The following is a 144,179-nucleotide window of genomic DNA, read 5'->3' as shown; positions in this document are numbered from 1 at the left end:
TACTAATGAAATGCAAACGCCCGTTTTTGCCTCGAGTATCAAAAACGTGACTTGCATTTCAGTCAACTAACGTCTCAAAAGCCGATAACGCGACGACCGTTGCGAAAAAAGTATCCAATCCAGTCGTGCGAGTCAAGAATAATTGAATTAAAACAAAAGTGGAGCAAGCGAGCCGCCTTTATTTAACACTACGAAGTGAATCCAGTAGCAATACAAGTGTAGCAAACGGTTTGCGACAAAAACGGGACACAACAAGAGCTTTAGTTAATGTGAATCATATTTCATTTCGCAGGAGGACGGGATTTCCGAGACCTCCCGACACCGAGACATTATATTATCCATTGTAGGTCTACCTACACTGCATTAAACGAATCATGTTAATGATGATGTTTTAAATGAAATGTTCTTTACGGCTCCTGTAATTTAAAGCCGTCGCTCAAATGTTTGCGTTGGATTTTGCGCTTTTTTGTTCGTATGATGATGACATTTTTTATTGGGATCATGCTTTATTAATCGCTAAGTTCGTTTAATGCATATTCAATAGCGGCGACGAGCTCTCCCTCGCCAAACAATGTCGTCGTAGACATGTGACAGATGTTTTTTTTTCTGAATATGTAAAGGACTCGACTCATACTGAAGTTTTGCTCAACGTTTTGCATATCTTCGTACAAAGAGAAATAGTCTTGGGATAAATTTGAATTATTTCAGAAATGAAATTGCTTGTACAAGTTTAAATTACAACAATTCTTTCAATTGGAAACATTTATAAAAGTAAGCGGGCCAGCTGTATTGTAGGCTTTTGGTTAGAAAAGTATTATGGATACGGTTTTCACACCTGCCTCTTCTCGATGTCATTTTAGTGTTCCTTAGTGAAATCGTTATAGTTACTTCCACTGTAGCTATCACAAAAACAAAACCTCCGACGGTTAAAAATTTCTATTAAACATGTCTAAAGACACTCGTACTTAATTCACCCTTAAAACAAACAATTAAAATGGAAATCTCTAAATTCATTCGTAAGCTATGATACCACAGACAGACATATCTTGTTGCATCAGGAATTAATTATGAAATAAAATATTTATCACAATTTAGCAAACAGGTCTCTTAGTGCTACTAAGGTTCACAATACAGCAACATAAAATAAAACATCAACAATATTCTTTGTTCTTTTTCATATCTATTCTCTTTTCCTGGAACCTTTACTGCTCTCCATAAAACTACTTCTTGCAAGACCGCAGGTAGATCCGATATGAGAGGAAATTCAAATGAAATCAAATGCGATGTCTCTTTATTTCGAAAGTAGCATGGAAGCTGTTCAATTTTATGACTATTTTTATACGTCGTAAGAGTATATTTTATGCCAGCTATAAAATGACGGTTAAAGAATATTCATGAGTATATATCAGGTATTCTAAAAATTTTCAGAATCAACCTATTTTTCAGTTGATGAATAAGATCGTGTTACAGAAAATCTCGTTATGTTTGTCAAATTACGTATTTCGTAATTTGTCTAAAAAGCCGTTTTAATAAAAAAAAAATTGGTCTCATTTATCACACAAACATCTGAATTCTTGAGGCACGCCTGATAATATTATAGAAATGTTATAATTTTAAGATTTCGTCAGAGTGGGGGCACTTGACATCAATCTACATACGGGAACGAAGGCGGCAAGTGACCCCGCCCCCGGCAATAGAGCTGTAAGGCTTGCGAATAAACGGAATAATTCGCATTGTTCTCGCCTCTATGTAGGTAATGTCGTACCCCTGGCGACCAGCGCTTTTACTTTTTTCTTTTTTCGTAATGGTCCGTTATTTCGAAACTTCAACTTCACAATATGGACACACAAATCACTGCCACTACAAATCGTGTTCGGCAGAGGCGAAATCGTTTTGCGTGTGACGTTAATGGGATGGGAGCTATTCTTCACATCACGACTTTATTGGACGATATATCAGCAGTGAGTGTTCGACATTCAACCAGCGACATTTTACATTATGAGCTTCACTCTACTAGACGAGTTGCGTAAGTGCTTATTGTCTGTTTAAGGCTTTAGACAGACGGATCACATTTCAACTGCAAACTTTTTAATTGCACTTATATTCTGCAGTTTGTCTGTTTAGACTCTTAGTGTTTGTTTTCATTGGCCCTTTTCATCTATAGCCTATAAGTACCCACGCCTGGAAATCTATTCACAAACCCCTACCCCGCACCACCTTGAATCAACCCTCGCGGTATGCGTTTGACACTTAATTAAAGAAAATAAATTAATTTAATTCATGTCGTAAATCGTTGGTTGAAATCTTAACTTATGAGGGGATCCAAGCGGCCCCTAAAATGACAGGCTGACTAAGAATTAACACAAAATGCGAGAGTTCAAAGAATTGCATCGACAGCAGCTATAGCAAGCAATCATACTATACAAATTATTTGTAATCCAAACAATAACATATTTGGAAGCCCAGAGTTCTTTATTCGATTCCTAAGTTTTCATGTATTTTGATAGTAACTGTCGTGAGAATTATTCATTATTAAATGATGAAACGGTTTACTCACGCGTATTTATCGGGGTAGCCCGACTAGTTTCGGACCCAACCGGAGTCCTTAATTATGAGCAGACGCGGCGGGATCGCGAGTCATTTTCATGTATTGCATACAATCACGTATATATTTAAACTATGACCGTCACTTGGTTTCTTTCACTTTGCAAAGGCTACAGGTACTCGTAGTATCGACTTGTACATAATAGCAAACAACTTATAACGATGTTTCATTTTACGTCTTTGACTGTACGGGGAAATGCAAAGCTGTTGCCTGTCGGACAGTCAGACAGTCAACTCGCAGACTCCTATTGAGGCAGTTACTTAATGCGACTGCTACATACTCGTAAGCAGTGTACCTCTTAATAGATACAAGCGTTTATGTTTTGTCACAAATAATCGGATTTTGTAATTGTCACTGGATGTCTTTGTGCATGTGACTTATTAACGCATTAAAAACTATATTTCCAAATTTTAAAAAACATGTGTAACAAACACTCTCGCAAAATGATAAGATTACGGACCTAATTCATCTAACTCATTCAAATTCTTTGTCAAAACAGGATAAAACAATATTTGTGCGCAACTTCGTTAAAAGGCGAATCTGGGTCCAGCTTGTGAATGGATTAACCGTGTATGTCTAAGCCTACAACCATAATATAGTTTCAGGGTATTCATAGTTAGTGTCCCAACAACAAACTAGTTAAATTCTCTAAAGGGCCTTGTAACTCGTGTAAGCTTCACAAAGACCCGGGCTGGCAACGTGCAAATATTTTGAAGGAAAACTGAAACAAGAAATGAGATTCACTTATCTTAGGTTTAGCTCCCATGTTGCTATTCAATTTGAAATTCTGAATTTCGGAGTTCCATAAAATCCATGTACAGAATTCTGAATTTTCTATTTAGTTAAAGTTTTTTATTTTGTAACTGACTGTTTCGAGGGCCCAATTTCTTGTTTTTTTATTTTTATTGTACAAATCATTACATTGTGCGTCCGTTTGCTGTATCCTTAAACTAGAAAAACATAATTAAAAACGATAGTAGGTACAATCATAAAGAAACCTATTTATCAACTGACTTAGGATGACCTTAGCTTAAATGGAAATCATCATAATAATGAATGCACACGTACAAAAAAACGATGATGAGAATTGAGAAAGACGCCGACAAAGTATAAATAATTAAAATGTTCCTGAATATCGACCACGATCTACATTTTTATCAATTCATCATATCATTTATCTTAATGGAAAATTGTGGCAGTAGATAAATTTAAAAAAAAATCTAATTATGTTAGCGACTTCCCTCCATTGAAAGCTTTTGTTTGCGTTTGCTCCCACCTTTTTTCTGCTCTTTGATAATCAATATAAATGTAGGGTCAGCATAAAAATTAAACAAATTTTATTTTCAGAAACAAAGATTCAATTACATTCAATGAGTTGCTGTTAAGCAAAAAAAGTACGTTTGAAAGACCCATCCTTTCTCATGCCATTAAATTGGTACAGAGTAATAAAAGATCATGAACTTAGAAATAACATATAACTAGTAAAAATAACAAGATAAGTTTATCGGTTTTAAAATATACTAAACACCAATACCTACGAGCTACTAAAGTGTAGGTACTTTGTAAATCAGATTTTGATAACCAACTTCTATTGCTGTCTGTAGAAGTATGCATATGAATGCTTGGAATGACCGTAAAACCTCAATGAAAAACAATTGTTTAATTAAATTAATGATGATGGTTCACTGAACATTATTTATTTAATTATCTGCGATAATACGATGAACAAAGCGTTGAATATGTATCACAGAGTTTAAATTGTTATGCAAATAGATTTTGAGTTATAGCAGCACTTTTTCCGTTAATTTATGTTTGGTCAATCAGCGTGGATACCAGTCAGATATTATATGTATAACAGTACACCCGATAAACAGAAATAGGTTGATAATCTATTGGTCGAAGTATACGACAATAAGACAACGTTATTAGACTTTCCTTGAAACAATAGCAGGGTCTAGAATGCCTCATATACACATCATTCCAACTCCTGTATTTCAGGGAAACGATTAACTGTTTTGGCGTCCGCATCGAATTTAATTAGTACTAGTAAATAGGAGCAGTAGGAAACACATCGTATTATTTTTTTCAGAATATCAATCAAATAAATTAATCAAACGCTTTAAATCAAAGGTCTATAGGATTCCTTCAAGTGGTGCCGCAACATGTAATCCAAAAGTCCGCCTTCCGCATCCAGCCACCTCAATACAAATTGTTTATCATTTTTTCCTATCGACATATTATTTATTTCTAAATTTCGTACCACAAAAAGCTTACAAGTAAAAGGACATTGGCCCCAAAAACAAAACAATCACTAATATTGATGTTTCCCTTTTCAATATACCTCCTACTCAAATAAAGACATCGACCAATCCCCTTCAAAGGAAAGAAAACCAGCGCTTTGTTTCGTATTTAATGTGGTATGTAAAATGGTTGGTTCGTAAAATTCAGGTAATTCTTAACTATCCATGAACCGCGAAACGTTGTGCAAAAGTTATCCGGCCCCGGTTTCACGGACGATTTAGCTGCGGTTATATGATAAAATAATTCTTCAGTCCGATGCTGAGGCTATCAAGTGCTCTTCGTTTTATTCGTTTATTTGTATATTTTTAGCGTTTTCACCTAAATGATAGGATTTATTTGAATTTTGTTCGATTATTGGTATTTATTTGTGGAGTTATGATAATATGAATTACTCGCAAAGTTAAATTTGATCCAATCCGATCTCCGATTGTGCTGAATTTTGACAGCATATTATGTATATTGCGTGCTAATGCAATATTATGACACAACAATAGCTGATATGATACTGGAACATCGCTGAAAAAAGTTTAGATTCCTTTACATTGTATTTTCGAGTACTTTAATTTCAAAGGAAAACATAAATCTAAAACCTATTTTAAAGAAAGTTTATTTTTCAATATCAGCTGGTGTTTTTTTCGTAAAAATAATACCGTTACACTAATTAATTCTAATAATAATGTAGAATTTACTTTGATATATTATATAATTTTCAAAATCATTTGTGTTGTGAATAACTAACATGAGTCACACCAAAATTATTACCTTTACTGCATTAGACCCAACGTATAATGTATTCCATGTGTCAATTTATGTACGTCATCACTGCATTATATATGCATAGAGCGTAAACGTATCGTTATTACTTAAAATATGAGTTTCAAACTAAATTTATACCTCAGTTCGCTAAAGAGCAAAGTTCGAGAGCATTTTGCCTACGAAAAACGTTTTGAGTACGAGATTTTATTTCATCTTAAATCTATGGCAGATATTCTCTAGAGTTATCTTTTTACCTACATGAAATATTACTGACAAGTACCAACAAGGGAGTACCCATTTCTTCTAATAAAGTTAAATATAAATGTCTGCGTGTAATTTAATATACTGCAGGTACAAGCCCAGTGACCCGACATACCGAAATTAGGTTCCTTACTATTAAGAAAAAAATCACGAACGACCAATAATTCGTTCTACACACAAAACCAAGCGGAGCGGTCATGAGTAGAATGGGGCATCCCTAACAGTGGCCCTCGGAAATAACCGCAAAGGTTATCAAATTGGCAGTAGTGGACGCATTGAATGCCTAGGGCTAGGCGCACATGAACGATTCTCCCGACTGCCCCCCCCCCCCCCGCTTCGACCGTAATGGGCTATGCATGAGTAACCGCAATATCACATAGCCCGACTAATATGAGCAAATCTGAGCGTACCACATATTATTTATGTAAATGTATTAGATGACTGAATGTAATTCTAATCTACATACATATGAGCGAACGCAGGGAAGCCTCGTATTGCTGATAAGGATATTAATGTGTTCTAATATTCATAAAACTGTCTTCCGCTTTCTTGCTACCTTTATTATCATAATGACCCTAATTGCGACGGTATAACCGGTGACTAAGTGATGCGAAATCACTAATTGCCTTTCTCAAGATTTTAGTCAACAACATAAAATATATTCGGTACATTTAATTTAGTCCTATACATACATTATTATTACGATTAACCTGAAGAATGGTAATTATTGCAACTAGTAAAAAAAACCGTAAAACTTTTCACATTCTTCACTTTAAAATCACTTATTAAAAGCAAAATATAATTTTACAAAGGAATACCTAGTACCGTCATCCTTAAAGAAAACAGTGTACAATGGGAAAAAACATTGAATCAAAACGCAGAGCGGTTGGAAAATGTAATATTAGTAAAATGAGTTCTGACTTGACAAATAAGAGCGAACACCACTCGCACCCACAAACGATGAACATCTCTCTACTTCTTAAAAAACTTACGACAAACTGCATTTGCGTTTTCAGTTTTTATCCAAGTAAAGAGCAAACGAAAAATGAATAAAAAGAGAATAGTTTTTCTTTGCAAAATGTGACAAAGAGGTGGTACGGGATTTCTCAGCGTGGAGTTATTGTCTGTGACGCAAAGTCGCCGTGACAAATAGTGCTGCGTTTTGCAACATTTTTAACTTAAAGTTAATGCCTCCGCCAAGAGTTTCTTTTAGCTTAAGACAGAGTATAGTCATAGTGCCATAAACCTTAATTACCATTTCTCTCAGTTCCAGACGGCTAATATTTTTCTAGCCTTATTTCTACAAACACTAGAGAAAAAGCGACTAACTTTGAAGGCAATCTTTTTTCAATAATTTTTCAAGGTTGACATGAAAAGCGTGGGATTTTATTTATTTCGTTCGTGTTTATCTAGGGAATAGGAAGTGATTAACTTTTGTACGCGTAGGTATTCTTCACTGTTTTACAAATAAATTATTTTACTGACGGTGAAAAAACAAAATATTTGGATATATTTTTCGCCTGCTTTGAAACGTGTATATGTAAAAGTTAGAGTAATAAGTACGTTTATTTCCACGCTACATTTAACACGCGTCTGCGGCCCCACCTACGCAGGAACCGCTGGTTTTTCTATTTACACCTTAAATAGTTGGTACCAAACCGAGTAATATTTTAACTGGCGCTGTTATTGTGTGCTTTCCACGAAACGCTTTCAATACCAGCACAAAATAAACTTATGTTAACAAATATCTCGTTTTGCTCAACATAAATAAATATATTTTAACAAGTACAAACGTGTACAATAAACGAACAAAATAATTTGTTGAATTCTCAGGAAACGTTAAATAAATATCTATCTACGTAAAACACTCGATGGGAAATAGAGTATCTTTGTGTTAAAACAATCTTCAATAATGGATGAACTTCTTCAAGTTTTCTTCTTGCATGACGTGTTTTAAAACCCCATCAGATTACATAACATAGACACAAAGTCTATTGTGGCACAAGAATAACGTGAATCCATAATTATTAAGCAACTGACTGGGGAATCGAGAATAAACGTGATATTCGAAGCATTGACTGAAATACGAATCTATATAAGGCTTATCAAGAAAACCAGCTTGGCCTGTACCTTGAGTTGTGAAAGCATGTCTATGCCCAATGTGGAAAAGAGCCGCCAATAAGTACAGTAGAGCACTGTCTCGCTTCCACGGCAACATACGTGTTTCAAGACCTCTGTAAGCGCGCAGGTAATTTACAGTAATAATGTATGTCCCTAGACATTTCAATTCATTGGTCTAGACCATTTTACTTTCAACATTTCTGCGGGTACTTTATCCTTGGATTTCACAGTTAAAAAGTGTATATATTTGGAGATTCTTATAGCCTTTTTAGCACCGAGATTTAAAGATATTGGTTTTTTCAATCAATAGGTGTATGTATTCATAGTAATTTACAATTTGCTCTTGACTTACTGTAAAAAAGTCTCCCACTCTAAGGGATTTAAGTCTCGTGTTGCGGGGGCTTCATTGACATTCAAATCACATACACAAGATACTCAGACTCAGAACACACATTCATGGATCAGTCAAATGCTAGTCTTCCGCGGGAATCGAACCCACGGCACTTCGCTCATAATGGGTTTGTCGTAGCACAATCGTTTCAATAAGAGGTTTGACAATTATAACAAAAATATCAAATTATAACAAAATATTTACTCGTCAATACCGTCCCGGTTATCGAATAAAACTGTTGATATATCTCCGTCAATCAATGAACAGGCTTTTGTTATTCATTCAATACATTTAGGGGGAAAGAAAAGTAATCTCACGCATTGGGCTCGAACACGCGAAAAAGATATTGCGAACCTCGAGATAGGAACAACCCTTTATTATTCTGTCAAAGATTATCCCTCACGTATTTAGAAATAAACTTTTGTGATTGGAATAAAACGTATTGTTGAAAATCATTAAATAGATTGGTTGAATGATTTCAGAAAATGTGTCACGGGTTTTTCTTGCGTGTTGTTAGCGTGAAAAGGGGATTATTCAAATTTTGCTATTGAAATGATTGTATCAGAGGGCGAAAATGTCAATTGAATAAAATCAGCATTTTGTTGTGGGTCATTTTAAAACTATTATAAACTTGCTGTTGCGCGCGACTTCGTCCTCGTGGTTAGGAACTTTTTGTGACATCCCTCATTACAGCTCTATTCCTTTTGCTGATAGGGTATTACTGGTTACTGGTTACTGCTGATGGGCTCCTTTTTCCGCACGTAGGCTCCAAGTCGGCCCATTGTGCGTCAGGTGGCTTTGGGAGGCTGTCAGTCTAGCCATCCCAACTCCCTCCAGAAGCGCAGAAGTCTCCTGGGACGTTCGCAAGCTTCTGTGACGGAGCTCGGTGAACCGAGGATCCCTGCCCAGCATTCCGCGACCCCCGTGCACTCCAGGAGCACGTTTGCCGCTGATTCTTCATGTTGAAGACAGCCTCTACATAGTGGACTATCTGTAACATTGATGGTGAAAAGGTGTTTATTAAGTGGAATGTGCCCGGTCAGCGAGCCCACCACTATACGTAAGTCGACTCGCTTTAGCCCAATCAGGCTGCGAGACAGTCTCGGTGAGCGGATAGGGACCGCCTCCCTTGACTGTCTGCAGCCGTTCACCGTGGCCCAGCGGTCGTTGTGGTTGTTAGTAGTCTGTCGCCTTAACCATGACCTACACTGGCCAAAGGGGACAGGCAGATATGGCCGGGGGCCAAAGATCCGCTCGTCCGATCCCCTCCTCGCCAGCTGATCAGCAGCGTCGTTTCCTAGAGATCCGCTGTGGCCTTTTATCCATTGCAGGGTCACCATGTTGCCCACAGCAATGCGCTCGAGAGCTTGGTGGCACTCTTGTATCAGCGACGACGTGATAATGTAGTTGTCCAGTGCCTTAAGAACCGCCATGCTATCGGAGAGAATCCTGATGGCTTGGTCCTGGACCCCTCTCCTTTCTATAGCTCTGGCCGCCTGGGTGATGGCTACACACTCGCATTGGAATATCGAGTTGTCTGCACCCAGAGGTATTGATATGTTGATGTTCAGGTCCATTGAGAATACTCCTGCGCCTGTCTTTGAGCCATCTGTGTAGACGCGTACCTCGTGTATTCCCGAGGAATCTTGTTCGTTTTCTGTCGTTTGTATTGTGTATGCTTTGTTGAAGACATACATCCTATGGACTCAAGGCTTTTGTGTCATATGTCCCCATGGCCTCTAGATTGTGCGCGCCACAGTCCCGAGTGTTTTAGTCTTGTAGCAGCTACCTCTGCCTCTTGTTGTATGAAGAGGTCCAGCGGCGGCAGTCCAAGCAGCACCTCCAGAGCCGCTGTTGGTGTTGTTCTCATGCATCCCGTGACAGCACAGCATGCTAGTCTCTGGAAGCTTTGTAGTTTATCAATGGCGGTACTTAGTTTGGTTCTGGGCCACCTAAATAATGTATATACAATAATGTAGCTTCATATTGGTGATATATTCTTTTTTATCGGTTCAGTAGTTTTAGATCCTAATCGTTACAAACAAAAAGAAACTTCCCTTTGGGTATATATAAGACATTAGTATATATGTAGGTATATATAGGATAACACTATGTTTTTACATCGATTTTTAAACTTGATACCAAAAGGAAGCTTACGAAGCAAATATGTATGAGGGAAATTGGTAAGTATTTCTGTGAAAAACGGAATGTTTATCCATCGAGAATTTTTCGAAGATATTTCTATAAAAGAAAATCAACAAAATATATTTTTAACTGTATCATGTTCAGCATAGTCTTATAACTCAAACACCGTTAATTGGATATCGGAGCATTTCTAGTTATAAAAGTTAAAAGTCAGTAAATAAACGAACCGGTTATACTACATTTTTGTACATAATTTACTTATATCGATACTAGTAGTACTATTTTATTTATTCGAGAAAATTAGTTTCGAAACGTTGCAAAATTGTACATGATTTTCAAAGACTCATGAAAATGATTTTGTTTTAAATCATTACATATTTTTATGAACTGTGTTATTTCTTGAGAATTCGTGAGGCTCCAATGGGGTTTGTCAAATTTTGTTAAAAACATAATGTCATTACATGTATACCTCTCTCATGTCAGCATGGTAAGTACAATTGTGTTTGCCACACGTAATACACTACTAAGCCAAAGATCTGACCTTCTTCTAAACGAAATCGGAATTCATTTTCTCACAACGCTATGATTTAGATCCGTCATTTGTTTGACGTCAATAGGCCATTCGGCATTGTAAATCAAAAGAATGAATGAATGTAATTTCATGCAGCATCATTAGTCTTTTACCGAGTTCCATTCCCAGGTCGATCACAGTTATTGGCTTTCCCTGATAGGACAGTTTTAGTAGCACCCCGGGTTTTGGAATTGGGCCAAGTAAATAGACGTGTTCCCCTAATACATGAGACTTAATAATGTCATCAGTGAAATATGAGCGTACAAGACTGCACTACTGCCTACCACACGAATTTGGCGATACATTTATTTTAAGGCAGGCCAGAAAAAGGTATTTAGGCGGAGCGTGAGCAAACTCAAGCGTTGCCAAGTATGTTGCTAGCTTTGCTGGATACAACTGAAGATGGCCAAAATGACGATATTAAGTCTAGACCTTATATATGAAAAGACTGCTTTTGTAACGTTCATAACAGGCTTGACGTCCGGTCATAAAAACTAACTTTTTTGGATAAAATTTAAAAATATTAGACATGTATTTTGACCTTCATCATTGAACTATTTCAAAGACAGAGCTTGACGACATAAAATTAAACAATAAACTCACTGTTATTTGATTTACTCCATAGCTGGATATTTAATCCTTTAGACAAATTAATTTTAAGAATGCACCTGCCATAGTAACACAATCTCTTTTAACAAATATACTCTTCAAACATGTGACGTCAATGACGTTCTACTTTTCGGAGTTTTTAATCTATCGTGTAGTCAAAAAACTTTCTTTTCACGAAAATTGCTCACCTCCGCCGTAAAGATATAATTGGTCCGTCAACATGTTTGAGGAAAGCTAATAGCCCTGAGGACGGGGCCTGAAGCGGTGAATCACCGTTCAGACAGTTTTCGTTTATCCCATACGAATTTTCATTATATAATACAGATAGTTCAACTCATCTGTGCGCACCGCGCTATGTGTGCGTGGGATTAACAGTGACTGCTTGCTATTGAAGCTTTTATTTGTGTGATAGTAACAAACAAATGAAAGCTGTATTATAACACGACGTCACTGTATATCAGCAAGGGTTACCCACACATTGCGACGTGCGCAAAGATGAGATGAGCTATCGGTAACAAATAAACAGCAATTTTCTCATACAAACCTAACTAAATGAACGTTATAATAACATCATTGTTCATTACCTGATTGCGTTCGACAACTGTTGTGATATTGCATTCGTTGTTATGACGTTTCGTGGTTTCGATTTTCTAGGAAATAACTGATCATTAATTAGTTTCATGAAAACTGATACCAAATTAGTACGCTAACACTAATAAACTAACTAACTAATATCATCGGCCTAGCCTTTTCCCAACTAGCTGTCAGACTTTTTCAGCTTCTGACTATCTGTAACGACTGTCAAAGATGTAGAAATAACAGCCGGGACCCACAATTTAACGTGCCTTCCGAAACACGGAGGAACTCGTTATGACAAAGATGGTCACCCATCCACGGACCAACCGCGTCAAGCATTTCAACTTAGTACGCTAATATAATACTACAAATATAGTTTTTTGTTACAGATAGCCTATCCATGTCATATTTTCATCTACTTTTTTAAAACCTCGGACAAAACTATCTCAGTGCTCATCCACACATGCACGACCTATATTTTTTAACTAAGTGATTTTTTACAAGTCAATAAATACTCTAAAATATATGGAAATTACATTTCGCATCAATAAGTCACATGAATTCGACCTGTTTTTTTCATATTTTCGAGCGTTTTCTGATGCCGTCAACGTTAGATAAATGTCAAATGACAGAGTATTTCTTCTACTATGATGACTACAGCTCGATGTTCTGTCACCAAACCTTTTCCCTAACAAAAATACTTGAACAACAATACACCCGACGTCACAAACTTAAGCCATATATACATTTTAGAGCTTACAATATTGAAATCGCACAAAATGTAAGAAAAAATAGGATGCGTTATTTTTTTTTCGTCTTGATTAGGGTCTTCTTTTACATTGTAATTATAAAAGTTGATATCAAACTCCGACTGCCTATCTGACCGCCTCAACCCAGTTACCTGGGTAACACGACACCCCTGGTTAGACTGGTTGTCTGACTTTTCAAGCTTCTGACTACCTGTAACGACTGTCAAAGATGTAGGAATAACAGCCGGGACCCACAATTTGACGTGCCTTCCGAAACACCTAATTTCCTCTTAACGTGTTTTATTCTCAAGGTATGTAAACAAATGCAGTCACAAAACAATGAAATAATTCAAGGACCATTCGTCGCGTTAATGAGATGAGGGGATCTCGTACAGCTAAGACTTACAATCTCCTTAATCTATCACTCCAGGATGACTTTATTACATAACGTTCCGTTTCACGAGAGCATTCGCCGTCGCGTTCCTAACTACGTACCTTAGTATTCTAAATTACCAGACTTGATTATTACACTGAAGAATTTTGTTTAATCAAAATTACGAAAGAAAATATAAACCTTGCAGTGATGAGGTATGAGGCGGATGAAGTGAAAAGGCAGTCAATAGCATATTTGCTTTCTATAGCTAAGTTTTAAATAAACCTGAATTTCAGCTGGAAATGTTAGAATCATGTTTAATTTTAAATTTTAGATCAACTTTTATATTTAACCAGTACTGAAGAAGTCGTGTCAATGTGTTAAGATAAAATAGCTTCTATATTTAGATAACACAAAGTTAAACTGAAATGTCAGAAATCTTGTTAACCTTTCTATAAAATACGAGCAAATTTATTGTGAACAAAACAATTTGTAACACGAGATTGTAAATACAACATTTACAGATTGCCTGAAATAGCTCTTTTCTCTAAAAAGATGTCAGAATTAAGCTTATTATTATACCTACCCATGAACATCCTACTTTTGAGTAGAGGCTTCTACCTATATAACTATAAGTGTTCACTGTGGGTTTATGATTCCAGATCAAAATATTTGGGAATGTAGGTTCATCACGATGTTTTCCTTCACCAATGGAGTGTCTGAAATTAAAAAAAAAAATACAGTCGAATTGAGAACCTCTTCCTTTTTTTGAAGTCGGTATAAGTCGGAAGTAAGTATAATACAAATAAGTTCTTTACTGACCTGTGTTCGGATCAAATTTGCACTCAAACCCGTGCATACCATAACGACATTCATCCGAATCACAATGCCATCACGACAATATTGTTAAAAAAAGTTTATACTTCAGAAATATATTTCTTATCGTTTTTTCTCCATTGAATAGAAATGAAATGTATAAGGAAAAGCCATACCGTCCACTGTTTAGTTTACATTAACTGTCTCCGGTCAATATAACTATCATTTTTAAATGTAAATGATGAGGATCGTTCCAAGTCAATTTCAGCTCAATATTTTCACTCAACGTACTTATTTGTATTCATAGAGAATTTTATCTTTGAATAGATAAACGGGTAAAAAGGGTTATTTCGCATTATATTGACGCGTGAAGAATGATAGAAAGTCTGCCCATCTAGTCGGTCAGGTTGTGTGGGTGAAGTATACAATCCGGCGGAGTTATTACTGAACTTTAAAAGTAAGGGGGAGCCGATATGAAGGTATATATGCGAACAAAAATATATGCTGTGGAATTTGCTGCGCTATTTTTTTCTCACAGCTAGAGCACTTAGTTGAGCAAGTATCTGACCTTAGTGGCCTAAATAAATGATTTTTTTTAATTTTGAATGCCTTTTTTATCTTTTTAAACCAAATAATATACTTAATCGTAGCTACCAACGATCATATTTTATTCCATTTTCCATCTCTTAATGCACACTTGCAAACATTTTAACCCGCGATGCAAAAACATATAAGTTTGACATGTCTGTGTATGTGTCTGTAACATCGTAACTCTTTAACGGATGGCTTTGGCTTTATTTTTTTTTGTCTTTCACATTTGAAACATGAATTATTCTAAAGTGATCATAGCTACATATGTTTATGACAAGTTAAAGATGGCGAAAGAGTGCATTCAATATATAATTATCAATGCCTCATTAGTAGAAATTATATCGCATGACAATCTGCAAAGCGAATGTTAAAAGGACTTTTTAACATTTAAAATGTTTACTTGTTGTCGCCATCATGTATAATTATCAATATCAACAAATATAAACTTTTCCTCTTAAAAGTATAAATGAAATTGATTCAGCTCACTCTATATGTTTTTATACACCGCGTTTATTGTCGGCGGCACGAACAAAACTTAACCGTAGCCCCGAATATATTCTCATTCTTATAATTTTCTTGGATAGATTCAGAATCCAAATTTCCGACCCGTAGTCAAAGTTGGTTGATTCAATTTTGAAGCTTCGAATAAGCTTCGTTCGAGGTAAATACAACGAACTCATAAAACGAAAATGAGCCCACATTTTTTTATTTGCGGATCCTTTTTAAAATTATGTTTTTATTAAATCAGACATAAAATTAGGCGAACATCATCAGACAAATGAATTCGGAAATGGAATGTTATGTATGTTTTCTAATGCATGGTTTATTTATCTTACAGATTACTGAAAGAATAATAGGCCCAGCGGTTTAATGGAACGATTTCGGTATTCGCAGTTGCAGGTAATGTTTTCACAGTAGGAATAATGTTTTCACGTTATTTTAATATTTTTCTGTAAATTTTTGATGAAAAAAGACAGTGTGAGATTGAATTTGAAATCGTACACCGGCCAGTGAACATTCAAAGATTTTTTCTTAAAACCAAAAATGATACCTTTTATTAGTTACGCTGGTTACGCATATTATATATAAGGTATGTTTACAAGGTAACTAATGTAAACTTTTAACAACACACACTACGAAACATATTTTAAAACCAGCTTATTAATTGAGCCCTCTCAAAACTCATTGAAAACTTGTAAAATAACGCTTCTTAAAACGTATTTTCAGTCAGGTATTTCTTGAATTAAATCTTTTCAAAGATATTGCTTACAAATAAGTTCAGAAGCCTCGAGACCAACCTACACTACGAAAGCAAACTTACTAAATTTATTATAATTTATTGGAAAAAATCAACCTTTATAGACAACTTTATCTTTTTTAACTTACTTTTAACAAACAAGGTCAGTTTGTTGATTTTGGGAAGAAAAACATTTTTTCGAACGAATTTATTTTTAACAAATCATATTTTAAACCTTTTCCGTCAAAATAATAATACTGTGTGATATTGCAATAAAAAATAAATGATAGTCAGAGGAAAAACATGAGAAGTAATTATATTTTGTTATTAGAGGATGCATAAAGCGTTGTGTTTATTCTATCAAGCCTAGTTTATACATTTTTCGCGGTCTCATCGCCCGAGAGCCACGCAAGAATTTATATTCCGCAGTGCGACTCATAAATTTGAGTGAACGTCCTCTAGCGCCGCCGCTAGTTGTTCTATGTTCGCCTACATTGCAATTTATGATTGTTCAGCTTAAGATTTCACTACTAATAAATTGAATAAACACCTTTTTCTATTTTCAAGCATTGTTGTTCTATAAAGGCATGCCAACCCGTTAAATATAACCTTTTTCAGCTACAGCCAGGTATTCCTCTAATAAAATATTAGATGAATATGAAAAGTATTCTATTCGACAGAACATCATATTAACTTTGTATGAAATCTAATATAATTTTATTGCTAGCATACATTGTTGAAATTACGAGTTACTTCTATTATATTTCATTCAATTCCTCACTCCAACGTAGAGGTGTACAAGTTATTTCGACGTATATATCGGAATTCAATTTGGAGCGGAGTGAATATTTCCGTACTTGGGTCTCGGTGTTGGCTGTCTATCACTTTGATATTGTTTGATAGAGTTTGACTCGCTTACACTCAAACTGGCATTTACGTATGCGATAACGATCATTAGGCAACTTTCTGCAGATGCCTCGACTCCCGTTCTCCAAGCATATTGATCAAAGACTAATTTATACACGTTTAGTATGCTTCTATAGACTGTCGCTACTTTTAAGGTGACATTTACATAAAACAACGTTCCGCCCACAATTTTCCTCCTTTAAAAAACATCGGAATCTCTACAAACGATCTGTAAAAGGTATCTAATTAAATGAATATTAATATGGAACGAAGCTGTCTGCTGTCTGTATCAAGGCAATTTGTACGAAAATAAAGATGATATTTGTTTCAGTGTTCTAAAGTAAATTGATGTAACGTTACCTGGCTGTTGTTATGATATTGTATGGAGGATATGTTAATTATTTTCTGAGCAAATAGTAAAGTACTATAATTAAATCATGGAGAAGTTAATTGTGCCTATACGAAGCTTTTATTCATTTTTGTATGAATTAAAATTGTTCCTGTTAATGAGCCAACTATTGCTCAATGTAATTTTAGTAAGTAAGCATTCTGTTTCTCCTCATTCCATGATCTTTTTTAAGGACTTCTGTTATACTATTTAAGATCTGCATCTCTCTATGAATCTTCATCCACATAACTCATAACCTCGTATTCAAGTATCATTAAGCGATTTATAGGTACCAAAGGCGAAAGTTTGCTTGTAAGAATGTTTGTTACTTTTTCGACCGCAAACTACTAGATTAATTTTGGTGAAATTAGAAATGGAGCTTGCTGACACACTAAATTATCACAGGCTTCTTTTGTTTATGGATAACATGGCGGAGTTCAGCTAGTGTTAAGTACAATAAACTTAGGCCGAGTATTCTGTGTGATATTTTAGTCGAATAGTTACTAATAGCACGACGTACATACAATGATTATTTAAAGAATAATCTATATGTACTAACGTTTAAAGTCTCTACAAATTTTTTTTTAAGAAAAGTGAAAGTCCATTATCCTAAAAGTACAGTTTCCTAGGGCAGTACTTAGGTCTTCATGCTCCAAACAAGTTGTCACCGGTCAAGTGCGAATAAGACTCGCGAATTAGCGATTGCATAGTAGCGATATATTAGACATTATTTGTAAGTAGCACAAATACTGTCTACAGTTAATGATGGCTGTATAAGCCAGATATCAGACGTACAACCAGCGGTGCCTCAGTAATACGGTAACGCTGTCGGCACCCCTTGCCTCAGACCGTCCACTCGTCAGCTCGTCCTCCTGGGCAGCTGATGAGGAACAAGAGGAACAGCTGGCGGCTCAGCAGGCTCACATCAAACCGGGCTGGTCACTCTTAGCCACGTAGCGTACTACTGCCAGACAAGGTTTTTGCTGCTGCAGTCCAATAGGCTGTAATACGTAATAGCTTTTACCTTTCGGTACGGCACCCGCAACTCTGGGACAGGCCGTATATTAAAGTCACCATTAGCAATACAATCTTCAGACGTGATCTTTGAAATTAATTATTAAATCACGTTCATAACATCCCTCTAGTTTATCTCAAGGATTATATTTCCGTTACACGATTAAGCTTGTTTTACAAACATATTATTGGATGAATGTAACATGAACTACACATTAATTAGGGAATACTTCCCCAAATACATTAGGTATTATTATGTGAAGATTATTAGAGGTTTTTAGTTGATATAATTGTAGTGCATACTGGTTAATTGAAGTTTTTGATATAATTTATGAATGTGAATATATTACGTCTTAATTCTGGCTTTGATTTTTATTAATTCAAATCAGATGTGTATATTGTTTTTTTTTAAGATATTTTATACAAATTACATATATTGATCATTGCTGTAAATAAACACTGTGCGTATAGTAAAATTTAATTTAAGATCATTACCAATATTATACAGGTTTTCCCCAAACATTCAAGTATTAAATTCCTTAATACGGGAGCCGGGGAGTTTTTAAAAATAATATATATATCGACTATTTATTCTAAATATTTAAGTAAAAAAATACTAGATTTTTCTTGGTTCCGTTCCGAAGAGAAGTTACCTAACATAATCATTATTTAATGCGGAGATAGGAAGGTCAATTTTCCTTCTTATGTAGAACGCGATTAACTGATATATAGCCCCGATTCATTTTCATATGCTCAATGAGGTCAAATCTGTTGTAAAATGTGCTAAACGAGAATAAATTACCAACCAGAAGTATTATCCAAAATTTAAGAAGGACTTTTCCTTTGCATGAATACAGGAGTTAAGCTAAAAAGAGAACAACAATTACGAGGATTTTAAGACTGGTCCAAAACAAATCATAAATCGCACTTGCGAAAACATTCAATTATATTAGCACATTGATATCAAACTAGAAAAACATAACTCAAGTTACATCGTACCATAATAACACAAATAACTTGTCGAAATATGTAAACAGAGTCATAAAATAGCGTTAGGGAAGCTTACGTTCGACAGTAAATTGTTAAACGTGCGTAATTCTCTGGGAGCGGCAATAGATGGCGCTATTTGTCACTTTAGACTGGAACTACCGTCACAACGAGGCAAATCGAAAGATAAGCGCGCCGTGATCGGGAACACTCAATTTAGACGCATGTGTTGATTTTATTAACTAAGCGATGTGTGCCTTTACTCTGTAGAGCCATGATTTATGTACGTCACCACATCTACCTAAGGTGCAATACCTTGTGAATAGTTCAATTTGTCGTCATGTTTGTATTCCATCGCATCTTACATCGAATTGAGTTTCTTATTGCTTTTTTTCTGATTACTAATAGTTTCTTTTAAATTATTCTGCCAGTTTATTCCCTTATTATCCCAAAGCTGTAACTAGCCTAACGAGGCACTTCATTAAAAAATTATGGGTGTTGTTTTTTTTTATCTCAAAATTTTAAGGTGAAAGTTCAAGAGTCGATCGTTTCTGGTATGTTTGTAATAACCAGATTATAAGAATTTTTAGTATTGTTTATAAAAACGACTCACGCTCTTATGAATTTAAAGACGGTCAGTAATTCATAAAACTTTTGGACGAAAACAAAAGCTTTCAAAACGTCCATTACATTAAAAGCCTTTTTTGAATAATGGGATTCAAAATGTGGATTTACGACAAACATAAGAAGAACAAATACAATGACGTTTCCTGCTCTTTAAAAAAATGAATAGGTTACTAACTGTCACGCCGCGCCAGCCTAATACATTTTCCTCCACTGAGCATTTACCTCTTCCCACGTTGAGACTGCTTGAGCACTAATCATTTTAGCTGATTAGTAGCTAGTAAGGTTATTAAACTTGGCAAAGAAGCAGAAAGGTATACAGGTTTTTAACAGCTACAGTTTGAATAAAAAACATAACAACACTCCCTAAATAAAATCGAAGTAGATACTTAAATCAGAAAATAAAAAATACTACCTCATATTTGCTTTTGTTTACATCATAACGCCTCTACAACTCAATGATAAATGACAGACCTTATTCCACATATTCTGTCATCAGTCATCAGAAGGGCATTCGCATTTCCATTTCTTATTCAAATGTCAATGGTTACACATACCTAACATGTTTTAGATACACGGGAACATTTACGCCAACGCAATGGTGGATAAACACTAGAGCATTAAAAAAAGCACGATCCCACCTTAGAAATCGAATCATTGAGTCGAGGGGATTTTACAAGTCACATTCACAAATACACCTGGAATCAAAATAAGCTTTCGTGTATCACTCAAAACGTTTTTCCTACGCGGGGATCGAAACCGCGACACGAAGCGCACTATGGGATTGGCCTGGTGACTAACTGTCAAAAAAATACTTGAAGTAGAACCACTGGGTGCCCGTAGAAGTCTTTTGTGTATCTCTCTCTCATGAACCGACCGTCGAAAATGTTTCTTTTTACTAAACAACGAACGTTTTGGTGTAACATTTCATATCGCTTTTGCACGAGCGCAGGCGATGCACTGCGAAGTCCGATATTTGAACAAAAACTCATGAATGTTACAATGAAAATACCAAAGTGTTCCATTCGTAAAAACGTCGGTATGCTGATATTTTGATCTATGTGAAACAAGTTCGACCTTAGAAATCCTCAAGTGTAACACTCGTGATCCCAAGGTAACAAATGAACGAAATAAAAATAAAACCCATCATGACCGTAACAACCGTTGTTGAACTTAAATCTTTCTTTTTACTTTTCGGTGTTAATGTGCGAAAAATCTGCGAAAAATTCAAATGTTTAGCTATCACGGTTCATGATATGCAGACTGGTGATATAGGGACGAACAAACGGACGGACCTACAGTCAGTGGTGTCACGCTAGTAGTGTCCCGTTTTTACAATACGGAACCCAAATTAAAAATACAGCGTGCTGTTAGCGAGAGTTTATGCAACTTTTTTCTAAATCTGGTATATACAAAAAAATATTAAATCGTTTTCCTTTAAATACAACAAACAAGTTTGTTCAAACATTTTTGTTAACTATTTCACGTATACAGTTAAAATCAAATACATCAACGTTATTTGATCAAATATTTTTTCAATATTTTTAGATTTAGTATATTTCTATTGATATCCACGGAATATTGTTAACTATGTTTTGTGTTTGTTTGAAAACTAGTTTTTAGCTTGTTCACAGAAATGCACTTAACCACACAATTAATAGGTAACAACACCCGAAAAAACAACTTGAAATAAAATCTTTTCATTTTGAAAGCTGACAACAAAATTACAAAATGTGAATTTCACACAGTACGTTACCTATTCTCGTAATATACATATTAACGTAAAATAAACGCAGAACTACTCTTACGGAATGCTACAAAGCGTAACATAAAATCTGAGGACCGTACATAAAGCAAGGAAATGCAACATGCAAGTTTACTTCTAATAGCAAGCGTCCCATGTATCAGTCTGTCAGACCAGACCACGCCCGTATGAAATCTAACTTGCTAGACAAAACAGAAAGACGACTCTTAGGAATTGCACTCGGAATATTTACTAACTTATGTCGCAAATAAGTTGTGGTAGGAAGCTAAGCACATTACGCTAGCGTTATTTTAATATTAATATAAACATAAAAGTCTAGCTAAGTAAAAATGTCAAGAATTACAACGTAGCTATTGACAAGACTTTATAAAAAAAACAAAATAATGTCTACCTTCGTCGTCAACATCTTCGTTTCATTCATTATGTTTGTGTAACCAATACACAATTAATTAACGTTTGAAATATAAACTTTTTGTAAAACGTAGTAAACATAAAACGCATGAACCAGTCATAACCTTAAAAAATGTCTGCCATTTGAAATACGATTTTATGTTAAACTGGGGCACGACATAAAATCGCCATGAATAAATTTCACCACATTGCCTTAAGAAAAAAGGTTCAATTTAAAAGTCACTATTTTTCTTTTTGCCGCTTTTACCCACGGCCATGTGCCAACCAGATAGATGTGCTGGGCCGCAAGCAGGAATATATTGTTTCTTTACGCAAGCCGCGAGTAAATAAACCACGTTGAACTTTGACAACAAGGAAAAACGTACTGAATTTGTAGTGGACAAATTAATTGTTAAATATATCTTTATTTTTATCCCACAAAACGATCAATTTTCTAATAAGATTCATGGACTTAATTGACATCAATAATAGACTCAAGATTAAAAAATTTCTATTTGCTTGAAATTATGCAACGGATACATTTTCGTAATTACACTTTAAAATAAATACAACTCTATTGCAAATACAACGTAGACAATCATAAAAATCCGACTATCCCCTCCAGCTGAGTTATAAACGTAGTCCATATCGCGAGCAGTTCGCGCGCACATGGAACGCAGACTCGCGTCGCTATATGATAGTTTTTCTTTATGACTGTCGCGCTATAAAAATTCTGCGCGCACAACAATCTGAGAAATTACTCATTAACATAGCGCTGTCGCGACGTAACATATTGTGTGTGCTGTTAGTCTGTACACTGGTTGTTAAACATTACTAAAACAAAAGAACTTACAAAAACAAATCCTCGTCATAGTGACAGCAGCGCAACACTAATTAGGTCAAGCGCGAGCACAAACTGCTCTCTAGGCCGGCTGCGCGCCCTCTTAATGAACTGCTCTAACGAAACAAGTTTTTTTAGTACTATTGTACGTAGCCATCGCAGCTTTCATTAGGTGTTAAGTAACTTCACCAGTATACTGAACTAGGGGTATAGATTACATTGACTAGGTCAATCAATTGTTAAAATTTATCATTCCATTTACTTATTTACGATTTAGAAAATAATTTCCTTTATCTAGCTTCTATGTTTTAGTAACCACAAAATTGGGATAAAAATCTAATTTTTCTAGCAGAACGTTGGTAATTTTATAAATTCAAAGAGTCACCTAAAACAACCATCAAACAGGTATAAAATTTTACTACGTCACTTTAAAGCATCGCTGCACTTTATAAGGTGCCTAGCAGACGGCGCTTTAGTTTGACCATTTATGGATATAGTCTCTTCTCCTACTTAAATATTAAGTGCGTACTGGTTTGAAGCATAAAAATGCTTCTGTATGGACACTTAAGTAATAGATAGTGATTTTATTTGAACGTCAAGCGTCTAAAGTTTGTCTTCAATATTTGCGTGACTGACAGTATTCAATATTTATGGAAATAAAAGGAATGGATGGCATTTGGAAATAATCAGTTGGTGGACTAGATGCAGTGATAAGAATGCATTGAAACGGTTTTGCATTCTATTCGAGAGGATTGGCGAAAGGTGTGCAGTGTGCACTCGCCCTTACACCTTAGAAGGATTCCGTAACTATCGATACACTTAATGTATTTCTTTATTCCCCATAAGCGCAGAAACTACTCGGAACTTTACGTAAGCAGCTTAATAGATAGAACAGGATAAATAGTGTTTACGTTCTTCCGTTGTTAGGTAATTCTGAAATATATTTCCTCTTAAGTAGGTACATAACTTTTTTTAATAAAAACATTATACGAAACTTTTGGTGTCGATTTTTTTTTATTTAATCACGTTAAAAATGTTAAATTAACAGACATCTGCGAAAGATTATTTGTTCCTAAATATTATTTGAACTAAAACCGTAATGAGTTATTACATCTTTTGATGTGAGGTGACGTTATTTTTCTATCGTTTCAGTTTCAAGATTTTAGACATATTTTGATAACACCAAGTTATGTGAATCGAAACTCTTGAGTTGCCCTTGAACTAAGTTTAAAAACTACCGTTTAAATTACATTTTGAATGCAACAAACGAATGAGATCTCTATTATATTTCGTTCAATCAATTTAACTCAATCGTTCAGACATTATTTTAACGTGAATTACAGAATAAGCAGACACATAAGCTAGGTTTGGGTCTATTCGACACAACTTCGTTAACAAAGGCCTAGGAAACTAATACTAGGGCTTAATCCAATTTAAGGATAAGTATGTCTGTAGCCATTTTCCCAACACAAGATTAATTTAAATGTGTTTTACATTCCACAACAATTTCGTAGGCAACTTGAACGAGCGTGTTCCCTTCTTCCATCCACTCCATCCAGATCCCGGGCAGATCCGGACAACTTTTCCATTAGTACTTCGAGCACAACTTCCCACTTAAAATTTTACTTAATCGCGAACAAAATATCTCACTCCCTGGACTCCAGATCTACCCTGCATTATTTTATTATGCGGAAATTATTAACTTCTATTTTAATTATCGCACAATTATCCACACTTTTAATCGCTTTCGGAATCAAAACAACTTCAAAATCTTTGGAAAGTAATACAAAAAGCCTGATAACTTATTTGAATATCTTAAAAGCTTTATCATCACTTAATATGCACAATTTGCCTACCTTTTAAAGGTTCTCTTATTTGCAAAGGTTTTTTTTATCAAGTTCAACGTTTTTATTTCATACACGTTTTCAGGCACTTAGGAAAGGTTCAATTCTAAATTGGCATTCATATGCAGAGGACGGCGTTTCGTCAAGAAAGTTAATAGTTAGAAGGAAGCACGTGTAACAACCTGAACAATGGAGGCTTTCACTTCTATTTTAGTGTCAGACCTAAACTCTATAAACAGGAACACATGTTATATATCTTGTTGTTGTGCTTGTATTTTGTTCCTGATCTTCCTTTTTTTCTGATAAAGAACCGATGTATTGTGACCGCCGACCGCTAGAACAACAATGATCATGTCTATACGCACTGATTGTAAATTTATTTACGAATCTTAGTTCTTTTATCTGGTGTCCAGTAACTCGCGGCGCCCAAGGGTGCCACCGCCTCCTGCCATATATCAAGCGGTCCGCTTTTAATCTCGCAAGCCCTATTTATTCACATTTATTCCAAAGATATTTTCCCACCGGAATTTCCCCCTTGGAATTGGTAACATTTCCCGCGTTTAGCTGATTTGTACCGTTCCTGTTATTGTGGTTTATTTTACATGAACAAAAGGGACTGAAATATTTAGAGTTTGTCAAAAGATGGTGATGATAAATTATGGGCGACCCTGTTTCACAGCCGTGGTGTATCTAAAATAATGCGCTTTATTTTTAACTCAATTTTTACGTTGAGATTTCTGTACAAAATATGTCGCCCGTAATTAGAATACGACCTATTTATTTTTGTATGTTACACAACCTTCGGTTATTTTCGAGTGAAGCAAAACAAGTGAAAATAAATTTAGCAGAATAAATTAGTCGCGTCGCCTCCACATTCCCGGCTTCAATAAAACACAAACCATTTTTCATTTCTATGTTTTTTCTTATCATTTCTCATTCGAGACGAGTCCTGAACCTTTGAACTTTTGTCGCGATTCTTTCTTCATTTGTTCCAAGGGTTCCGTTAATATAAATCTATTAACATTCGAGTATGTCACGTTTTCATATTTTTGTTGTTTTTATAAATATTCCTGCAAGTGACATGGTTTAATAAGTTTTATCAAACCGTGTAGGCGTTTTTAATACAATTTACACTCTGAAATCGAACACAATTCATCTAAGGGGCTAACAATAGTAAAAGCGGTGCCAATTTTCCAACACGAACCTGAACAAAAGACTACCTCAACGAGAGATTTATCACAAGCAAAGCAACAACGGGAAAGTTTCGTGCAAACGTCGACAACAACTGTTACCGTGTTGTTACGGTTTGAAGCGGCCACTTTCATCGGGAATGCATAAAATCTTTCATATAGTCCCCTCGGGCCGGAGGGGTCAGCCTTGTACGAAGCAGAATGCGTTGCAACTAAACATCGCGCTGAGCTGCACTTACCTCGTCTCCCATCTGTGTCAAGTGCGCTGAACACAGTCAGAGCCGCGTTCACAGTTCCGCATCGATGCGAGCCCGGCTACAAAGAGACAGCGGAACGTGTATTACCATGACGATTAGGCCTACATTCGCAGAGCATCAACAGCTAAACTAAAACACTCACGGGTATTAAAAACTAGAAATAATTGTTAACGGGGTAAAAATCCTGTTTAAACGAAATGCCTTTTTATTCGTGTTGGAACTAAGGAGTCTTTTATACTTTGAATGCCAAGGTTTCTTTAAAAGCAGTGCTTTCATATCAAAACGTAGCTCGCCTTTTTTAAGGTTTTTCAACAAGGGAGTGCAAAGTTTGGAATTCTTATTCGTGAAGCTATTTCTTATCTTTCAGCGCCGCACTATGAATTAGCCTAATGTAATGTAATTCGGACAAACGAAGACGAAGGCGGTAAAATATTTCATTCCTAGGTTTCTGTGCAACCTTGACGAAAAGAGTTTTGCAGAAAATAACTTTCTTTTGTTTTGTTAGAAATAACAAACCTTCTTACCATTACAACATATAGGTACAGCCTTTTTTATGTTAAGGTGGGGGACACCCATTCCCTCAGGGGAGGAAATGGATAATTTTATTTCATTTTTATTTTATTTGGGAAACAAACAGATGTAATATAGTTAATAAAATACATACAAAATAAACAGTACTCAATCCAGAACATAATGTCAAACTCTTACTGACTAAACCTGAACCGCTGCTACGTGCGGCAATGCGTTGCAATCCTTCGTACACACATATTAATCTCCCATATGGGCTTCCACCTCTCCCTCTCTTTATGTTTGTACTTCATTTTATGTTAATAAACTAGATGACAAAATACAAACTTTAAGTAGAATGACCCTGCAACTAAAAAAAATACAATAAAGTTAACATACTGTTTAAGAAAGTGACGTATAATTAATTGACTTGGCGCTTTTTAGTGGGAAGCTTCTGAATTTGCAAAACTCCATGATGAAATAGATCAAGTTGGCCCAAAAAATATCTAACAACTGCGTCAACCAGAGATGAATAAACAATAGGGATGACGATAATTCTTTTTTTTAGTGTCCGTCTTGTAGTTTTTTGTATAATAATGGATACGTATTTTTTAATTTGTCCCGCAAACATAAATTGACCAAATTACAGTGAATGAAACTTACGCGTGACGTCACGATTGTGTATATCGTTACGTCTCAAGCCCCCTCTCTTAAACTTTAAAACAGTTAATCTTTGTCAATTCTAGTTTTTCTGAAAAAGGAAAAAATACGAGGGATAAAAACTGAGGGACTAATGAGATTTTTTCTTTTTATACTCAGTCGTCATCCCTATTGACTAAGGTAAGAGTACCAGTATAAGTATAAGACATAATTGTCTCGTTTCTAGAGCACGTGAGAGTAAAATAATAGAACGGACTCAAGAATCCCAGCCGCTGGCCACACAGCGCCACTTGTCGACGTCTTTTTTTATTCAGATTTTCGCGGTTCGCAATAGTTCACTGCATAGTAAACTTGAATTGGATAACTTTTTCCAACCAACAATGTTTGTGAGAGGTTTCAACAGTTGTTTTTAAAAATACTCTATATTTCTGATTTGTTTGTACGTAAATATGTTATTTTTGTAACATTGTTTTCATAATAACAATGTAACCATTAGTGTAAGTAAAAAAAAGAACAACATTTTTTTCAAGTTTTAAAGGATTTCTGTAATAAAATAAAGTGAATGTGCCAGGTCTAGGAACTTTTGTGAAACTCCCCGTGGCACAAGAATTAAATACCATAGTGCGCAAGTCATTTCAGAAATTAAATAAATAAACGAAAAACCTAGCTCATTACATTTTCTTATTATTCTTATATTTTATTTTAATTTTAACGTGTCAAATACATTTTTGAGCAATTGTTATTCCTCTGAAATTCAAATGAGGATTACTAAAAGCTATTTGTTAAATAAAGTTTTACTTTACTTATGTATTTAGACTGACAGCTAAGTACAAAGATAAATGTTTTCAAAACGAGATTTAATGTGTAAAGTCTGAGATTTCGTTTCGTTTTACGATCAATAATTGAATTAAGTATAAATTGCTTTAATATGTGTTGGCATTTAGTTGTAAAAGTTTACATTAGAGGTGGTTTGGTTTTTTTTAATTACGTTATAGATAAAATGAGGGCACAATATTGAGTAATTTAGGTTTAAGGATTGAAAAATTTAGGAAAACAAGGCATATAACGTTATGTTTTAACGGCGTTTTATGTACCTTATTTTTTATCGGCATTGCCCGACTAATTTTAACTCGCGACCAGTCGCGCGTCAGCTCGTGATTAAGGTCTCCTGTTGAGTCCGAATATAGTCACGCCATCCCGATAAACATACGTGAGTTAACCGTTGCATCATTAAAAAATCGATATATATTTGTGAACATCCACATCTACAAATAAAAATCCATCATCAATCAATATTTTGAGAATTTTCTCCAAGTCTTGTTGAATAACTTTAAACAAACTCATTACAACAATGTTAATTTAGCATCCATACTTATATCAAGTCTGTTGGCAAGTCATTAATGAAGACTGATGGCCATTCTTCGGTAATGTCACGACGACTTCTCTTCGTTTTGTTGTATTTTAAATTCACGAGCACAAAGAGCTGGCTCTCCACTTTTATTGCCCTCTCTATACATACCTACTTGTAAAACTATATAGTAAGTACGTAAGGGCGGGTGCACAGTTGGCGGACCGTATCTCAGTTGATCGATATATCTCGATAATCGGCATTAAAACTATCAATATGAACCTCTTTTATATTTGTCAAAAACAAATGCTTATGCGTTCTCAATTCGATTTTTTTTCCTTCAAACAATAATATACTTCATGGCGATAGTTTTAACGTTTGTTTTACAATATCATATAGAAATCAGCTACTTTGAACTTCGCCTACTGTACGCCGGCCTAAAGTACGTACGCAAGACTATGTACACCCTCGCTCTCGACAATTGAACACGTTCTTACGGACGAGTACCGTACACTTGCTTGTCGGATGAAATAATCAATACGAAACCGTATTACTGTGAGTATTTGTAATTTAAGACCCACTTTTGTTCGCTCAACCGTCTAACTATGAAATTCTATTTGTCATTCATATATTGAGTATTAAATTGCTATTTTTATATTCGTACTGTTCGTAGCTATTCAAATGCCAATAAATGTTGTATTCACTATCAATAACAATCTAAATAAAGTCCTAGGCAAAATGTTTCGGAAGGTCCCCCATAAAGATGACAAAATAACGCTAAGTAATAAAATAAACTATTTACACAAACGTACACAAAAACACAATATAACATAGTAAAAGGAAAACAGCTATATAAACCATAAACTATTACACAAAAGCAAATATGAGCGGTGAAGGCTCCATATAAATGTTCCAGAGAGAACGCATTCGTCGGCTCCGTATCCGGTCTTCGGAAATAGCTCCCAAGCGTGCGTTTCATTATTTCCTTTTTATATTTATCTTCGGATATAACGGTGGATGTGTTTAGCGTTTATCTGAAGGCAGAAGTCTATCGCATCGGTGTCGTAAGGGGACTCATTTGAATTGCTAATATTATTAGTGGCTTTTCTCGATAGGTTGTATGAATTAGGTGTATGGTTGGTCAATAATAAGGTTAATTATGTTGCTGTTATGTTTTAAATTAGTTTCCATATTTTTTTCAAGTTTTCAATTCGATGCTCTGCTTCCTCGTTTTGATTCATAGACAAACTGACTGTAATACGTTGTACATGAAGTGTTTTTATTTATCAACTTCTGTTGATTATATTTTACTTTTTGAATGAAGAGTCTAGATACCCTCATGTCGGTGGCTTAGAAGGGTCAAATTACTTTAAAAGTAATTAAGTTAGAAAGGCAAAACAAATGTAACCACATACTATTTGCAGAACAACCTTGGGGTACTTTTCAGGCGTGGTCGGTTATCAACTAATAAAGAGGTTCAACTGTATTACACGTAAACGCTCAAACTTGTGAAATGTCCATTCACAAATACTTGTCATTATTAACTATTATACGTAGGAACTACAACTAGAACTTTCAGAATGTACAGGTAAGTGGAATAATTAAGCAATGGTTCACGTAAATCATATTACATGTTGGCTATAGTTCCAGTGGCGCCATCTAGATTTAGTTTTCATCGTAGAAACTGGTCACATACGTAACTTTTGACCACCCGATTGTTATTTACGTAAAAGTACAATTTGATACTTTTTAACTGTGTTTTATCAAGGTGCGGAGCTCGTAAAATGTATTTCCGCCCAAAACACCTGAACAAAATATCGAATATAATAACTTAAATTACTGCGTAAAGTATCGCAACTAATTTATACAAAATTTTAAACTACAAGCAGTTGTTTCGTCGTTTCAGACAAAATAATTCCGCTTAAAATATTTACGAGCCAGCTTCATTTTGCACTGAGTACGTACTTTGTAGACTTCTGCGAAATCCCTTTGTGTACAATCTTCAGTAACTTTGAAATAAGGTGAACATTTTACGTTTTCAGAATACTTGTTTGGATTTCGCAAAAAATACAATCAATTTTCGAGATGTTAGTCACTTTAAGTGGAAGAAAAATTAAAATCTTAAGTGACTTTTTCTAAGAAATATGTTACAAAAGATCTTAACGGTCTACGCTCTATTCTACCGGGCGTAGACATCTCGTAGCAAAGGTTCAAGTGGAAATTCATTTCGAGTCACATTTACTCGTTTCAAAAGTTCAATACGTCATTGAACGATACAACTCCATTGCATCGCGTTTCATTATACCCCAAGGGAGTGGAGTTTTTCATCTTCTAAAAGGGCGCTAATTTTCCGACGAGTCTGTTTGGTATTGCAGTCGTAAAGCTCTGTAAAAGGCGTATTTTATACCTACGTACGTAACTATTGAGAATACTTTTTGTCGAGACTTCATTAATTTTATTCGCATCGATCTCAATTTTTCTCGGGAGCACTGTAGTGATACGGGTTCTATGGCGGAAAGATGTGGGGAAAATGTGCGCTGTAAAGGTTGCAACAATACGTATAAATTTAAGTTTACTGGATGGGAACCGGATTTGTTTATTATATACGATATATATATGATACGATGTATACGTTATTATAGAAATTTAATCTATGTGTTGAATTCACAAACATTCACACCAGACACCCGAACTCAGAACAAGTTCATTCGTGGATTACACATACGCTTGTCCTACGCGGGGATCGAACCCGCGACACGTGTCGTGGTCACAGTGGGTTCGACGGGGTGACCTCAAATGCAAATTTGTCCCGGGTGGGAATAAAATGCACGACGTCTGGTGTAGCAGTGAGGGCAAATAACCACTAGGCCAACAGTCAATATGTGAAATTTAAAACCCATTACCCCAGTTTACATATGGTTTTACTGTTACTGCAAACAATGGCGCATTCAGCTCTTCAATCATGTACCCTCAGTATTTAAATCTATAAAAAAATGGTAAATAGCGAGTCGGACTCGCGACACTGAGGTTTTAAGGGTGTAAACAGGACAAAGAAAAAAGAATAGTCAATCGATAAATTTATGACAGTTGCATTTTCAGTATCTGTTAAAATATCCGTAACAGAAATAAATCATCTGTGAATATGTCACATGTCTAGCTAATGTTTCATGAGATACAGTCTGAATAAACCAAAAATCAGTTTTTCCATATCGGTTTAGTTTTTCCCTTTAAGTATAGAACTGTTAAAGATAAAGTAGAATCTAAATCTAACCAAAAATCTAATAAATCAATTATAAAATAATCTTTTGTTGGCAAAGCGGTGGAACTTCATTCAATAATAAAGAAACGAATTCTTTCTGTACGCAGGTCGTGGCATAACGTTCAAGCGGCATAAAGGTGCGGTAAGAGTGCTGCCTTCATCAATCTTCTGTAATTAGCTAGTGACGCTTCTCGCCTAACACTAATGACGAGGAGGGCGTTTACTCGCGACCGCCACGCCTCACCACATAAATTACGACATCCAGTCAAGAGTTCACTCAAAACACCTCAAGTGTTTAGCGAGTGTACCAGTGGAAAATGTCAGGTAAGCGACTGCGAGCATTAGAAAGGGGAATATATACCACACAGTCTGCATAATGAAGTGGACGCCAAGCGACGATAACACATTTTATATTTAAATCGTTGCGCGCTGCAACTATCTATTATAGACATAAATGTCACGTGCACAAACGCCTAGACCCGGAACGAATATATAGGTCATAGAGAGAACAATTTATTAGGATTCAAAACAAACACGGACCGTATAGGGAAACATAAATATGTACCGTATTACTATTACTTGTAATATAAAACAATGACGTGAACAATTTGTTAGGAGATAATGTTTGCGTAAACATACGTGGGTATGCACAGAAAACCAAGCACTTCGAAAATCTCGAAGGTCTGATAACCGGACGGACCCATTGAGCCGGTCTAATCTAATGATGTTCGTATCCCTCCGTAATTGAGTGACGTAGGTCAGAAGATACGCTCCTTAATTATGCTTCTGGGCTCTCGTGACTGTCAGCGTACTAATATATTAAAAAAATATTCCGCAGATTCATTCTCTGAGAGAACTAAGTAAGTTATTTATAGATCACTAGCAGACTCGGCGAACTTCGTACCGCCTGAAAGTCGATGATATATATCGAGTATCTATCTTTTAAGTTGGATCGAACAACACACGGTCTGCCAATTTGATTGAAATCGGTTAAGTAGTTTAGGAGTCCATCGCGAAACAACGTGTCACGTAATTTATATAATTATAATAAGATTACGCTGCAATCTGGTTGGTCAAGTTCCTCCTCCTCCTTTCAATGTACTCTACTCGCTATACAATAACATAAATTCTATGACGTTGTATAATTTATCGTAGAAGTGACTATTACGTGTGCAGACGTGCTACCGTTTTCTTTGATAACTCAACTGAAATACCCCTTTAACTTCATTCAGCTCAAACCTATGCATCATTATTATCGTACCTGCAGTACGTTTAATGATCATAAATTTCCTTAATGAACAAGTCGTGCAATTAATTATTCAGTACCCTTCTGAACTAAAATACATGATTAACCTAATTTGCAGCAGTGTACCGAATTCTAACGCAGCTAATGAGAGCGTTGTTAAGTAGATTGCATAAGTTTTGAGAATGGAATTCTATACAATGAGTGTGTTGACGCATTTACATATCACAAGTAAGGTTCACACGTAATTTGCAAGGGCGTGAAATGTATATTGATACATATTACGTTGGTGTTCACAAAAGAGTTCCTTTGACATTTGAATGTTGGAAATGTGACGTCAGATTGCTCTTATTAGTATTATTTGTTACTAATTTATCAGCCAAATCATTATGGTATTGATTGCACTTCAATCTGCATTGAACAACACAACAAAATATTGTAATGATTCATGTATTCTTATTGAACCCAACGTTTAAGCAAAAAAAAATGTCATAAATGGCTGCTCTTTGTTAAAAACCTACTTATTAAGAACATATATTAAATGTTTCAACTGGCAACCGCAAACGTAGTCGTGTCTGTCGTACCTGCTCAAAGGAAGGTCACAGTGTCACCTTAGCTTAAAGAAAAAACTACATGTCTAATGTCTACAGCTCTTTTTAAGACTTGCTTGTTTCAGCAAAACTGTTTCTTTGGTTTACTTAGTCTTCATACAGAGGTCACTCGCTCTTTCACCTTTTGTAGGTAATTAGGGATTTCATTCATCAATGTTTTTTTATTCGTTACGTTATCGCTAACAGTACGAAAACATGAATTACAAAACATTCGAAATAAATTAAAACAAAAGATAAACACACCGTTCATGCAAATACAAATATGTAAACAGGAATATTTTTGTTCAACAATATTATAATTTGAATATATCATAAAGTATCCGGTGGATCATTTATGGGGAATGTTTTATTATATGAAGCTCGGCTGTTGGACTAAACTTGTCAAGATTAGGGGCGAAAGGTTCGCACCACATCTACCGTGGGCCACAAACATTTTACTTATTTATTATGTTTACTTTTATATTTCGTCGTTGTTTCGACCGACACATATACAGTACCTTCATTCATGTTTATTATGTAGGAGTATTTTTGACAGTTTGTCTATGATTCTTTATTTCGTCGTCACTTCAAATTTGATGTTCCAGCGCCTTCAATGTCAGGAGTCTGACTTCACTTAAGGCTGCTCTTTCGTAAAAAGCGTGCAGATGAAACAGCTTTTCGTCGGGACTTACAGAAAATTTATATCTGCAAAAAATAGTTAGTAATTTACATGATATGATACGTAATTTGGTTTAGCCATAATTTTTCTATTGGCATCACATAACAAGTAAAAAATCCCCAAATCACCTCCAATTCGTAGAAATAAAACCATTTTACTGCTTTATTTTTAATAAAATAGTAAACATCAGAAAAAAATCACTCACTGCTAGACAATACTTTATCTACGTCCATTAAAAAAACGACTTTACAAATTGGAATCGTCTGGCTATGGATTTAAAAAGTTTTGTGGACGAATCAACTTTTATATCGCTACCGTCACGTTCGTAATTCACTCGTATATCGATGAGGTGTTTTTATTTATTTTTTAAACTTTTATAAAAAAGTTTATAACCGTTATGACAAAGTACGCTATGAAGGTAAGAAGAGAAACGTGTAAGTTAGGGTTCAGTAGATAAAAGGTAAAAATGGAACCCCATTGCTGAGGCTTTGTCGTCTGTTCGTTTACCCATCTATTTTTCCGTCCGTCAACAGGCCGTATCTCATGAACCGTGATAGGTAAACAAGTCAAATATTGCTGATGAGCATTTCTGTTGCCTGTCAGTTGATTGCTACGATATGTTACTTTGAAGTGATACGATAAAAAAAAAGATATTTCAGCCCGTTACATAGATTTTCCTACAGAATTAGGCATGTATACTTTACGTGTTAATTAATTCTGTCAGAATCTAACAACTCAGCCCATCACGGTCCACTGCTGAACATATCCCTACCCCAAGCTGCACCACAACTCCAATTAGGTATTCCAACCTAGATCTGTAGGTATATCTATACTCAGATACCTACAGATCTAGGTATATATACTTCACATGAAAGTAGATACTACGTATAAAGGTAAACCAATTAAAATTTATAGTGCTCTCTCGGAAGTCTGTCACTGTGCAGCCGCATTTGTGACTTTTAGAAATAGGGCAACTAAGTCTAAATTAAACCAGTAATGGATGTGAGCCTTTTAACATTTACTGTCCTTTCGAAAAAAAATATCGGATGGGAAATCATCAAATGATTCCTTCTACTTTAGATTGACTGGAAGGGAGTTTCAGACCTGTACTGACTAAAACCCATATTCCTTCCTTTTCTCTTCGTGTACCGGGGTTATTGTAACCCCTTGCGGTTGGTCCCGCTGCCCTGGCAGACGCTTTTGGACCTCGAATTTATCGGAGTTTCTGTAGTAGGCAAGCAAAGAAGACTTTAGTCGAGAACTCTCAATATTGTTTATAGCATTGTCCGTCTCTTTCTCTTGTGCGATGTGAATTTTCACACGTTTTATATAAAAGCAATGTGAAAAGACAGTCAATGTCTACGTTGCTTGTTGTTGTTGCCACCTTCCCCTACGACATATTTTTTTAATCCCGCCCAGTAACAGTATAGTCCCATACAACATTCCAACGACCATCACCTTATCTTTTAGTATTAAAATAAAACAATAATCTTTTATGAAAATTTAAATAGTGGTAAAAAACAAAACGTGTATAAAAGTCGTTTAAGAAACGAAGTCACGATATTATCAGATTAAAACAATTAATCTTCATTAATCAGCAGCATCGACGTTAACTTCTAATGACTGGTAATTAGGTAGGCTTCTACAGAAATCCAGCTAAGATTTGTATAGATTCCAATTTATATTTTAACTTAGAGGATCAACATTTTGTTGGTTAATGATTATATTCTTAAATGTAAGTCATAAATATTTACTTCAGGGCACCGTGCAAAACGGAACCCCGTTACTAGAGCAGATTTGCTGTATGTCTCATAAACCGTGATAACAAGATAGTCGACATTTTAAAAGATAATGTTTTTTTGCCGCTAAAACAACGTAACATTAGAAATGTCCATCATGGAGGAGTAATTTTTTGTAGCAAAGTTTTGCTTTATCCTGTTTGTAAGGAATCCTCATTGTCACGAGTTAGACTCGCGCTAACCCGGGTTTTTTATTGGTATTCCGCAATTAATAATGTAATCGTTGAGTTGCTTTAGTTCCACAAATATTCAAATCACATTTACACCTTACACACGTGTACAATTACGCTAATGTAATACCTAAACAAAAATACATATAACAATACATTGGACACTTTATTTTTGTGCGACAATTGTCTGTTTCAAAGTCCATTGCGCTTTTATTATCAAGAGAATAGTAAAATAAATACAAGAGCTTCTTATTGAAGACATTGGAGATAGTCACAGAGGCTCGGTTGGCATTAGACGTGCACTACGTTCTCTGTAAACCCTTTCTTGGCAGCAGTCGCGTCTAGCGCAATACACAGCGCATCTAACGACGTAAGCAGACCTGTCAAATATGTACTTAGATGGTAATATGTAGGTAAGTGTTTGGAATTAACTTTAAGTAATATTTTGTTGATTGTTTTGTTGTAGCAAGCGTGTGATTTGGTTTTTGAGGAGAATTCTGTGGTAAGTAAATTGTCTTTAATTTTTTGTGCTGCGGAATAGTTAGCCAAGTTATATGTGTTGTAATAAGGATAGTAATTAATGTTGTATGCGTGTGACTTGATTTTTGAGGTGGATTCAGTGGTAAGTAAATTGTCTTTAATTTTTTGTGCTGCGGAATAGTTAGCCATGTTATATGTTGTAATTATAATAATTATTTATTTGTAGACTGTCAAAATTTGAATAGGTACATACAAAATTTTGTAAATGATAGTTTCGGGGGTTTACAATCATGAAACATTTGACAATCATATTATCCATTCAGCTATAAAGCAACAAACGTTTAACTTTTTTTATTCAAATAGTACACAAAACAGGCCACTTTTTTATAATAAGTTTAAAAAAATATTAAACTTGAAAGAAATTGTTGAGTTGGTAAAGTGGTGTACTGGCACGCCGCGTTGGGCGCCGGTCGACCGCGGCGAGCTAAGCGGTGCGCCGCCGTTGCGCCCGCCGCTGTGCTTGGTCTGAAAATTGTTCAGCCGCACCCCCACACCGCATGCCGCGACCTGCGTGGTAAGCGGTGCTGTACGTGTAATGCCAGTGCCTAGCTTAAACAATGGAATGGAATCATACTCTATTAGTTGTTTTAAGGAGATATTTTTGTTGGAGGTTTTTTGAATTGACCAAGGTATGATTGTTTAACGATATGACTAAGCATACTTATGAATTATTTTTTACGTTTATAATGCTACAATTGAATGTAAGATTTTGACTTACCTAATACTATGGCTTAATGAACCAGAACGTTTTTTGACCTCCGGTATGAAAGACAGCTTATCTTACAACTTATAAAGTAAATTATATTATTCTGCCTTTTTAAACTCGTCGATCATTGTTGCTTTTCTCATTGAATGTTAGACAACACAACGCCATCTAGTCCCTACCTAAGTTAGGCTTGTTATTTCTAATCATATGGATATCATACATATTACACCTAAACACAGAACAAATGATCATGCTTAGAATGTATCACACACCAGTTTGTGAAACGCGATTAAGATTAAAACGAAAGTTCAAACACTACGCCACGTGCCTGCTAAAGGGCCTATCATGTGCCAAATATCAATCAGAGCCTCGTTTATTGCGACAGGTTGCACTCACGTCCATCCGTTAGTCAAAGGCGTGTTTGAACAATATCACGACGGCTGCAATCATTAAACTAAACAGGTTCGTACTACAGAGGTCCGAACACAAATTCAAAACCCTTTGATCTCTCCTTTTGATCTGATTCGTTTGCGAGTAAATCTCGAACGTTCGAATACAAGCTAAACCTCTACACACTACATCCTAGTTGATTGTTTTTACCTTGTGGACTGCCAGTTACCACACGAATGAATTAGTCGGCGGGGATCCTAAATCAAGTATGGTAATTAAGGATTACTTAATATATTATCCTGATGTGTTCAACTTTAAAGGTATAAACTAAGCAAAATAGATACATATTCGAGATATTTTCTGAGTATATTTAAGTGTTTTATTAAAATTAAGTGCACACAGTTTTCATAAGCAGAATAACCTTACTTTTATATTACTTACGTTTGTTAATACAGCTTTTACAAGTATATTGTACACATAACCTTTTAATTTAAATACATCTATAAAATATTACATAAAAAGAATCACTTCAATATTAAACCAATCACATTAAAGAAGAATTAACACTGACTCGTTATTTTACAATACACTTAAAATGCTCCAATCCCTTAACCAAATTTACAATGTAAATATAAACAAAACACGTTAACTTTACGCTGTCGGTAATCTCAACAGGTCATTTGATTGTAACGAATAAAAAATCCATTTAGAACCAAACCAAACAACAGCTTTTCGATACATTTTTTTTGGGACGGCACCTAAACATCCCATACCTACCTGGGGTCTGCTAACGCCTAATAAAATAATTTTGTCACAAGTGTGTAAGCGAGAGACCGCTCTACGTTGCAGGGCGCTGTCACTTTTGCACAAACTATACGCTGCTTACACTGTGCCCCGTGTAACTTGCTACTTCGAGAAAGAGCTACAAAATATCGATGTCTCTATTTCACATCACTATCTTGTATACTTCTATCTCGGTCTATCAAAAGCTTATCTTTTTTCCGAAGTACCAAGTTACATCAGTCATACTGTATATCAGTAGAAGCCCGGGTTCACGAATAAGCAGAATAGCCCATAATTTACTTTAAAATCTGCTTCCATTGATTAATTATAAATAAACGCTTTGTTTCGAAATTTAATTTTCAATAAAATTTATGGCCGTTACTGAATTTTTGAGGTTTATTTACTAAGCGATGAATTTATTATTTTTAGTACCAATATGTTTGTATGTCGGGGTGATATTAAATTGACGATATAGAAGTTCACTAAACCTGGATGGTGGAAGCAAAGGCTTGAAGTTAATGTCAAGACAAGGTACAATTAAAACAAATATTTGGTATTCCAATCTGATATGATAGAACATACTATATACATTATATATTATTAAGTTCGTGTTATATTATACTTCGTCAAAAAAATACACAATTGATATAAATGAATTGCCTCTAGTGTTTACAGAAATGCACATAATACAAGTCGGATCATATGCAGTAAACATTTACGAAGTTGTCATGAAAAGGGACAAAATATTTATGCAATTTGTTTTTAAAATATGTGTCTGCCTCTGCACTCCGATCACATTCTCGATAGTATGTGACTGACACGAGGGTTCCCGCGCACGTAGCTTACTGCTAACAATATTAGCATATAACGTATTAAACGCTCAGAACTACGTCTTGGATGTAATACACGGTATGCACTTACAGTTATGGGAACTATCTGGAAATTTATAATTAAATACGTCTTTGTTATATATGCTACCAGATAATATTCCAGGTTTGGAATAATAGCGACGATAATAAGATTGCGACGCGCAATGGAGCCTTTAACCATCAACAAGTAGCAACTTAAGTTACCGAAAACTCTTTAAGTTATTCATATAAAGGCACGTGCAATAATATGATTATGATGTTAAACAGCCTTCGCACAAAGCGTTTTAGTCCAAAAGTTGATCTGGGAAGTCTCAACACGTATCACGAGAGCTGACCGACTTCGCAAAGTGCTCACCAACTACAAAGTACCTTAGCACGGTGCATGAATGAGGTTACATAAGTTTATACCCCACTGTCAGTCACATCTCTAGCTCTGTTTGAAGTAATTTTAGAATTCATTAGTGTCTTACAGACGTTCGTAACTAAGACACTAAAGTAAGATGTTCTAAAATGTCTACGATCTATGTTTAAAATAATAAAGAGACGGAAACACAAGGGCTGAGCGCGACGTGTTTCGAATTCGATCCGATATGCTTATGATACGTGTGATCATCAAATGCTTGTGCAGAGTTGTCTTTATGCATGTGACATGAATGTTTGTAAAACCCCAGTGACGCAAAGGTAGAGTTCCTTAAAAAATGCAAATACACTAGTATTTGTCGACTCAATATTTCGAATGATGTTTTCAAGTCGCACGTCCAACTTAGTTAAGCCAGTCGATACTGTAAAGTAGCCACAAGGCGAGATAAGAAGCTAGAGTAAGCTCAGGCGTTATAAACCTTGTAAGCCAATGTCGGGTTATCCCGCGTTGGTCAGAGAGAAAAATATTGTAGCTCGATATTCTAAGCAAAAATAAAACGAAACGCTGTTCAGTTAAGATCAGAATACACCTGCAGCGGCCGATTTCTTACAAGATTACTTACTGGAAATACGTTCTCAGTTGTAGCGACTTGCAACTTACCCAAAATTGAATTTTAAAATCCTGTTGCAGAACATTTCAACCAGCCCGTAAAGGTAACAGTTCACATTAATTAGCTAATGTACCAGCGCCAAGTAGATGACAGTAACAAACTTATGAGTCTCGAAGATCTCGGTCGAGGCGATACGAAGTAAACTCTTGACCGTATACGTAGTGGGGAACAAGCATTCGCGTGTTCGCTGACAGATAGCAATCGGGAGGCCGCTGCACGCGTTGCTTCTAATTAATGGCGGCGTATCGCGTGAAAACGACCCATTTGTCTCACCCAGCGTCGGATGTTCACAGAAGACTTGTAAGCGATACAAATACCTTAAATGTCTTCAAACACTTGCTTCGCCTTACCTGCTGAAATCCCGCGATCTGTAATTATAATAAACGATATCTAGATCGCAAAATACACTGTTTAAATCCGTTTTGAATTGAAATATGAATGTTGGAAGTGTTGAAACATTATTACAGCGTTCAAGATTACTCAGCGGGAGCCTTGTTTCCCGCTTATAAACATCGAAGGATACGCAACGTAATTTGAAGCGTAAAAATAGAAAATGAACAAATCTATTACGACAGCGAGCGGCGGGAAGCCTACTTCAGTAGTGTCTATAAAGGATCTTTTATTCAACAAATATATAGGTGTGCTTTGAGTTTCCAAAATATTCCGAGTGTTGTCTATTTTTTATCGATTTTCATTCATTTAATAACTTTACCTATTTGAAACAAACTTATTATGTTTATGTAGAGCTAGTATTTTATCAGGTCTGACATATCAGCAAAGCCAGGCTTATAGCTACGAACCATGTGTGATACTTGGCCATTACACCGCCTCGTTATTAATTACACCCTAGTATTATACTTCAAGGCTCCTGCGATTGTATCAGTCAACAGGCAACCGCATATTTGTAAGTCCTATCGATCGTGTCATCGTTTTAATCGAGTTCCGCATTAAATAAACTTAGATCCTTAATATTATAAGTATTTAAAAACATTTTCAAATGAATTAATCAGTGAGAGAAAGCTCTCCTCTCAGCATTGCCTTTCTAGCGAGTGAACACTCGCTGACTTATAAGAGTTTTTTTTATTTGATTTATTTTTACTACAATACCAATTTCGACACTATTTTGAAGTAATTCTTTCACTTAAACTCCAGTTTAAACCTCATTTTCGTCCAAATACCGTGCAATGTCGTTCAATGTTTTCTGGTACCCAGTTACAGCCACTATAAAATATTTTATTGAAGTGCTCACGACAACCAATGTAACCACACAGACCATGAAAGTAGATGAACATAAATTACACAAATAAATGTAGTTAGTTCATATAGGTATCATTCAACGATCTCACAAGTACACTTATCTAACTTTATGTGTTTTGAAACGATATAAAACAATTCTCTACTCCGTTACAATATAATAAAGCTTTGTAAACCCCATAAAAATATATTTATGTTCATATAAATACAGCTAGGTACTCGTCGCTCTAGTAATATAATTTTTTTATTCATAACGTTTAGTCTTTGTTTTGACTATATTTTTCAATTTATCGGCGAACAAATATTTAACCTATCGGCGGGTTAGTGTCCATCGATTACAGGTGCCTGGCGTTTGATGAAATTGTTAAAACCAGTTTTCACTTGTTTTTATTGTTTGAGAGATCACGTATTTCATTTTGTGTGCGGCCTTTGCGAACGGTGATTATGCAAATCGGCCGCCCCTGTGCGAATCACATAAATCGTTTCATATTTTATCACTTTTTTGCATAATATATTTTGTGTAAGCTGACGATCAGTCAGCGCCCTTTATCGTTGAAAGGTGCCTCCTTATTTGACGGATGATTTATTATTTTTTCGTCTCGAACCACAATTACCAAACAATTTTGTCTTGATGAATTCGTTACCAAGAGTCAAGAAAAATATTAAAGTATAATTTGACTATTAGTTTAGTTGTAGAAAATACGATTTCACTTTTTGCTATGATGCTCACTTAAAGCATTTTATAAAATTTTGAACCAGTCAGTTGATCAGGCACGCAGTTGAGTCACGTTTCAATATCTCGTACTGCTTTATTAGCAACTGTATTGACATAAGACATCATAGTGAAGTGATAGATATTGTGTTTAGGGCAGTGCTGACAAAAGTCGATACGAAAAACAACAGTTTAAAAACTTATTTTCGCAATACTAATCTCCACTGAACAATTGCTGAAATATATTTTTGGTATATTATAATATTTTAACACCATCACACTACAGACAATTGGAAAGGCCTATGTCCAGCAGTGGACGAATATGGGCTCAATGGCCTGATGAAGATGATAATGATGACACTACAGACACATCAAGATTTCGCAAGAATGTTTATAAATATCTTAGCCGCACGTTTAGCGGAGTGGTTGAGGTAACCACATCGCGTTTGTTTGATCCACGAATACTTGGTCCAGTCGGGGTATGTTTGTGCATGTGACTTTAACGTTTGTGAAAGCCCCCGCGAAACTAGGAATTCCTTACTGCGTCGTTTTTTTTTAAACTTATTTTGCGAATGTACTTGTGCACTGCGAATAAATCTGCACAAATAACGAAGCAATGACTTAAGTGTGTGATTACTTCTCTATTTACAACGAATGGTAGGAGACCACTCGTGCCGGCTTGAACACGTCGCCGCCACTCCACAGTCTTTCAGCCCTAACGAACGGAATAGTTTTCAATACAAGCTTTTTAACACCGCGCTGCTACTTATTAGAGAGAGATCTAGGTTTTTCTATTTTCTACACATAACTTTGTACGTATGTGTTAGTTAGCATTTGCTTATTAAGTATTTACTTATGGTGCCTACATAATGTGTTTATAATTTGTCTTTTCTCTCCGAGAAGACATTAATGTAGGGAAATTAAGAAAATGTAATAATAAAGTTTATCCGTTAACTTTAACGGATGGTTGGATAATCTTTAAATTTTTTTCGAAATCTTCACACATAAAATCTAAACAGAATAGGTATGCTTTTTAAATGCTTAAAGTAAAATAAATGGATCCTAAATCTTAATCTAACATCGATAGCAAAGTCCTAGCGTGACAAAAACCATATTTCCACAATTTTAGAAGTAGAAAAACCACACTAAAATGCATATATTCTAAACGTATCATCGTAACATTGAAAAATATTCGATTTTATCAACGCAAATGTTCTTTAAATTTAACAGTGAGATAAAATGAAAATAAAAAGTGTATTATAGAATATTGGAAACGTTTGAAGTGTAGTAAAAAGACTGGTGTGGTGATATAACGTGCGATCACTCAGCACGGCAGCATTGAAAGACAGCTGGATTGATAACTGCGAATGGCTTAAGGTACACTTACATATCTATACTCTATACTAATATATAAAGCTGAAGAGTTTGTTTGTTTGTTTGAACGCGCTAATCTCAGAAACTACTGGCCCGAATTGAAAAATTCTTCTTGTGTTGAATTGACCATTCATCGAGGAAGGCTTTAGGCTATAAACCATCACGCTGCGACTAATAGGAGCGAAGATACAATGGAAAATGTGAAAAAAACAGGGCAGGTATAAATTATAACTTATATATTCTACCCACGGGGACGAAGTCGCGGGCAACAGCTAGTCATACAATATTCTTGAAGATTAATTGGAACCAAATTATGACATTACTAATAGGCAGGCTCAGACGGGTCCATATTGGTCTCCAACATGTTTTTCTTTATCATATCTGTAACAGGGAATGCAATAAAGTATTGACTATTGAAGCTACCTCTATCACGGTGTGGGTGTAGCCTGTTATTGAAGGGAGGAAGAAATGTGTATGACCTAAAATCCTCCGAATAATAAACACATAACTCTAATAAGTTACCGCCAATCGCAATAACAAACAATTATTATATATGATCTACGCGTATTCGCAACACCCTCAGCCCGAGGGTTAATAAACAATATAATTCTCTGTTCCCCTAATATTATATTTATTATACTCGGTAACAAGTCGCTTGATATTAATAAAAACCCATTCTATCGATACTTGCCGCAACTATTCCAACTTCACATGATTGCGGCAGTTATTACATTTTGCCGTATTTCAAAGAAAATGCGATCTATTATTTGCTTGGAAATCTTCTTTGTGTTTCACTCGAAAATTATGAATATCTGAGAGGCTCTTTGAAAATACAATTACACATAGTTAAGAAAGCGGTACCTTTTCTTATAGCAGTAATTACATTGCTGTTGTAATTATAATAATTGCTTTTGCCGACATATTAAATTAACCCTTTTAAGGGGATGTGTGCAGTTTGGATCTTTGTTAGATTTCTTAGTTAGAATAATGTCAGTTCAGCCAGTCATAACCGCATACTTTTATTGAAATGAAACTACTTTTACGGATTTTATCGCGGTTTAATTTTAGATTTTAGTTCCCGACGTTAAATCCGTAAAAGTAGTTTCATTTCAATGTCTAACATTCGCGTAAACCTAAGAAACCACTACGCATACTTTTATTATAAGCTTGTGTACTTTACGCGCACCAAAATAGTGATTAAAATACTTAAGGTCATAATATTCATATTAATCCAAAGGTTTTAGTTATTTTAATCGATGACGCTATAAACAGTTACTTGATCTTAGAATTTCAAGTTTTCGTAACCATTCACAGGTTGTTATTTAGAAAGATTTCCGAAACACGTCGGGCTACCGCGAAAATTGCTGCATGAACACAATGTTATTACGTTAAAGTAGACGACAGTGACGGGTTCGTCATTTACAAAGCACTTCCTCTTAACAATATAATGTATAACACCCACTTAACATCGCTTTCTCATTCTGTTTTTGTATTAGGGAAATAATGTGATGAGATATAAGAAGCATTCTTATATTACACGCCGAAGGTTTTACTCGTTTGCGGTAGTATATGAAGAAAAATGATAATTCTTAGTGAAAATATGAAAAAAAATATGGCATTTTTATCGCCGATCCTGCCTTACGGCGTGATAGAGTCCTGGGACGATCTCAATCCGCGGCTGTACCATGCCGTCCACATTTACTGGCTCAAGTTTTACGGCATGTGGTTCAACAATTTCTCGCCGAAGTGTATCCAGTTTTGGCTTCAGATGATGTACACTCTGCTCGTATTATGGCTTGTGTGTTTTTTTCCTGGCATCGGAGAAGTTGTTTATTTACTGAGGCGAAGGGAAAATATTGGAGATGTCGCCGAAGGGTAGCTAGACATATCGTTTACTTATATTTTATTTGTAAAAGATCGCAGATCAAATGTTCTTTATTCAATGATCTTGCTGAACATGGAGAAATAGATGGTGTATTATGAATTCTTTTGTTTTCAGGTTGTATTTATTTTTGAGTGAAATGTACACTTATTTTAAAATCGCAGTATTTTGGATAAATAAAGAGAAAGTAGTGAATCTTTTGAAATATTTACATTGCAATGAATTCAAACCGAAAGAGCCGGAGCACCGAGAAATTATAACAAAAAGCATAAAGTCAGCTCGCTTCGTCATGACATACTATTCAACTATGTGCGTAGGAGCAGTATCAGGTATTATGTGAACAACAAATATACATTTTATGAAATATTTATAGATACTTGCGTAGGAATAAAGTACTCCCATACATTCTGCGCTCATACATACTCTAAATAATAAATATTTTTCACATTTGTTCTCAGTTGGAATAATAATGCCTCTAACAGAAAACTTCGACATCTTACCTACGAACGTGGAGTATCCATTTCTGAATGTATACAAAACGCCGGCTTATGAGGCCGTTTATATTCATCATGTAAGTACTGTTCAACAAATGTTATTTGTAAATAATTTAATTTGTATTTTAATTATTGCCGCAGAGATTTATTGGAAGAGGAAGGAGTAAAATGTGAAATAATTTGACATTCGGTCACGTCGCGTTTTAAAACCCAATCATTTTAAATAATCAATTTTTTAAAACAGGATTTTGCACACTATGTTCAATTGTTATCAATTAATCGCTTGTAGAGCTATATCCAAATTATTTTTAAATCGGTTACATTTTTGTAGAAATTAATCTTGTTACTCAACATAACAAGATTTGTTTCAACTTGACTAGCGCAAGTAAAAAATACGCACGAGTGACATCCCTCTTTACTGGTGACACAGGATTACTACCTTATTTTGGTTTAGTACGTTAGTACATGACCGAATCATGAACTAAATCAAAAATAGAACCGGAGCGGGTTTTACGAGTAAGCCTGCAGCGTATGGCTGCACCTTAAACAACTTAAACTAATTAACTCCAAATTTAACTTCTTAAATAAACCACACAAGATATTCAGAGAAGACTTACGCGTCCAACATGCAGTATATTAGTAATTAATTAATAACCACAAACTGAAGCCGACTAATCTATTGAGTAATAATCTAGTTCCAGACTAATGAGAATAATGTATTGAATAATCGCCTACCCATTGCTTCCACAGATTTATTACAAACCAGCGACGTGTATCATCGACGGTGTTATGGACACGATACTGGCTGCCTTCGTCGCATCAGCTAGTAAGGACACTTCAGTATTTACCGGCCTGAGAAATGTACTAATTATTACTAAATGCTCGTACATTGAATGTGTATAATGGTTCATCGAACTGTTAATATTCGTAGCTTTTGAAATACTGGCCAGTGTTATAGAAGGAAGGTCTTTGCCTCAAATAGTTAACTATGGTCTTAATATGATCTCTAATATCAGAATTTGGCTATTTCAGGAGTGCAATGACGTAAAACACGACCATATCGCATGCACTGATGTAACATCTTATTGTGAATTAGTCTATTTTAAGAGATAATGGTACTCTTTCCCAACGTGGGTATTTTATTTTGTACATTTGAGCTGAAATAATACATTAGATAGTTCACACAGAATAATAACCCCGCGTGGTATGTAGCTACAACCAATTATAGCTAACTACCAACGTACTGAATTTGAATGTTGGAGTAATTAGAGCGTTTTCGTACAATCCACGGCGGTATTCAACGAAACTGTGAAGTGGCCTTAATGTGACATGCACTGTCACTGTCAAGTAGAATGTAAAGAGACATTTTAAGAGCCTTATTTAGCTAAGTATTCGTCTTAAATTCGACAATTCATTCGGATTTCTTGACTGCTCCGATAGCCGAGTGGTTGAGGTCACCACGCCAAACCCACTGAGTGCGACGTTTAGCGGACTTGATCCCTGCGTAGGACAAGCATTTGTATGATCCACGAATGCTTGTCCTGAGGGGCGTCTGGGTGTCTCTGTGCTTACAACATGAATGTTTGTAAAACCTTTCGCGACACAAGGATTAATTTACTTTAAGCGGGAGTCCTTTCTATTCAAAAAATCTATGAGTACTATTAACGTCATAAAAGTAAAAAAAACTATGATCATTACAGTCGGACAAATTGAAATACTGGCGTTTAACTTGCGTAACTTCGATAAAGTCGCTGAGAGGCAGCGTATACGAGACGTTGCCGAGAACAAATACATAGAGGAGTACCCCGAACAGTACTACGTGCGGTCCGTGCTCAAAGACTGCATCGTACACCACAACTGCATTATACGGTAATAAGTTCGCAGTTTCGCACCTTGCTATTCTCGTTACTTTACTACACTAACAGATGAAAGGCAAAACAAATGCTTGAAACGTGAGATGCTTTAGTATTCCGTGACTTTTGGTGGCACGGTAAGTGTTGTCTTGAATGTTTGGCTTATAATGGTCTTGATGCAGTACGTTATTCTGAAACTTACATTTTGTACCAGTTAGATAATTTGCAGACGTATTTAATGGATAAAATTTAACAATCTGTAGAGTTTTGTAGTCTAAATATTTGTCACAAATCAACTGTTTTTTACATGATATGACACGTAGCCAGCAAAACAAATAGTGAAATTGAATAGTCTTTTCTTCATAATCCTTTTAAATATAATCTCGACGGAAAAGTAATAAAGTAAATGCATTCGAAGCGAAGTATTTTAAAATTATAACTGACTCGTAGCTCGAGGGGACTTTGTTGAGAACTCTTTGAGACGTTCTAAATAGACCTCGGGCTATTCAATGGTGTACGTCCTTTGGATAAAATGTTTATTTAAAATTTAAATAAATATATTATGAGTAATATTGACAAATCCTGTTTGGGAAGAACAAGTTTTATCTTAACGGAGTAGGTACTAGTTTTGATCATTAGTTATTTGACTGTTTGAGAGTAACAGAAACTTTTTTCCGCATTGCCTGATAGTGGCACTATAAAACATGATATTAATTCTAGCTTTGTTAAAAGTTGATGAATTTATTTCAGCTATCATTTTCCTAGGGAATACTTGTTTATGACAATGATATAATTTATGAGTAAAGATTATACAAAGTTGTTACATTAAAAATTAATTGAGCCGTGTCTAATTATACAACTTAATTATATTAACCGACCCTTTAAATGGAATATGGAGATTTTTTTAAAGTGACTTTTTTGATCCTTGCTTTCTATTTCGAATTTCGGTCTCGAACATTTGAAACGGATCGTTTTCAAGTAATTTTGTGGGAAACCCACTAAATTACATTAGAACTAGGTTGTAAGGAACAATAGAAAGTGTATCAGTGATGTATCTACTCGTGCAAATGCTGTTAAGTGAGGAAAGGGGTGATCGTATCAGGCACGGGCAGCGCCGAGCCCACACTGATATCTTGTCACTACTTGTAAGGTAAATCTTACGAGTCAATAGTTTCGCACCAATTTACAAAATTGAACCTTAATATTACCACCATAGAACTGATTTCAAGTTTGACGATTTGAAATTAGCTTTCAAAACGTTTTGGTTTTACTATAGTCCCGTCGGTGAAGGATCATTTTTGTTCACGTTTTTTCTCATACTTCCTTGATTAAAAAGCCTCATCAACTGAGTATTGGTCTTTTTCCTTTTTAGTTTTCCCGTTAGATTTCTCGCCCGTCCCTTTAGCAAGATATTGAAAATTACTAATCATAATGTTTTTACGTGCTACGTTATAATGTGCTACGGTTAGCTACGAATTGCTACGAAGCGCTACAAAATGCTACATTAAAGTAATAAATCTTCTTATGTCGCACTTGTTTCATATTTTAACAGCACCATTATTTTATTCCATTTTTAAATGATTTCTTTGTGTTTTTAGATACACAAAATATAATTATCATTATAATTTTTGGTGACGTAACTTATGTGTAATACGTAATTCTTAAAGTGTATTGATGGGTAATTATGTACACAGCCTCTAACCTTAGCAGCATAAAAGCAACACAAATTAATGTGTACATAGTTGTACTAATTTGTCGACTTGAGGTTAATTAGGAAGTAGATTGGTTCGCACGAATGCGTAATCGTACAATGTAATTAGATTAAAATGATTTACGATGCAAACTTTGCAATTAGTGTGAGCTTACATTAGGTTTTAAAAACGTATTTTTTGCACACACTGCACTGTAATCCGCTTTTTTCCGTCTATCACCAGCTATTTCATTAACGATATGATGTATTTTCATATAATGAGAATCAAAATTGATTTTTTTTTATAAGCGTTTTACCGGCTTTTTTTAATTAATCTGACCAGTATCACTCAAAACATAAGCCGCATAACATTCTTTTTCAATGTTTAATAATTAAATCGATTCATGCATTTATTTTCCTTTATAAACCACAATAAAGGTACAAACCACGTATACATAATAAAATAATAGATGACACAATTTTTTGCTTGTATTGTTAAACAAATTGGTTTTCAGGTACGTGTCAATGATTGAGAGCGCTTTCAGTCTGGCGTCGGCATTGCAGTTCATGTTGAGCGTAATGGTGCTGTGTTTGATCGGAATACAATTTCTTTCGGTACGTATTTTTAATGTAATAAGGACTATTATCGTGTGGCATTATTTGACAAGACGCTTAGCTTGGCTTAGCTTATAATAAAATATACTTTTGAATGTAAGTATGATGTAAATAAGTATTAGATTGAGAAGAGAACATCGCTTTGAACCCGATTTCCAAGTCAGCATCCTTACATTTTTTTTAAGAAAAAGAATGTTTACTTGTCTCGTCTTTAATGTTTTATTACAAGAAGTAGTCTCACAAATATTGACATCACACACACAGACTATTTATATAGATATGATTCCTAGATTTTGTACAGTTATTTGTAGCTTCTTTACACAGTATGTCGCAATGTCTCAGTTTCTGCAAAGACAATTTCCATTCAGCCATCTTAGACCTCCTATTATTCAACCTCTATTGTAAGAAATCTAAACATCAGGCTAATTAACGTTTCTAGGATTTAAAGCTTCTTAAATCTCGAACTTAATAATTAATTATAATTTATCTTACCTTGAACTTTGATTTGCCTTCAGATCCGTCTTAGCTTAAGTTGTTTAAGGGTATTTAATCATCAATCAACAAACAGTTTCAGCTCTCAGATCTTAAATTATATTTTGATTAATGTTTAAGTAACTTTAAAACATTACCTTGAAATATACATCTTTTAAATGAGTATTTTAAATTAATAAAGTTTATTAGACCTATGTATTATCTGGAAAAACTATTCTAGGAATAATTCATTCATTCAATTCAATTGTTTCCAAACGGGAGTCGTTCTTTTAAATTACCTCCACCGTAACCATAAACGTAGATAGGAATTCTTTCAAATAATACTCTCTGAAAGTACGGTAATGTGTGTCCCAGATCGAGAACCCAGCGAGTCACCCGATGCAGATCGCGTGGATGGGGATATACCTAACTTGCATGCTGATCGAAGTCTTCATACTGTGCTGGTTTGGCGATGAATTGATCTGGAAGGTATTGTATACTAAAAAAACTTCTTCTCAAACTCAACTCTCAACTAGCTCTTACGTCGAAACTTATTTATGTTTCTTACCTCAGAACTTATTACCGGATGAACGGATTTTGTTGATTCTTTTTCCATTTAACGTGAAATAGCTTCTATTTGATACAAAAAAAACATTAATCAATTTTGGCCCGTAGTCTGTTTTTGTTGTTAAAAAAATATTATAACCTTATTTGAACTGAAAAAAATGCTGAAATTGTACATAAAGAGTTACACATTGGCAGCTTCAACATCAAAGGAAAACAAAATACCGTTTATTACATTTTAAAATATACTAAAAACTGTTTTCGTAAAGCGCTTGGCTTTCAAACAGTTAATCAAAAGTTGAATAGTATCTATCCTTTTAATCATCCCACATAAAACTAACATATCTAGTAACAACATAGAATGGGATCTTCGTATAGTCGACCGCTTCTACCTACACTAAGCACACTAGATAAGGGGCTATTTATAATATAAAGTATCAAAATTAAAGTGAACATGAGACTTTTTTCAGAGCACTGAACTCCGAAAAGCAGCATTTGAAGGGCCATGGATGAACAGTGACCGTAAAACCAACATGTTCATCATTATATTCCTGGAGAGGTGCAAGACACCTTTAAGGCTCACTGCTGGGAAGATATTCACGTTATCACTTGATACCTACACAGTGGTAAGATTTAAAAATGAATTGACGGTATGAACTGTATGATCACCAAAAGAAACTTGCTTGATCCACGAATACCGGTTCTGAGTCTGGGTGTCCTTGTGCATGTGACTTGAATGTTTGTGAAACCCCCCGCCACTCAAGTATAATTTATTTACCTCGCCACTCAGTTTTAAGGAAAAGGCAAAATTTAAAAAGGATTGACGTGCTATTTCATATTACGAGTACACTAGAATTGTCACTGAGAGTCGCCTGCGTGATCTCAGGTATCACAAAAACATGGCTTAATGTCCCAAATGTTTGTGTCGGTTGTAACTTTCAAATACGATAATATCATCAATGTCACACACTTAAATTAGACACCTTTCAATATCTTCTTATAACTTATAGCCTGAATAATAAGCTGGTCAAATGATGAACCTAAAAATGTTGTTCTTCCAAAGATTTATTTTACCCAAGTCTAGGTATCTCACAATAGATTGGAATTAGTCACTACTATTTGTGTTTGCTCTGTCTGATGTAAAACAAAGTGAATTGAAAGCCGTAAATTATTTATGTTATCTGATAGCTTACATTAAACATTGATCGTTTGGCACAGGCGGATGTGTTGAACAAAATTTGAAATGTATTTACGGGTATTGGAACATTATAAACAATAGTTAACAGAGAAAATTTGTGCCATACTTCGTAGATGCCAAGTTTAATTAAGGCGACATGATCAATGCCTTGTCAAGTTTAGGCCCCTAATTTGTCATAGGTACCCAAGAGAATTGTTCGATATCGATTCTGTACGCTTAAATAACTTAAATAGTTATACTGTATGACTTTCCTAAAGTGTACCTTGGTTGAAAACCAAGTTGTTAATATTTACGTTTCTCTTAAAAAAAAACAGTTGGTATATGAGCCTTATAATTAACCCATATCTACTTCACTATTCAGCCCACATTCACTTAGAACTTACTGTATTACGCTTATTAACCAGGATTACCTTGATATCAAAGCACGTCTCATTAGAATTCACCTAATAAGGTATTAGATACGTGGTTAGTCATCAGTTAACTATTGCCATCATTAGGCACTCGACTCCGGTAACTAACCGCTTTCACCCGACCGTAACTATGACGTTACATTCATGTAAACTCCAAATTTCCATTCTGCACTGAAATACCATTTCACAAATACATTCCCAGTAATACCCTTGTTCTATTTCAGTTGATCAACTGGTCGTACAAAGCCTTTGCTGTTATGCGTAACATGAAGAAATAAACATTCACTATAACGTTAAATTTTGTGTTTGTAATTAAACTGTGCAACACAAAGCACAATTACTCAGCCTCAATTAATTTGAGAATGTATTAAAATAATAAAATTAGTGAAATAAAAAATTGAGGTTTTAATTTGAAAAGCCACGTGTATTTCAGCTGCGGTGGGTTTTACGAAACTTGTTTAAATACCAAAACGTACAATGATCAACCGCTACGATACTCTGAATATATTTCAGTAAATACGTGTTCATTTACTTTTAACGTTCAATTTTCAACGAGTACTTAATTATTTTTTAATCATGGTTAATTAAAAAACCACATACCAGTGTCTATAGAAAACATGTATATGAAAACTCGAACAAAGCCAAATAAATATTTTTACAGTTTTATACATCTTACTGTAAACAAATGCCCTTTTTAACAGCATCAAAATCTCTACAAAAAACTATGCCACAAACTTTTCCAGTAACGCTGGGGATCGAGTCAGCATTCTTGGTCGAAGGAAAACACATTTCGAAAGTACTTTTCGAAAGGAAAATATGCAAGTTCTAAGGAAACAGACATTGTAGTGACATAGGTACCAATGAAACTTTGTACACGTCGCAATGTGCCAAACAGCCAACAGTAATCCTCGCGAGCCGCCGCCGCGCCTCAACTTTTCCAATTCCATCCTTCCATTTCTCAGGGTTGTCACACTAATCCCGATTGTACCAACTTGACGCCGAAATGTTCAATATTCAAAAATGAAATCCAAGTCAAATGTTACAATACGAACAATTAAATTGAATCGTTTAGGAAGCTACCAGTCTGTATTATAACCTCGTTGCGTGACTCGAGTCGTTTTGTTTGTTTTTCATTAACGTTCCCATTATTAGACAATGTGTATCGCATAGAATTACAAATTTTGATATCCGTTTTCGTGTATTACTTTATTATTATAGTATTAAAAACATTATTGGAATAACGTGAGTTTAGTGACTTCATTATTAATATTATACCTCATTTTTTGTCCAATCATTGATTTCATTAAATAATTTACCTTACAGAGTAGAGAGCTTTCAAAGTCGTATTTTTATGACTGACCCTTGTTCTACTTGTTTATAGTTTTCGATACCTAATTAGGTAACAAAGGAATGTTATAACAAGTCTGAGGTTTTATTACGTCCCAAGATAATTTATTACAACCTAAAGACATTAGACGTGGACTGTAGTCAGCTCACTTAAGCAGAGTTGATTTTTCTTGTATTTTTACTGTTCACCGCAGTAAAATGAAGTCCAAAGCTTACTTCCTCATCTTGTGTGTCGTCGCGTGCTATCGCAACTGGTTCTCTCTTAACTTTATGAAACTAAAAGCTACAAACTTCCAGCAAAAGTTCATAAACGTTACATCTCATTACAAAAACTCGTAGTACTAGTAAAACGGTAAAACTACACAGATAAAGTAACTAAACTTATTCGGTCACCGCTCTAGTTCGTAACCGCAGCCATCATAAGTACCCGTTTTACAGCAAAACAAAAACACCAGCAATTTAGTTTGCAGGGAGCGTGCTCTTTAACCCGAAAGTCAGAATAACAATATGGGAACACTTTAATTATCTCATATCGGTTGAAACGTTGCCATAATCATTAACACAATACACGATACGATTGTAAAACCGGGCTAGGTACCTACAAGTTTGTCAATAATTAACATGACCGCAACGCGGGTATATTATACGCCCAAATAATCACGTTTACTAATTAGACGCGATTGCAGTACTAAATACGTTGCTAATAACACTGACACAAATTACTCGCTTTGCGAGTAACGTATGTGATTCCCCTCTACGTTTACGACGACCTGTCCTTATATTTAATGTCCAAATTACCCATCACAGCTCGACTAAAAACTTTTTGCACAGCATCCATGAAAATCCATGAAAAGTCAATCTCCAAGATATAAGAATTTCCTTAAGCTTGTAGAGGAAACTTTGACTCGAAGTAAGTTTTCGTTACAACAGAAAAGTCCAATATCATCTATCACATCACATTTAACAGTAGAACGAATTGAGATTTCTCTTTGAGACATAAACGTAGACAGTTTCTATTCGGGTGTTCGTTCGGCCTGTATTATCGCCGGTAACTTTTGTAATCTGCTGAAAAGCTCTCGCGTACCTGTGCTTATATTGTTTGTAAACATTTCCGGCGTCGAGGCGTATTACCTGCCATCGTTGTGCATTTACTATAATTAAGGAGAGTGCATATTAGTCGTGTAGAGGTCACAGTGTGCGCATTCTGCCCTCTGTTGTGGTCTCATCACTGTGATTAGGTGATCGTGCGCTCTGGCTAACCGCTGCTTGCAGGGATTGTTAGTTAGATGATGACATTCCAGTTTGCCGCCATCGTTACAATTTAGGTCAAAATAATTATCTCTCAAATTATGTTATGTGACAAAGCAAACAGGTCATAAAGCTACTAACGCTACTAGGAACCTACTAATGGGCAAATGTAATGTTCTAGTTATTATTGAATTTCAGCTTTCAGGATAGAGTAATAAAAGGCAGTGAGTTACTAAAACAACTATATATTTGTAGCACATTATTTGGTTTGCAACCTACAATTATCATTTTACTACAAAGGTTTACGGTAAAAATATGAGGAACCGTTACTTTGTAATAACTGTTATGTCAAGAAAGAGCAAATGCAAAGGCAAAATATACGTGTAAGATATACAGAGTGTTTCACTTACTATCAAATCAGCCGATGTGGATCGTCAACATGGACAAGGAGTTCAACGTGTATCCCATTGATACATATGTGTGGACTTCAAAAAAAAGATTGTCATTATGTGGCTCATGGTTTAGTGCGGATTAACGCAGGGGAGTAACCGTTCAGCCATTAATTTCCAACTGCTATTAAAATACGTATTTTAAAAAAAAGAATCTAATAAAGTAAACATTCATCCAATCTGTAGGTATTCCTTCCACATACTAAAAAACGGATTTAAACTTCTGTTCGTAACCCCATTGTAACAGCTGGTACGAAACCGATTATAATTAAAACATAACATTAATACGGGAACAAGGCTCTCGCAAACAAACGCTCACTTCAAGTGCTCGGCGTCCTGAAATGTAAAAAAGGAAAATAAACCGCTTTACTACTTTAATTTCGGCTAACAATGTCATTTCTTTGACTGTGTGCGCTCTTATGCGGCCATAATTAAAAATGGCCAGATAAGTGGCCGCCGTGCGGTCAAAGGACTCGCTAGGGTTGTTACAAACACATTTCATTAAAATACGTCGTTGGCTCAAAGTCTAATAAAATATCCTAGTCTAATAAAATAATAGCATCGATATTTTAAAGCCGGCTCATATACCTACTTTATAATTTGTTTTTATAAGTCTCCACTAAAAAAATTAGGGTGATGGAAACAAATCATCATAATATTTTATTGGAGAAGAATCACGTATAATTTCTTTCTTGATTGCATCTTGTCAAGTCGCATGGAATCTTACCTACTTCTAATTGATATTCTATTAAAACTAAATCCAATCAAAACAAGTTCTATAAAAAACATACCTATAGCAAACAGGCAGAAATGCAGGTATGCCGATGAAGCTTCCTTTTAACATTATTATGAGGTACAATTGATTACGTAGGTACGTATCCAAGAGAATTGATGTCTGCATTGTTTGCCCGCAAACTACGAGTATAGCGATAACCTATTGTAAGTGTGACCGGGTTTCGATCCAACAATAGAATACAGCTCTAATGTTCATGTTAAATACGATATTTAGCTTTGTCACAACTAAAAGTGGACAATAATATAATTAGCCATTACAACTCGGCTGGTAGGTACTAGCATTTACATTCCGGGATTTTCTACCTTATGTAGGTTATTAAATGGTAGAGATACTTAATACAATAAAGGATATGTTTACATAATTAGCTAGCGATCTTAACGTAATTCTCCATAATTATATTGAAACAAGAGAACGAGGATTCAACCTCAATATGTGTTCAAGGTGTCGGTACTCGGTGAAGCGAAGTTAAAGGAGCAAAGTTTGCGAATTTGCCCCCGGGACCGATCCAACTTCTCTGTTGCAATAAATAAGGATTTTAGCGACAAATTACCACACGAAAACGTTTCACCCTTTCTTCGGAAACTTTGAGTCTAGTGAAAATAGGACCGCTGCAGAAAGAAAACTTACAAGTAGCTGGCACATAAAAGGATTTTTCAAAATCCGAATCATTCATGACCTTTAACTTGTTTTTTGTCGGCCATTCTTATAAACTCGAGAGCTTTTTAAGTCCTCATTTATTCCTTAAAAGTTAAGCCCTAGGACCATAAATTTAAATTTCAGATATGTCTTTATGTCAAAATACTGTAATGCAGATAAAACTGTAAGCCAAAACTGCTAGTCAAACTATAGACAACTCAGCAAGATTTTAAAAAAGCAGCTTTAGGTAAAACAAATTGAATAACAAACATACAGAAGAGCCTTTACCATTTAAAAATGTCGAATTGTTTTAATGATCGACGACAACTTTAAGTATGTCCCATAAAATTATGCCAAATTGTTGAAATAATGATCTAACGTCTCATTAATATTTCGAGGACTTAGGGGTGGCTTTGTGTCTGTGGACATAATCAGGGCATTTCCCAAAGCGATAGGGCGTCCGATATCTTATTACTTTACAAGCTTGTCAACGGACAAAATGCTCCCCAAATCACTAGCTTTATGACCTAAGCTACCTACCTACCTATATGTAGTCCAAGAACCATTTTTAAAACTATGTTATGTAAAGTGTGTTATAAAGCTAGCAGACTAAGTTGCAATTTCCTATAGAGAATATTTAATAACAATGTAGGCTGATAAAGGCAGATTTTTTGTCGACTGCGATAAATAAAACGATGGCGACGCTTAGGACTTGATTGAAAATGTCGTTAAGGGAAAGCGATCATTTCACTAGCTTTAAAAATCCGATCGCATTTAAGTGTGTATTTGCGCCGATCATATTTTTATCATATCTTGAACATAGAAATCGCTTTTACTCATTATAAATTACACAAACAAATGTATATTATGTACAGGATTTTATACAGGCCATTAACAAATATATTATGTAAAAAGTAAATGATAAGTCGTTTTATATTTATATAGAGATAGATATAGGTAGATAGAGATATACGGTTATTTGAAGATTTTTAAGTATACATAATGTCTTGCTTAAAATAATAGATATAGAATTAAAATATAAACAAACATAACTAGGTAACTTCCTCCCAACTAAATTTTAAATTACGCGCTCTCCATGACGTTTTTAGTAACTTTTAAATAAAATTATAAAGCACCTACAGCATTTTACATTTCATTTAAAATTTCTGATCTATCAACAGCTCTAATATCAAGGATCTATAAAATACATACAATAGTATACATGTTTATACTTTACATCTTTTTAATTTTGTTTTTATTAAATATTGCCAGCAAAAAAATTCAACGACATTTTATAGCAGCTGGACACAAAATATAGCTTGGCAACATCAGCCGATGCGTCATCACTTGTCAAATTGTAGGCTGCAAGAACTGCATCAACTTGCGGCCGATTTTCTAAAAGTTTATCGATTCTTATAAGAGAAGTTGGAATCTCTCTAAAACATCATGGGAGATTCGTTGGATGGGAGTGAAAATTCACCCGAGTCACAGAATGTGATTCTGGTGGACTTTCAAGACTTCGCGAATTACTTGCGCAGGGCCGCAACGGTACTTTTGCCCGAAGATGATATTGTTCCACCGGCATTGAATGCTGCTTTGGACGACAAGGTGAACCAAGACTGCATAAAAAAGTTCTTCTCTGATCCTCAAGTATCTTCGTTGTACGTTCAGAGGTTTTCTTCAAAAGGTATGTGACATCATTCCATTTTATGCCAACTTTCTACCTGCATTGCTGTATCATTTTTATTATACTGCAATACCTGCCGCATTCTGAATATGTTAAAAAAATATTCTTTGCCCTCTGAATGAAATCATATCAACCTGATAAATATCAATCTTAAGATATGACATGTTTTAACAAGTATTTAGGATAAGATTTCAATATTATTATTAATATTTTATTTTAGAAGATGACAGTGAACAACCTACTGAAGGCGAAGAGGAGAAAGAGGCTGTCACTTACCAAATCAGCAATGAGGTTAGTTATATTACAGACTGTATAACTATTTATTATTTGAATTTAACTGAAAAGTATTTTCTAATCATGTTTCTCCCGTCATAGGTTCACTTCTCGTCTTCTCGTGTGGCAGCGTTTGTGTGCATTAAGCGTGGAGCTGTCATCGAAGCTGACAAGTCAATTCACAGCCAACTGCGGCTTATCAACCTCTCTGATGGCTCTCCATATGAGACTCTGCACGCCTTCATCAGCAAAACCATGGCTCCTTTCTTCAAGAGTTATGTGAAAGAGAGTGGAAGGGCTGACAGGTAAGAAAAACTGTAAAATATTATAGAAAAAAGTATCACATGAAATCATTTATTCATTTGCAAACATGGGTACATAAATGTTCTTAAATATTATTGTACTGCATGAATATAAAAGGTTTCCTTGATGAAATTAAAAGTGTTATTAATCAAAATATAATATGAATATCAAAATGTACACCAGGGATGGAGACAAAATGGCACCATCAGTGGAGAAGAAGATTGCTGAGTTGGAGATGGGACTGCTGCATCTTCAGCAGAATATTGATATCCCAGAGATCACTCTCCCTGTTCATCCACTAGTTGCTACTGTCATTAAAAGGTTAGTACAAATTTTACATATCATTCCGTCTACACCAATTCAAATGATAGTTAAGTGAATGATTGAAGAGTTTCGATCATGTGGAAAAAGACTGAAATATTGAATTCCTTGTGATAGTTGCTGTGATGTAAGTTATCTATTAAAATAAAATTAAAATAAATAAAATTTAGTACTTAGTTTTCTTGTCTTCTGTGTGAATTGTGATATTTAAACTTTATTTGTTCAGGGCTTCTGATGAAGGTCGCAAGCCTCGTGTAGCCGACTTTGGTGATAAAGTGGAAGACTCCACATTCCTGAATCAACTGCAAAATGGAGTCAACCGCTGGATCAAAGAAATACAAAAGGTAAAGAGCAGAAAAGCAAATAACTGAATATTATTCACAATTTGAACTAAGTTTGCATCAATATCATGCTTTCTAGAGGTAACTAACTAGTATTGTACATTAAAATCAAGCCATGCCTGGAACTTATTAATGTCCACTCAATTTTTTTTAGTTCAGTCTCTAACATTATATTTCACCAAATAAATAAATTACTATTTTTGTTACTCAGGTTACCAAGTTAGACCGAGACCCTTCAAATGGAACAGCCCTCCAAGAAATTTCCTTCTGGCTCAACCTGGAGAGAGCCCTGCATCGCATTCAGGAGAAGAGAGAAAGCATTGAGGTACATACATACATTTATAATACTTCTTTTAAATACACAATAGATTGAATGAAGTATAGATATATTTTATTCATACTTCTCGTAGCTTACGTCAATTTGCATATTACATTTATGGATCAAAAATTCAACACCATACTCACTTATGTATTTATACCAGTGTAGTATAAATGTAGTAGTAATGCCGAATAATCGATAATGATAATGCTGTAGTCGAGTATTCAGTAATCGGTCGGTAAACTATTAATTACCCTGGATAGTTGATATAAACCTTCATTTAATGTGTTCAGGTTGCCCTAACCCTGGAGATCCTGAAGTATGGAAAGAGGTTCCATGCCACTGTTTCCTTTGACACGGATACAGGATTGAAGCAAGCTCTAGCCACTGTGTCTGACTACAATCCTCTGATGAAAGACTTTCCTATCAACGACCTGCTCAGTGCCACTGAACTGGAGAGGATTAGGTAAGCTTGTAATATTTCATAGGCATTGTTCTTCTTTCATCATCTTACATAATATGTTAAGTTATTGATGGGATTGAAAAACTAAAAGGAACGCAAATGAATTTGTTTCGCAAACTTCCCAGTTTGCCAGACTTGGATTAGTAAATATGGGACCTTTGTAAAAATGTACTAACAGACATAAAAGAATATGTGTCGAAAATTGCATAGAGGCTATCTCGAAAAATAAATTCTGTGTGTATTTTCCATAGGTTGGCAGTTCAACAAATATTTTCTCACCTCCGTAAGATTCGTTCTACCAAGTACCCTATTCAACGTGGTTTGCGACTCGTTGAAGCCATCTCACGCGATCTCGGACAACAACTCCTTAAGGTATCTATGATCTAAATTACAAAAGATTTATGTAAACTAGCAATATGACTTGCTATTTGATTATTATTAATATCCTACTCGTAGTAGACACATTGTGGCTGCCATACTACATTTGTCTAAAAGTCCCACACAAAGGTAAAGAACAAATAAATATTTACCGTAACGGCATTATTTAGTTCTGTAGTTAATACATTCAGCGAAATGTGAACTTTGTAAATAACATTGCTAATACATTAAAGTATTTATTTTCTTACAGGTATTGGGTACTCGTCGTTTGATGCACATTCCCTTTGAGGACTTCGAGCGTGTGATGACCCAGTGCTTCGAAGTTTTCTCGTGTTGGGACGATGAATACGAGAAGTTACAAGGCTTGTTGCGGTAAGTTCTATATCAAGTAAAATTGTTAAGTACAATTGTGTACCTTAATCTGAGTGGCATACATACTTTTTTACGCATTCGTATAAATCGATCAATCACGCTCACAAAATACATCCTTTGCGTTTACATTGTTTTAAATTTTTTGGTACATTTACAGTGATATAGTTAAGAAGAAGCGAGATGAACACCTTAAGATGGTTTGGCGAGTTTCCCCCTCACATAAGCGTCTGCAAGCCCGTATGGAACACATGCGCCGTTTCCGCAGGCACCATGAACAGCTGCGTACCGTAATGCTCAGGGTAAGTGTTCATGGGAGGAATTCTTTTGATTTGAAAGGCTGTTCTATGCCTTTAACAAAAAGACACAAATTGTATCGAAAGATATTTAATGAGATTTCAAAAGACAAAAAGTCTGTACATGATTTGTGGAATAGATATAAAAATCGTGTATTTCTATAATGTGTGATTTTATCTAGGTGCTGCGACCTCGCGCTAATGTAGCGGCTGAAGCAGGCGCTGGCGGTGAACCAGCACAGCCTCTCTCTTTGCCGATGGATGCCGCCGACGCCAACGCCATTGCCGAGGTAAAGTATTATTGTACAGGCACCTTTTACGACATAGAGGTTAAAAAATGTACTTGTTTATAAGCAAGAAATCATTTACACAATCTTCACATCATTGTTTTGCAATTGAATCTTCCACTGTTTATAAATACTTGACGAGATTGGCTCTACTGTTACGGAGAAATTAACAAGCATTACTTTTGCAGGTAAATCTGGCCTATGAGAATGTGAAGGAAGTTGACTGTCTGGACATTTCTCGTGAAGGCTGCGACGCCTGGGAGGCGGCTGTCCGTCGCTATGAAGATCGTATCGGTAAGTCATGAAGTATTCTACATAAGGGACTTCTTGGATTCTTTTAACTGGCTGGGCGAGTGGAATAGTTCATTACGCCAATGAACACTTATGTTGATGATTTTCTGGGTCGGATCCCGCCTAGAACATGCATCTCCTTGATCCAAAATTGGTTGTCCTGAGACCCGGGATCCCCATGGCTCAGTCTCACTACACTCCTTTGTGCAGAAGTATTTCAATGCCTTATAAAATATGTCTGCTCTCTTTTACTCTACCTAAACTTATTTTATAACCATTTGTTGACTCTAAAATTGTATGTGTATCTAGATCGCGTGGAGACTCGCATCACCGCTCACCTGCGTGACCAGCTCGGAACAGCTAAGAACGCCAACGAGATGTTCCGGATTTTCTCACGCTTCAACGCTCTGTTCGTGCGCCCGCACATCAGGGGCGCCATCCGAGAGTACCAGACACAGCTGATACAGCGCGTCAAAGATGATATTGAAACTTTGCATGAAAAGTTTAAGGTAATTTACGTTGTAAATGAATAATTCACAATACTTGTAATGTTACAAAAAGCAATGGTGTACGAGATCTGAGCAAAACAAAGAATTCATATTTTTTTCGTATGAGATGTGTCCATTGTAAATTAATATTTTTTTAAGTTGGTCACTATTAGGAAAATATTACATTTAAAACGGTTCATTCAGGTCCAATATCCTCAATCGAAGTGCAGTCGCCTATCTTTGGTGCGCGATTTGCCGCCCGTGGCTGGTTCCATCATCTGGGCGAAGCAGATCGACCACCAACTGACTGCGTACTTGAAGAGAGTTGAGGATGTACTTGGTAAGACTTCATCTATTTAATATGTTACAGAATTCGCTATTGAAAGTATTTATAATTTTTTTTCTAACTTTTATTCTATAAGAGCTCAAAGCTTTTTCAACGACAATCACTATCATTGCTTCATTTTTTTCTTCGTGCTTTATTTGCTTGCCTTTTTACATTGATATCTCTCTCGTGTTAATTTCGATATTGAAATAATCAGCGTGTGTTATGACTTAAATTGGGTAAGATAAATTAGGCAACTGGAAAGCTGGAAAGGTTGATTTGACGGGTAATGCCTTTTTCAAAGAATCCCGTCGCCTGTTGGACTTTGTTATTAAGACAATTACTGTACCCCCTAGGTAAAGGATGGGAGAATCACATCGAAGGTCAGAAACTGAAGGCAGATGGCGACAGTTTCCGTCTCAAGTTGGACACTCAAGAAGTCTTTGATGATTGGGCTCGTAAAGTAAGCAAATCCTATTTATATTTTTTTGAGAAAATAATTTCTTAAAACTGTAATACGAAAAAAATCTATACAAGTGGTTTCATATTTATTTTAGGTGCAACAACGTAATCTTGGCGTCTCCGGTCGTATCTTCGCCATAGAATCGGTGCGAGCTCGGTCCAGCAAAACTGGCACTATATTGAAACTGAAAGTTAACTTCCTCCCAGAAATCATTACTCTATACAAAGAAGTCCGCAATCTCAAGAACCTTGGATTCAGGTATATTATTATATCAGGAACTATATTCTCTTTCGTAAATTAATGATCTAATAAAATGAATTGTCTTTTCAGTCACAGGTAATGTTATGACTACTGTAAGAACATTATTCGAATTATGCAATAAGCTATTATACTTTACTATACATATTAAAAGTCGGACGTTTCATTGAGACAGGAGCTTGGAGCTATAAACTCTATATAGCTCCATCCCACGTACTGGGGCGGACAACTGACATTTCAGTACTCTATCAAGCCCTCATGGGTAATGTGTAGTGTGTTACACTGCTCCAATGCCTGCTTTTTGTTACAGGGTGCCCTTAGCGATCGTAAACAAGGCTCACCAGGCAAACCAACTATACCCATTCGCTATATCACTCATCGAAAGCGTGCGAACTTACGAACGCACCCTAGAAAAGGTAACATTTTTAACATTTAACAAAACAGTGTGAATTCACAGATTTCAAGCACTAGAACATACCACGATATTCGCACAGACACAAAATTTTCTAATAAAACTTCTTACACTATCAAGGTTTTTATATATGTTGTATGTGCGTATATGTGACAACACTAACACGAGTGCGTTTTCATTTGTGCAGCTAAATAATAGGAATCATACAAAGGTAGTTTCAAATTAATAGGTTGCATGGTTGTTAATGATGTTGTCTTACTTAGATACACTTAACACTTTTGTTCATTTTTGTTATTTTATAGATTGTTACGCGTTTTCAAGAAACTCTTTAATCTTAATGATTCCTGCACTAGGCAGGAATCGTTAAAAGAAGTATGAAATACGTCTGTGGAAAATCTTAACAGTTTGTTATAGACATTGCTCTCAAGCTCTGCTTAGCTTAGCTCTTCAAAATTTATTAAAAAAGTTTCTTGAAAACTAAATTACATAGCTTTTTATAGTGTTACCGAAGTCGCTTTATATTTTTGTAGTATTATAAGTTATGATTTATTTACATATTGATTGTATTTATCCACATCCTACATGATCGTAAAACATTTGGGTGTATGTTCTCAGATCCGCGACAAAGCTTCGATCATCCCACTGGTTGCCGGTCTGCGTCGTGATGTACTGAACCAAGTGTCTGAAGGCATGGCCCTTGTGTGGGAGTCGTACAAGCTCGACCCGTACGTGCAGAAGCTCAGCGAAGTTGTACTCCTGTTCCAAGAGAAGGTATAATTTGTCTTGTTGATGTTTTCCGTATAGTTTTTCGCCTTATTGTAGCCAATAGGCATGGTTCCATACAAAAGCAGGAAGTATCTGATTGCAAAATTTCTATCGTTTAAACTCTTCATCCTAGCAATTTATCATAAAAGTAGTTGTCAATATTAATTGATACTTGAAGATGTTGGAATGCTTCATAGTAAAAAGGTCACTCGAAGCCTAGTATGGTACTCTTCATACCATCAACCTTCTTACTTAAGTCTACTAAGTCTTACTGACTTTAAAAAAATAAATGACAACTAAATTATCGCAATTCAAGCCTAAACTAATTTCGAATTTTACTCTTTATAGGTTGAAGATCTTTTAGCAGTAGAGGAACAGATATCAGTGGACGCTCGGTCGTTGGAAACTTGCCCATACTCTGCTGGCAGTCTGGCGGACATCCTCAGCCGCCTGCAGAGGGCTATCGATGACCTATCCCTGAGACAGTACAGCAACCTGCACCTGTGGGTCCAGCGTCTTGATGAAGAGGTTTGTAAACAGTGATAGTTACCAGAAAAAAGTACAGGAAATATTCGTGGGTTATATTAGTTAACAAGTCTCTTAATAATACAATTTGTGGTAACTTCAAACCATAGTTCAAGTTTAATATAGAAGCTTAAGAAGCTTATTTCTCATGCATTTCTGTATGTTCTTAGGTTGAGAAGAGCTTGGCTGCCCGCCTTCAGGCTGGTATCGAAGCATGGACCGGCGCTCTACTCGGCAAGAGTCATGAACTCGATCTGTCTATGGACACCTACTCACCCACTGAGCCCACTCACAAGCCCGGCGGTGAACCACAGGTATGTTCACAATAAAACATCATCATTCAAAAAGGTAAAACCATCCAATATCTGGTATTATGTCAAAACTACCTTAACTTTTGACTTTCTGCTATCCGTATTAAGGTCGATATTTAGTTGCAGTTTTTAAGTATTTATGTACTTGTAAAATAAAAAATTATTTAACTATGCATCGTTTAATGTGTAGATCGCTCGCGTAGTCCACGAAGTCCGCATCACGAACCAGCAGATGTACCTGTTCCCGTCTCTAGAAGAGGCGCGATTCCAACTCATGCGACAGATGTTCGCATGGCAAGCTATCGTCACCAGCCAACACCGCTTGCAGAGCACCAGGTAACATATCAAAACATGTGATGATATAGAAAAGCCAAAACAACAAAAATGTTGACTATTTAATTTCAAAAGAACGTGTGTGTACAACAACAAAAAAATAAGTCCGTATATACCCATTTAGGACATATGCGAACCTTTACAGTAACTATGAAAAAATATGTTAAAACTTCCCTTGCAGATACCAAGTGGGCGTGGCTCGCGCTCAGACAGCAACGTACAGGAACTTGTTGACCAAGCTCCCGGGAGGATCGTCTCCATTAGAGAACGCGTACGACGCTATCGAACAGAAGATATCACAAGTTCGCGAATATGTCGACGAATGGCTACGGTAGGTATTCAGCCTATAATGAAAAAAAAAATTGTTTACTCATACATAATACTAAAAAACTAGATTGTAATTTAACTTTTTTTTGTAGTTATCAAGCATTGTGGGATCTGCAGCCTGAAAGCTTGTACGGCCGTCTTGGAGAAGACATTACTCTCTGGATTAAATGCTTGAATGATATCAAGTAAGTACTAATTCATTACATTACATCGCGAGTAGTAGCTACAAAAGTATACCTTTGAATGTCGAACAATTGATACTTAGTCAACCTATGACTAAGTAACAATTATTCTCATCATACTTCGTCAGTGATCCGTAACGTTATCACTACTCAACATCAGCACTTGCTTATCATATTCCACATAATCTTTCTTCCCAGGAAGTCTCGCACAACATTCGACACGTCAGACACTCGTCGTGAGTACGGACCAGTCGTGATCGACTTCGCGCGAGTGCAGAGCAAGGTGGCTCTGAAGTACGACGCCTGGCACAAGGAGGTGCTCGGCAAGTTCGGTGCCCTTCTCGGAGGGGAGATGGTCACCTTCCACTCGCAGCTCGCCAAATCTCGTAGCCAGCTTGAGCAGCAGACAATCGGTAAAAGAGAGTGATTTTATCTAACTGCATCAGATGGAGGGATTTTTTTTTAAATAACGCACTAAAGTACTATTAGTAGTAAAGTACTATTAGTAGTAACTACCGCAATAAAGAATTTCTTTGTTTCTCAATCAATTCTCATGCACAAAGACACCCAGACTCGGTACAAGTATTCGTGGATCACACAAATACATGTCTTACGCAGGGATAAAACCCACGACACATCGCGCCCAGTGGGTTTGGTGTGTGCAGTGAAGTCAATTGGATTATACTGTTGGGCACTCCCTACACCACCTGCCCAAACGCATGGACTGTTATTGAGGGCTTATAAGATCTCGTTGATTTTGAAATATTTATGTCAATGACGGATGTTATGTAATTTCTAACAATACATATCAAATGGAAGGCAGTGAAAAAACCATTTCGTTATGTATCTCATTATAAATCTGATTGCTGTAAATGTATTTTAATATGTGTTATTGTTCATTGTAACAGAGGCTGCCTCAACCAGCGATGCTGTATCGCTCATTACATACGTGCAGCAATTAAAGAGGGAAGTGCTAGCGTGGGAGAAGCAAGTCGACATCTATAGAGAGGCGCAACGCATTCTGGAGAGACAGAGGTAAGAATAGGAAAAAGTTATTTTTTGTTACCAACAACACTGCAGTTGTGTAGAGTTAAATGAACTTTATGGAGATTGCTTTAAAACCTATTTCCTTGCAGATTCCAGTTCCCAGCCCAGTGGTTGCATGTTGATAATATTGAAGGCGAATGGAGTGCTTTCAACGAGATTATGCGCAGGAAGGATTCATCTATTCAGACCCAGGTAATACTCATTTGTTTATCTCTCATGCTAGGTCCATTGCACATTTGTCACACCGTGTGGACCTGAGGTTTTTCATGTCACTCGAAAATAAACTTTAAGCTCATTAATCGACAGTTCTTAAATGTTTGACCTAGACAAACAAGGTTCCACGTGCTCGATCCCTCAATATCGCTTATGTACTTTATCGTTATCGTCTCAGAGTCTACTTTTGCGTATCATCATCTTCATCTTTTGTTTGAATAATGCATTATGTCACAGTGACTAATACTGAGTACTGTTTCTATAGGTGGCCTCACTTCAACAAAAGATCGTGGCAGAAGACAAAGCGGTGGAAGCTCGTACTCTCGAGTTCCTCACCGAGTGGGAGCGCAGCAAGCCTACTGATGGCTCCACTCGGCCTGAAGATGCTCTAGCCAGACTGCAGGCCATGGAGGCCAGATACACTCGCCTGAAGGACGAGCGTGATAACGTCGCAAAGGCTAAGGAAGCTCTTGAGTTGCATGATACAGGTAACCTTTGAATACATTATCAATCGTTTTTGCAAAATGGTAATGAAGAATGCGAAAAACTTTACCTACTTCTGGGCATAGAGCTCCCTCCATTTTTCGTTTCTGTCAATCTGCTGTGATACATTTTGTGCGTATGAGAGGCTGTAAGAATATATATGAAGATTATATATAATTATGCTCTACTAATTACCACCTTTATAATTCAGGAAGCTCAATCAACAACGAGCGTATGACCGTCGCTCTGGAGGAACTGCAAGATTTACGCGGCGTTTGGTCTTCATTGAGCAAGATTTGGACCCAGATTGATGATATTAGGGAGAAGCCTTGGTTATCTGTCCAGCCTAGAAAACTAAGGTAAGCATTACGTCATATGTATTTTTAATTTAACCTCCTCTTCATTCCGTCCTTATTCAATATCAGTTGATGGCAAATTAGTAACAGTTTTCGCGGTAGAATGCGAAAATGTTTCCCCCTCCCCTCTCTAAAGCCAACAGGTTAGTGTTCCAGTGGTTTTAGCCGGTAAAAGTCGATCACACCTCATCAGTGCATGAGGACATCCAGCAGATAAAAAAAAGAGTAGAAGCAGTCAGAACTACTACCTGAACATAAGTCCATAGAGTTTCATATAACACTGTTTTATTTTACAGGCAACAACTGGAAGCCATGTTGAATGAGCTCAAAGAACTGCCGGCACGTCTCCGTATGTACGACAGCTACGAGTATGTCCGCAAACTGTTGCAGTCTTACACAAAGGTAACCATTGCAATTTCTTTGTGTATTTACTTTTAATATTAAGATTATTTATGTGGTATACAAATGTTAAGATACTTATACTTTAGATTTCTAAGTCCTTGAGTCTAGTATTGTCCCTGCCCCTATAAATTTTAGATATGAAAGTGTTAAAGGAAAATTTCAGTTTAAAAAAGAAACAAAAAAGTACTCCTCAAGTTAGGCTAGTTAGGCATTTTTCAAGTATGCGGTAACTAAAACTTACATCAACATCATTAAAAACTAATTCTTTTGCCAGGTGAACATGCTGATAGTGGAGTTGAAATCCGACGCGTTGAAGGAGCGTCACTGGCGCCAGTTGTGCCGCGCCCTCAAGGTGGACTGGTCTCTGTCGGAACTGACGCTGGGACAAGTGTGGGACGCCGACCTACTGCATAACGAGCACACCGTCAAGGATGTCGTGTCTGTGGCTCAGGGAGAAATGGCGCTTGAAGAGTTCTTGAAGCAGGTATGCTTTATGCTGAACTTGATCATCTGTTATGAACGTATTTTTTATGTGATTTTTTTTAAATATTATTATCACTCCATTGGAAGTCGCGCGGGTATTAAGTTCAGATTTAGGTACGGAATATCTTTGGGTAGAAAGTAAGAAAATCCAACATCAAGTGTTTACTTTTTTAGTTGATATTTAGGAAACATAAAGTCTATAACGAATTTCCTTAGGTTCGCGAGTCCTGGCAGAGCTATGAACTGGACCTGATCAACTATCAGAACAAGTGCAAGATCATCCGTGGATGGGACGACCTCTTCAACAAAGTCAAGGAACACATCAACAGCGTGGCTGCAATGAAACTTTCACCTTATTACAAGGTACCGTAAGATTCATTTTTAACTAGATTTAGAAACACTGCAACCCACAAAAAGGGTTAAAATTAATGGAAAATTAAGAAAATGTTGCTGGTCAGTCAAAAAATGTCTCTAAATTCAACAGAATACAATGAAACGGTTTCATATATAAAAACGTCATAACTCTTTGCAGGTATTTGAAGAGGAAGCTCTAACTTGGGAAGAGAAACTGAACCGTATCAACGCTCTCTTCGACGTATGGATTGACGTACAACGCCGCTGGGTGTACTTGGAAGGTATCTTCAGTGGCTCCGCTGATATCAAGACTCTGCTGCCTGTTGAAACCAGTCGCTTCCAAAGCATCAGGTACAGTAGAACCTTATACAGGTTATACAATAAGGTCGAAAATGCAGTACGGGCAGCACGGACATAGGTTACATTTTCCTATACAATGCATGTTATTACTAATGAATGATCCGGTAAGTAACTTCTACAAAGCCTATTATTAAAAATATTTTGTACTCCACAGCTCTGAGTTCTTGGGCCTAATGAAAAAGGTGGGCAAGTCGCCGATGGTGATGGATGTGCTCAACATCCCCGGAGTGCAGCGCTCTTTGGAACGTCTGGCTGACCTGCTCGGCAAGATCCAGAAGGCTCTTGGTGAATACCTCGAGAGGGAAAGGAGCAGCTTCCCACGGTATGTGTGTTATTTATGTTGTTTTTGTCTCTTATAACATGTCAAGCTATACTGAAGTTGAAAAAAGCTGCTTCAAAAGGAACGGATCATGAATTGTTTACAAAAATATTTTCATTGATATTATTGACCTTTTTACTTTTGGGGCCTCGGAGCCTTTCCTCTTTTTCGCCATCGATACAACCGTTAAATAGTATTAGTAAGTTATTCCCCGAATTTTGTGTAAACCAAGTTATTTTCGACTACTCGACACCCGAACGAAATTTTGTCGATCAAAAATTTGCTTGAAGATTTTAGTAGTATGAGCTGTACAAACTGATTATCCTTTAGTTTCTACTTCGTGGGAGACGAGGATCTCCTGGAGATCATCGGTAACAGCAAGAACATCGCTCGTCTGCAGAAGCACTTCAAGAAGATGTTCGCTGGGGTCGCCGCTATTATTCTCAACGAAGATAACACTGTTATCAACGGTATTGCCTCTCGTGAGGGTGAAGAGGTGAGAAACTTAGTTTGAACGATTATTTTATGAAAAATGTAGACTTTTCGGAATGCAGTTTAGCAACATTTTTTAACCTTGATTCAGGTTTTTTTTAAAGATTCCGGTTTTTGCTATCGCTCCAACCACTCTATTTTCCCGAATAATTTTATATCGATAGATTTATAAATCTGAAGTTGTGAACCAAGATATTTAAATACTGTTCCATCTGAATATGTTGTTCATAAGTTGCTATGTTATCTATAAACTGCACAAAGAATACTATTCAATGTTTAAAGAATTCACAAATCTTCCTATAGGTCTACTTCACATCGCCCGTATCAACGATTGAGAACCCCAAGATCAACTCCTGGCTGTCCATGGTTGAGCGCGAAATGCGCGTGACCTTGGCGTGCAGGCTCAAGGACGCTGTTGGTGACGTCAAGCAGTTCAAAGATGGCAACGTTGATCCGCAGAAGTTCATCGATTGGTGTGATAAGTACCAAGTAAGTTTTCCTACAATTTTATCGTATTTCATTTAATAGGAAATCGACAGCTTCCAAATTAAAAATGATAAATATCAAAATGTTAGTACATATAATTATACTAAAATAATTATTGTGCAAAACACTCCAAATGGACCTTTAGAGCCAGTCGATAGGAAATTGGCTATTCATTCTGTTACATCTAATCCCACTCATATAATTGGCCTTTGAGTCAATTTAGACCAACATCTTAGAAGAAGAGAAGACATTCGCTCTAGTTCACATTGCCTGTTTGCCCAAACATCAAGAAGGACAAGAAATAAAAAAAATAACTTATAATTTATTTCCACAGGCTCAAATCGTAGTCCTGGCAGCTCAAATCCTATGGTCGGAAGATGTGGAGGCAGCCTTAGCTAGCGGTGGAGGTGATGGCTTGAAGAGAGTGTTGGCGCACGTTGAGAACATGCTGAACATCCTCGCTGACTCCGTGCTGCAGGAACAGCCACCTTTGAGGAGGAGGAAACTCGAACACTTGGTATGCGTGAAATAATGTTGTTAAAATGTGTTACTTATTATAATATAATTGTTGTAAGCAGTTTTTAGATAGGTTTGTAAAATAATCGTGAAAAGAAATACTCAAGATTTGTGTAAACTTTTTTTTCTTATGGGCAAATACCTCTTATAAAAAAGCACAAATGAGAAGTAACCTTCGTCAAATTAGCGATACTTTAAAATACAGTTTGTCTTTAGTATGAAAGTCAATGGAAGATATATTTCCTCTTCATTATAAACTCATTTCAATTTTATTCTTTTAAATATATTATTTGTTATCCAGATCAACGAGTTCGTCCACAAGCGTACAGTGACGCGTCGTCTGATCGCCTCTGACGTCAACAGCCCGCGCTCCTTCGAATGGCTCTGCGAGATGCGATTCTACTTCGATCCTAGGAACAATGACGTAAGTCTATATTTAGTCTGTAAGTCTTTAAGAAGTAAGCAATACCATTATGCGCTTGCATTTCAATATGCAAAAATAGAGATTTGTAAAAATATTTTTTTAATATATTCACACTATTCATCTGTTTGTATTTACACGCTCTTCCTTACACTTTTTTACGCGAAATTATTTATTAATATCTGTAAATATTATTCTTTATAGGTACTACAACAGCTGACAATCCACATGGCTAACGCCAAGTTCCTGTACGGATTTGAGTATTTGGGTGTGCAAGACCGCTTGGTACAAACTCCGTTGACCGACCGTTGCTATCTTACTATGACTCAAGCTTTGGAAGCTCGCCTCGGAGGATCACCTTTCGGTACGTTACTTTACTCAGTAAATTATTTTATTGTATTTGCCGTACTAATCAGACAAGTATGTAGTTTAAGTCAAAATATTCACTTGATTTCTTTATTAACGTAAATATTACCAGTTAGGGTCAGTCAAGGCTTCTCCCTAATTCCAGTAAGCCTCAGTACTAAGTTCATAATTATATTTTAGGACCTGCCGGTACTGGTAAGACCGAGTCTGTGAAGGCTCTCGGAAACCAGCTCGGTCGTTTCGTGCTAGTGTTCAACTGCGACGAAACTTTCGACTTCCAAGCTATGGGCCGTATCTTCGTCGGTCTTTGTCAGGTAAAACACAACCTTATACTTATCCAAATATGTGCTATAATTGATTGGGGCTTACAATAATTTATGTTTTACTAGGTGGGTGCCTGGGGTTGCTTCGACGAGTTCAATAGATTGGAGGAGAGAATGTTGTCGGCTGTATCCCAACAAGTGCAGACGATTCAAGAGGCACTCAAGAGTCACCAGGAGGGAGATAATACTGGTATACTAATAATCTTTTTAAATTTAGTTCTATTTTATATGTTACATGTTTTTATGAGTCCAATCTAACCAAATGTATCTTTATTTCATATTTTGATGAATGAAAGCCATTCTTATTACAATATTATAACTTCTTATATCCACACTCAATTGACCATTTCTTTCCAGCCAAGTCCATAACAGTAGAACTCGTCGGCAAACAAGTCCGTGTGAGCCAAGACATGGCGATCTTCATCACTATGAACCCTGGATACGCGGGCCGTTCCAACTTGCCCGATAATTTGAAGAAGTTGTTCCGAAGCTTGGCCATGACCACCCCTGACAGGCAGCTGATCGCCGAAGTGATGCTGTTCAGCCAAGGGTTCAGGACCGCTGAGAAGTTGGCCTGCAAGATCGTGCCGTTCTTTAAGTTAGTATGATTTTCATATATTTAAGTTCAAATTTTAGTATTATTATTACAACAGCTTATGCTCTTCGGCGGATTGCAAGCGTATTAAAACACATAGTTGCGAGAATCCGCATCAAACTTTTTGCATTGATGATACCTACGCACTTTTTTTTATAAATACGTCGTTTAATTCTTATTTATCTCTACAGGTTGTGCGACGAACAACTGTCGAACCAATCTCACTACGACTTTGGATTGCGTGCCCTCAAGTCTGTGCTCGTATCAGCCGGTAACGTCAAGCGAGACCGCATACAGAAAATCAAGGTGTGTATATGTGAGGTTAACCTAACTTGCATTAACGAAAAAACAAGTCAAGACAAGCTGTTGTGTAACTTAAAGGAATAGGAATCATTTTGTCGAGAACGTCTTTTGGCTCACTAAAATACGAGAACTTCTGCAAGACTCAAACGGACCTATTAATCTTGACCTCAATTTGCGACACACCGACTCTTGGTATGTTCCTGTTGAATCCATTCAATAATAACCGTTCTTACGTTGTATATCAATCCCCGAATTTAAACAAAAATCACTTATTTAGGAGAACCTGGTTGACCGCGGAAACGAGGTTCCCGATGAGGCTTCCATAGCCGAGTCCCTCCCGGAACAAGACATCCTCATTCAGTCCGTCTGCGAGACCATGGTGCCCAAGCTGGTGGCTGAAGATATCCCGCTGCTGTTCTCACTGCTCAACGATGTGTTCCCCAACGTTGGCTACACTAGGGCTGAGATGACTGGTGAGTTTGTGATTCAAAGAGGTTTTACGTGAATTTGACGCAGTGTGTTAAAGTAAGCATGGTTCTGGTCATTAGAAACATACTTATTTTTACTGAATTAGCATAAGAATTAACCTTCATTGTCATGAAAAAAAATAAAGAAAATATTTAGTGAAATAGAACTAGCACTAGCACAGGATTATCTCTATCTTTTTATCTTTGAAGAAGGCGCGTCAGTTGCTTACTTACTGTGCTCTATTTTTGCTTCAATTAACTTGTGCCCTTCTTTTTTATGAGTCTATATTTTTTTCAACCAGGACTAAAGAACGAAATCCGCGCCGTTTGCGCCGAAGAATTCTTAGTGTGCGGCGAAGGCGACGAGCAAGGCTCCACTTGGATGGAAAAGGTAACATATTCTATCGTACAAACATACACTAACATATGCAGTACGCGGTGTTTAAGCCCCAATAATCTGGTCAAGGAATTAACTGATAACAATCATTTCATTGACTTGCACAGTCAATTGTTTGAACACAAGTCCATTGTATATGCACATCGTTTTTTATTTAATTATTTGAATTCATCCTAACCGAAAAGGTGGTGATGGTGTCTCATAAGTTTTAAAATATAAGATTTATATTAATATATTTAATCAGATTAATCCATGCGACGATAATCATAACAATTTAACATTGCTTTACCCATTTAATTTACACAGAGTCTGCTATTTATTAATGTATACAAATTTAATGAAATCATATTCTTAACTGAAAAAATAGTGTAACTGAGATATTAGGATTAATTAGTCTGTAGAACAACTGCAAATAAATGATAAAACCTGCTCTTAAGTCGTAGTAAGTCAAAATTCAAAATTCTTTACACATCAAATGCTATTTCCTCAATTCCGACATGATAAATAAAAAGCAGTCTCGTCATACCCATATTACCTATTATATCGATATCATAATACGGTAGTACGTGAGTGTGAATGCATATGCGTTTCCATGCTAACCCGCTAACGGCACGTAGAGGCGCAGCGCATCGTCGCGCGCGCAGCACAGCACGTGGATCGAGAAGGTCAGTGACCGAGCGTGTGGGTGTGGACTGAGTCTTTACATTGTTGCCTGTGTGTTTCTCACACAGATTACTGAACTTATAGAGTGATACTATGCAAAAGCAACAATACATACCCATTCTCCATGAATTCAAAGATGGAGTGATCGCTAGCAACGTATTTAGGAACAAAATTTGCATATTAACACTCCATCTGTTCATTAATCTGCGTTCTTCAACCACCACTCACACAAGACGACTTGTATTTCATTCTTATATGCTTACACACCACTACACCTGGTCAAACCTCGTCACTATCGGGATATTTTCTTTGTTGTTTCAACTTTACAGTTTTGCTATTTCTAGTGTTGTTGTGTTTTCCCTTATGAAAGCAATGCTCAATCTCAAAATGTGTATACATCTCTGATATATTTTGCTGTCGTATAATCCACCAAACTACTTTATTAAAATGTACTTGTGGATTGAGCATCGCTGTTACAGGCTATTGAAGGCATACAGTTCGCATGGTAAAAGTATTTTTATTACCGTCTAGTTTTAATTAAGGCTATTTTACACTCATTACTTCTATTTATGTACAAGCTCTCGGTAGGCTCTTAACTTCATCAATATACGCCTACACTTTTTCTCTGATGTCTGTAAGTTGTCCCTTCGTCTTACTTTAATTTTAGTATATCTCTTTTGTTTCTATTGTTTCGAGTGTCATTTATTTTATTCATTTTTTTATATTGTTAATACTTTAATTTTCATTTTAGTTCTGCTGAAATGTTGACAAAATAATTTATAATTCCTGAGCTTAAAATAAAGGATTGTAAATTGTAGGTTTTATATCATTCTGACTTGAATAAAATGTACAGGTTCTTCAATTGTACCAAATCTGCAAGTTGAATCATGGTCTGATGATGGTCGGACCATCGGGAAGCGGGAAGTCTACCGCCTGGCGCGTATTGCTCAAAGCACTGGAGAGGTAAGTTGTTGTTTTAATTAATTAGTTTTTCAAAAGGTGTTCAAACTGTTTGTTTCTTTAACTAAGTCCGTACAAACATGGTTTAAAGGATTTCGATGAAACCATTACAATTCTCGTCCGTAGTAATATTTAAAACAAAATATATATTTAAAAGGTTTAAACCTTTGGTATAAATAAGCTAATGTTTTTACGTTTAACCCGTACGTTAGAGCCCTACTTACTGCCTTACTGTGTTTAAACAGACCTTCCATCTATTATATAATGATGATGATATACAGACTTGAATGATTCAAAACATTTTTTTATAGTAAGTAAATGTTTTTAATTTAACAGATTCGAAGGTGTAGAAGGAGTTGCACACGTCATCGATCCAAAGGCCATGTCGAAGGAAACACTGTATGGTGTACTTGACCCCAACACCCGAGAATGGACCGATGGTCTATTCACACATATACTCAGGTAAATGTTTAACATGTTCTTTTACAAACCATTGAAGACGAAATGCACAAAATCCAAGTACAAATTTCATTGTGCCTATGTTATGAGAATACATAATCACGCGTATTTTTTGGGATAGACCGACTAGTTTCAGACTCGTAGTCCTTTGGTTGAGCCTTTAAATGTTTAGGATTGTTTTGACTAATATAGTAAAAAAAATAAACCAACACAAACCGATTTTTATTGTATTTAAAGCTCACGGTATTGATTATATTTCAATCTTCATTATTTATTAGTTAATATACTCCGTATACTCCATATGAAATTCTCTTAGGAAAATAATCGACAACGTTCGCGGTGAGATCAACAAGCGTCAATGGATCATATTCGACGGTGACGTGGATCCCGAATGGGTGGAGAACTTGAACTCAGTGTTGGACGACAACAAACTGCTGACCCTCCCCAACGGCGAGCGTCTGTCGCTACCACCAAATGTTCGAGTTATGTTTGAAGTAAGTGATAGCAGTGTTTGTAACTGTTATTGTAACTATTAATTATTGAGGTTTAACGGACTACTGCATGCACTCCCGTCCCAAATTGCGCTAAACCTTACCATAGAAAAAACATATTTAGGTAACGTTAACTATATCAAAAAAAGTATTTTGTAGAACTGTCTCTTCAAAAATGTTTTTTATATCGCTGATAATTCTAATCGAGAAAAAGCTTTGTTCTGGATCTTCAGGAGATTGCTTTTCATATAAAAAATGCATACCTATTTACTATTCTTGTTACTATTTTAGGTACAAGATCTGAAATATGCCACTCTCGCTACCGTATCCCGTTGCGGTATGGTCTGGTTCTCGCAAGACGTTCTCACCACCGAAATGATTTTCGAAAACTATCTTATGAGGTATGTACTTAACACATAACACAATACTTGACGCATCATTTAAATAACACCAGTGATATAAGCAAAAAGTCATGATAGTCATTAGTAAATGCTGTTTATGTTTAGGCTGAGGAATATTCCTTTGGAAGATGGAGAAGAAGATTCGTTCAGCATCGTTATGGCTGCTCCTACAGCCGGCGGCGATCAGAACGCTACCGAAAACATTCTGTCTCCAGCGTTACAAGTAAGTCGCTCATATTTCAGTCTCTTCATCATATGGTGCTAAGTTCATTATAATTTGAACCTAATGGTGTGGGTAATTAGCTATTTTTAAAATGCAATGCTAGTTTATCCATATTTTTCTTACCCACATTTTAAGTCTAGGCCTCTTTGGTAAAAGATAGACTTCGTATTGAATACCTAGTAAATTGTAATTTTTCCCTAACCCCCTTTGTCCCACTGCTGAGCAAAAGGCCTTCCCAGAATCCTTCCACTATTCTCTATTCTGGGCCGCATGGAGCTAAATTGTAATAATTTAGTTTTTTTAAATAGAGTATTGGATTTACAGTTAGCACACAACAGTTTATCATATACGTCTTGTTGCCAAGCTGACCCAACGCCTAATCTTTAACTTACAAACCATAACCTTACAGACACAACGTGACGTAGCATCGATCCTGCAACCTCTGTTCTTCGGTGACGGTCTGGTAGTCAAATGCCTAGAGCGCGCCGTCAGCCTCGACCATATTATGGACTTTACTCGTCATAGGGCGCTATCATCGCTACACTCCATGCTTAACCGCGGCGTGAGGTAAGCGAGATTGGCATGCATAAAGTAAAACAGCCCATACTTCAAATTTTCCACTTTCCACTTTTCTAAAGTACCTTTTTTATACCTGGTAATTAAGTTCTGTTCTTGTATAGAATGATTGAGCAATGAATTTAAAAAATGAATCTTTCGAGTTGTCAATATAGTGTTTTTAATGAGCAAACGTTGTTTTGCCTAATAAATTATTTCTAGTAGTATGTACTTTTTAAAGCTACATTATAAAAAAATTAAAACAAAAATTTCGTCCAATAAAAAACAAATTTTAGTGTGAGCAACCCTTATCACTTAGGGATATAAAAAATAGATGAGGTTGATTCTCAGACTTACTGAATACGCATATAAAAATTGGTAAAAATTGGTTAAGCCGTTTCAGAGGAGTACGGTAACTACACCGTGACACGGGAATTTTATATATTAGATTTACAACCAATGATTTCACTCTACCTTTTTGATACTCATTAATTCGTTGGTTTTTAGGAACATTCTAGGCTACAACCGTCAGCACCCTGACTTCCCGATCACCAATGAACAACTGGAAGCCTACGTACCGAAGTGGCTTGTCTACTCTCTATTATGGTCATTCGCTGGTGACGCTAAACTGAAGGTAAGCCTCAAACATTTTCAACTTATCTGAATTAGGTTGATACTAAGGAGGTTATATCATTATGTGTTTTCTGTTACAGGATCGTAATGAGCTCGGCGATTTTATCAGGTCCGCTAGTACCATGCAGCTACCTAACTGTGGCGCCAATCAGCATATCATTGACTTTGAGGTACGTATCTATGTTTTAAATTCGAATTTTTTTTAAGTGCCAACTGAATTTACGGGTGATTATATGTATATTCGTATTTTAGGTGTGCATAACTGGTGAATGGGTGCCGTGGTCAGCGAAGGTGCCTCAGATTGAAGTAGAGACACACAAAGTGGCCGCGCCTGATGTCGTCGTGCCCACTCTAGACACAGTGCGACATGAAGCCTTGCTGTACACTTGGTTGGCTGAACACAAACCTTTAGGTAGGGCACAAGTTTTAAGACGGACAAGACAGAAAGTTTCAATTTCAAGGTTCTTGCAAGATTGTTCAATCATTTCTGTTTATCCTTGAAAGCCTCAATCGTATTATTCATGTAGACTTTTCAAATCAAAGTTATGAGTTGTTATACTTCAATAACCTTTCTTATAGTGCTCTGCGGACCTCCCGGGTCTGGTAAGACCATGACGCTGTTCTCCGCACTCCGTGCTCTGCCAGATATGGAAGTCGTCGGTCTTAACTTCTCGTCGGCGACCACACCGGAACTGCTCCTAAAGACCTTCGATCACTACTGCGAGTATAGGAAGACTCCCAATGGAGTTGTTCTTGCGCCAGTGCAGGTAGGAATTTTTATATCAGGCTTTAACTTTTCCATTGCAAGACAGAGATAGCTGATATTGCGTTTTTCTCTATAGGCCAAAAATAAAAACTAAGGTTTAAAGTAAGCAAAGTACACATTCACGTTTTGTGACGTTTTGGTTTCAGCTCGGCAAATGGCTAGTACTGTTCTGCGATGAAATAAACTTGCCAGATATGGACCAATACGGCACCCAGCGAGTCATTTCGTTCTTAAGACAGCTGCTCGAACACAAAGGATTCTACAGAGCTAGCGGTAAGTTTCACTACCAATAACCTTCATATCAGAATTTATTTTAAATGATATTTTTCCTTCTTTATCTCTTTATTTTCTGTAGTGATTTCATGTATGATTCATTTCTCTTTTTAATACTCACAACCACATAATCCTTCACCCCTATGTCCGTTTAGACCACTCGTGGGTCCACCTGGAGCGCATTCAGTTTGTGGGCGCATGTAACCCGCCCACTGACCCTGGCCGTAAGCCGCTGTCTCACAGACTTCTGCGACACGTGCCCGTCATATACGTCGACTATCCCGGAGAAACTTCACTTGAGCAGGTATGCAAATATAACATGCAATATTGATAGTATTGATACGTCTGTAACAAAGATTAAGGTAATTATTTTTTTTCAAAAAACGCCATCTCAAACTAACGCTTGTATTATGAGTACTAGAAAAGTGATAAAAAATATAAAGCAATATCATCACGCAGGTTTTTATTCTACTTTATTGCAATGCCTCATTGGGTTTTAGTAATTATTAAAAAGACGCCAAAATTTTATCCAAAGCTGTTCATAATAGAAAATTAAACTTCTCTATTCTAGGCTACAGCATTGAATTTATACAAAACAAACAAACACGACATCGAATAACTCATAACATCCATGTTTTCTGAAATACATATTAATATCAATAATATCATTCCTACTAGATCTACGGCACATTCACCCGCGCAATGCTACGCATGCAACCCGCCCTGCGCGGCTACGCGGAGCCCCTGACCCAGGCCATGGTGAAGCTGTACCTCGCCTCACAAGAGCGTTTCACTCAGGACATGCAGCCGCACTACGTGTACTCGCCTCGAGAAATGACCAGATGGGTGCGGGGTATCTGCGAGGCTATTAGGTAAGTAATAAAAAGAAATATTTCTGACTAAATTTAAAGGGTCATCAACAGTCAGTGCGCGACGTAACACGGGTTTGATCCCGCGTAGGACAAGTATCTGTGAAATCCTCGAATCCTTATTCTGAGTTTGGTTATCTCTATACATATTACTGGAACGATTGTGAACCGCGACGAAAGAATTCAATTCCTTACGTTCTCGTATTCGTCATAGCCCAGTCGTATTTTTAATGAAAAGAAAATGAATTGAAACAAAAAAGAAATGCTATTTTCATTCGTTATCATTATTGTCGTTGTATGAAACACTATATGATTACTTTTTAATGTTTTAGGCCTCTGGATAACTTGAATGTCGAAGGACTGGTAAGGTTGTGGGCGCACGAAGCTCTCCGTCTGTTCCAAGACCGTTTGGTTGACGACGCTGAGAGGCAATGGACCGACGAGAACATTGATAACGTCGCCATGAGGTTCTTCCCAGGTAAAAACAGTTGTATACTAAAATGTACCGTATAATTACTGAATAAAGACAGGTTTTCCTTTAATGTGTCTTGGATTATTCCCTATAAAAATACATTTTATTTCGTAATGTATCTTACAACCAGACAGTTAAGGTTCATTTTGCTTAAATGTGTTTTATTCTTGTAGGTATTAACAGAGAACAAGCGTTGGCTCGTCCTATTCTCTACAGCAACTGGCTCAGCAAGGATTATATTCCCGTATTGAGAGATCAACTACGGGAATACGTCAAAGCTAGGCTGAAGGTACTTTTATCTGAATTCATAAATATAATCATGTTTAGTGTCCAAGTATTTTTTTCTAGATAAGTATCTAACTTTTTAAAGACATAAAAATTTAGTGTTTTTGTGCTCATATTGAAGATTCTATTCAGATATTAACAAACTCATTCCAAACACAATTTAAATATTATTATTTATTATATTAGAGTAGGCCTCAAACAGGTGCTTAAGAAACACTACATAACAGAACTAGTAACTCTGTCCATAATCCATCCATCCAGCTAAATTACCCAATCACAGCTGATCATGATAGCCATCTGTGGCGAGTGGTTACTTTAGTAACAATACCAACTAAAACCCATACCTTTCTTAAGGTGTTCTACGAGGAAGAGTTAGACGTGCCCCTGGTACTATTCGACGAGGTGCTGGACCACGTGTTGCGTATCGACCGTATCTTCAGACAGCCGCAGGGACACTTGCTGCTGATTGGAGTGTCGGGCGCCGGCAAGACCACGCTCAGTCGCTTCGTGGCTTGGATGAACGGACTTAGCATCTTCCAGATTAAGGTATGAGAAAGTTTTATGGATATTACATAGATATTTCTTTTTGCCTCCCATTTGCAGTGAACAAGAATACATATTTTTTACTCCTTTTTACTTTTTCTGGTTAATTTCGGTGTGGATACCCAGACAGTTATTTTTCGCCTCTTTGAAAAACCGCACTATATCGTTTGGTGGTTTAATTGTAGATCCTGGCTTGCAGGACGAACCTATTAGATGTGAATCTTATTCATTCTTCTCCAGTTCAAAAAGAAAATAGCATAAATTAAGCAATTAATGGGGAAGACCACAAGTTATCTATACATTACATACTGTTTAAATAGTCCAAAAATGAACCTTTTTACATTTACCTCTAGGTTCACAACAAATACACGGGTGCTGACTTCGATGAGGATCTCCGTTCTGTGCTCCGTCGCGCTGGATGTCGCGATGAGAAGGTCGCCTTCATCCTCGACGAGTCTAATGTACTGGACAGTGGCTTCCTCGAGAGAATGAACACTTTGTTAGCTAACGGAGAGGTAAGCTGTACTAAATGATATACTATCCTTCTAATACTAGACATAGAGGGCCCAAACTATGCAAAACCTGCATTAGGATTACCTAACCAATTTTAAACCTTTCATAAAAATGAATTTTGATATAATTGGTAGGAACAAAAACATTTTTCTTTAAATAATATCATAATTAAATTAAGAAATACATTCGTGCACTCAATTTGTTTTTAGTTTCTAAATTATATTTGTTTGATTAGGTTCCTGGATTGTTTGAAGGAGACGAATTTGCTGCGCTCATGACTCAATGTAAAGAGGGCGCTCAAAGAGAAGGTTTGATGTTAGACTCAAACGACGAATTATACAAATGGTAAGTTAATAGCACTTCTTAAATATCATGTATATTCAATTGGCTTTTGTTCCGCTAATTCGCCAGGTAGACAGCAGAGGTGGAAAAAAAAACATGCTATTTATTATTTATTTCTTAAAGGTTTAAGTTATACTAAGTTAATTTCATTTTTACAATGGTTATATTTTGTTGTAATATAGGTTCACTGGCCAAGTCATGCGCAACTTGCACGTGGTGTTCACAATGAACCCGTCGTCCGAAGGCCTGAAGGACAGAGCGGCGACGTCGCCCGCGCTCTTCAACAGATGTGTACTCAACTGGTTCGGTGACTGGAGTGACGGCGCACTCTTCCAAGTAATTATTGTTTGATATTATTGACATACTTACTGGAGTACGTGTTTTTTTTTTAAATTAAAGAAAGTTACTCAGTATTGACTATTTGCAAGCACGATTTTGGCGAGAAATATAATACCATTCTTCTCGATTTGACCAAAAGGTTGATTGGTAGATAATGCCATGAAATTTTAAATAAAAAAATATACGAAGATTAACAAGTTTATGGCTGTAAAAACGGTTTTTTCTATCTCTTATACTCAACGGAATTGTGGCCTGTATAGCAAGGCTTAGAGCTCAAATCACTATAATGCCATTAGAGTTAGCATTCTATCATAGTATTACAAGAAATCAGTACATCCCATTTAAAAACGCGACCTATCTCTCAGTCTCATTCATTAAACTGACATTTGTACCACAGGTGGGTAAAGAGTTCACTCAGCGCATGGACCTAGACTCAGCGGAGTACACGCCGCCAGACGGGTTCCCGTCGGCGTGCGGCGAGGTGGGCGCGCGGCCCTCACACCGCGAGGCCGTCGTCAACGCCTGCGTCTACGTGCACCAGACGCTGCACCGCGCTAATGCTAGCCTCGCCAAGCGCGCGAACAGAACTATGGCTATAACACCCAGGTATGTTATTGCTATTTTTATAGCGAAGACCAGTTGGATTAAAAATGGGGATATGAAAATAGATGTCCTCCGAATATGTACAGTAAATTATCTTTCGAGACGTTTTGGAGTGCAATTTAGTACACTCAGCTGACTCAGCCTATCGCTGTCTTGTATTTTAAGGGTCAACTAAGGGTTATTTGTCTACTGATTTAAATAATAATACAATAAAGCAGCAAAATAAGCACCACCGATTGTAATTATGATAAAGGCTAGATTTTTTATATAAAGTTTATATAGTCTATCGAATCCAGTGTTTTAACTGAATTTAAACTAATATTTTACGTTAATTTTTGTTCCTTTATTTGATACCACACCAGTTTAAGTGTTTCTTTTAAGTTTATACATTAATATATATTTGAACTGAAAATCTAAACTAACACTATTAATCTTGCACCAGACACTACCTCGACTTCATTCAACAAATGGTGAAGTTGTACGCTGAGAAGCGCGCGGACCTTGAGGAGCAACAGCTGCACTTGAACGTCGGTCTCGGCAAGATCGCGGAGACTGTCGAACAGGTCGAGGAGATGCAGAAGAGTCTTGCTGTCAAATCTCAGGTAACAAGAGATAGATTTCACCAGTCAAGATTATTTGCTAGCTGTTTTTGTATATAATATTTCTTGTTGCTTTAAATTTAAATGTTTCAATAAACAATCCAAAAAAACGAACATGCATGAAATCGATTAACCAATTCTCAACTTAAGTCGTGATTGGGGCCAAGGGTTATAGTGAGAAAAATCGCTTTACCCCTTCGGTAAAAGAATAAGCAAGAGTATAATACTATTATAATCTTCGTGTCCTTAGGAACTGCAACACAAGAACGAAGCTGCTAACGCTAAACTACGTCAAATGGTCAAAGATCAACAAGAAGCCGAAAAGAAGAAGGTTGAAAGCCAGGAAATTCAAGTAAGAACCATATAATGGCATTATTATCAAAGAACTTTATACGTCTATCAAAGTGGGATTTGTAATCTAATATTATTCGCTTTGTGATGTAGGTCGCTTTAGAGAAACAGACGAAGGAGATCGAAGCGAAACGCAGGGATGTGATGGCCGATTTAGCGCAAGTAGAACCAGCTGTCATTGAGGCCCAAAATGGTTTGACTCTTTCCTTTTTATGCACGATAGTTCATTATTCTTGTTTGTCGGTTTTAGTTGAACGACTTACACTATTCGAAAAAGGCCTTACCTGATTCCCTTTGCATATTATAAAAATGTTACTATGGGTATTTTGAATGTACAAGAAGAAAAATGATAAGATGTTTTGAAGGACGGTCAACTAAAACCGCTTTAAAATTTTACGTTTTCCCTGTGTATTTTTATGTTCATCCAAAAAGTAAATATCGTGTCTTTGTGTTATCACAGTAAAAGCAAATAGTGTAGATAGTTTGTTGCTGACCCTTTGATTAACGTTTTTGTCATTAGTTTGACCTAACTTGAGTTTTACGTACAGTCACGAAATAAAGATGCCTTGTTTATTTTGTTGAATTTGAATATATATTATTCACTCAAAAAAGTCAATTGATTTCTGAATTTTTATTGTATTCAATTTTAAAATCTGTTCAGAAATCAAGTAAATTATTATTTAGAACTGTTGTTGTAGTCAGTAGTTCGGACTTTATTTCTCTTCTCTTACATGCTTACTTGCCTATTATACCTATGCCTTACTTTTCAATAGCATTTTTTTGAAATCAAATGCGAAACTTCCTTAAAAGTCCGAACACACCTGACTAAAACGACATTTAGTATTAAACCCGAAGACGATCTGATAAAACAGCCGTGCGGTCGATCAAGAAGCAGCAGTTAGTTGAAGTGCGGTCGATGGCCAATCCGCCGTCCGTCGTCAAGATGGCTCTGGAGTCGATATGCACCCTCCTCGGCGAGAAGGGCGACACTTGGAAGGGCATCCGCTCCGTCGTCATGAAGGACAACTTCATATCAACAATTGTTAACTTCGAGACAGAGAACATCACGTTAGTTTGTTGATTATTAACCCTGAGATAGCACGGCGTTTGAAAAATGGATCTTACTGCCCTATAAATAAGACTGACATTCCCAAATAGCTGAGAAACGCTTCGGGTATACGGCGTATGATCCAGATGTTATGTATTAAACTTATGGATTTATTACCGGCGTGCTATCTCATTAGAACTCACAATAAAATAACTTTGGTTATGAATGTAATGTTCTAGAGATCAACATGCTAGATAGCAATTAGTGTTCGTTAGTATTAATATCTAGTCGTATTTATTGGCAAAAACATTACCTACATTGTTACCTATTTTGATTGTTATGTTATGCATTAAATTTTGATATATTTTGTAAGTTGTGACACGAACAAAACTTTTGTTGTATTCAAACCCTTATACATTTTTCTTTATTGTTATGAATGATGTTGATAGATAAGTATGTTTTTGTATATAAGCTAAGCTCGCTTGCATTATGTGACTGTTGTTATTAATATAGAAAAAATACGTAACGCTGTGATCACTGTAATGTAAAATGGCATCTATGTAATGTAAGGCACACTAATATACAGTGAATACTCGTGACTAACCCCGCTAAGCATCGTCGTGAATCATTTAACAATTGTTTTAACCGTACGTATCTTAACCGTTCCTTTTCAGAAGTATTCGATTCATATTATTTATTTTCGTTGTAGCGATATGGGACTAAAGAAAATTGTTATCAATATTCGTAGTCAAATGAATTTAAATTGATGATAACTTGTTGACAGTTTTCTAAGTCCCTACGCTGGTAGCAGCGGTAAAATTTCAACAAAAAAAAATAACGCCAGCCGCATGTGTCACAGAAAGCAGCTAAATGCCTTTTTTGTTTCTCTCTTTTTTGTACTCTCTCGCTCTCGCTTCGTGCTGGTGACGGACGCGACGCGACTCACCGATGGCGCTGACAAACATCGACGAACCGTTTGTAATATACAGCGGTGAAATCTATAAAGAAGCAACATTTGGTGGAAGTGAGGTCTATGGGCAATCCGCCGGCGCTCGTGAAGGTCGCGCTGGAATCCATCTGCCTGCTGCTCGGCGAGAACGCCACGGACTGGAAGGCGATCCGCGCCGTCATCATGCGAGAGAATTTCATCAACAGCATCGTCTCCAATTTCTCCACCGAGGACATAACGTGAGCACCGCCGCTTGTTTTCCACCCCTCCCACTCGTCCCCTCTTATTTGTTTGGTGTTGGGATGTACGGAGTTCGGTCCTTGGATCTGATCTGATCTGATGAGTATTCTGATGCGAATTGCAAACGATTTTGACCGCTAATATTATTTTGCAAAAATGATAGGTAAAATTTACTTCATTTCTTAGAAATTGTTTGCATTTTGCATAAAAAATTAAATGCTTGCTGCATGCTTGTCGCATGGTATGTTCTGTTTTTTACGATTTTATCGTCGCACGCGCATGTAACGGTAATTGCTACGTTCGTGGTGGTAGGATTTAAATTTAAGAGTAATTTCAACACAGACAATTGGTCGAAGTAATTTTACAAGTAGAAATTAATCACACAAAACCTATCCATTCTCAATAACTTTAATAAAACGCATATAATGATACTAAACCCTTACAAACATTACGGTAGGTCTACAAACACTGTTAAGTACACCATACTCGTACATTACCTTGACGTTCAGGACGCATGAATGTATTTGCCAATAAATAATGTCCGTCCAACCGCCGAGGAAGAAAGTCACTACCGACAGTGAAAGTGCTTGATTTTTTTTTTGTTATTTTTATTTTATTTGTTTGTTTGCTATCTAATGTGTCTTTCGACCAGGGGAAGAGGCATATGTGTTTATCTCTAGAATTTTGTTTGCTGTGTTGGTAAGTGACGTCCTGTTTTATATTTAAAATAAGGTTGAAAATGGTGCAAAATGCATGTTGGACACGGGTTTATGGAAAAGAAAACGCTGTCGACCGAATTCATAATATCAGAAAATAGGCCTCCTTGAAATAACATTTATTTATGTTGAGTGCCACAAACACAAATCTAATAATCAAGTTTGTGGTGCAAGTTTATAAAAAAAGTAAAAAAAAAATGTATAAATGTTAATATTTGAACTATAGTATGACACCGTGTCGTAGGTACATACAAGACAAAAGTTTTCTTGGTAAAAGGTCGAAAGTCATTCATTGAGATGGTCTGGTTCATTGATTTGCACGATGCACGTAATAAAGTTAAATGAAAGGCGTTTATTGAAATTGACTTTATGTTAATCACAAATATGTATGTGCCAGTGATGACGTTCGTGAGAAAATGAGGACTCGCTACCTGAGCAACCCTGATTACAACTTCGAGAAGGTGAACAGAGCCAGTATGGCTTGTGGTCCTATGGTCAAATGGGCCATCGCTCAGGTAAGTTTTCACTACATATCAACTATTTCTTCTAACCTACAACTTTTAAAATGCGTTGAGAAAAAAACCTTAGTTTTTTCATATTTCCTTCATTTAGCATTTACACGAACTTACTCCAAAAGCCATATTTTTTATTCTCTCTCATATCAATAAGATTCATGTTAACACCAAAACGTCTCAACAGATCGAATACGCGGACATGTTGAAACGTGTGGAACCTCTGCGCAACGAGCTGAAGGCTCTTGAAGACCAGGCTCAGAGCAACGTCACAGCCGGCAACGGAGTGCGGGAGCTGATCGCACAACTTGAGAAGTCCATCGCCTCGTACAAGGAAGAGTACGCGCAGCTGATCAGCCAAGCCCAGGCTATTAAGACCGACTTGGAGAATGTGCAAGCCAAGGTACAGTAAAAAGATTTGGTTTTCAGTTTTTGTGTGTAAAGTTTCAGTCATATTAGCCTCCCACTCTGTCCCATCTATTGCTTCTTCAGTATTCGATGTTTTTAACGCAAAAAAAATCAAGCTATTCTCCAACAAAAGAATAAAAATCTATTGCAGTACCTAAATTGATTTTGTTCATGCACAGGTCGACAGGTCGATAGCTCTACTTAAGAGTTTAGTGATCGAGCGTGAACGTTGGGAGTCGAGCTCGGAGACGTTCCGCTCTCAGATGAGCACCATCGTCGGTGACGTGCTGCTGTCCGCCGCCTTCATCGCGTACGGTGGTTACTTCGATCAACACGTGAGTAATATAGTAATATGTACCTAATACCTCCAAAGGTTACAAATTTTAAGTCTCAAGCAACATCGGCCCGGATGTTTAGTTCTGTTTAAAGTACTAGACTCCAACAACTTTGCTGTGACAGCAGGACAGTGCAACGGGTTGTGAAATGAGTTTTCTCATTTGCCTCATGTTAATACGCCCAGTTTACGAGCTCCCGTTAACCTTAAGGCACTGCAGAATTTATCTTACAAAATATATCTAGTGTTCCTTATGTATTAAGGTGGTAATTTGGACTGTATTTTAGTAGTATTGCAATTCGTGAAAATAGTTTTTTATTTTACCCATATATTTTATATCCTAACAACTTCTTACCTTTCAGTACCGTCAAAACCTATTCACGACATGGACGGCGCATTTAGCGGCGGCTAACATCAAGTACCGCGCGGATATCGCCCGCACCGAGTACCTCAGTAACCCAGATGAACGTCTACGTTGGCAGGCCAACGCTTTGCCGACTGACGAACTGTGTGTCGAGAATGCTATTATGCTCAGGGTGAGACGACTTTTCATATTTTTTACGATAAATCGAAATTGTATTACCTTGTTATATTTTCACTTTAACTCTACGGAATTATAAGGCAATTCTCCAACAAGATAAACTGATGAAAGCTTGATGAGGTGTGAAGAGTTAAGAGTCTTGCTATTTGTTACACTTGCTCACATTGTGAAAAAAAAAGTACTTTGAAAAATAAAAACCAAGACAAAATTAAGAGAATCAAATTTACAACAATTGATGGTAGCATTATTAGATTAAGTTATCGCTACCTAAATTAACCATGTATATGTTTTAGCGCTTCAACCGTTACCCGCTGATCATCGATCCATCGGGACAAGCCACCGAGTTTATAATGCGTGAGTTCAAAGAACGTAAGATCACCAAGACCTCCTTCCTTGACGACTCCTTCAGAAAGAACTTGGAATCTGCGCTGCGTTTCGGTAATCCTCTGTTGGTGCAAGTAAGTAACACGAAAATATGTTAAGAAATAAGTTATTTGCTGTTTTCATGCGAAACTGTTATTATGTTCAAAAGTTGTTAAAAAAGTCGAAAAGAAAAGTCTGTATATTATCAATACAAAGCATGCTTAATACTTTTTATTCTCAGTTCCAATATTTCTTAATATTTTTTACTGAAACGATGTTTATTTGTGCAGGACGTAGAAAACTACGACCCGATTCTGAACCCTGTACTGAACAGAGAACTGCGCCGCACTGGCGGCCGAGTGCTCATCACTCTCGGAGACCAGGACATCGATCTTAGTCCGTCGTTCGTCATATTCCTTAGTACCAGGTGAGGGTCAATTGCATCCTAAATGATAAGTGCCCTGATCATATGACTGGTTTTATAGAAATCATATTTTTATTTGCATTCCATAATGTAAGTTTAACAGAATGACATCCTATTGCGGTGGGTTGATTAACTAATCGGGAGATCGGCCACTTTTCTTCATAAAGTTTTTTTTTTCTTAATGCAAAACAAAAGATGCCATAATGTGTGGATTAAACTCTACCCCTAAGCTATCTAAAGAGTTCATTGTGACATGACTTTTTAAAGACTTTGAGACACCGACATTATTTTATTAAATATCATCATCCCACTTTTTACCAACTTATTTAATCTTTTTTAGGGACCCAACCGTTGAGTTCCCACCGGACATGTGTTCTCGTGTCACATTCGTCAACTTCACCGTGACGCGCTCCTCGCTGCAGTCGCAATGCTTGCACAGAGTGCTCAAGGCCGAGAGACCTGATATTGACACGAAGCGGTCTGACTTGCTGAAATTGCAAGGTTAGTAATATCATTCCTTCTTCTTGTTTTAGCTGTTCAATATACATGGCTGAGGTTTTGACTCTTTGGTTGTATTTCAGAAGTCATTCATATTAGTGGCTACCAACCAAATATCTATAGAACTCTATTTTGTGTCCTGTAGCTTATGGACCCGTGGTTAGCAGTGAGTTACACTTTCGAGAGTTTCACTATTGCTCAACTTTATGAATATTGGTCTTCTATAGGTGAGTTCCATCTTCGTCTCCGTCAACTCGAGAAGTCGTTACTACAAGCGCTCAACGACGCTAAAGGCAAGATTCTGGACGATGACTCCGTAATCGCAACTCTGGAAACCCTGAAGAAGGAAGCAGATGACATTGGACAGAAGGTCGAGGAAACTGATAAGGTCATAGCAGAGATCGAGACTGTCAGCCAGCAGTACTTGCCTTTGTCTCAAGTAAGTATACGAATTTACATTACATAATAAGCCTGCCTGTGAATGTGTCAATGCTGAGAAAAGGCATCTTGCCATATAAAGTAGATTTCAGACAGAAAAAGAATAAAAACGTATAATTTAAAAAAAAAAGTTGGGCTAAGTCTCAGCTCGAAGATATGAATTCAAGCATCAACTTTACTTGTTTGACTTTCAATTTTGTACAGTAAGTGCTAAGAAACTTGCTCCAACAACTTGCCCTGAAGTCACAAACGGACTTTTACATATCAAGATTTTAGTAAATACTATTTACGGATTTACATACGTAATTTATTAATTACGGTGTTTTACCTTTAACCCAGGCTTGCAGCAGCATCTACTTCACCATGGAGTCTCTGCACCAAGTACACTTCCTGTACCAGTACTCGTTGAAGATGTTCCTGGACATCTTCAGCTCGGTGCTGGTGTGTCCCATGCTCAGCGGCATCACCGACTACACTGCTAGGCTCAATATTATCACTGAAGTCTTGTTTGCGGTAAGTTTTAATGTAACTTCAAGCTTTTTTTAAGACAAATTATGTAAAGTATTTAGTGTTTGTTGTTCAAAATACGATGAAGTGGTTTTGTTTGCTATTTAAAGTGGCAATTTTTTATTATAATTAAAGATTGAAATAAGGATGTAAGTATTATCAAAGCCTTACAAAACATAATGTAATAGAATATACACTCCATTGGTTACTCATAGTACTTAAGTAACCTAGCTCTTAATGACCCATAAACAAGTCAATACAGTCACATACAAAAGTCTTATCACTCGTTCATTTTGTTACTATTTCATTTATCAGGTGGTCTACGAGCGTGTAGCCCGCGGTATGCTGCACACCGACCGTCTGACGTTCGCTCTGCTGCTGTGCCGCATCCACCTGAAGGGAACCGGTGCTGAAGACACGTTGGAGCGCTCCTTCGGCGTGTTCCTCGGAGGCAAGGAGGGCTTCGTGTCCACTACCTCACCGCTAGAGCCACTGACTCATCAGCAACACGATGCCGCGGCTAGACTAAGCTCTAGGTATTTACAATTTTTTAATTCTTAATTCTTTGCCTATGCATACGGCTGTCACTCGTTTTTATACAAAAATTCTGTAAATACATGACGTTTACGTTAGTAAATGCAATTTTACGACGCGTGTAAATAACGTCTACGTGGATACAAACCCTTATTTTCTTAATAATGCTTACTTTTTGAGCATTTCGTAATGCGTACAGGAATGCGAATTGTTCTAGAACAGTGCACACTTTCTAAACAATTAAAATATCGCTACCAATATACCTACTTTATTTTAGTGTTACTGAAAATGTTAAGTTAATATATCTGTCCGGTCAGACTGCCGCACTTCCGGCGCCTGCTGGACAAGGTGGGCGAGCTGCCGGAGCTGCCCGCGTGGCTGTCGCAGGCGGCCCCCGAGCAGTGCGTGCCCACGCTGTGGGACGGGGACGCCGCCGCGCCGCCCGCGCCGCACACGCTCGCCATGTACCGTCTGCTGCTCATACAGGTAACACACCACACCAATCACCTATGTACATGTACTTTTTTTAAGCGATTTGGCAGCTTTAACTACACTCTTAAGTCGCACTGTAGTAGGTCTTGGGTTTCGGTATTTTCCAAAATGGAAAAACATTTAAGAAAGCCTTTAGTTAGATGGTACCATCCGAAAATGTGGATCTTCGACACCATTCACGTTGATAACGTTAATATGTCGACCAAGTACCTATATGGTAGAAACTAATTAAACCAGTAAGATGGATGACGAGCTCACATAATATAATCAGTCACAAACGAATTCAAAAGCCAACCTCCATGTGTTTCATAAAAAATGAACCAAATAATTTTTCACTTGCTTATACTGTTAGTTACCTTATTCTGTTACCTTTATTCACAACTAAACATTATTTGCTATACAGGCATTCCGCCCGGACCGCGTGATAGCGGCTGCGACCCAGCTGGTGACAGCAGTGCTTGGCGCCGGCTACATGGCTAAGGCCGAGACTGAACTGGACCTGGCTTCCATCACCGAGACACAGCTGAACGCTACCACACCCGCGCTGCTGTGCTCCGTGCCAGGATATGATGCTAGCGGTAAGTAACAGGATTAAAAGGAAACGTGAAAGTGAAATTTCATTAACATAAAGCCCTCATACTCCATTTGTACATATAAATCTTGATGGACTTTGAGAGGATTTTTTTAATTTGGTAATCTTTTGTTGATGTACTTTTTTTTTAGTCGCGTTTAATTATCATAGATAGATATTTGTTCAATAACTTATAACTTTATGATTGATCAGGTCGCGTGGACGACATGGCTACTGAGCTGAACAAGCCTCTCTCGAGTATCGCTATCGGTTCCGCTGAAGGTTTCAACCAAGCCGAGCGCGCCATCAACACTGCTTGCAAGACTGGACGGTAAGCTTAATATGCCTGAATATAATGACATGTATTCTATCCGTATGTGCGAACATTATCCTTTAATTCTATTTAATATTAACGCCCGAGGTCCAGTGTTAAAAATACAATACTGCTGTATTGAAAAACACCAGCTCGTTTAATAATTTTGAACATACTCTGAAATGCATTTGTTCTATCCCAACTACCGTACAAATAGCTATCGCGTTCGTGCTAAACCAATTTAAAGCTTTAAAGTTTTTTTAAAGAGTTTAACAACTTTATCCGATTGCAGCTGGGTAATGCTCAAGAACGTTCACTTGGCACCTGTCTGGCTGGTCCAGCTGGAGAAGAAGCTCCACTCTCTGCAGCCTCACCCCAACTTCCGTCTGTTCCTGACGACGGAGATCAGTCCCAAGCTGCCCGTCAACCTGCTGCGGGCGGGCCGTGTGCTCGTGTTCGAGCCGCCGCCGGGCATCCGCGCCAACCTGCTCAGGACTTTCGCTACGGTAAGTAATCTACTGATAATCTTCATTTGCCCTAAAATCTTAGAGTTGAGGCAGTTGTTGAGGTGTCAGGACTGATATTGACATTCCAACAAACAACAGTTATTTGAAGAAAAATCGACTAAAATATCCAGTAACTTTTTTGAAAATCAAAGATATACATACCTACTACTAAATTAATTCACGCCTATTAGTAACTGTTAATAAATGCATGTTCTTCTTTAGGTACCGGCTGCCCGTATGATGAAACAACCATCAGAACGTGCGCGACTTTACTTCTTGTTGGCTTGGTTCCACGGTAAGAAACTTTTCTGAAATATTCCACTTTATTTATAACCCTCGGCTATACTACTACTAATACTACTACACAACCTTTTTTCTATAGGTATCGTTCAAGAACGTCTTCGCTACGTACCGCTGGGATGGGCTAAGTACTACGAGTTCAATGAGTCGGACCTGAGAGTCGCCTGTGACACACTCGACACATGGATCGATGCTACCGCTATGGTCAGTACAAATTACTGAAGTTGCATTAAACTCCCCATTTAGAAAAATAGTTATTCATGCAATTGTTCAAAGAGATTTTGTGAGTATCTAATGTTCTATTATAATTTCTCTTCTGCCTAGTCCGTCATTGAATATTTCTGATATTTGTTGATCTGCCACGACAGTAGACTAAGCTATCAAAGATCTGTCAGTTTATCTCTCTTGGTGGAAGGCTAGATACTTCAGAAAGCTACTGCGTGCTACCGTCTTAATTACACAACAAAACTAACCCTTATTGTAAAACAGGGTCGTACCAACCTACCGCCAGAGAAGGTACCGTGGGAAGCACTGGTAACACTCCTGTCGCAGTGTATCTACGGAGGCAAGATCGACAACTCCTTCGACCAGAGGCTGTTGCACTCGTTCTTGTGCAAACTCTTCACACCCAAATCGTTTGAAGCTGACTTCGCTCTCGTCGCTAATGTCGATGGGGTAAGTACCTGATATAGTTGTCGTAAACTGTCAAATATTTGAAAATGTAATTGGCAAATTCAACATATTTTAGGTTACCTAGTATTATCTGTAATAATATTTTAACTACAAGAACATACAACCGACGTCAAATAAAATTCTGAGCCAAACCTCATGAAATATTTTTATGAAGCCACATCGCAGCTGTTTCATGTTAAATGAAAAACAAAACATCCAGACCGAAGTTGTAACAAACATAAACAAAAATTAGAAGAATAGAGAATCTCTTTCTTTTTGACTACGCTTGAAAAGGGTCTGTACCTTTTCTTTTAAGAAAGTTGATCACTTCCGTACTCTCACGTCCCGTATTTATCGTTATTAATATGTAGGATAAAACATATATTTGTTCTCTAAACAGGCAAGTGGCAACCAGCGCCACATTACGATGCCGGACGGCAACCGTCGCGACCACTTCCTCAAATGGATCGAAGACTTGTCCGACAGGCAGACTCCGTCATGGCTCGGCCTGCCAAACAACGCTGAGAAGGTAATCTATTCCTACTCTTAACTTAAGTAAATATAGCTTAGAGTAATCTGTTTTGTAAGATGATGTTGGTGTCGAAAGTTTTTTGACATTAACAAGCTACTTGTAGATTAAACAACTTCGAACATTAGTAATTCATTGACAGGTTTTAATAATTTCTATGTCTTATAACTATGTTACCAGATTACAAGAATTTAGAAGATAATGAGATGTACTTGTCTAGAAACTCTGTTACAAATAAGTTATTTGAATTGCACAGGTACTCTTAACGAACCAAGGCAGCGATTTGGTGTCGAAACTGCTTAAGATGCAGCAACTGGAAGACGAAGAGGAGCTGGCGTATAATGCCGCCGCTCAAGACCATGATGTAGTCTCAGGTAATTAGTATGACATAGATACTGTTAAAGAATAGGAATTAATCATAAAGAAGAGGAACGACTCTAAGTAAGTTAAATATTTAATCTGGTGAAGCAGTCAAAAAGTACGCTAGAAATAGACTGTATTTCTTTTTAATCTGTTAATGCCCACTAATTACAACCATGTACACGAACGTATTTGATATTTCAGATTCAATGGTCGATGGCAGACCAGCTTGGATGAAGACTCTACACTCAACTGCCACTAACTGGCTGCAGCTTCTACCCAAGCAGTTACCGGTAAACATAATACATTGTCACAATATAAAATCCTTATGGCATAGTTTGTCTATTTCAATGATTATTTCGATTCGTTACTCCATAGCTTGGACTAGAAGACGGCTGTTTTTAATTGTTGTAATCACTATAGATATATGATTTGAATGTTCTTCCTGTTGTAGACTCTGCGTCGTACCGTTGAGAACATCAAGGACCCATTGTATCGTTTCTTCGAGCGCGAAGTCGCCGCCGGAGCCTCGCTCTTGCAACAAGTGCTGCACGATCTACACAACGTACTCTCCATCTGTCAGGTAACATACAACTGTTGTCATTATGTACTTGTAGCTGGCATTGGAGAAATTTCTTAATATTGTCGTTCAAAATTGGGATCACAGTTCAGTAAAATTCAAGTTAAATTTTCTTTTAACATCGAAGAGTACACTAAAAATTAACTTAAATGATACAAATTAGAATGCTGAAATAAACAATTTATAGTCTTACGTTTGAAATGGAACTTCGCCTTCTTCGATATTCGGCCACAATAATCGACGATCATGACTGAATATGTTGCTTTCTGGCGTCGTGAACATCGTTTGACATAATTTTATGTGGAGTGCTCGATGATATCCGTGTTATTACCCCAGGGCGAGATGAAGCAGACGAACGAGACCCGCGCCATGGTGGGCTCGCTGGTGCGCGGCATGCTGCCGGGCAGCTGGCGGCGCTACGCGGTGGCGCGCGGCTGCACGGTGCAGCAGTGGGTGGGCGACTTCGCGCACCGCGTCACGCAGCTGGCCGCCGTGTCCGACGCCGTGGCCGCGCAGGGCGCCAAGCGACTGCAGGTACACTCATCAACATTTAAACTTATACCTTCTCCTATAATGTATCGCGTTACGGCTGCAAGCAGACTCTCTTTCACCGATGTGAGTTAAACAGTACGCAAGGCGTACTACGGACAGACGCTTTCACTTACCTCCTCTTTATGTGTGCGATAGACGTACTGTTCAAAGTGAGCATATAACCTGATACTGTCACCCTTTTGAAAGTGATTATAAGATTATAAGTTATGAAACTCTGAAATCTCAGTCGAACGACCTGAGACGCACACTTTACCTGCATTTATTCAGTGAATCCATCACACAATTTAGGGATGACACAGTATGAAATAAAATAAGACAAAGTTTTACATTACTTTACTAAACATTATTGTATTTTCTCAACAGAGTATCCCCGTGTGGCTCGGCGGTCTCCTGAACCCCGAAGCGTATATAACAGCTACCCGCCAGTGTGTCGCTCAAGCTAACTCCTGGTCTCTTGAGGAACTGCATCTCCAGGTAATTAGCCCTTGCTTGTTGACCAACCTACTCCTTAGTGCCTGTCTAAGATACTCAGGAATAACATGACTTATGGAAATAATTTTGAAAAGCAGCTCGGTAGTTTCATAGATAATTAAAAAATAAACAACAAAATTCAAAATGTTTATACCTTATAGTAATGAATCTAATAAACAGAATAGTTATTAAGTTGGTACAGCTTTCTATTCCTTGTACAGTTTAACGTCACATTTTAATGTTTTAATTCCTCTTAGGTGACAATCCCTGACCCCGGCACACCGACAGAAAACGCTCAAACCGAATGGTCGTTCTCTGTGACTGGGCTCAAGCTACAGGGCGCCACTGTGAAGGGCAACCGTCTGCTGCTCACCAACACAATCATGGTGGACCTCCCGCTCACCGTGCTCACTTGGATACGGTAAATATTGCTACCTTAAACATTGTAAATAACCAGTTAAATATTTCCGTATGACGACAGACATATGAGTGTTATTCATAGTTTTCGATCGAGCTAATAATATTAGAATCAAGTCGTCTCTATTCGTGTTAAGTAATCTATCCCTTTTCGCATTTTACCTTGCTTTTAAGTTATCGTTTAAGATTTCGTTGAGTGTTGATCAAAATCATATAGTACTGTTATTTAAACTTACTAAAATAAACAGCGGTATAGCAATAAAACAACTGTATATTTTTATTATAGTGGACCGGAGGCTGCAACCGGCGGTCAAACCTTGACACTCCCGGTGTATCTAAACAGCGCTCGTTCCGAACTGCTGTTCACCGTTCGTCTGCCCATCGCGCCCGGACAAGAACCGCACGCTTTCTACGAGAGGGGCGTAGCCCTACTCACCTCCACTGCCCTCAACTAAATCAGCCCAACTTGGTTCAGCTTTTTGCTTATAAGCTAAAATATTACGTAACACTATAATCGTTACGTTTTAGAAAATGCATTCAGTATATCAACTTTATTTATGTCATAGTAAATGTGCACGCTATTTATTTTACTCAAATAAATAAAATATAATAATAAAAGTTTTCTTAATTTTTCTACCCTTTTCCCAAGTAAGGTTGGGCAACGGCAAGGCAGATTTACTAGACAAATGTGAGATATCCTTATGGTTCTAAATTGAATATTATTACACTCGTGCCTTCTCGTTCGATTGTTACCTGCATTACGTTTTATTACATTAGCAACAGGCAATAGCAGTCGGCACTAATTTCGCACCATTCTCACATTCAACTTTGCGCAAATGGGAGTGTCCTATCTTTGTGCTACTAGCTACTACAGAGTCTCCGCGATATTAAATTTTTTGATGTAATCATGTGCCTTGTAGGTGACGTATTGGCACAAATAATATTTTATGATAAGGTCTCGCATCTATCAGAAAAATCTTTGCAGGATTATATATTGTATGGCCATAGTGAATTAATTTATACGGTTTTAAGTAAATCAAAACGTACATTTTCAAATTTATTTATTTAGAAAAAATAACAATATTACAATTGGCTTGAGCCTTGTATCGTGCCCTTCATGCCAGGAGGTTTCTGTTTCGGCAATCTGTAAAAGAGAAAGAAAAGGAAATTAATAAATTCTCGAGACTTTCACAGACTACAATTTCATTTACTTTTATTGCAGCGTAAATAAAAGAATACCTTGTGTGTATAATTTTGCGAGGCGATGACGGATGCACGAGGTCATGTTGTCTTTCCCAGTCCAAATACTTCTGATGCTGACGTTGTCGACGTCGATCCACGTAACTAATCTAAAGACAAAACAATAATAATTATAACTGAAACTTTCCTAAAACTCGAAAAATATAGTATATCAGACTGTTCAGCGGAAGGATATAAGAACTTACCACGCAACTAGTAGGTATCCATATGAAGGCGGTAACAAGAACGACCACGCCCACAATGTTATCGCGAAGGAAACCGAGAACGTTGTTAATATTGATATCCTCTATTATATCCCAAAAGCGTTCCACGACATCTTGGATAGTCTTTTCACAAACACCCTGTAAGAAGCACAAATTTCGTTAGAATGTTTGCCATTGCAATGTCAGCATCAATAATCGTGGATTCGTAGGAAATATATTCACCTTGTTGCAAAACCCTTGAATACAGGGTGTTCCATCCGGCAAAATGTCATTATGAGCCACCGGAAAACAAGTCTTGTTCAGGCTTTTACGGCAACACCGTTTACAAGCATCCGCAACTAAGAACAAACCAGACGGTTAAAATTACAGATGTCAAAAAACCCATACTTATTACTTGTATCTTTTTCTCATATTTTATTACCTATGTCGCACATGCAACTATGCATCCCCTGTGTTTCACAATAAGGCACGCACGTCCCGTTGCGGCAGCGACCGCGTTCCGCGCATTCGTGTTCGTCCGCTATAGCCGGAGCCTGCATAACACAAGAACATGTATGAAACAATTACCAAAACACACAGCAATTATGAGAGTCAGGTATTTTTATCAATAGTATTTAGCATTTTACCTTCGGACAGTCAGCAGAGGCTCCATTGCATGTGGCCTCTCCCTCGCAGGCTGAATGCGCGGCTTCTCGACACACGACTCCAGGCGGCGCAAACACACACCCCGCGCAACACGGAGAGTTTTTATCACTGCACACAGCTCCCTGATTCTTCCTTAGTTTACAATTTTTATCACAACACATATCATTGTCTTCAGTACCTGAAAACATTTCTTCTATTAGTCGTCAATTACTTGAGTACTGTTAATAAAATGTAGGTACAGGTGATTTAATTATCTGCTGGTAATTGCGGGATTGTCCCAAAGGGTTACCCCGGTACACGAAGGGTAAAGGAAGGAAAATGGGTGGATTTAATCGGTAGAAATCTGACACTCCCTCCCGCTCAACCCAAACTGGAAGGAGACATTGTTAATCATGTTTCTCACCTAATAAGCCAGCGTCACACTCCTCCCCGCCTTCGACTCTCAAGTTACCACAGAAACTTTCTTCTGGTTCAGAGAAACATCGACCAGATTTGGCTTGCAAGACCTTTCGTATTGACCGAAGACTACACGGCGAAAAGCGCTGCGAACAATGGAAAAATCCTTGTGGATAGATTAACTCTATTTTGTGTATAAGTTTTCTTATAAGAGACATTATTGAAAGATATCTTTGCTACAAATGCATCAAAAAAATTTTGAATACAGTCTTATATTTTATAACAATCTTAAGTAAAGAACATATTCACAATATCTTTCAGTCGTTATGAAGTATTTGTGGCGGAAACGAAGGGAATAGTTCATATCGACTGAAATTTAAAATAGCATCAAATTTTCTTCCATCTTCGTTCTTCTTACAGATGAGACTTGCATGATGTTATTAAGGTACGAGCATTTAAAGTTTCCTCACGATTGACATCCTGAGGGAACTTTAAGAGCTGCATACCTAAAGGTAAGGCTTCAGTGACTTGATTGTTGGACTGTAGGATACCTAGATATGAAAGATTAGATAACATTTAAAGCTGAACAGGCACATAAACCTTATCTAATACCGATTGGTTTTTCATAGGTATGAGTTTAACTGCCGAGTATTTAAACTTAAGGAACAATGAATATCAAAGGTAAAATAAAATATAGCCATTTATAAATATAATGTATATCTGCCTGAACAGTTATTAGTTTGCAGTCCTTTAAACGTAACAGACAAATACCGCAAATTACAATTATTATTACAATAGTAAGTAAGTGACTTGCCGAATCTCACGTAACTCTTCATGCCGAATATAAGGTAAAGAACGCAGGCTGTTCCCCTTCCACTGACATGGTTAGGGATCATCCGGCGCTCTATACCTTTACCGGAGGGATGATATTTTCTTCTAGTCTTCTGTACCTGAAATATTTGTTACAATTTCTACTGCATAGCATACTTAAGCATACCATTTTTAAGTAGGATATATTGATAAAATCGATAGATATCTCCAAATACTGAGAGCAATTTTTTATTTAAGCACCTTTTATAGTCTCCAAAGATAATTTATTGGATATTTGGTGATATCTAGCGATTTTTCTAAGATTTACACTTCACCAGTCAATAAATTTTAATTCTAAAGCTTAGTAGATGTGAGTTATTACGTACCTTATTGTTGACATCATACCCGCTCACGCTGTACGTGTACATGAGGTATGAGCCGCCCTGACTGGCCGCGGGGGAGCACTCGGCCACGTCGGGGTCGTGCTCCGAGCCCCAGTTGTGGCCAAACTCGTGGGCCGTCACTAAGTCAGCTTCTCGAGTTATCACGCGCTGACCGTAATGATTCCGAGACGAACTCAAACCAGAGTTCAGATACAGCGTGTAGCCGTTCTTGAAGTATTCTGTTTTAAATTGACATTTGTAAGGACACAATTATTCTTTTAAATACATAAATAATTGGAATACACCAGCGATAAATAATTAAGCACATTTGGAAATAAACATAAAATCTAACAAACTTATGGAAAACATGCGTAAGCAAAACAAATAGGGGACACTCACACTAGGCACCGTAATAGCTGAAAACAAAACGAACAAAAATTATATAGTATACATAATTAAATAAAATAAAATAAAAAAAAACGTCTAGGAATGGTATAATAAACTTGGATGTACCTGGTGTGCATATACCGCCAACTGAGTTCCGTCGCGGGGAGCCGACGTAGGCTAACCCAAGAATACCGCCTTCAAACTTGAGGTCTGTGAATAGATGGGCTAAGCAGAAGTCTTTGTGAGAGTACTCACGACTAAAAACCTGTTGGACAAAGATAATCGTAAGATAAATCGCTATCTCTTGGTTTATTTCTTCCTATTGCCCCAAGTAATACATTAAAAATATCATAAAATACCATAATGCTAACTATACTAAAAATACTATAATCGTAACCCAGAAGTACTATCAAAACACTTTACCGCTTATTGTTATCTAACGCTGCTTACTCAGTTTAACCTAATTTTATTTATCTAAAACCGATAAATATAATACTCAATATTATATAGTTTGTTACACGTGTTCTGTTTTTACCTCGAGTAGGTTTCGTACATCCCATTTCTCGCGAACCATATTGTAATGCGCCTCGCCACCGCGCACACGTGTTGGCTCCGAATGTACTAAGATCTTCTTTATAACAAAACCCATTCCTTTGAAGCCATCCATATCCTGTGGCAAAAGCAAAGACATTACGAAAAATTCTCTAACTTAAATAAATCTATTTTAAATATAATTAAGATTTTTTTGTACCTGTCGGTCTTGCCAAAGTGTGTCATTGTAAATCTTATGTACTCTATCAATGAGACTGATCTGAAATAAATTCATTATATTAAACAATGAAACATAAATTACATTACTAATTTGTCTGCATTGAATAAAATATTCACCAAATAACTGATAGTCGTCTTAGTATTACTAGCACCCATTTCTTGAAAAAATCTGTAATCGGCCACAAGCAGCAATGGGCATCTCGTTTTTGTTGGAGTATATTCATAGTCGCTTTGTCTTTTCACGCGTTTTTTATTGCTTTGTGTAATATCTGTAGTGTTTAAGTATACGTCTTCTAAATATTTATCCTTTTCTAATTGCTCATGATCTGATTCCACATCACCAATTACTTCAACTTCATCTTCATCGTCTTCTTCCAATTCTGTATTAGAAAGGATTTTATCATTGAATTCATTAAAAATCACTAAAATATTGGTATAATAGTAAATAATGATTTCCTATCTACCTTTCCCTTCTTTCACATAGCCACAAACTCGGGGCTTGGTTCCCTTGGTTTCTTCAGCCCCTTTCCAACTGAAGTGTATATCGGAAGATCGATATGTAATCATCGTTTTATCATTTAGATGTGGAAGGTGTCGCCAGGATGGCTACAAACCATAACATACATTAATGAACCTACGACATATTAAAGTGTTCAATTGGAATATAGAAAATAGAAATAGGACATAATATTTGTGAAAAGAAAGAGGTAAAACCAACTTCAAGTAAAAACTACGAAGCCAAACTTGATGAAATTTTTGCAAAAGTGGTTCTGCCAGTCAGAAATTCCGAGGATAAAAACATAAAAAATCCTGACGAATTGAGAATCTCCTTTCTGAAGTTGGTTTGGTTGGTTGGTTTTATGTCGGACTGATCATAGATTCTATAAAAAATATTTACTGCTGAAACACTGTATCCAAAAGATTTAGTACCTCAATATGATATGTTTCATCAGGAGTGTGTATGATTCCTGTTATCATACCATCTTCCATATGTAACTTTACATCTGAAGCTTTTTCGCCAAACACTCGGCCAGTGTAAAAGTTATCTCGATCTAAAACAATTATTTAAATTAATAATTTGAAAGTAGTCTTCTCATTGTCAAAAAGACATCTTCATCCCTGCAAAATTCGGGAAACATCCCCAAAAGGCCGTTTTAAAATTATAGAATTTTCTTCCACTTCACATATATCCACTGTATTTAGCCCCTAATAGATTTTATCAATGTATATTCCAAGAGGATATTAACGTTTAAAAATCACTTCAGAAGTGCAGCACAGCCTGAGTGACGTCATCCAATATGGCGGCGGTAACAAGATGGCCGCCTGTACTTTTCTTTGTTCTATGCAACCCCTGTCGTACAGGGGATGGGGGGATCAATATGTATGAAGTATATTTTTTTCTTTAGAAGCTATGATCGTTAAACAAACCTATATCTACTCCACTATGAATCATTTGACTGGGTATTAAGATAATCATTTGCTTTTTCACAATTTAGGTATATTTCAGAATATTTATAGAATTTTTTTTTTTCATTTAAGTGAAGGCAAAAATTTTGCAATGAAAAATTATAAGAATAGTGTAATCAACACAATGAAAGCAATTAATTTTTTTGCTTGTAAGACAGCCACCTGTTATCCTATTCGGTAATCAGTTATGATTCATAATGGTTAAAGATGATCATGCTTCTCAATTTTTATAAAATGTAAGTGTATATATTGTACTGCAGAAACACAATAAAACTTTATTCATCAATAACTGCAGTATTTAAATGGCAACTAAAGTAAGATGCGGTCATAAGTGCATCTATGGAATAAAAGTTTCAGATTAATTATTCAAGTTCACTCAATGGTGCATTAAACAAAGGATTAAATTATTCGAAAGCAACCAAAGTAGAATATGAATAATTGCTTGTAACATTGATACAAGAGTGAAAGATGAAAGTCGAGTTAAAATATCAAGTATGACCACACCCCTTGCCACGCCCCTATCCGCGCGCAGCCAAAATCTTTTGCCCATGAACAGAAAAATAGAGACAAAATCAATAAACAGAGATATACTCGCTAAATTATAGTAAGAAGTAATGAAACAGTAATTAGAGAAATTAACAAATTACATTTATACTCACCGACATGAACAGTAGTTTCTTTCCCGTCCCCGTCAACAGCATATGCTTTGAAGTTGGAATGTAGCACAGAACTGTGGGGATGTAGGACTAGTCTAAAATCCTTTCCAAGGGTCTTAAAGTGAAGCTCCTTGATGGTATTGAAAGGGTGGTTGGACACCTTAGCCCCACGCTTAACAATGTGGTGTGAAAGACTTGAGGCATGTATAGTCTCGAAATACTTTAGATTGTGATAAATTGAGCCTAGAAAATAATAAAGAAAAAATTTTCATTGTTCTTAGTAGGGTCAAGGCGGAAGACCGAAATTACAGAATTATATTATACTCACAGCTTCCAAATGAACTCAATGTGGAAAACGTTACTACAAAGGATATTACACTGATTTGAGACCACATAGTTTTAAAAATCAGACTTTCTAGTTAAAAATTGCAGAATCTCGACAGAGCACCTCCGCTACACTCGTACGTTCCACGCCCTTTGCCGCAGCAATTCTGTCTGACAGGAAAATCAATATCAAAGAAACGCCAAGATCCATAGACTCTTGCCGCATAAAAAAAATATGTATCGATTATTTTGTCTGTGAGGTGTTCTAATGTATTGCTATCTCATTTTCTGTAATGTGTAAAAAGGTGAGAGCAATAGCAAATCTCTAGCCAAGTCAGTGACTTCATTACATGGTAACACCGTCAACTTAATTACCTTACTAAACCTCTGTGTAAAATTAACTTTTATAGTTTGTCTCGAAACTGAGTTAAGTTTTTAAAACTTGGTATTGATGAGTTAAATTTAAAAATTATTTCACACTTTTTTTTTGTTTCTTTTTGTGTATGGGTTTTACCCACAAACATGAAATTTAATTATTATTTTAAAACAAATTCCTATGTGAATAAATTAAGTTCTTGCATTTTGATATTATGTACGAATTATTATAATTGTCTACTATTTTTTAAATCCAGTTAATATATTTAAGTAATATTTAAACAGATATAACTTTTAATGTTCCCGCCAAATTAACATTTTACTATACCTTTTATGTACTTTCATATAATTATTACCAATTCATTTTATTGATTTGATTTCAATCAATACAAAATATTAAAAAAGGTTGGGCCGAATTAAAATACTGTTGTCTGTTTTCATAGAGACGTTAAGAAAACTATACAAATTTATAAAATGGCGGACCTGTGAGTGACGTATGTGTTGTGTGTTTATGAATTTCATTTATTATTTTATTGCAGTGATTTATATGATGAAGTGAAGACTGTTTGATTATATTATTATCTTATCTATTTGTCGTCATTTTGGTAAGTGTATTATTGTTATGCGTGTTTGTAGACTAGTAATGTTTGTCACGGTGTTGGTAGTTGTCTGTAGATTGTAGGCGGGCTAGTAGAACGTCCTCGTTTCGTTATGCATTGCACAAATCCAAACTGAATAAGGTGATTTTGTGGCTGAGATTATAAATAATTAAAAGTTGCCGAGTTGTTGTATACTGCATTGCGCCTCTCGCTTAGAGACGGTGAACCCCAAGTGTTAGTAATCTAATTAGGCAGATCCCGGGACCTCAGGTACCCTTCATTTACTCGAAGTGTTTATTTTTATTTTGTGAAACAATTTGAAATAAAACGTATCTTTTTTTAGCTAAAGTCACATTAAAAAATCAAAGTGGAAGCCAACAACATAGTGACCAATATGTTATTCATAAGTACTTTACGATTTATTTGTAAATTTATAATTTAGAAGCATTGTATCATTAATTAAAGAATAAGTAATGCTATTTAATATCATAATTGCCTTACCTATTTAATTGCAGTTTAGTTTCACACCATATGTGTGCAAAAAAGGTTTAAACGAATATGTATCATGAGTATTCTTTGGTTTTCTATAATGTGGGAAAGAAAAGTCTATTGATGTGCCATGTGTTCAGAAATCATGATGATGGGTTTAGTTTATTTATTATTTTGCTGCCGTTGGTACAAGTAAAGCGGTGTTTAGGTGCGAGATAGAAAAAAAAAATCATGTGTAGATGGAAAAGAGTTGTTCCATGATTTTTTTATTATGGGAACTCTATTGTAATGATACATCTCATCCAAGTTATTGGAAAAATTAGAAAATAAACATTTGCAAATAAACAAAGAGTTAATTAGAAAAGTAATGTATGATATTATCGAATGCAGTCTGTGCGATGATGTCTGGACTAGATCTAGAGATAGCCGTTGTTACACAAATAAATGGCTGTTGAGCTAATTTTAAAACACAAACTAGGCTAAATCGCTAAAAAGAATATCTCTAAAAGCATAACGAAAATTCTAAAGAAATACGAGATTCAAACAACCAATCAGTTATATTTTTGGTTCCAAATTGAAACAAAATATTACTATGAACTTATTGTTTGGCATTGGCATTTCAAAATTATAGAAATAGGTCACAATTTTACATGCCAACATCAAATTAACATTTTAGCTTTTAATTGACTGCTGTAATAAATTTATAACTAATTGAGAGATTGCTATTATGTATTTGAGCATAAAATTACAATAAATCATGTGTAAAAGGTCCCGACAATAACTGGTAATATTTAATTGACTCAAAAATACCAGATGATAGTGTATTACAGAATTCATGACATATTTAACCTTTTAATAGATGGTCATGGAAATGTTCTGCTAATAAGATAAGGAGCCAAAACATGATTTTACTTCAATTAGAAGAAACTCGCCAATTGATACAAATTAAGTGTAACAAATAATGTAAAATTGCGACCACCAATTCTGCTGAATGTAGCTCACTTTCTCATGAGAGAAAAATTGTCTTTTCCACAGCAATTGAACTTACAGACAGTTATAGTAACGCTATTGAGTGCTGAATTAAATCAAGACGAGTTTAACTCACAAATAACACAAAATAGTAATCCTTATCAAAATGTTTTGATACGTAAATGTCTTCACTTGTAAACAATGACTAAATTATCATAATCAAGTATATTTCCATTCAACTATTAGAGTCGAGTTCCTTTCATCTGGTCGCGTACAAAGCGGAAGGCTAGCACTAAGGGCGTAGCAGACTTGACATCCTAAATTTATTACTGGACCAATGCAAACGGTAGGTATAATTAAACAGCCGCAGTGTCTGTGCCTATATTTAGAGAATACATCAGTGCGCAGATGTCGAAGCGCGTACTGACTCACCATGTCATTGATCAAAACTGGACATAGTCGCCACAGCTGTGGAGTCCCACAATAATTTGCCCAGATTTATAATTATCGTGGAAAACGACGGATACTAAAAGAAAATATTTTACTGAAGATAGCACTAAATATATATAACATCTAAACGAAAGATTACCTACCGAGAAATAATTGTGAGAATATAAGAAACAATGAAGTTGTTTTCCTAATAAAAACTAACATCGTTCCCGTTATTTATAACATTAGATATGCGAAAACAATGCTTTGCACACAGATTCTTGATTAAAGTCTAAATCTTCATTATAAACCGTATTGTTTCTGAGGTAGCATTTCATTAATTCACATATTATATCAATCTCGCTACCTTATTAAGTATTCAACACAGGACACAGGGTGACTCAGACGCTACACAGTAGCGGTCACGGTTTAATCTTTATTATTACTTCATTGAACAAAAAACTTAAAGACTTGAATTAAAGGCGTCCTTGTCGGACCGAAGTCAACAAACTGCACGATCATATTTTATCAATTAACGACCATTGATCGTCCAGAAAGGAGCTCTATTTCAAAAGAGGAGCATAAAAGGAAAAGAAACTGTGATAATTCAATCAAGGCAATAAAGACAGCGAAATGTCCTTTTTGCTCTGACCTATATGATAAATCATAAGACGCTCATCTCACTAGCACTTGTACTAGATTTATCAGAGAGGTACTAACTATTATGTAATAAATAATTCGACTTGATAGTAATGTTTGTTCATGCTCCAATTTATAATGGTTCGTGAAGCAGTAAAATGTTGGAACCTTCCGCTTAGTTTTAACACGCTTAATTAGTCAATTACAAGTATTTCCCATTGTAACCCTTAACGTCTGTTATTTGTAATTCTCTGTAGAAACCTTGTAATTATAAGTTTTTACGATCTCTTCGAAAGCATATGTAACAAAAAGTATTTAATGACTACATACAATTAACCTGCATATTTGTATTCAGAAGAAACGACTTTACCCTTTCTCTTATTTGAATACTATCTAAGTATATTACGAGAGAAAAAGGTACCGCTGTATCTCATCTCACATCGTCTGTGCGTTATGTAGGCATTACAATAATTCATAGACGTAGATTAGTTTGCTTAAAGTAAACTCGACGATTCATTGGAATATGTTGACAACTGCTGATGACATCATTGGGTGTGCGCTACGCCCCGAGCTCCTCTGTTTGTGGAGTTAATTTGATGAGCAAGTAGTTCGCACTCGATAGTATGTAACCACATGTTAATGCGTCTTAAAGCGGCTACAGCATCTCTATATGTCTATATGAATGTTTTATAAATCTACGTACCCAAAAACTTAATTAAAGACCCATATTATCAGATGTAAAATTTCAACGCGATAAAAAGAATTATTTAAAAAAAGAACAGAATTGAGTTTAGCTCAAAGGTTTGATGTTTATAATCATTCGTATATTTATTTATTTGCGGTATATTCGTTTTAACACTGCTTAGTTGTATAGCCAAGTTTTAATTAATTTGTCAGTCTGTACTCTGTAAGTTCGGAGGTACTCAAACTTGGGGAACTGAGTCAACAACAGCGTATATTAAAATTCAAGGTGAAATAGTATTCATGGCTCCGGGGTTTCGCCACATCGTTATTATAACAACTCTAGGTTTCGCATGGAATTAAATCTGCGACAGCCTGGAGCTGATACTTTACGGATATTAAACGTCGCATAACTTACAACTTGTTAGCCGCTATAGGCAATTACTGGAGTGTCGGTTGGTCACTTGGACCCAGTTTTCTCGGCATAAGTACTAGTAGAGGGCATTTCGATGACAACTGGCGACACGACACTTGGTTCCGGGGCAATGCGCCGCGAACTCTACCGTGCTCCGGATTCCTCTCACGCTCCAGTTGCTGCAAATACCAGCAATTGTATCCAATTTTGTCACAGCACGGTTATAGAACTGGACACTAGGAGGGTTCGCTCTTTATCTGAATACTGCCGTATTTGAAATATTTTTTTCCAATGTTTAGTTCTTATTTATTTTGTCATTTATCTACTTGAGAATCTGACTCATAAAACATAGCAAATTATAAGATTTTATTGTAATAATAACTCTTTGTTATTGCTCTTAATTAAGCCATTGTCTTATTCATCTGTTAAATTAATTAAAGATACGGCATTTCCTGTGAATTGAACAATTGTTGCTATTCCTTGACTAGTGATCCATCGTTTCTTTTCAACCATCTTTTGAAGTGTTGTTATAGTTATCTAAATAATTGAACCTATAGCAGATTCATCCATCTCATCGAGTCAGTCAGTACAGCGGTTCAAATAATCTGAAGAAACAACGACTACACAGTATAGAATGTTTAATTCGTGACGAAATAGTACTGAATTATAAATAGTTTCATGATATAAATTGTATTTGTTATAACAAGAATTCAAATATAATGCCATGTTTTATAAACATGAGCTGATTTATGGTCGCGTTGCAACTAAACCTATACGTTTGTACTCCCTAATTTCGGCGTTTCGTTGTAATAAGTCTGGGCTACGTTGAGTCATATTTTAAACCTACTTTCGTAATATAATAGCCCGTTGGAGCTCAGTAAGCACGTGGTAACTGCACTCGTGTCAATTACAGGGTATCAATGTATTGGAACGTTTCCTGTGTGCAACTGGGTTTTGTGCAGTTCGGCGCAGCACGGCGACGGCTTGCCGTAACCTGAGACCTGTAGTGATCGCACCAGGAAATCGACACTCTTTTGTACAGTCTTCCTTAGACCTATAATATGTATGTACGTATTGCAAAATACCTGCACATTACCTAAGTACATAGTTACACCACCAAGCAATAATTTCCTTAGAGAAATATTTCTAAATTTTTGTAAACTTTAAATTTTCTACCAATCATTATCGGACCTAACGAAATCTAGATTAAGCATACAAACGGTATGAAATAATGTCATCACAAGCAGGTCTACGTTTACTAACGTTTAGCATTGCCTCTAACCGTGAAGATTTGTGTCCAAATCTGTCGGCCTCCGTTTACGATTACGCAGTAAAGACGAATAGCATGGATGTAGACGGTCGTTTGTGTAATACCTTTACTAATAGGGATATTCACGAGTTGGTGGGCAGACCGCGACTCCCCCACTGACAGTTTGCGACTGGCGGCCGCGTCATATGTACGTTTATTGTTACGGAAAGTGCCAGCTTAGAAATTGCGCGTATAAGCGAGCTAACTTGGTAATAATCTACCGTGCAGTGATAAACATGGTCCCTATGTAAATAAACAAAGATTACCACTCGGATTGACTCACTACTGAAAATCTTTTAAAGTAAACAGGACGGTTAAGTGCTGATTAAGGAATATTATTGCAGTGTTTGTGTCGAATGTGGTTTAAAAAGTGGTAGTTTTATTAAGCATCTATAAATGGAGACAATTTATTGGAATACATATAACACGGTACGTTTAATTACTCGCGAACACGATTTTTTTTTTAACTAACTAATTGAGTGGCAGTATTATTTTATTCATATAAATAATTTATAGGTTGCAAAATACCATGCATGGGAATAAATCGATATATTTAACTGCGAACTAAACAAAACAAGTGACGTAATCTCTGAAGAGCCAGCCTTTGCGTATAGAATATTTTATATGACAAAAGGACAACATCAAAATTTTTATTTAATATTGTACAGATCCGTTCATGAATAGAAGTCATCATTAAGGTAGAACCGGCTCTCATCATCGTGTCACGAGGCCAATATGTTAACATGTCCACCTTGATTAGCACTACGTGGGCCGTCGCTCCACATGATATTGTTTGCCATCACATATATTTTAATTGACTCCAAATATGGGAGTTCCGCTGTATTAGTCAATCGGAAGTCTAAATTCTCGTCAAACTTGATTGTCTTAATATTTTAATTATTATTAATAGTGGTTCATAAATGTCTACTTAGTCAGCTTTTCATGTAAATCAGCTTTTTTATTATTCTCGTTCTCGTTCTGTGTAATATTTTGAGCTAAAAGTTATCTTCAAACCATATTCTGTTATTGCAGTGAGAAGTTTATTATTGTTCACAGGTAATGTTAATTAAAATGAAGTCGTAATCCGTTGAAATTATCAGACAATACAGCTGAGTCATAACTCTGATAATAAAGCGGGGAGTGGCTTTTACCCTATGGCAAACAATAAAAAACGGGGTGTCACTCGCCAAAACAGGATTAATGGTCACCAAACATGGAAATGGCGTCCGGAAGTACTTATTTACAACTGTCGTATCCACCTTGGCTGTGGCAAGGTTTATTTCCGATATCGTACCGTTTTCGAGTTTATAAAATGACCAAAGGTAATTGCGTTAAAACTTTGCACTTTCCTTGCTTGATACGTTGTTAACGTACTGTCTTGTCACATGATCAAACACCTATAAAATAAGTTTTAAACTTTTTTTAGCATTGTTATGGTTTTTAAACTTGGAACACCTTTGGAAGCGTCGTAGAATTTTACTTTAAGACTGCATGGTTATATAAGTTTTTATTGCACAATGATATGCTACTGGTCATTATTGCACCGTCAGTAGTTTTTATACGTCCTTTAGTCAGAGGAAGGAAACGATTTTTACCGGTTAAAGACCATTTTTTACCGAGCCCAGTAGCTTTTAATTCGTTCAACTAATCAGTTTTTACCAAGCATCAATTGTATAGGAAAACATGGCAATGCATAAGTCTCAAGACTATATATTACATCGTTGAGTCTGATAAAAAATACACGTATAGGTATTTGCAACTCTAAACAATTTATTTCCATAAAGTTTGTTGTTTATTATCTTTTGAGGCACATGCCTGTTTTTGTAAGAAAATCTGTCTGCCTCTGTATCACCGTAAAAATTAAACATAAACAAAGCCCAACGAATGTAAACAGTGATAATTGAAAATGTTCTGCTGTTGCGTATTACTTCGTGGTTCCTACAATTTATTTAAAGGCTAAAAGTCGATGACCGGCACAGTCCACTTTAACCTTAAATTTAGCGATAGTTATGCAGAACACGCACTGTGTGTTATTGTTTATTAAATTGTCTTATTAGCCCGGGCATACCCAACTCTGACACAATTTATTCTAAACCGGTTCTATAAAGAATGATCTTGTATAATTTATAGAATCACTATTATTGTATTGAAGATTGATATAATGTGAATTCGAAAGTAGACATCGGTAAATGTCAGTGGAACTATAAAATTATGGAACAATGCGATACCGAATTTTACTCTTACGTTCGATATTCTTATTGGAAATCAGATTTAATAATTGACGTGCTGTCATCAATTACATATTATTATAGCTGAGTAAGCACTGCACCTAAAGCATTATCTTTTGTCTTCGTTGGGCCGGTTTTAATTCGGCTCGTTTACAAGACCGCAAGAAAAACTCAAACAATGAAGCCGTGGTGATGAAGTGATGAATGATGTTGTTCTGTAATGGCGGTCGCGGTCTTAGCGGGCGGGATGCGATGAAAGTGAAACGCGCGCGTGGTCCCCGTGGTCGTTCAACTCGGCACGCGCCTGCATCCTCTGACGGCCCATCTCGTTGCTCGTGTTGTTTTGTTGTTACGATTTCTGTGCGGCTTGCCAAATGCCCTGGTTTAACTTCAAGCGCAAGATCATACACACAATAGCTTTCTTACACGCGCAGTGATCTTGCAAATTTTTGTTCAATCAACCTAACATTGTTATCAAGTTTTTAAGCACTGAATATTTACAAATAACATGTTGATCTCGTTTTAACATAGTTTATACGAGCGTGTTCAAATGTAGTAAAACACAAAACTAGTTAATTGACGTTGACAAATACGCCTTTCAAAATGTATAACGTTTTTTTTATTTCATTATCATGTACTTGGTAAATTAGTACGAGTTTACGACGACTAGCGAATCGTGTCGCAAATAGTCGCTATAAATTGTACTTTGCGATGTTTTTTGCTGTACTTCATCGAACTTAAGTTTTCAAAAGATGTTTGCTAACACGCTATACCTATTTACAGCGTAATGTCAGATAATTTCTATACTTTACGTAGCTTGTCCTACTGCTTGTAAGTACATTCAGTGGGACCATATACGGATCTGTGACGAACTCCAATGTGGTGATCTAATAACAAATACATGTTAGTCCTTCTTGCCTTACAGTGCGACTTGAAATCCTTCGGTCACGTTTCTCCCCTTTTGAATAGCGTTGAAAATATAAAACGACCGTATTGAGATACTCTACTCTATTTTTTATGTGACTTTAAATATCCTACAAGAAACATTGCTTACTTTGATCGAATTTATCATTGTTGCTTGCAAATTGCATATTCGTAGATTTCCCATAGGAGCGCTGTCAAGAACAAAATAGTTTAAACTTCAAATGCTCTTATAATAATGATTTGTTATTATCTGTTCTAAACTCCTGTATATATTCATTCCGTGGCCTAATGTTTAATTGTAGTTACACGATATTTTCCTGTTGATGTCCATAAACTTTATTCTTGTTTAGCCACAACAGTCAGAGAGGACAATTTAAATAAATTAAACTACGGCTACGACCTTCGTTGTTATGTGTTCAGATGTGTTAATACGTCGTCATTGTAAATAATACATTTGTAAAGCATAGCGTTTAGTCTCTGTTTCTTGTTCAATTTGACCACTTGCCTCGGCACAAGCTTAAACATGGATACCCAAACATAAAGAAAAAAAAAACGATTTTTCTATGTGAGTTTGTCTAGCCTTGTTGACTAGACGGCAACAGTGTACGATCGCGTGACAAAAACAAATTGTTTTTATATAGAAAATATGCAAGTAGCGTACACTGTGCGACGACGCGTCACGCTTGCATGAGGCAAAAAACTGCAAATAATCAGTGAGTTGCGTTAGTTGAACAACACATTACAGTGCCTGTACGCTCACATTCGAGCTAGGTCAAGTGAGTGAAAACCGATATATTATTGCTACATACGATTGCGAGAAACGTGTACCTAGGTTAGGAGAAATTATAACCATTTCCTATTCAAATAAAACTAGTAAGCGTAAATCATTGATAACATTGGCAATTAATTATTTCCTCCATGGATGTGCATATACCAAATACCTACTCTGGGCAATTAATTAATTTTAAATGTATACAACCGCCAGTAATGCGCATCTTAATATTTTAAAAAGAGCTGCAACTAAATCGCAGATTTCTCGTTTCGTCGAGTGCAATACTTGTAAATGTTACGGTCAACTCGCCGCTCTTTAAGCTAGTTAGGTCCCCTCAGATACTAATTCTGTTCTCGACTAATGCGTCGACTCCTTAACTAGTTGCTCGGTAGCTGTAAACCAATCGGAATGAAGTTTCATCCATAAGCAAAATAGTACTGACTGCATAGATGTTTACTAACGCAAGATTTTATCGCACGAACAGACATTTCCTAGAGACGTTACGCATTAATGGTTATGCTGTCATCTGCATTTCCACCTGTACGCAGTTACATAAGTTAGCTCACACATGAACAGAAGCTAGTCACGATACGACACGGTTGGCTGAGGCCGCCATCGCTCGTTAGTTCCACATCATCGGTGGGAGGACGAGAGTGATTCAGCACCACTCCCTGCCCACGCCGTGCCTTCTGCAATTAGCGCACAACGTGTTACACTCGCAGGTGCTACATGTTCACTTTATTGCTAGTAGCAGCAAAACTAGATGCAAATATGTAACAGCACTAAATCATCATAATTTTTCTAATTGCAAAACGAGTTACGCAAAATACAAACAAAGGTGCAGGTTCTACTAGAATAAAGTTTACTGACTATTGAACATAATTTCATGTTCATATAAATCCCTACCTGTATTTTTAGTCACAATAATTGTTTTTCATATTTATTCCAAACAACGAAAAAGAAGAAAAAAAGTTTTGCGTCCACTGTAGTCAGAAATACGTTGGGAGATAAAATAAAGAGAAATCATTGATGTCTTTGTTTTCAGGAGAATCGAAACGTAAATAACATGTTATTCTGCCGAGTTATTTTAGCAACAAAAACAAACATTATTCAGGATTTCTGTGTAATTATTCAAATTGTGACTAATTTAAAATTATAACCCATAAGATGATGAATTAAGAATTTCCATTTAAATTAATATTTATAGTTTCTTCAGTTTTTGTTATTATTACAACTATTAACAATCTTATGTTGGAAACCATATAATTACTGCTTTATGATATAACAATTAATTTAATTTCTTTTGTTGCTACTTTTACAAAGCGATATGACAATGACTACAAAGAGCTATCTATTAAACAATACATGCGATATTACTTGAAGACAATACTTACTATATAATAATATAAACACAGAGATATAGTAAAAGGTGTATTAACGATGTATGTTGTTTGTCTACAGATGATGAGGGGAGAGCAGACCTGGTAGGAGGAGCACGACATGAATTCTGACGTGCACCGACACCAGGCGCACCCGCCATTGGCACAGGTATGTCCTGAATAACCGTCCCATGAAAGTCCCACTCAGGATCTACTACCACGCCAAAAAGAAAAACTATTGCAAATGGGGAAACTAGATGGCGCTCTACGCCGAGTAGTCCGCTGTCTTCCTTTCTCAACGGTCTTCTGATTATACATTCTCCCTTAGAAAGCAATAATTAATAAATTTCACACAATTAATATAGATAAATTACACCCAGACAGAGTAACCCACGACTTAGGGTATAGCAGTCAGGGCCACTAACCATTAGACCAGCACGCCAGTCAATTCGAACAAGTTACTATCCGTATAAACATTTTAGCGTCATAAAGTATCGCCTATAAGGCTATAACATTCCGTAATAAAGTAGCTTTCTATCACATAAAACAATTTCATAATCGGATCATTGGCGACGACAAACAAACAATTCTGCCTCTTTATAACGTTACGCCAGGCAATAGTGAATGTTTGTCGAATCATTCATACAAATAGATATAGTGATCCAAAGAACTTTTTGATGGTTCTGAAAATTATTTTACGGCTTTAGCACACATTATTATTGATCCATTTGACTGTAAGGCTTGTAATTCTCAGATCCAATACTATAGGGGGGTATTCAATTAAATCTAATTATATAAATATGTTTAGCTCGCCAGCGAATTTCCAAAAAAAAATGAAAACGTCATGTACAAATTGATAAAATGTATGGTAGTGGGGACTAGTAACATCACTTGCTAGTAAAAATCGTACTGGTACTGTATCCCTTAATTTTTTATTTACCAGATAAAAGAAAAGATATTTATATATTTTGAATGTGAAAATATTTGAAATCTGACTGATGCATTGAACAGTTAATCTTTTATCAAATATCCTATTCCTATAGACATTTTTTAAAGAGATATGTTTTCATTACGTTACTTGTGCTATCACAATACTCGTATTAAAAGTATTTGTTAAGTCACTCGTAGCTCAAGTCCTGTGCAACTATCTATGCTAACGTTATAGACCGGCACGTTTATAGTACATTCTTTATCGATGTATCAGTCACTCTGTACGCAATGTTCGTCCACTATCCGTGCCAGTCCGCGCACCTACTATGGTGCCCGACTTTCTTTAATACGTTCCTTTTACACTTCCCGCACCATGTTTTATTATGCACACATACTGAACAACGCTGTTTAGCAGTTGCATTTAAATTGTCTTAGTATAAATCGTACCCAATTTTTGATATTTATTTATTTAAATAAATATCAATGTACATGTACAATGGTGGACTGAATCCCCATTATCTCCAAGTCAACTAAGAGAAATGGTGCAGCAAAACAATAATTAGATAAAGACTGTCGTTGAAAATAAAAAATAACAGTATACATGTAATTTTTGACAGTGCTTAAACATATAAACGGGGAATCCTACTACGTAAAATGATTTACATAAAAAAATAATGCATAGGAGGTATATAGTTCGTGGCAAGGTGAATTTGTTGTGAACACTCTAGACTTTTAGATGTTGTATGATCCAAATGACACAATGATGTTGTATGTACCTTGCTTGGTAGAAAATGCAATTCTTCCGAAAAATTTATATCCTTTGCGTTAAAGAAAAAATTAAGCGATGAAGTTTCTTTGTAATTAATAATAGTTTACACAGAATTAATAAATGTTGTATTTCTAAGTTGTCTACATTCTTATTTCTTATATACATCACGATATAAGAATTGCAGTAAAAATTGTTCACAGCAATCATATCGTACCTGTATACATTGTTTTGGCGCACGTCCAAGGCTGAGCGTTTCAATGGATCGTTATTAAGAATATTATCGTTTATCTAAGTGCTTCCAATTCGTTACATTGCTAAGCAGTTATGATTGTACTACAAGTATAAAAACACTTGTATCAAGCCAGCGTTTTCGTGTTTTTTTACTATCAATGGATTCTGGATTCCTGTATTCATCGTAGCAGCGGGTTATTTATTTTTTAGGGTTTCATACAAAGAGTGAAAACGGAACCTATTTTCTTTAGCGCTGCCGTCTCCTCGTCGTCTGTCCGTCTGTCACCTGTCTATCTCTAACCGTTACAGTTAAACAATTCAAGCTTTCACATATGATTTAATTGTATTGCTTTTATGAACAACAAATAATATTATTCGATTGTGAGTTTTAGCAACAATTGATACCACCATATACTTGATTGGTATTCTCTTATAAACAAATGTTCTTATCTAGCTTATTTAGTATGGAACCCTTAGTGTTGAGAGTCCCGCAACTGATCGCTTTTTTTTTTATTTTACATTCATGCCTCGTCTTCATGAAAGATTGGTTTGCGGTCAGCCTCGCTTGTCACGATCTTAACTCAACATTAGCCAATTCATTCTCATTCCGACTACTGTGCAAACTCAACTAGAAATGTTTTACGAGGAATGTTTACTTTGAAATCTAGACTTTAATTTGTTCTCAAGGATTATGGTCGACCTCTATATTTTCATTGCTTCTTGTAGCATATCTTTTACGATCAGCATGTGTTGCATAACACGGAATTACTCTAGTAAATTAAAAGTTCAAAAGTCGTTCATTTTAAAAAGGCTCTTATCCTACAATTTTCAAATGTCGAAGTTGGCCTTTAAGGTAACCCTGATTCGCCCACCCTTCACTGCTTCCAAGTTACCACAGAGAAGAAACGACGCAATAAACTCCACCATACATAAATTTACTAAAATATACAGTATACAACGTGTCCCAAAATTCAACGATAAGCCGGCGCCAAAAGGTAGACCTGCTCATGAGTACATAAGGAAAAATAATAAAAAAAATATAGCTAGTTTTTTTTTTTAGTTACAAGGAAAATTTAGAATTCCTTTGAAATTTTACACCCATCATGATATTTTGAACGACCACGATGACAATTTCTCAAATATGCTTAAGATTTTTTTTTTATCTTATACCTAAATAGTGCTATTATACACCACAACTCTTAAAAACACCAAATTGCCCGCAGTTTTTACACAAAAAACGTTCAAAATCATTTTTTTCCCTAAAATTATGAAATATTTTTACTCTTAGTGTACTTTGACTCATGGTCTTGTAAAAAAAAAGTATGGACACCACTATGGCAAGTTGTTTTTAAAATTGGCGCAACTAATCAAGATTCTAAAAAGGTATAATACTCCAAAATAACTGGCCACAAAAAAAAAATATGTCTACCATTTGTAAACAATACCCAAATTCATTAATTGTTCATGTTGTTAGTAATAAATATTATAATGTTCCAAAAATGAATAAAACAATGGAAACTATTTTTGTAATTAATTTATTAAATAATTAACATTACAGTAAATGTTCAAACTGTTTTCCTCCGGCGTTAATACAGGCACGACATCGCCTTAAAAAGGACCTTTTTATCTTTCTTGCATATCTTCTTGCATTGATATGTGCCGCAGTCTGAGTTATTTCATGCCGAAGCTCATCTAATGTCGCAATCGGTTTCGCGTAGACCCTGTCTTTGAGACAACCCCAATAAAAAAAGTCCAGGGGTTTAGGTCGGGTGATCGGGGTGGCCATAAGATAGGACCAAGTCGCCCGATCCAACGCCCCGGGAACTCTTGGTCTAGGTATTGTCTCACAGGACTAGCGTAATGAGCTGGGCAACCATCATTTTGAAACCACATATTTTGAAGGTCACTTAAGGGGACGTCTTCTAGTAATTCTGGCAAATTATTTTGTAGAAAGTTCAAATAACTGTCCCCATCCAAGTTTCCTTGTAATTCAAAAGGCCCAATCACTTTTCCATTTAATATTCCCGTCCATAAATTAACCTTAAATTGATATTGGGATTTCTCTTGTCTCATCACATGTGGATTCTCATTGCTCCAGCTGTGTAGGTTGTGAAGATTTAAATAACCATCTTTCTTGCAGGTTGATTCATCCGACCATAATATTTTTCCCAGGAACTGAGGGTCTTCCCGGTGCTTTTGAAGCATCACACGACAAAATGCGATTCGCAGTGGATAGTCCCGAGGTAGCAATGTTTGCACACGTCTGTAATGATAAGGGTGCAATCGGTGACGTTTTAAAATTCGATGTGCTGTACTTTTTGGGATTCCCGTAGTTGCTTCTATGGCACGTACTGAGGTAGTTGAATCAATGTTTATTTCATTGAGAACTTCTTCATCACATTCCGATCTAGGTCTTCCAGCGTTTCTTCTAGCTGAAGGCAAACGACCCTCCGAAAACGCTTGATGCACATTAATAAATACTCGATAATCAGGATATCTTTGAGCGTTCGGGTACCTTTCTCGATACAGTCTGCTCGCAGCGTTAGCATTACACCGACATTCGCCATAAATGAGGTGCATGTTAGCGTATTCTACCGACGTGTATGGTAGCGGCATGATAACGCGTAACAGCCCAAAATACGGCAAAAGTCCAAATCACAAAACAATGTCACAGTCCAAAATAATGCCAGGTCAGTTCAGTTCACAGATCACTTAAATTCAGTCCAAAATGTAAAGCCAAAAGTCGTTAGTACGAGAGCTACGTCAATTGAATACGGATATGCGCAAGCAATACGGAGGAGCAGAGCGTACTGACTTGCTGAGAACATGATCTCTCTACTTGAATTATTGTCATACAACAATATACCTATCTATCCCTCTCTACCTTACACATCTCGCTATCTCTCTCTCTCTCTCTAAATTTTGAATGTTATCGTACATTCCATTAAAATTCTAGGAATTTGCAACATCTGGCTAATTTTGTACAAAAAGTAAAAGTGATTTCTACGAATAAGAACAATTGAGAAATTTGGGTATTGTTTACAAATGGTAGACATATTTTTTTTTTGTGGCCAGTTATTTTGGAGTATTATACCTTTTTAGAATCTTGATTAGTTGCGCCAATTTTAAAAACAACTTGCCGTAGTGGTGTCCATACTTTTTTTTACAAGACCATGAGTCAAAGTACACTAAGAGTAAAAATATTTCATAATTTTAGGGAAAAAAATGATTTTGAACGTTTTTTGTGTAAAAACTGCGGGCAATTTGGTGTTTTTAAGAGTTGTGGTGTATAATAGCACTATTTAGGTATAAGATAAAAAAAAAATCTTAAGCATATTTGAGAAATTGTCATCGTGGTCGCTCAAAATATCATGATGGGTGTAAAATTTCAAAGGAATTCTGAATTTTTCTTGTAACTAAAAAAAAAAACTAGTTATATTTTTTTTATTATTTTTCCTTATGTACTCATGAGCAGGTCTACCTTTTGGCGCCGGCTTATCGTTGAATTTTGGGACACGTTGTATACACGTATTCCGGAAACACTATAATTAACAGTCTGCTGTAAGGAAAAGCTTAAGGAAAATAGCTGTAAATGGTATCATTAACACAGATATTTGTTGTTCCAGCACGGAGTGCACGCGGGCTCGCAGGCCGTGGGCCCGTGCGGCTGGTACTCGGCATCGGCCGCGCCCGCTCCCACCGCCCCGGCCCGCCAGAAGCGCGCTCAGCCCCCGCACCAACTACCAGTGCGTGATCATCTTATCATACCATTATCATCAACATTCTGAGCCATAGTCAAATGGTACATGGTTTAAAAACCGAAGCCAGTCAGAAAAACGTCAAACTAGTACAAATTGATATTACGTGACAACAATGTATTCTGAACTTATTACGTACGTGGTACAAGACTTAAATTTTTAATAGGACAAAATATACTTTGCCATTCATGTCTTTATGACACACTGTGTCACAATAGATGAATATTGTCAATTCAATTATATTGCATTAGGTAGCGAGACGTGGTAATTGTTACCAAAGTACATATTATATATATTATAAACATTATTAGACCACACGAATGTGATAAAAAGAACATAAATAACAGTTCGCTTTTCATGGTTTGACGGACTTGAGATTTCTTAACACATTTATTATTGCAACAAAATACAGAATTCTTAGAGTAACATTAATTTAATTAGCTAATTCAATTCTGATTGTTTGTTAGATTAAACGATTGCATCACGACTTAAAACTAATCTGTAGAGTACCGAGTTATGTAGTATAGCTCTAAGTTGAACATGAGACAATAGCTTTACTAGAACAGCTATAATTTTAATGACGGTATTTAGAAACTCCCAATGAGTAACAGCGTCTATATAATTTAGATGTGCGAGATTGTATTCGTCATAGTTTATTATGAGCGAGAAGCACAGTGGCACAGTTTAAAGTACTACAGCGATGTCACTTAATTTATGTCCCTTTGTGCGGCTGTATTGATCTATTCACAAGGCTAAGCGCGCGACAAGTTCCCATTGCACGTAAAACAATTGTAACATTATCGCTCTCGCACGATTCCACGGGCATGTCACAAGCTTTTTAAAATGATTAGTAGGTTATTGTCTCTGTCAAGCATGTTTATATTGTTGAGATATACTCCGCTTTACCGACGGAAAGTAGAGTCATATTCATTCAATCCCTTTGTAACAGCGAGAATTGAATGCTATGAAAATTCTCACGGTTGCTTAGAAAGTAATACAGCGCGCTGGATCAAACATAAATATTTATTCACTGAAGGCAGATGTTGCGGTAGCGTAGGACTCGCTATCTCTAGAATTGTTATTTCCAGTATATGAGGTTATTTTTACCATAATTTTAAACTTTGTTTCAGTGTGGAGGTAGTGTGAGCGGTAGTAATGGGCCACACGCGCCTCTCTCGCCCACCGCATTGCAGAATTCCATTCCACATAATGTGAGTGCAATTTATTTATATTATTTTTGTTGCACACGCTTGCGAATAGAGCTATTTGGACTACGTGCATAGCATACTGTAACATGAATATGAAAGCGTTTGCCATTACGAACTAGCGGTGTTTCTTTGTCCTGTAATATAAGTACTTCTAATAGCTAAACAAAGGTAACGATTCAAGTACAAGTATGTAATTAATACCTATATAACCGTAAGAAAAAAGGGTTTTAATATTGTCGTAAGTAGCGCGCCACCATCAAACGTTTTTGACCTAGTTTTGAATTGAACTTCACCTAGATTTAAACGTTTATGTAAGCCAGCGACTATCAATACTGACGTTTAGTATTGATATGTGAAACTGTGACCTATGACTGTATTCTTTCATTGACTATACTAATTCCTTGCCATTGTAATTTCATAATAAACAGTCTATTCTTATTAAAACAATCGATCTCATAATTTCATCGATCATCGCTATTGGATATGAGACGTCTTTTGATATGATTTCGCAGTAATAATTTTGGTATCGTCTCTTTCCCAATAGGGATGATGACAATTTTTTTTTGCAGTGTCCTTCTTGTAGTTTTTTTGTATAATAATGGATACGTAAAATAAATTTTCCCGCAAACATAAATTCACCAAATTACAGTGAATGAAACTTACACGTGACGTCACGATTGAATAGGTATACATTTTACTCTATCGTTACGTCTCCTAAACTTTAAAGCAGTTAATCTTTGTCAATTCTAGTTTTTCTGAAAAAGGAAAAAATACTTGTCTCATACTTTTCAATCCTCTAACTGAGGGACTATTGAGATTTTTTCTTATAATACCCAGTCATCATCCCTATTGTTGGACAAAAGTAAGCTGATCATTTATTACATATTTGTATCTTTCCTCGATTGCTATTGAGCTGGCTATGTAACTAATAAGAGCCTGTGGTTAGAAGATATAAGTTATAGTCCGATTTTTAATTCGAGGCAGTAATGTTTGGAAATCTTACTACGACAATGACATTTAGTCATGCTTTATTTTATTATGTATCAAAAATTACTATTTCTATTAATTGAGCTTTTATAATTGTAAGTTGATATTAAATTTGTTTTTCATCCAACCACTGCATAATGTTAGAATTCATCCAGTTTGGAGTTGGATGCGCTCGACTTTTCTTGCATGGTAAGGTGCTTCATCTTATACCAGCAACGCATTTGGCTTTAATTTTATAAATTTAAATTAATATTATTATTTTTTTACATTTAAAAGCAGTCACCGTGCATGTCTTTTGATTAATTGTCGTAAATATATTTTTTTTATATAGAGCTAATTTGATATCTGAATAAAAAAAATGTAAGCTCGACTAACTTTTGATTGTAATAAGTCGATTCTAACACATCACTATTTATTTGGAATTAAAAACCTGCCACACTGGAAATGTCATTTTTCTGCCTCGAATTAAAAATCGGACTATAGAAATTTTTGAACGGAAGCCTTCGAAGATGAATATTTTCCCCGTTTTTGCCACATTTTCCATTGTATCTTCCTTCCTATTAGCAGCGTGATGTTATATAGCTTAAAAACTTCTTCGCTGAATGGTCCATTGAACTCAAAAATAATTTTTCAATTTGAACCAGTAGTTCCTGAAATTATCGGGTTCAAACAAACAAACTCTTCAGCTTTATATATTAGTATAGATAAAGATAAGTTTAATGATATTACTTTGAGACGGTACCTCATGGGTCCACACCTCAATTACCTTAAACTTCAAGAAGGAATTATTTTGTTCGTATGTACCTTGATAAACTTCATCAATACTGTAAAAAAGCTTATTTCAAAAGCTCCCCTTATTAAAAATTAAAGTTGAGCACATGTTTAATGTTAACTTTATTTACAGATTGTGATGTCGTCGTCGGTTCGGACGCCAGCCCCGGCCGGACCCACGGCATCTGCTATGCACACATCTCAAACGACGCCTGGTGAGCCTATATAAAATGATATACATACTAGGAATTACGAGTACGTGGGTAGATATAAATTTAGTTAAGTAACAAATATAAATAAGCACCTGTTTTGTTATGTCCTGTAGAGAATAGGTATGGTTAACTGGTACATTAAGCATTGCCTGTAAAGATAGTTTCAAGTGAATTTTGTTTAATATGTAAAAGCAAATCAGTACTAAGGATTACTTCCCTGAGTAAAAAATTCTGTTTTTAATGTACGCATATATATACCCACAATCTACAAAACCAAGGATAGAGATATCTCGCCAATAATAACACAGTTAATGTCAACAACTCGGATAATGTGAAGCACGAAGACTTATACAAACATATCCCTTATTCCGACACAGGCGGGTAAAGATGATGGTATTGTCGATCTATATAAACAATCACAGTCTCCGTTCAATACAATCTGATGATTCATACCCAGACACTTTCTCATCATGCACCTTGAACCACAAATACGCGATTATCTTTCATAATATTTACACAAGAGTGACGTCAGCCAACGATTATCACGATTCCTTTGATCTTATGGACGTTCTATCATTTTTACGAGAATGCATTTGCGTAATAATAAACTGCATAGATGTCTGTTATAACATAAATCGTAGTCGCAGCTAAATGCATTATTTTATCTCGGAATAACAATAGCAACATCTCTCAAAGTTTAACATTAACTGATAAGTGATAACTAGTATCGATTTTAACTTTGACGTTAGTGGTAGTTATCGTTTGTTTTATTTCGATACTGGTTAGTTACAGTCGTTGGGTACAGGAAGTTAGACATATTTTTTAAATAGACAGATGTATAGTAATATTCTGTAGATGTGTGAAAGTGTAATGATGTAATATTTTTTCAGCAGCGGTGTCAAAAGGTCCCAGTGACGTGCTGGTGAACTCATCGTGCGTGAACCCACCGCCCGCCGGCAACAGGCTCGTCAACATGACTCAGTGGCCGTATGTATCTTATCAACTAATCTCTTAACGTTTAACCTAGCCATACTTTAAATACACGTTAATCTTTATATCATAAGATAATCACCTGCATTGTTGACCTGCATTAATGTTCCATTTCTCAACAAATTCGCTTTACATTTGTATTAATATTCAACCGTATTTCACTGTCTGAGTTACAACCTCTGGTAATTGAGTTTATTTGAACTCCCGCAGACATTTATAGCACCAAATTGGTACTGGTAACGTATATCACCGGGCTCGGCAACGAAATTGATTAATAGCTGTATGATGTCTTGATGGATTGTATTGCCCGTTCACTCAACGTTTGTAGCGCGAATAGCCGCTGACGTCATCTGCGGAAACTATCGTTTGATCTGCAATTCTGCACGTAGCCTAAAACAAAACACTAACAGTTAAGATTCTGTAGGTACGAAACTTTCAATAGGAACAAGAATCTTGTATTTAAATAAAACAAAAGCCTTGTTTGTATTTAGTAAACGCTAATTCACTAAAACAACTAGCACAATTTTGATAACATTGAGGGCGTTATCTTGACTTATCTGAACGATAATAGACTTGTACCCGTCAGTCTTTCACAATGAAACACAGGAGTATGGAGTGTGTGAGTGATATTACCGAGTGCTTCAACAAACCACACAAAGTGATATTGTTCATACCTCCGGTATTAGCGTACGAAGATATTGAGTAAATATCCATTCCTTATGCAATAGCTTATAGCATTTTGATATTATATCTGATATGTACGTTGCGTTGAAATATTACGTGCAGGATTGCAACTTGTCATAACGCTTTATTATTTAGTAATTAATTGATTACGATTTTTTTTTAGTAACAATCATGGTGGAGTAATTAATTCTACATACGTTCGAGCAAAAGCTTCGACTAATTAATAACAAGACTCAATTTTAAACAAAATAAATAATGATCCTCAAGATGAGTAATGGTAGCAGACAAAATACAATATTGATTGTTATTTATTTTAAAAAATTAGTTCATAATCGTTTCAGTTATGATTTAATAAAAAAATACTCTTTAAGATCAGCAATTAAATAAATATTTGATTTGTGATATCAAGTCAGAATACGATAATAATCATATTAAAAGATAGCATTGATTGTTATCTGTCTTTAAAGTGCGATTCTCATAAATAAATGTATAGGTCACGTCATTCACGTCAATTTCATGCAAATTGGTTTAGTGATTAAAGCATACTACATATCCACATAGGCAGAGTTCCTTTCACATTAATGATATCAACATTTTTCGTATTTTAATTATAAGTTTTATGGGAACCTAAATTAAATGATTAATTTATCATAATTTGTTTATCACATTAAATTGTTATCTACGAGTATTTAAAGTGGCGTATTTATATCTGTGTATTTCTATTTGCCTATTTAATAATGTTATTATTTAAGGACATTTTACCTCATAAATCTACTACGGGTTTATTTCTACGCTAATCAGTAGTTGGTATAATTAAATTATATTTAAGAACACAATTAATAATTTTGTGGAAATGAACAAAAGTACTTTAAATACTTGGAAATTTCCAACCGAAACAATAAGATAATATTGAAATTTATTAATAACTTGAAATTCCATGTGTCTTTATCCACCATTTGTTACAAGACTTTATTACGTAGTCGTTAGGACGCCTGCCCTAATGAAAAGAAGGTATGTTAGTTTATCGACCTCTAACCTTAAACCATGGATATAACAAAGTATTTGAGAAATGAGGATTAAATAACAACTAAAATACTAGCTTTTTACAGGTCTCCCTCTGCTGGGCTCAGGCCATTTACCATATAGGGTAGGTTTGAGCATTCATAACAATTATAATATGTACGTGTTGTCGCTAGATGGCACCACGGCGCTATCTCCCGGGAGCGCGCAGAAGCGCTGCTGTCGGGGTCCCCGGACGGCGTGTTCCTGGTGCGAGAGAGTACCAACTTCCCCGGCGACCACACGCTTTGCGTGCGGTATCGCGGACGAGTCGAGCATTACCGGTAAATATTACACAATTGCGGAATGTAAACATTAAAACTGTCGTCCTACGCAAGGTCATTCATAGATGGCGCGAGAAAGTCCTTTGTTATTCATCGAAGCACTAAGCTACAGCCAGAACCCGAAAAGTAACAATGATACGAGTATGATAATTAGTCGACATATCAGTAATATGGTTCAATTGAAAGAAGTTGTTAAGTAAGATTTTTTTTTTCCAGAGTAAAATGGGCAACAGCCCCTGATAACCAAAATCAACGTCTTACGATAGATGATGAAGAATTCTTCGATAACATGACCGATTTAATTCACGTAAGTATAATATTTACACCTCGTATCATACACGTTTTAGAATTTATGCCTTAGAAATATTTAAAACAATTTACTATAATCATTGGCCTAACCTTTTCCCAACTATGTTGGGGTCGGCTACCAGTCCAACCGGTTTCAGCTAAGTACCAGTGTTTTACAAGGAGCGACTGCCTATCTGAACTCCTCAACCCAGTTACCTGAGCAACACGATACCCCTTGGTTAGACTGGCTGTCAGACTTTTTCAAGCTTCTGACTACCTGTAACGACTGTCAAAGATGTAGGAATAACAGCCGAGACCCACAATTTTACGTGCCTTCCGAAACACGGAGGAACTCGTTATGACAAAGATGGTCACCCATCTACGGACCAACCGCGTCAAGCATAGCTTAACCTGTGATCGAATCACTTATGCGGTTATAGCTTAGCCACGAGCTCCTCTCAAATAATTTACTATAATGTAAAAAATATTTTGCTATCCACAGCACTACTTACAAGATGCAGACGGATTATGCACTAAGCTAGTTCGCTGCTTACCAAAGGCCTCGCCGAACGGCGCCAACAATAACGGCGTGTTACAGCCGCCCTACCCGCCACATCCACAGGTAAAAGTTAGTCCACAAACTGTATTTTATACACAAATTTATGAAAACCTAACAAAACACAACACGAAAACAGTCCTTTTTTCACTATCATGTTTATCCCGGTGGGACAGACCTTTTACGTTATAATAAAAAAAACTTGAAATTAAGACAGACTCCATGCCGTGAGGTGTTTGTCTGTCTCAATTCCGCAATTCTTGTTATTTTAAAAACATTATGATTCATCATCAACCATCATGATGAACATGATGGTTGGTTTCCCAATACTTGATATATGAAGAATGTTTTTCGTTACTACAGCAGCCGCCCCCGTACCCCCCTACTCCAAGCGTATCGAGCGCGTTAAGCTCGGGCCACTTCCAACACACGTACTCCACGCAGATCGCGCCCACCGACCAGACGGACAGCGCGCTGCAACAACAGAACTTCGTCGATGCACGTAAGTTACATTTCAATACATTCAAACTTGTTTCCATTACTAATAAAGAGCGAAATAAAGCATGCCAGTATTCCTATTCCTTATACATTTTGCCTATTAACGAAAACTACTGTACCCATATAATGAAATCATATGGCTCCTTTTTGCAGGTTGGAAAATAGACGAGCGTGATCTAGAAATCCGTGAAAACATTGGCAAAGGCGAGTTTGGTGATGTTATGCTGGGTATATTGAACGGCTCTCAGAAAGTCGCCGTCAAGATCTTAAAGGACCGCGAGGCCGCGAGTAAATTCCGAGCCGAAGCAAGCGTCATGGCGTAAGTATCTTAGAATTAATGGAAATTATATTAGTCCGAAGGGTCGTTAATAGATGGCGTTCAAGATTTCATAACGTCCAATCAAATGCAGTCATCATCGTTCACAAGTTGTCATTATGATTTCTACATCAGTCATTATTTCTGTTTTTTCAGGTCGCTGAAGCACGATAACCTGGTAAGGCTACTGGGGCTGGTATTCTCGTCTACCGGCAACACTTGCATCGTGACAGAGCACTGCGCTCAGGGCTCACTGCTTGACTACCTGCGCTCCCGAGGCAGGCACTACGTCACGCAACTCAACCAAATTAACTTTGCCTAGTGAGTATTATACCATTTTTTCTCATGTAGGTCCAGACCTGAATAAGCAGTAACATTACTTTAGTAATAGCTTATTGTATGTCTGAAATCGAAAAAAAAAACTCGGGACAAACATGCATAGTATTGATTTAGGTACATTTCAATCACTGGAGTTTCTAGTCGGTTATTTTTCATACGGAATTACTCAATTAAAGTTATTAACGTAGTGCAAAGGACCAACTGCTCTAGGAATAATTATTATACGTGAAGCACATGACTAACGTAGTGAATATGTACACAGTGACGCGTGTTGCGGCATGGAGTACCTGGAGCGCATGCGCGTGGTGCACCGCGACCTGGCCGCGCGGAACGTGCTCATCTCCGGGGAGGGCGTCGCCAAGGTCGCGGACTTCGGGCTGGCCAGGCACGACGCCGCGCTCGACGACCCCGCCGAGGCCGCGCGTCTGCAGGCCAAGCTGCCCATCAAGTGGACCGCGCCCGAGGCGCTCAAGTACAACGTACGTACACTGTAGGACTGACTGCAATCTTCTGGTCGTAATATACTCGTATTCGACAATTGTCTTTTTCATTTTATTGTGCTTCTTAAAATATGTTTTCCTTTCTCTTTCAGAAATTCTCCAACAAGTCTGACATGTGGAGTTTTGGCATTCTTCTCTGGGAAATATATTCATTTGGGAGGGTTCCGTACCCGCGAATCGTAAGTACAATTCTTCTTTCCGTTTTACTTAGTTTCTTAACAATGTTGGTGCTAATAATGCTTCCCCCTTTAGCCGCTAGCGGAGGTGGTCCGCCACGTGGAGCGCGGGTACCGCATGGAGGCGCCGGAGGGCTGCCCGCTGGGCCCGTACGAGGTGATGCGCGCGGCGTGGCACGCGGACCCGGGCGCGCGGCCCAGCTTCGCGGCCACGCGCCTCCGCCTCGCCGCCATGCGCGACGCCGCGCACCACGCGCCCGCCGCCGCACACACCCCGCACACCCCGCACACCCCGCACCCGCAACAGGTACACGCTCTCGTAAATAACTTATTTAATTATTTAATTTGCACTCTCAACTACCTTTAGAGGTAACTTAACCTAATGCGGTAGTAGCTAGGGCTATCAACAAAAAATATCTGGAGTGCAATCATTTACTGAAACATCTAGAGCGCAATCCAAATGGTTTTACTTAATTCAGGGTTCAAACAAAACAACGGCATGCAAGGTTTTCGTCAAGTTACCCTAAGTCAAATACAAATGTACAATCTAACCACTCTAACCAGCCAACAAGCCCACTATTTTTTTTATACTAACATAGCATTAAAGATTCCAAATAATGCTTGGCCTGTAAACGGTTCTGAACGCAATATTTGTGCCTATTTCTCATACACACACTCATTTATATAAATGAAAGTAAATATCATACTAAATTGGGGAATATTGTGTTACAGTGAATGCTGCCGAGCGGCTGCTTGGAACTACGTGAATAAGTGTAAATGTACACACGGGATTAGGCAAAGTGCTGTGAAGGTTGCGATATGTATTTTATACATTAATTAAAACATACTGTAAGTACTAAATTATTTTAATATGTTTGAAGACACTCCCTCGCTAAGATATAAATGTAACGTAGATTAGCTGATAATGTGTAATTTTGATGTGTTGTACAAGAATGTGTGTCAGATATAAGTGTTGGAGGAACTTTTAGTGGAAATGAATCAGATCACGATTATTAAAAAAAAACAGGTGATAGTATCGTAATAAAGTCCTTCAGTTTCATCCCAATCAATGTCTAGTTCTATAAGCACAATTTATGTAAATAAGTTCCACTAAAAGATCTTTTAATTATTATTGGAGGTCGACTCCAAATTATGGTAACATATTCTCGTAAAAATTCCACCCAATAGAGGTCACGAAGGTTATGTCGGTACTATGGTACTGTCTAGTCAAAGTATTGTTTGTAATATTGTTTGTATCATATTATAGTATTTGCACTTTAATTATTCAAAGGGGACTGATTTAATATTCAAATAATCATGCACTACCGGTTGTAAAGATGTTTATAAAAATCGCTCAAATTATGAAATTTAATTCCTTCGTAAAATACCACAAGTTACAAGTATTACATTTTAGAAGTACTTGTGTGTGTATGTTATTTGTGTAAATTAAGTGTAGGTAGACTGAAATGCAATTACCTTTCTGTCCAGTCACCTTTAATGGAGTATTAAATGTAATTTCCAGTGTTGTGTCAAAACTTAATAGCAGCTTTTCGAGTGAGTTCATAAATTCTTACGACATTTACATCTAAGTATGACAACATTAAACCCAAACCACCAACCAGTGCATTTTGTTACTATGTTTAAAATCTGGTTTTCGACTTTGAGTTTTACACTTTAATATGTTTAGCCTATGTAAGGAAAAGTTGTAAACCAACTAACAGGTTGTGTGCTATCGTAAAACTAAGATTATCTCTCAACGGGTACGCGCAAAACTAAAACCATACCAGTCTCAAGACGCATAGACTCTTCTTTCCTATTTTATGAGACCACCTTTTTGGAACCTTTTTGATTATATACACATAAGCGTGTTGCATCTAGACGCTTCTATTTAAGTTTCAACGAGTTTGTGTTAAACATGACAAATAGTCTGATATACGCCATGAATCTCAAGTAAATTAAATGCAAATTTTCTATATCGTCGTTGTAAATTTATAAAATTCTAGCGTAAAATTGCTTATACATGTTCCAAGACGGTGTTTAAGATACTATGAAATGCAGGTGCATATTCGACGCGAAAGATTTGCAATTATATTTTTTTCTGTATTTCGACAACTTAGGAAGTAAGATTGAGCATTTTATAAAAATGAGACTTTAATTTCAACTACCACGTTTATAAAGTCCTTTGTTTAATCTTATGCAATACTAGTTTTAAGTGTTAAATTGTTTTTACCATATATTTATGTTCTATCAGAAATTATGTGAGAATTAGGTGTGTATTAATGAGATTCAGATGCAAGTCATTTGATTTCTGCCAAAGCGAAGGAACTTGATTTCTTTTTGGTGTTTCCATTAAAGTCTTCCTTTTACTAAAAATGTATTAATTTCTTATGGAGACAACATAAATAGATTGTACAACTGTTTACTAGTCTTTTAAGAGTAGTAAGGACTGAATTGTTTGCAGTTGTATTTTTTCTGTAATTTATATAAATAAAAACTAAGGTATTAAAATCTCAATTGTTTTTGTTTATTACTTGTACTATTATTTTTGACAATGTAAATAGGTATTTGTAACTTTAAGGTATAAATTGTATTATAACAAAATATAAATACCTAAAACAGAACGGTTTTTTAATACTCTCACACACATCAGCTGTCGCAGCTAAAGATGCTGGAAGAATCGTCATCCCCAGTGTCTCCAAAGTCTAGCAACTTCTCGACGGAGTCGCTTCGCACCTCTCCCTCACTGACCGGCGTCGCCGGAGTGAGATGCCACGACTTCTTCTGTTTCACATTGCACCGCTGCATCAGACTGTCAGATAAGAACATCGGAATCTTTCTACTGCAGCACTGCCTGCTTGGAGTCGATCCACGGTATGTTTGTGTCTCGCGCCCATTCGCAGGAGCGCAACAGCTACCTATATCTTTATATGTTGTAATCGATTTATCCATAGTTTGTATATCGTCGGTCGATTCGCACGCACACACAACTTTTTTAGTTTTATTCTTACGTTTCTTGTTTCGTTTATTACGTTTTTTCCTGGTATCTTCACATGACGAGGGTGGTGTGTCGGGATACGACTTACCCTTTCTATTTTTGGGTTCAGCTATGGACACTAAACTCATAGGTTTATTACAGTTACAGTCGCAGTTGCAAGTTTTGGCACAACGGACTTCATAATGACACGTCATGTTGTTCTCTACGGGTTGTGTTTCCACTTGTACAGCGGCGGTCCCTCTGCACGATCTAAACGTATAGTCGAGCTGTCGCAAACACGGATAGAAGTAATGTATGTCCGTTGTGGATGTGGAATGATCCTGGTGGAACTGAAAATTATTTACATTCTATAGAAATCGATAATGAACAAATAAGAGGATCAATATGTGTTACCTTCAGTTGATAACCATTGCCACCGCCGTTTAAATTGCTCTCGGAATTATACAGCTTCCCCCCATCAAATTGTTGACTCGAAGGAGTGAACAGATTGGGAGGTACCCTATTGAATAATTAAGTTAGTTAAAAATATGCTTCGAAGATCATTACTAGGTAAAAAAAATTAAACACTCACGGATTATTAATGCTTCGCACGAACCAAGTGCCCAATGGGTTATTGTAGAATGGGACGTTTACATTCATATTGGTTTGCATAGGAATATTCGGTTGAAATGTATTAGGCGTCCACCATTTTAATGTAGGCTTAAAAAATAACTGTACTCTTCCGTCTGGTAGAGTCAATGAGGTGACAACACCTTCACCCACTACATCTGAATATAAGTTCGTATTGCATTGTAACGCTATAAAGTAAAGATAGTTAAATAACTAATTTTATATAAATGGAGACAAAGCATGGATGATAAAGGTTTTAGGGTGGCTACTAACGTGAATTGTAATTAAAGATTGGCGCATTGGGGAACCCGAGCCCGCAGAAGGACTGGTTGCACTGCATAGTGGCGGTACAATTTCTTCTATTTAGTCATTTCGTATATTCTCATATCTGTTGTGATGTACTGGATTCATTCATTAATATTTGCTGTGATGAACTGGATTTATTTAATTTATTGTGCCCATTTTATAAACATTGTTTCGATGTCATTGTGACCGACTTCGTGAATGACGTTCGTCTATATTTTTGAGAGTTCGCAATTTTTTCTTAGCTGTATCATAGATGGCCAATTAATTCAGATTTTTTAAAGGATTTATATATAATGGGTTAAGAAATTTTGTATTACAACTACAATTTCGAAATTCATATTATTTTATCAAGTGTTTTGTCTACACACACAGTGCTCAAAATCATAACATAAGAAATTGTATATCCTGTTGATGACATGAGCCAAGCCTACTGAGCGTTTTTCTACATAAAAGGGGAAGCGTAACGCGTTGCTTGTAAATGTTAACAGTTAATAGAAGCCTAGCCTTTTGGTGTAATCGAAACCTACCTATGGGGAGGATTATCTACCTATTTGTAAAAAAGTATCTATAAATACAAAGTGTAACATGGTCAAAATCAATCACATCGTGCCTATAACGTGCACTAACGCGCACTGCCTGTTAATTGCCCTTAAAAGGCAGTGTACGAACATTACATTGGAAAAATAAAACAACGAAGATATTATGTAGTTCATTTAATGTCAGTAGCTAAGAAGTATGAAAATAGCAAACCTTGACGCAAAGTAACATCTACGCTTTTCAGCCGTCTGATATTTAAAATATAAAATAAACTATGGAAAACAGTTTAAGTCCGATACCACACAGTAGTACCTATTTTTTACAAATTATAATTAACACTTAAAATAAAAGTATCATCTGAATTTGATTCATCAACTGAATACAGCATTTCTTATATGAAAATTGACGATATATTCAGAATTGGTCCTTTGCACACTGATGGCAAAGGGGTCAGTCGGATGGAAAGTGAAGGCGACGAGTCTCCGTGCACTCGCTGGTACTGACTGCCCTAGAACACCGGCGTAGATCTTGAATTTTAGGAGCCCGGAGTCACGTGCATAAAATCTGAAACAGATAAATGTTATAACACCATCTAATGCTCTAATGCTCGTCTTCAATATTTCGTAAGAATTCAACATCATGTTACCTGATAGGATATTCTCCGTAAGCTTTAGGCCTCTCCATCACAGAGACCCACTTGTCGTCGTAACTGAATAGTCCTAGATCTAAGTACGGCGAGCCACTGTAAGACTGTGCGCTTATCGGTAACTGCGCTAAAATGCGTTTCGTGGCTTCCGTTCGTCCTCCGTAAATCGCTCTTACGATTGTTTGCTTAAACCTCTGCTGAGTTAATCTCGCATACAAGTTATTGGATGGTGAACACGTAAATTGTGAATCAGCACATAGCCTCGCATTCCTGAAGCAATCGCAATAGTTCTCGAATAGCTGCAACAACCCTTCTGAGGTATTTTCGTATACTTCCAAAATCTTGCTTTCACTTATGTTATAAATTACGAAAAATGAGGATTGACTGTTAGGTTCGGCAACACGCAATGTCACGACTTCTTCACTTGCATACTTTATAAAAAGGTGATCTTCATCCAACAGTTGCATCTTCCACATTCGCAAACTTCTGAACATGTCAAAGTATTTGTAAAACTTCCTCAGTTCTAAGGGGTCTCCTGTTTCGTCACTAATTGTTTTTGCTCTTTTAAAGAGGAAGACAAGTAACCTATGCTTAAGACAATTTATTGTTTCTTCATGGAAAGGTCTTTCGATCATTATTGGTGGGAAGACAGAATTTATGACAAATGGATCGTCGTCGAAACAGAATCTTCCGATCTTTCTAATTTCTATGAGCATGCCCTCCACTATTTGAAACAAATGTATTGTTTGGTGTTGCACAGAAAGTACAGCCAGGACTTCTTTGTATAAGTAAATGCCTTGATTATGGGAGAGATAAATCTTATCTATTCTAAAATTTTTTGTGTCACATAGCTTGCCCTGGTGTAAATCAACCAAATGAAGAGAATAATCTTCAAGTGCAGATCTAGAACAAAATATTTATAAGGAGTATTTACTTACATCAGCAAAGCTAAAATTTTGAATTACTTTCCAATATTATAAGAAATGCAGTTTCGCAAATCTCAAATTATTTGCATAAGTTGAACTGCTTATTATGCAAATACTTTGAATCAAATTAACAATAATAGAATAATTTCTAAAATTTCATCAAACACCATCACCCAACATCAAGAACCAGTATAGTACTAATCAGAAAACATCAATAATAATCTGATTGTAGAAATATTTCGACTTACCTAATAGTTGGTGTAACAGCTTCATTATTGGTATGAATGTGATAAAAATGAGGTCTAAGATCATCAGGGATATGTGCTGCGGAGCCAACTATAACATATCTGCCATCCTCAGTGAATAAGCTGCACTCTCTGTTTAGCTGCTGGTCTATAAAGGGTAATATTAGCCCAGCATTGCGATCAGGTCTAGGAACCTCCCGTTGCTGGCATACATTCACAGTGAATTTTGGCTGAAACACAAAATTAGCTTTATAAAGCTTTTTATTCAAAAACTAAATAAGATTACTTCAACTTCTCAACCTACATATTTCAATGTCATTGAGACTGGTAACGATGTAGTGAAATTTTAGGGTGGCTCTTACCTTAAAAAATCTGTAAAATATATGTGTGCGTATTCTATGATGAGCATCAGCATCAGCATTTAATAAGTCTGAGGGGTAACCAGCAACTAAGTCTCCTGCAGCTGATGCGCCTCTGTATTCGTAAATCTACCAACAAAACACACAGATGTAAAAGGACAAAAGCTTTGAAAAGTAAATTCAAATTAGCCTGTTTTGAACCTACCTCTAATGAAGTTTGATCAGCAGAAAATGCAATAAAATGCTTGCCGTCCGGGCTAAACTTCCTCAGGAAGCAAGGAGGCTTTTCTACGTTAACAATTGTTAAATTAGGAAACACATTTTGATAAAACTCTCGAACAACATGAAAATGAGATCCAGGTTTACGAGATCCGTAAATTTCTCTGTCCATAAGCCTTATGACAAGGTTCTGGGGTTTTATTTTGCGGGGCACTATCCTCTCTGTGCAAAAAAACTCATCGTCTTTGAGCGCGCCCGGTGGCGGGTCTTCGTAATAAATATTGTTCCTTGACTGGCTTGTGGATGCCATTATTCATATAATACTAAAAGATTAAGCCAATAAAAATCTTTTGCATTTTCAATGTAAAAAAAACACGACTCTGCAGTTAAGCAATAATATTTTAGAAAAATGATGCTTGAGCTGTCGATATAATGAAATTGCTTGACAATCAGCTGATTTTCTGACAATTGAAATAGCGTCCTGAAACGTAAACACAATTGTCGGGTTTGATTTACGAGTGTTTTTCCATATTTACTTTCAATGCCTTTAATACAGTTCATGCGGGTAAATGACAGATAAATATTTAAAAAAAGCTGTTTAGTTGTTGTATACTAGTATTTTCATGTTCATTTTCTTACGTTTAGAAATATTACATTTTTGACATTCGTGTTGATTGTAAATAATTTAGGTTATGTTGTTATATCACGAGCGGTGTTTATCTATTTAATGTTAAAATAAGCCTGACAATGATAGAAGGATTAAATGCCCGTTTAGTTTCTTTTCGAAATACAATTTCTACCTTAAGCAAACGTAAGACATATAGGTATGGTTTGCCCTTCATTCTGTTCATGGTCGGAGGATCTTTTGGTTTACGTGAATGGACACAAATCAGGTGAATATTTCGTTAATTCAGGCACTGATTGTTTTTATTATAAGACACGTGATATGAACATGGTTATAAAGTTATTAACTATCCATTAATTGATTGATTAAATCAGGTGCGAGTTTGTTCAATTTAGGAAAAACATTGTCTTTGGCTATCAGGCTTTTCCTCTCCTAATCACTATATAATATGTATTTTCACCTTTTGTTAAATTAGCTCTACTAATGTTCACAGATATCAATTCTCGCAAGTAAAGGGTGTTAGTAAAGATGAAGCTGAAAAAATGGGACTCCACCGAGAAAATGAAGTAACCCTAGAAAAAACATATGAAGAAATACAAAAACTGGACATAGACAATTGGGAAAACAAGAGAGGGCCACGACCTTGGGAAATGGCTGAAGAACAAAAAAAGAAATAGAAGTTTTCACAATTTTCCATTAACCAAAAAGTATTGGTTGTTGTAAATATTTGTTATATTTTAGTGTTATTAAACAGAAATATTGTTAAATGTTATTGTTTATATTGTCTTAAGTGTTGAGAAAGTTCAAATTATATGTACCTACCAAACTAAAGTCACAAAATATGTTTTTAAATATATGTATACTTATCATTCTTTTTTACTGAATGATAAGTAGGTTCTTTAACAGCTCTGATAGTGTTAGTTGTAGTAACACTGAAACTGTGATTATGGTAAACAAAACAAGGACTTACTGAAAATTGTGGGCAAAAACAGATTATTAATGTAAAAGGAAGAGCTACTAAACAACCAAACAATTTATTTTGTTATCCTGTTGAAGGACTAACTAAAATAATATTCAACCTCAAATATATTCCTTCAAAATAATTGAAGTGTTAAAATAAGTTTGCAATACCATTCTTCTTTTATTTTTAAAGTATTGTTGTCCTCATGTTTATGCTGTTTTAACTGACCCTGTCCCACTTCACTGGGCGATATTATCCGCAATAGCCTAATAACCTCTCTTTGTAACAATATTTCTGAGCAAGTTTTCCCTTATAACATCTTTATATACTTACTAATACCTTTCTATAATTTTGTAGAAATGGTCCGAATTTATAGTCAAATTCGACGGTAACATCAGGCGACGTGTCGCCGCAACAACTGAATGCTCTGAAATACTTTGCAAAACGAGTAGCTTATCGTCAACGCATCGCATTGTTTTTTTTCTTAAATAGACTTTTCTTCTTATCAGACTTATCAGAAAACTGTTTCTAGGGACAATAATTACAAAGCATGAACATATAAGTTGCCCTATGAGTGGTTAAAAAATCTGACCCCATCCTATAAAAAAATAAAAATTTACTAAGTAGCAGAAAATTGAGTATCAAATCATTAATGGATGTGTTGTAAATACTGATTAATTGAAATTAAATATGTCTGCACGTGTGGCCGTCTGGTAGATGAGCACACCAATTACCATTGAACGTAAGCTGTCACAGGCACAGAAACAGGTTCGATCCCGGCATTGGAAAGAAAGAACTGGGTTTTCTTTGCGTCCACATGTGAAAACCGTATCGGTACATTGAATTAATTTATTTGTGCGATAAACGTTTTCAGAAAAGAATTCATATTATAATAAATAGGTCTCAGTATCTTTAGTAGTACCTCGCGGTCGAGGTCGTTACGGCGAAGGTGGTGTAATATCGATCCGCTCGTGGATAGCGTTCGCGATGGACGTATACGTTTGTAGAACAATATTTTCCTAGCCAGGAAACACAGAACACTTATAAAAAAATGTTTCTTATATAGGCATTGGTTGCTACATTTGTTTGTTTCTAGTTTTCCTAGTCTGAAACTAATAGGAAATTGCTATTTCATTTACGGACGCATTTGCTATTAAATCTTTCAGTCAGACTTATTAATATCACGGCCACATGGCGGCCGTGTGACTGAAGAGTCGCACAAAGCTCGTCATTCTTAAGATTACCTCCTTATTATTATGAATCTAAATATAATCCTTCCATACGTCGCAGGCATTACAATAACAATAACCAGTACAAAACATGCGCATTAAAATTGCGCATTGAATTGTAGATATTTCAACAATAATCTAAAATTGTTTACTTGCAATTGGCACAAGAGCAAGCGACTTCTGGGAAAAGAAAAAGAAAGTCAATAACACTATCAATAATTATATCACTGACAAATATAATCAGCGACAGACTATTATAAAGACTTAACACTTAAGTAGCTATAGTTACAAATATTATGTAGCTACGATATTCTTCATATAGTGCCACTGTTGCCGTGTCTATAGTTCCGCATCTATCATAATATGAAGTACAAGTCCACAAGACTAATATAGATAACCTATCGTGCGACCTCGATCACATATGTCTGTCTCTGAAGTCTACATGTACCTAATGTTATCATTTAGCACATTGAAAACGTCACGGTTGTTTTCAGAATAGGTTAGCCGAGTTCACAGTATAATTTCACCTTCATGACTCTTTGTCTTTCGCTCGTCCGATACACATAGCTAGGAATCATAATAAAACCGTCTAGTCTCTCCACATAGCTATCTACGCTTAACCTGTACTATTGAAACAAAGGATAGGAGTTTTATCCTCTGCACCGTTATTATAGATAGGTATCTACTGGTTTAGAGCTATCCTTTGTTAGTAAGTATGTATAGTCTGAAATGTCGCAGACGTCTGCTGCAGTAATTTACGAGGTACCAAGGTATGTATTGATTTCTGCAGCAGACGACCGTCGGTGACCGTCGTTCATCGACCCTCCCAAAGTTTAGAGACCGCATTTATTTTCGTGAGAACGTTGCAAATGTATGTACGTATAATCCCCTATATATTTTATTATCATGCCCCTGGGTAGAGCGCTTCAGGTAGCAAATTCTTTGTTAAGACGAAACCAGTTCGCAATTGGTACTTGTATTTAGGTGCCTTTACCTTGCAAACGATTAAAATTTCAAAAATATGATTAAGGTTTATAGAGAATTCATATAGTTTCGAAGTTGTTTATACACGACCAACGCCACGCCTTATCGACGACCTTTTTTGTCGGAAGGCGTAAATATCAACCTACAAATCAGCTGAGAATTTAGTCCACTGTTTACTCATCTTATCAAAGCAATAATATTATTGTCGTTGGTATTAATAAACAATGGTTTCGCGACCGATCGATGAATACGGGATTGGTTGGTATGTATGTGGTAGCGGCTGTTATTACAAACAATTACAGGCAGGATTGCAAGTAGATTATAATTATATAGGTGATAATTTATCAGCGGGTAAGTTTGATAACTTGTTCCGTATGATCAGCTGACAAACAAAATTAGCATAGAAAGTTATCGATTGATCCAGACAAAATTGTTATCTGAATAGACATTCGTATTTAGCTATCTTTAAGGTATGCGCTACTTTTCTTATGGCGGCCATAGTAATTTTATAAATTTAGTCTACAGAATTAGGCTATACCTAATTAGATTATTTTTATAACCCACTTAACTCTATATAGTTTCCTATTTCCTCGTTATTCAAGTATGAGGGCAACAAAAAAAAAACATTTTAAATATTGGTACTTATTCGGATTCATTTGAAGTAACTGTTCTATTTGTTATGGTGGTACCTAGCTGACACCTTCGACTATCCGACTTAATTGATGGAGGGTGAAGTTTTTGGACCTAAAACCGATATCTAGGCTGACACACGCGGATCATCAGATAAATTAAAACAACTCACGACACTCACTCACTCAGATGTCGTTTACATGAGTAATGTAAGTAGGTACTACCCATTATATTTTAAGGCACCTTCTTCAA

At 36.4% G+C, this 144,179-nt stretch overlaps 7 protein-coding genes and 1 long non-coding RNA gene across 10 annotated transcripts; 5 read left to right on the top strand and 3 right to left on the bottom strand.

The window, feature by feature from the left end:
• Nucleotides 1-45,328: 45,328 nt before the first annotated feature.
• LOC113503492 (odorant receptor 46a-like) lies at nt 45,329-53,745 on the top strand. The gene is made up of 9 exons (XM_026885499.1): nt 45,329-46,097; nt 46,222-46,433; nt 46,563-46,675; nt 47,349-47,424; nt 48,299-48,467; nt 50,657-50,756; nt 51,603-51,716; nt 52,262-52,417; nt 53,624-53,745. Exons 1-9 carry the CDS (start codon nt 45,802-45,804, stop codon nt 53,675-53,677), a joined length of 1,290 nt encoding a protein of 429 aa, XP_026741300.1. The 5' UTR covers nt 45,329-45,801; the 3' UTR covers nt 53,678-53,745.
• Nucleotides 53,746-59,208: 5,463 nt separating this feature from the next.
• LOC113503403 (dynein heavy chain, cytoplasmic) lies at nt 59,209-100,208 on the top strand. 2 transcript variants are annotated; one of them, XM_026885341.1, is made up of 93 exons: nt 59,209-59,562; nt 59,783-59,853; nt 59,938-60,140; nt 60,322-60,459; nt 60,686-60,803; nt 61,012-61,125; nt 61,413-61,585; nt 61,834-61,954; nt 62,211-62,332; nt 62,490-62,631; nt 62,808-62,915; nt 63,101-63,206; nt 63,513-63,712; nt 63,896-64,031; nt 64,373-64,479; nt 64,574-64,737; nt 65,048-65,153; nt 65,765-65,920; nt 66,263-66,442; nt 66,610-66,753; nt 66,941-67,086; nt 67,265-67,414; nt 67,503-67,595; nt 67,791-68,005; nt 68,501-68,627; nt 68,729-68,831; nt 69,118-69,340; nt 69,547-69,694; nt 69,988-70,093; nt 70,368-70,577; nt 70,793-70,939; nt 71,109-71,281; nt 71,445-71,612; nt 71,940-72,105; nt 72,405-72,590; nt 72,922-73,104; nt 73,405-73,527; nt 73,729-73,888; nt 74,071-74,204; nt 74,280-74,403; nt 74,571-74,811; nt 75,000-75,114; nt 75,389-75,584; nt 75,881-75,969; nt 77,492-77,601; nt 77,935-78,060; nt 78,374-78,551; nt 78,840-78,949; nt 79,055-79,172; nt 79,582-79,739; nt 80,235-80,361; nt 80,441-80,530; nt 80,613-80,772; nt 80,940-81,127; nt 81,273-81,399; nt 81,555-81,703; nt 82,078-82,271; nt 82,601-82,746; nt 82,914-83,029; nt 83,380-83,571; nt 83,922-84,083; nt 84,317-84,426; nt 84,606-84,759; nt 85,160-85,368; nt 85,808-85,967; nt 86,215-86,316; nt 86,409-86,508; nt 88,353-88,551; nt 89,666-89,783; nt 89,968-90,183; nt 90,368-90,523; nt 90,885-91,058; nt 91,357-91,521; nt 91,717-91,853; nt 92,191-92,351; nt 92,576-92,787; nt 93,126-93,299; nt 93,609-93,829; nt 94,145-94,313; nt 94,723-94,897; nt 95,104-95,221; nt 95,496-95,709; nt 95,932-96,004; nt 96,092-96,213; nt 96,499-96,684; nt 97,082-97,210; nt 97,467-97,584; nt 97,775-97,863; nt 98,025-98,153; nt 98,487-98,684; nt 99,066-99,176; nt 99,431-99,594; nt 99,877-100,208. In XM_026885341.1, exons 1-93 carry the CDS (start codon nt 59,322-59,324, stop codon nt 100,043-100,045), a joined length of 13,959 nt encoding a protein of 4,652 aa, XP_026741142.1. In that variant the 5' UTR covers nt 59,209-59,321; the 3' UTR covers nt 100,046-100,208. The 2 variants fall into 2 exon arrangements, with proteins under 2 accessions (XP_026741142.1, XP_026741144.1); XM_026885343.1 differs by lacking the exon at nt 88,353-88,551 and adding an exon at nt 87,188-87,383.
• A 426-nt stretch (nt 100,209-100,634) lies between these two features.
• LOC113503404 (ADAM 17-like protease) lies at nt 100,635-107,079 on the bottom strand. The gene is made up of 16 exons (XM_026885344.1): nt 106,897-107,079; nt 106,572-106,811; nt 105,376-105,497; nt 104,910-105,051; nt 104,563-104,825; nt 104,426-104,485; nt 104,210-104,344; nt 103,801-103,939; nt 103,291-103,526; nt 102,102-102,240; nt 101,680-101,876; nt 101,475-101,586; nt 101,276-101,391; nt 101,036-101,191; nt 100,830-100,939; nt 100,635-100,734 (listed from the first exon to the last, which is right to left on the bottom strand). The coding sequence occupies exons 1-16, from the start codon at nt 106,961-106,963 to the stop codon at nt 100,674-100,676; spliced, it is 2,295 nt and encodes a 764-aa protein (XP_026741145.1). The 5' UTR covers nt 106,964-107,079; the 3' UTR covers nt 100,635-100,673.
• A 645-nt stretch (nt 107,080-107,724) lies between these two features.
• On the top strand, nt 107,725-132,918 carry LOC113503536 (tyrosine-protein kinase CSK; the record flags this gene model as incomplete). Its single annotated transcript, XM_026885567.1, has 15 exons — nt 107,725-107,872; nt 118,183-118,269; nt 123,657-123,776; nt 124,919-124,999; nt 126,888-126,969; nt 127,857-127,953; nt 129,837-129,983; nt 130,200-130,290; nt 130,774-130,893; nt 131,191-131,329; nt 131,479-131,644; nt 131,798-131,962; nt 132,243-132,459; nt 132,573-132,659; nt 132,733-132,918. Coding segments are annotated over exons 2-15 (1,746 nt in total), but the record flags the coding sequence as incomplete, so codon positions are not given.
• Nucleotide 132,919: 1 nt separating this feature from the next.
• Nucleotides 132,920-135,277, top strand: LOC113503590. The gene is made up of 2 exons (XR_003401453.1): nt 132,920-132,963; nt 133,389-135,277. It is a non-coding gene; the product is annotated as an uncharacterized LOC113503590 (long non-coding RNA).
• On the bottom strand, nt 135,159-137,182 carry LOC113503586. 2 transcript variants are annotated; one of them, XM_026885630.1, is made up of 4 exons: nt 136,534-137,182; nt 136,223-136,448; nt 136,045-136,150; nt 135,159-135,998 (listed from the first exon to the last, which is right to left on the bottom strand). In XM_026885630.1, exons 1-4 carry the CDS (start codon nt 136,598-136,600, stop codon nt 135,303-135,305), a joined length of 1,095 nt encoding a protein of 364 aa, XP_026741431.1. In that variant the 5' UTR covers nt 136,601-137,182; the 3' UTR covers nt 135,159-135,302. The 2 variants fall into 2 exon arrangements, with proteins under 2 accessions (XP_026741431.1, XP_026741432.1); XM_026885631.1 differs by having other exon boundaries at nt 135,159-135,980.
• Nucleotides 137,183-137,264: 82 nt separating this feature from the next.
• LOC113503583 (DET1 homolog) lies at nt 137,265-139,970 on the bottom strand. The gene is made up of 5 exons (XM_026885626.1): nt 139,485-139,970; nt 139,283-139,408; nt 138,924-139,150; nt 137,750-138,652; nt 137,265-137,667 (listed from the first exon to the last, which is right to left on the bottom strand). The coding sequence occupies exons 1-5, from the start codon at nt 139,806-139,808 to the stop codon at nt 137,475-137,477; spliced, it is 1,773 nt and encodes a 590-aa protein (XP_026741427.1). The 5' UTR covers nt 139,809-139,970; the 3' UTR covers nt 137,265-137,474.
• Nucleotides 139,971-140,158: 188 nt separating this feature from the next.
• Nucleotides 140,159-141,256, top strand: LOC113503589 (cytochrome c oxidase assembly protein COX16 homolog, mitochondrial). The gene is made up of 2 exons (XM_026885636.1): nt 140,159-140,391; nt 140,617-141,256. Exons 1-2 carry the CDS (start codon nt 140,246-140,248, stop codon nt 140,798-140,800), a joined length of 330 nt encoding a protein of 109 aa, XP_026741437.1. The 5' UTR covers nt 140,159-140,245; the 3' UTR covers nt 140,801-141,256.
• The last annotated feature ends 2,923 nt before the right edge of the window (nt 141,257-144,179 follow it).

The sequence above is a fragment of the Trichoplusia ni genome, chromosome 19 (genome assembly GCF_003590095.1).
Source record: "Trichoplusia ni isolate ovarian cell line Hi5 chromosome 19, tn1, whole genome shotgun sequence".
Lineage (NCBI taxonomy): Eukaryota > Metazoa > Arthropoda > Insecta > Lepidoptera > Noctuidae > Trichoplusia > Trichoplusia ni.
Note: the sequence above shows the minus strand (reverse complement) of the source record. Positions and strands in the feature narration are given on the sequence as shown.

Bases quoted from the DNA above. Each gene is read 5' to 3' on its own strand.
- LOC113503403 (XM_026885341.1), top strand. From the start codon at position 59,322: ATGGGAGATTCGTTGGATGGGAGTGAAAATTCACCCGAGTCACAGAAT. The intron at 65,921-66,262 runs GTATAATTTGTC...TACTCTTTATAG, and splicing joins TACTCCTGTTCCAAGAGAAG to GTTGAAGATCTTTTAGCAGT. The intron at 72,106-72,404 runs GTGAGAAACTTA...ATCTTCCTATAG, and splicing joins CCTCTCGTGAGGGTGAAGAG to GTCTACTTCACATCGCCCGT.
- LOC113503583 (XM_026885626.1), bottom strand. From the start codon at position 139,808: ATGGCATCCACAAGCCAGTCAAGGAACAATATTTATTACGAAGACCCG. The intron at 139,409-139,484 runs GTAGGTTCAAAA...TTTTGTTGGTAG, and splicing joins CTGATCAAACTTCATTAGAG to ATTTACGAATACAGAGGCGC. The intron at 138,653-138,923 runs GTAAGTCGAAAT...ATTTTGTTCTAG, and splicing joins GCTGTTACACCAACTATTAG to ATCTGCACTTGAAGATTATT.
- LOC113503586 (XM_026885630.1), bottom strand. From the start codon at position 136,600: ATGCAGTGCAACCAGTCCTTCTGCGGGCTCGGGTTCCCCAATGCGCCA. The intron at 136,449-136,533 runs GTTAGTAGCCAC...TTTACTTTATAG, and splicing joins AATCTTTAATTACAATTCAC to CGTTACAATGCAATACGAAC. The intron at 136,151-136,222 runs GTGAGTGTTTAA...ATTATTCAATAG, and splicing joins GTGCGAAGCATTAATAATCC to GGTACCTCCCAATCTGTTCA.
- LOC113503492 (XM_026885499.1), top strand. From the start codon at position 45,802: ATGATAATTCTTAGTGAAAATATGAAAAAAAATATGGCATTTTTATCG. The intron at 51,717-52,261 runs GTATTGTATACT...GACTTTTTTCAG, and splicing joins GCGATGAATTGATCTGGAAG to AGCACTGAACTCCGAAAAGC. The intron at 52,418-53,623 runs GTAAGATTTAAA...GTTCTATTTCAG, and splicing joins CACTTGATACCTACACAGTG to TTGATCAACTGGTCGTACAA.
- LOC113503404 (XM_026885344.1), bottom strand. From the start codon at position 106,963: ATGTGGTCTCAAATCAGTGTAATATCCTTTGTAGTAACGTTTTCCACA. The intron at 102,241-103,290 runs GTACGTAATAAC...CATTGTTCGCAG, and splicing joins GGTATGATGTCAACAATAAG to CGCTTTTCGCCGTGTAGTCT. The intron at 101,587-101,679 runs GTAAAATGCTAA...TGTGTTATGCAG, and splicing joins CCTCTGCTGACTGTCCGAAG to GCTCCGGCTATAGCGGACGA.
- LOC113503589 (XM_026885636.1), top strand. From the start codon at position 140,246: ATGATAGAAGGATTAAATGCCCGTTTAGTTTCTTTTCGAAATACAATT. The intron at 140,392-140,616 runs GTGAATATTTCG...TAATGTTCACAG, and splicing joins CGTGAATGGACACAAATCAG to ATATCAATTCTCGCAAGTAA.